At 42.5% G+C, this 144,179-nt stretch overlaps 1 protein-coding gene across 1 annotated transcript; it reads right to left on the bottom strand.

Annotated features, from left to right (window-relative positions):
• Positions 1–68,994: 68,994 nt before the first annotated feature.
• rtn4r (reticulon 4 receptor) lies at positions 68,995–110,142 on the bottom strand. Its single transcript, XM_041937681.1, has 2 exons — positions 110,046–110,142; positions 68,995–70,785 (listed from the first exon to the last, which is right to left on the bottom strand). Exons 1-2 carry the CDS (start codon positions 110,065–110,067, stop codon positions 69,404–69,406), a joined length of 1,404 nt encoding a protein of 467 aa, XP_041793615.1. The 5' UTR covers positions 110,068–110,142; the 3' UTR covers positions 68,995–69,403.
• Positions 110,143–144,179: the final 34,037 nt, after the last annotated feature.

Here is a 144,179-nt window from a genome sequence, read left to right as displayed (position 1 = left end):
TTAAAACACATCATGATGAGGACATGATATGACATGAATGACTGCATCTTGAATGCAGTCTCTAAATGTCATAAAACGGCACTCAGGCACGTCCCTTTAGTATCTAAGTGCAACCGCTGCACCTGTCAGTCATGGCTGATACACATACAAGACGAACAGCAAAACCAGTGACACAAACACAGAAAAAGCTGTTTTGTTTTGTTTTTTTTTTTTGGTTCCCTGGAGTGGAAATGTAAGATGACATAAAAATGACATTTAAATAGACAAGTTGGATTTCAATTTCAGACCCATAATATGCTACAGTATTAAAGAATTATACAAAAAATGTCTCTAAAGTCTACATTTACTTTGAGTGGGTGTAATCCTAGCAGAGTCCAATGCTGCTTTTTGACTATTATTCATATTGAGCCAACCTTGCACTCAGAGTAAGACCCTCTTTGGGAAACCCATTATGCCGCAGTCCAGTGGTATCCGTTTCTCCACACTGGGACCAGCGCTGGTGTCTACTCTCATTCTATCGTCGACATCTTCTCCGGGAGGTAACCCAAGAGCGTTGAGTTCCAAAACATCTTGTCAGGAGTCTTATTTCGGCTGATGAATTACAGAAAAAGTGAAGCGGCCCTGTGAGTAAAACTTCCTGGATTCCAAATTTAGCACAGTTTCGGCTGTAAGGAAGATCTTTATTGTTGTCTATTATGTTTGTTTCTGGAAGTCTGTTAACGATCCATTGACATATCTCATCACTGAACAAAAGCTTGTTATATTTCAATTGTTTTCTCACTCAAAACCTTTACAACACAGGCCACATTCACCCATTCACACAGACACACACACGCACCCACACACATTTTGAGTTCAGCATCTTGCCCAAGGACATGCAGACTCAACAAACTGTCGATCATCTGTGGTCTGTCCAGACACCCAAAAATCATTTGGCAAACTTTAATACTGAAATAACATCTGAATGACATTAAATGTTTCATATATTGTTTTAGATTTGTCATTTTAAAATGTGAAGGTGATTTAAAGTGATGTATCGCTGGTGTCGACACACAGCAACACAGATACATTCACTATGGGTTGATGCCTGTCAGTGTGTCAGTACACACCACCAGTTTTCTCATCTTCATGATGCATCCAGCGTGCGTTGTGACCATCATCAGACTGTTCAGAGAGAGTTGCATTGCAAGTTCATCGGATCTGCGCGTTGACATGCAAACATGCGACCGGTAAAGTGAGATGAACACAAAGCGAAACACTCGAAAAGCTCAGTGACACGTCCACATGTGGTGTTTACACTGCAGCGCCAATAAATCAAACTAACGCTGAGAAACAGAGCAAACATTTTCTTGCCGGGCCTAAGCGCTTAGCGGACAGTTACAAAGTGGGCAGTGTGTTTTTAATCGCTTCATGCCACACTCCTCCCTTTGGAGGCGGAGAACAAGCTTGTCGATCTGTTCCAGTGAACATCAGGGGAGAACACCTTGAAGCCTGGAGCCGCTATCTGCCATGGTGCAGTGGTGGTAATGATTAAGTATCAGTCCAGCACCCTCCTCTCATTTCCAAACTATCAGTTTCACCTTCTCCACTACATCACATTTGTGGAGCAGAAGGTAATGATCCAGCTGGGTGACTGCCAAGTCATTTTCTTTCCGTTGCTCTCCCACTCCCCATTTCACTCTCCCCGTGTCGGCCCGTGTCTCTTGCACTCTCTCTCCTCCGACTCCCTTCTCATCCTCAGTCTTTCAGTTTTGGTATTCGTTTCTCAAGGTTGCCTGTGGAGATAAAATAGCCCTGCCCACTAGGTGAGAGAGCCGGCCCCGTGAACTGTCTCCGGCAGGAGGTCACGGAGACTGGCAGTTGTTTTACAGACTTCTTTATGGTTGTCGCAGAGCATCCAAAAGAGGCAGAAAGGTGAGAAAGGTTGTGCATGCTGCGATTATTGGCTGTGCACTTTACCCCGCTGTTTAACTTTGGATATCAATCAATTCCACAGGGAGAGCAAAAGGGTTTGACTGCACCAGTGGGCTGTAAAACTGATTATATTAAGATGCTGTTCAGACAATAGGTTTATAGTGTGATAGATTTACAAATAGGATTGAGTAGGATTGTCCAGAGTGATTGAACAATAAACCATTTTATCCCACTCTCACTCTGGAGTTGTTGTCCAGACAATACAATCAGGGGGTGAAACTAGGGTAAAGCTGGTTGTGACGTTTCTGTTAATCTCGCTGTCATGCATAATATTTACCAGAGGTAATATCTTACGCAACACTGTTCTAATTTTGACCAAACATGAATGGATGATGCTTTTTGGCACTACCTTCTGGATTAAAAACAACAATAAAACACATCCAATTATGTCGAATCTGCGCATACAAACCTAACACTTTTTGCTTTCATGTGAGGGCACCTTTAAAAATCGCTGGTTGAGGCTGTCCTGGAGGTGCAGGGGTTTAAGATGCCAACAGTGTGATGGTAGCGTCATCCGCCATATTTCCACCCTCATTTCCCGACGGCTCTCTGCTATTTCCTGTCGAACAAAGGCTGACATGCCGGCTGCTGCAGTCACCGTCAAGAAGAGCACCCTTGCATCTCGTTATACCTGCAAGTACCATTTGGATGATCCATCATCACGTTTTTGCTGCAGTTGTGTTCAGCTGATGCACCTCATTTCCGATTACATCTGTGAAAGACACGGCGAGCAAAATGGAAAAATCCATTACTGATCATATATCAGTATTTTCTGTGAGCACTAGTCTCTGTTATTATGCACAAACACTGACCTTCCTGAACAAAAGTTCAAGCAATTCCTCTCTGGAAATAAAAAAGACCTATAGGCTTCAAACGGGGTCAAAAGAGCTGGATGATTCTAGTACATCCTGCGTTGTCTCCACAGAGACGCCTCTCAGGAGTGGAAATCCTGAGCGAAGCTTACATAGTGTGTGGTGTGAATTTAACGATCATCTTATGATCTGATGTGCTGACATGGGAGAAACCTGCATCGCTGCAGAAACTGAATCTGTGCCTTGAGATTCCACATACACAAGATGAGGTCACTCAAAGTGGACGGCGAGGGCGATAATCTCCCACAGCGTTCACCGGCCACAGCTTCCTGACTTAGCACACAAGTTAACTTGCGAGCTTCAAAAATCTATACGCTGTGGCGCGGAGGCAGTCTTTAGGTGCATTATTAGACTGCACATCCAAAAGAAAGGGTGCGTTTCCTCCGTAGATGAAAAGAATTGAAGGGATTACATTTTCCAGATAGGACAACCTGACTTACCCCGTGCAATTACCCTCTCCGGGGTTAGCCAGTGCGTTTCGATTAAAAATGACGAGACAATTTCATAATCAAGGTGAAAAGATGCTTTTAAAACGACAGGTGCTGAAGTACATGAATTGAATACATTTCTGGTTGCTGCAGATAAGATCACCACATCCCTCTAGCCTATCTTCTCAGTGCTGATAATCCTCTGAATATGGCAATATATGAAACACCTTGCCAGGATGTCTTTGAATCATGTTCATATTACCGAGGCTCAGATTCATTTTCCTTTACATAGAAATTGAGGAGAGATTTGAAATAGGATTGGGGATTTCCTTTGATGGGTCTCAGCTAGTTGACACCTAGTTGGACAATGTCATTGAATTGCATTAGCACCATATTTCTCTCGGTTATTGGGCGACAGCTCGCTGATGCCCTGGCTATTTTGCAGCATGCATCGTTGCTGCATCCAGGCCCCAAAACACAAAGGAACTGAGGAGAATCATAAACAGGTTGGGTAATGAGACTGAGATAATTATCACGGAGCTGAAGCGCAGTATGTAACTGTGTCGTGCTCCTCTGTGCAATTACTCCATTTAAGACCCATTAACACCAAACGTCCCAACGTTATTGTAGTAATTGTTGGTTTGATTGCATTCTTTATTAATCAAAGTGTATCTGTGACCTCTGCTAATTACTTAATCAAATAGGGTGTAAATTCCATTATGGATTAGACCGGAAAAGGAGGATTTGCCAGAGATAATTGTTGCACATTTCAGTTCAGTTTGGGCGATTGTCCTTGTTGCTATTCCAGACTCAGTGTCCAGCCTGCTTTTGTTGTTTCACGCTGCTCCTGTTTGCACAGTCAAATAAACTAATTACACGCCTCTAATACCTTTCCATTGGTGCCGTATTAGGCAGCAAAGACCACCTGTTACCGAATGTGCAGAATGGTGGTTTATTCACTTACCAACAAAGAGGTATTGATGTGTCATGGTTGAGGGTGCTGCAATTTCCACCTGTGAAATGCAAATGCGGCCGGGGCAGGGTCCACCATGGTCAGCATGTAAATGAGTTTATCGAATGGCCACGGGGTGCACAGCACTTCTGACCTGCTGCTGCTGCATCCACAATGTTGCCGTGCTGTTTCCTTCCCTCGGCTCGTGGGCTCGGGGCCGTTCAGCAGTGAGTGGGAGGGGGAATTCAAAGAGAAAGCCTTGAAATTGCCTATTGTGAACAGCTGCATGTTCGGCAAGAAGCTACTGAATAGCTCAATTTTGTTGTAAGCTTTCGCATTTCGGGTGATATTCAAAGTTAGCGACTGGTGCTTTTGCTGCATTTTGTATATTGTGTAATGTTTTTACTGTAAAATAGCTCAAGATTAGAACAATATAGTTGTAAGAGATTGACATATCACTTTTTTCTTCAGCCTAGGACACATCAGCAGATAAAAACGTCTGTGTAGTTGTCTAGAGGAGGCAGCGAAGCAAGGCAGACTTCAAATATTATTCATTGGCTGAAGAGCGAACAAGCCCGTCTGGCGCATAAAGCAAGAATTTAGGCTGTAGAGGGTGGGAGGAGGATCTTTCATAGATCATGGCCATGACAGCTCTCGTGGGCTGTAATTCAGAAAAAATTAGGAGGAATCACAGACAAAGTGAGGCTCGAGCAAGACATACAGTACGTTAAATACACGACGTCACTTCTACAGTGGTGATCACTCTTTTCTCATTCATCTATCCTCGTTTTTACCTGCATCCATTTATCATGTCTGCCGATCACTCTCCAATGGGGTGTAATTTTAGAGCACTGATCAACTTGAACGCTTGATTTGGCCAGCGTGGGCCAAAAAGGCAGACATCGCGAGCAACGCTCTTTTTAATTCACGTATTGATTTTCACGCAATTTGTCTGTGTGTGGATAAAAGGGGTGAGAGGAGAGATGAGAAAAGTGGGAGAGCAGTTTGAGCAATGAGTGCAGTCACTATATAATTGACTGTTTGCCAAGCTTAGTTACAGTTGCCACACTCAAGATTCTTAATAGTTTTTGAAATAATGGGTCATTAATTTAGAAGAAAGGGAGAAAAAAAGCAGGCTTTACCCTTGGCTGTTGATTTTTACTGGCTGACAATTATCTGTTGTTAGCAGGTTAACAAAGCATATTTTAAACTGACACTTTTTAAAATGAGAATATTGGAAAAGGGGATTTAAATACGCGTTTAATTGCAACATGCATGATATCATACTAAAAGACTAAGGCTAAAGCTACATCTAAAGCAAACAGTCTGAAGTCTATAAGACTGCTACTGATTTCATTTGAACCCTGTTTGGGTGCTTAGTTTATTACACACTTGTTCACATTTTTAGTTTATTACATTTATTGTACTACTAACTATTATGCTTTTAAGCAGAATAAACACATTAGACTCAGAAATTTTGTGAAATGTAGCATGTAATCTGTAAGCTGGCATCTTCCTGACAAATATCTGTAAAACACTAAAATGTTTGGTTTGTGCCAGTTTTATCCCAAATTAGAATAACAGTTATAGTAGAAAATAATTGTCCTCTATTCTGATGATACAAAAAATGCTTAAGCATAAGCACACCATGTGTCCAGACTGCGCTGGAGGTTTGAAAATATGGTCATACTAAAAATGTGCTTCTTGGCCTCCTTGGCCCTGACAAATCACCAGATTGCTACAGTCGTAAGACAGTTAGCTGGATATGCTAAGCACAACTGCTACATAGACATTTAATCCATTCCAAAAACTTTTGCACTGTTTTAAGATATAGAAACGACACCACCCTCTACAGCACTTTGCATGCTCTCTCATGTCTCTTATTACAGCCCCCAGCATATAGAGAAATCCAAAGCTTGACATGCTGCACCCAGTTAAGGCTGCTAAATTATGATTGGACAGTCACTGTCTGGGGGAGGGGTTTAGCAAATGCTCAATTGTCTAATGTGCGTTTCTTTTGTATGCACAGTGCTGCAGTGCTGTACATCTCTCTTTCTGGAAACAAGCCACTCTCCAACCCATCCTTTTGTGATTGTAGCCGTGATCAGTTACTGTAATTATCTCATCTAACAGCATGGCTTGACAGCTGTGTGAAAAAAAATACCCTATCAATTCTGAAAATCTTTTCTTAATTTCAGCAGGAAACATTGCAAAAAGACGGACACGCCTGTCCAAGCACACACATGCACACACACACACACACACACACTAATGCATTTGTAGGTCTGAAGATGACTCAGAGCATCAATAAAAGCTCCGAATCTCTTTACATTCATGGAAGCAATTATTCTGTGGGAGAAAGTGTCAGGATTTTCAAGTGGCGTATTTCTCATTCTGGAGTTTAACTTCTCAATTCACCTCATGCCGGTTGCACCTATCTTTATTATTACACACAGTTTGATTGACCTGGTGGCAAGAGCCTCATTCGCTTATCGCCATGTTCACGGAAGGCAATTGAAATGTCTCTTGTTTGAAGAGCATTATATTCCAATTGCCACTGTGAGTCTGTTCAGCATCTTATTTTCATTTCACAAGTGGCTACGTCAATTTGTTGCTCTGGCAAAGCAACAGACAATTTATGTTAATAATGCTGTAGTTCTCCTCTGTAATTGTAAATAGAGGAACAATAACCACACGGCTAGAACTGCAAAGGTGAGTAAGGTTATGCCTAAGACATCATTAGTGTACAATTGTGAATCACTAGAAACATAACATTTACATATGTTATAACATATAACAAATATATAACATTTGTTATTGAGAGCTAGTGTTGGAAGTAACATGTTAATTGCACTACTTCTGGTGCTTATTGCAAACCTCACTAAATAGCTTTTATTTTCAAATTAAAGAACTAAATTACAATTACTGAAATTCAAATGGACTTGTTACTTGTGAGGGCATCTATTAGGGAATATAATGACATTTAACACACAGGAGAATAACGACAGCTGGCATGAAGAAATGTAACAGCCACCTCACTAATGGTTAAAACTATAAACCAGCACAAAAATGACAATAGCCAACATAATCCACCGTGTTCTGAACAGACACATCAGGACCTCTTACAAAAGTAATATTTGCATTTTGGAACATAAAACTGGAAACTTAAACTGCCGGCACTGGGCGAGGGCCTACACCATGCATTCCTCTGCACAGACACAGAACTGGGTAATTCAGGAGAAGGACTCCGCCCGGCCAGGACAAAATGACGAGCTGGTGCCTAAACGAGGGGCTACATCTGAGTTAAGGTGGTTATGGTTAATCCTCCAGTGTTGTGATACAGACATTTATTGACACATCCAGACGCGTATCTCCTGGCCGCAAGTCCCACTCTGAGCAACAGAGGCATTCCTCCTCTGTTGTCATCGATGAACATTGTCCACAAGAACAGCAGCCGTTTGTTGTTGTTTGGCCAGCTGTTCCTCTCTCTGCCTTCGCGTCCTCCTTTCAACGAGCTCCTCGTCCGTGTACTCCGGCTCAAAACGGTAAGGACGTCCATCGTAAACAAAGTCATCGTCCACCACCTCAGATTCGGAAAAATATTCATCCATTTTGTGAAAAATAACAGTCGCAAACTACAGCTAAACTAGCCGACCGCCGCAGAGTTAGCCGTGTTGTGGCTGGTTGCTCGCAGCGCTCGAAAATGACGTCATCCACGTCAGAAGTAGTTGTCTAGAGACGCTGGATGTTGATAACATGCCACCACGGGCTCAGAGGGGAATAGCACCAGCATATCATAACAAAATATTGGAATATGAAGGAGTTTTGCCGCAGATTATGCGTTTATAGAGGCTACGCACAGGTGCCCCAATCACTCGCATTATACGGATATACGCGCCGCTCTTCTGGGGCTAATTTCTTCAAAACGACTCCAAATGCCACCAAAGTTGTCTGGGTGAGTAAATGGTCGTATTTAATGCTACAAATAAAGTCCAGGTTGTAAAAAACGAAAGTTATCCTTTAACAATGGCAGCATTTTAAAGAACAAATAAAAAGTTACTGATCATAGTAGTGCATAACTTTTTTAATAAGTCATTTAGTTACTTTCTAAGAGGCAAGTAGTAGCTGGAGCTACTATTTTTCAGTAACTGAATTATAATCTCAAGAGGCTTCATTCGTCTTTTGAAAGTCTTTGAATTCTGCGTTAAATAATTTCGAATACCGTGAAATTACTGTTTTCACTCAGCACCATGCTGTAACTACTGTAAGTGACTCTATTTCAGAACAGTGGTCTTGACTGCAGCTTCACAGCAGCAGTGAAGTGACACACATCCAGACTGTTTTGATCTGAGCTCTGCACCATCTGCTGCACTCTGGAGATGTTATCGTCCAGTGGAACTGGGACTTCTCATGTCTTTGCTCTCAGTACTGCGCTCCGCCCCAAAGTGACAATGAGAGAGAACTGTCTAAAAACTGCTTGAACTTCAAAATCCAGAAATCCTTTACCAAATGTCGACTGTGTGGTGCACCACACAATCCAGTTTACCAGTGTGGCTGATGTGAGATTGCTTGATACCGAAGCACCAAAGGGCTTTAAGATGAAAGAAAGCTCTAATGTTTGAAGCTAGCTTTGTTGAATGCTTCTTAAAAAAAGAAAGTTAAGTTTCAATATGATATTCCTGTAGAATTTCATTTTGGCAAATAAAGTGAATGTCTTGTGTGTGAAATAGGAGGGAGGAGATTCTGCAGCTCCAGTCATGTTTGCTTCAGGCTGATAAGACGTCTGCATCTTTAAATAAAGCGATGCCTTAGGCCAGAGGTCCGCTGGCCACGGCTGTATCGTATTTCCCGACCGTAGATTCAAAGATGTGTCAATGTAGCACGCAAGAACACCAGTGAGAATATACACCGTTTGATAATGATTGACATGTTCCAGACAAGGTCAGGACAAAGGAAGGACAATTTAATGGCGTCGCGCCTAACCTCTCACAGCAGGGGGCGACTGGGCTTCTGATAAAGTGCAGATATGCAGATCCTTAAAACTCATCTGGATTCATATGGGACCAGACCCATCATCAAATGAAGCCTTGATGTGGGAAATAAGTGAAGCCGATTGCTGTCCATTAAATCTGCAGGGCTAGACTTTCATACGCTGTCTGGTGCAGTGTTGATTTTTGCCTAAAAAATCAACACCACCGATATTCTGTCCACATTCCAGATGCTCTGTTTTGCAAAACCGAGAGTGTTTGCTGTGATATAGTGCAGCAGTCAGCAACTAAAGACATCTGAGAAACAAGGAGGCAGCTTCTGGACTCAGGATTTGGACAGGTTTCGTACAGTTTTACACATTTCATGCATTATTAATGTGTCCATGCCAGAGAAACTTTTGGCTTCGTTTTGTTAACAGTTACTGAATGCATGTTGTTCTTGTCGGGCTCGTCCACAAAATCCTTGGAGCTGACTTCGATGCATAAAAAATTCAGCTCGGTGCCCTTGATCAGAGGCATATTTGGGAGCAGGGGGCACAGCTGTGAGCAGGGTCTGAAGTTGAAGCCCATCCTTTAAAAGGTGGCCCACCTCACCGGCTTGCCAACGTCTCTCATGATTGCACGAGGTCTGATTCACTTACAGTTTCTGCATCAACACCCTGATTTGTTTACAAGCTGACGAAAGTGTCATAATCTCGAGCCTTGAAGCGAAATAGACCGCACGAGCCAGTTTCCCCCGTTTATAGTGCAGGTCATCGCAACCATGACTGTCATCATGGAGCTTTGTCTTATCAAACATTCATGCTCCACTTTCCTAAGCAAGGTCCCCTGAGCGCAAAAAGTCTAGACAACACACTTCTGGAGCTTTGCGATGTGATTAATTATTACACAGATTTTAAGGATGCTCTGCAGGATGCTTCTTCGAACTGTTTTTTGGATTCTTTGCTCTGGCTTAATGCTTTTGTTTGCAAAGCCACAAAAACGCTGACACTTCATCCATAGAATCGCTTCTACCACAAATAATCTCTTCTGTTTCGCTGATTCAAAGGACCCCCCTCCACCTCCTCCACACACACAAACAGACATCCGTCTCTTCATATATATAGTCCAATCCAATCAACCTCAGCTACAGGTTTCTGTCAAGGAAGGCGACATTCTATTTTCTTCAAGGGGAAAGAGAGCGCTTCAATTTCAAAGAAGTTGTTATTTGCCCTCTATCAATGTGTCGTCCTTGAACCAAAACATCATCCCTCAAAAGCCGTTTACGTACGTGGGTCATTACCTTGTTTCTCATACCTCCCTGTGTTTCATTAACCTTTATAACCAGATTCTGCTCGAACAAATACAGACGTCGCTAAAATGTGCTCGGGCTCTGTTTGGATGCAGGTTTTGGAGTTGCAGCGCACTGCATGTGCATCCCAGAAAGTCCAAAAATTTGACATCTGGATGAATGAAACAGGAAGTCTTTGCTGATGTGGTCCAGTGTTTATGACTGCTTTTGGTGTGATTCCTTTTTGTGTGATTTCCACACTGTTTGTGGACAACCAACAAGAAAGCCAATAAGCAAGCAGGAAGCCAGAGACAGATAAATGGATTAATAGACATAGAGAGACAGACAAACAGACAGACAGACTCACTCCTGGCCTATTATTAACCTCCTCCTTTTCTACCAAGATCATTTGCTGGTAAATGAGCTAATATCTCTTCAATCATGGGACGTCTCTCTTTCTATCAGCGGGTTTTCACTTGAAGGGGAGCAAATTGCTTGAAAAAATGTGAAGATAAAAGTCAACGAGCTTGAAGGACCACCTGAAGATAATGATTTGTGTCAAGGGGGACATATTGTTTCACTGCCGTCTTGGAAATTACTTCACTCATCAGGTAGGCAGACAAACTGATAAAAGAACAAAAGGGCTTCACGGCGACGCTCACGTCTCTCATCTGTGGAGAATCTCATTAATACCCCTGGACGCCTCCTGCACTACGTCATCACAGCCTCAGGCCCAATTTTTAATCAGAGTTCATCAGTAAATATTCATGACAGCATGAGCAAACATCAGGTCTTGATTACTCCAACATGAGGATGACCTCTATCAGTATGTAAATCATTTAAATGGAAGAATCTACCATGAAGTGGTATCAGGACTTGCAATGTTCTGGCTCACAGTCAGGGCGATCCTGTTTGGTGCAGCCTTAAGTCCCCTCTGTCTCTCCCCGTCTCCCTCACTACAACACACCCTCTCAGCCAGAGTGCCTTGCATTATTTACATGTTTATGATTAGTTAAGCCTCACATGGAGCCGCCATCTGCTGGAAAGTGGCATGTAGAATTGGAGCGCCATTAGGCCTATTTCTTTTTTACGGAAGGAAAGAGAAAAAGAAGGAGAAAGAGCCATGTGGCCTCCAATACACACTCTCACCGAAGTCCACTGCCGTGAGTACCCTAAAGTCATAAAACGTGTTCATGCCTCATTAAGTGTTCTATTGCTCAACATTAGTGTTTAAAAATTAACCCTAAACTAGGATAAACTGTACAGATGGTGCTTGACAACCAGTGCACCATCTGATGAGCCCTTACTTTACCTACCTGAAAACATATTTACATTCAAAAATATGTACATATTTAGCACAATGCATGCTTTAAAGGGGCCATGTGCTTAAAGCAACAAAGGGACTACATTAGCGTTTGCAAGGTGTAGCTTTTTAAGTGCAGTTTATTTATACGCTACCTTTCGTCAGCCCGTTTTACCTCTGCTGACAGACACACAAAGGACATGGGTACTTTGCATTATGTAAATTGTTTACAGATTCGTATGAGCAGGAGACCACAGCTGAAGAACAGAGAGACACGACTTCAGGCTGCTGCTGATAGTGCTGCTACCCAGCTAGTGTTTAAGATGCTCGCGTACGGCAGCCAGGGCGACTTGGCAAGCGGTCTGCCTGGCTGCCTCGCAGCTATAGCTGAGCTGACGGGGGCTGACAGTTACAGCAGACCGGTAGCGTTTGTCCAGGTGACCACCGGTGTCAGCTGAAAACAAATGATTTATATGCTCAGGCTTGACTTTTGACTATTTTTGCTGTATCCTGTTGTCCACAACAGCACGGCAGAGGTGTCGGACAGCACGGCAGAGGCTCGGAACCGCTTTTTACTATACATTCATTAATTAGGAGTTATTTCTTATTCATCTTGTTCTCATTTCTTTACTAGCTCCTTAGGATTTTGTGTGACTTACCTGGCTGTGAAGTCATTTTAAAGCTGCACTAATCGATACCAACCGAGAAGCTCATTTCTTTAGTTTTATTCACTCTCATGCCCACTGTACTTGAAACTTCTGCTGGTAAACATAGTGGAGCATCTAAATATGATATATGCTATAACATATGGCTGAAAAGCCAGATATTTGCCTCAGGAGTTGGTGGAGACCAATCCAGAACTAACAGGAAATTAATTTGGACTTAGTTTCACTTGGTGGTGAGAAACATGGTTCCAAATGAATAATAATGCCACTGTGTGCTGTAAGTATTTGTTACAGTCAATGCAGTTATTGTAGGTTTAAGGCTTCAGAAATAGCATTCCTCTGCTATACTGTTCTGCTCAATTTCTGCTTGTACTTTAGGGTCATCTGTGGGCTCAGTCAAGGGGAAGGATTTAGTGCTGCGTATGTGTGCAGCTCCTGTACTACAGCAACAGCGACAATCGTGTGAGATTATTGCATGTCACACTGAGCGATATGGCTCTCGTAAGTTCTCGCTCGCAATCTGTGTCAGACTGTACAGTATCAGTTTGAGGCATGTCGGATTGTGGAATGAATGAATCATAGCACTAAATAGAAAAAACGGATATAAGAGCATAGGCAGGTCATCAGCTCATCTCATCCATTTACTGTTTTCAAAGCGCAGCCTCATCGTTTGGTTAATGTGTGTTTAACAGGGAAACTGGTGTTTCTGTGTGTACAATATATGTTTTTTTCCTTCTAAATTTTATCCAGAAATGGTGCTTACAAAACGTCGCTCCAGCCTGTGCATCCTGCGTGACTTCATGTCATACTGCAGCAGCACTCACATTAAGAGAATTTGGTCCCACCACCAGAATTTTGCCCCCAGGCTGTCTTTAGTCGGCAAAGCACCAAGTTGGCTGTCGGCGGACGAATCTCCGTGACCAAACACCACATTTCTCTCACGATTATTAACTTCTGTCTGTGACAGTTTCGAGGCGCCTAAAGTCATTATTGATCACTGCTGATTTGTTGTTTGTTCGTCTTTAAAGCAAACATCAGGATGTGCAAAATATAGTGACAGAAAGACACTCTGACCGCTTCCTGCGTGCTTTTTCTTAGTTGCTGTCACCCCGCAACACGCTTGACTGAAAGCGCCTGTCACCGGATTGTGACGGCAGCGCGCCTCCTGTAAGCGAATACGATCGGATTGTTCCAGCACTTTGTCTTTTCGTTGCAGGAGGTGGAGCTCCTCCTGTCAGACACAGGTGCACTAACAGAATGATGTAATCAGCTGCAGACGATACGCTTCGCTCACCCACCGAGCCGGATAACCCCGATGATACATTTGTTCATTCCTTGTGTTTTTGACAAGAGGGCGTAATACAGCCAAAGTGAAAGAGTTGACAGAAACCAAGAGCAGACGGATTGCACTTCCACACTATCTTAAAGAGGAATGTACTCTGTTGTCAGGCGCTGTTCTTCATGCACAGCAGGTAAAAGTGAAACAGTAGGGATACATGTGACTGGATTTTATTGTGAACCACATCTGTGGGAAGTGTTTTTAAGTGATATAACATCTCTCAGAAGGGCAAAACCAGTCTGTGATTTCTCCCCTGCGCACACACACACACACACACACACACACACACACTCATGTACACCTCCTAAACTTGGTCTACCGGTTCTTCCTTCACTACACATTACTACTTGTCACTTTGATCATGACGGCTGCATTACTCTATAGGCTACAATATTGCATAGAATTGACTATTTATGGCATATAAGTAAGCAAATATTATAGATCCAATACAGAACTGGCAGAACTGAGAGACAGGGGCACACTTTTAAATCCATCTGCTACTTCAGCACCACGGTCAGCACCAGGGGTTCATCAGTTCACAGCACAGTGAGGACGCTGATATTTCAGAGCCGTGGTCGGGCCAATAGATTCTAACTTACACAAACCTCAGTCAGATGAAGGATCAATGAGTCAGACAAACTGGACTAACATATTCAACTGAACAACCTCTCTGCCCCTGCGCCCTCTGCTACGAGGGGAGGGAGAGCGGGGATTATCAAGGGGGATGCATTTTGGTTATTTTGCCAGCAAGGCGGTTGGCATCCTCCCCTCATATCGCCTACTGGGCAAAACAGTCTGTTTCAATGTTTTTGAAATTCAGTGTAGGTGATTTAGCTTCATATGCATGTGTAATGCAAGTTTATGTTTGAACATTCTCACTGAAATGAATCACTGGTTTCAAGATTTACAGTATGAAAAGGCTCAGGTGGAAAATGCACTTACAAAATATGTGGTGTCAGATATTATAGGATTTTGATGAAATTGACTATAAGCTTGCAACAGCACCGTAACTGATAAATACCCCAAATAAAAAAATAAAAAAATGAAAACAATCCCCCCTCCCCCCAGATTATCCCTGTTTGTATGCTCTATCACTCATAGTTAATGCCTTAAGTCACAGCCGATACATTAAAAGACAACCATTCACTCAGCCTCTCAGGGAAGACCACTTCCTCCAGAAAGCCTTCGGGCTGAAATGTGACGCAGCCTCAGCACAGCTCCTTTGGGTGCCATCGGGGAGCTGTACGCATTGATTAGTAATTGTCCTTCCTTTCCTGAGAGGCTGTTTGTCCCACAGGGAGGCAGCCATTACACCGCAGCTGGCCACAGGGACCATTCAAGGGCAATCAGAACAAAAAGACTCAGGATAACCACTTAGGTAGTAGGTAGTGCGTTGGACCGGATTGGTAACAATGCGTAAAAAGCAAGGAGGTCTGGAGACAGAGCTCGATCGAGTGGGTTTAATGTGCGAATGTCACAGCGAGCAGTTGAAGGGCTTTTTAAAAGCTCTCTGGGAAGTAACAGGGTTTTGGTTGCTTTTACGCAGGGATGTGGAGAGCGCAGTGGCTATAGTGGCTCAAGCCTCTGACCCTTCATCCTCTTTGGCTGAAGTGACTTTTAGGACAAATACGACAAAGCATCGTCTGTGTAGCCAAAGCCTGATATAGCCTACTCGTCTGTGCCACACACCTCCAAGAACAAATCAATGAGCCACACTGCTGGGCTCGCACACACCATCACCGTGCAATAAATACGCAAGAAATGCACGCTTCACTTCAGTTTGAGCAGTGTTTGCAGTGCCCAGCTGTTTCAGGAAATTATTCATGTTGAATGAATTTAAAATTTAGATTTTGGACCCATTTTTAAAGATTTGTGTCTCAAGTAGGAATGAATGAGCTCGGAGGGGAGTTCCACAGACAGGCGGGGAAGTCACAAAGTTTTGAGCGACAGACTAACACATTGGTTTAGGTCTTTTCATTGCATTCGTTTGACAAGAACACAAACACAGAATAACGCCAGCCTTCTCCTTTAAGCCAGTGATGCCGCTCTGACTTTGTTCACCTCGAGACGAACTTCACTCCTTCCCTCTACTCTTTTTCTTTCTTGCTTTGTGCACAAATGGACATGAAGAAAGTTTGTTATCAACTTCTTTAGCAGTTATGCTTTGCCTGAAACTAATTTCATTTGACAATTTCTGCTCTGAAATGGTTCTCGTTAATCAGATAATTAGCTTAGAGTTCAGCGCATGGTGGGTGTAAATGTGTTTGATGTGCGTTAGTAATGTGTTAGTAAAGTAATATGACAGCGCCCCAACTTTTTAAATTCATTTATTAGTTCCTGCTTTTCTTGTAATGTGTATTAGCATTGGAAATTAGCAGGAAATCTTGCAGTGCTTATATAATCTTTGATTTGATCGGATCGTATTAGACACATCGGCAGTCACGGCTGCTTAATACAGGCTTTGTTGACTGTGGATGGCTAAGGTTAATGCAGCTTTACGAATGGAGCTTCATACTAGCTGGTGCACGGTTTTTGTTGCAGTCACGGCGCCCACTAAAAAGAGAAGCAACAGAGGGCTCGACAGAAGGAGCTGAGGGAGAAAACTAAAGGAAGAACTTGCCTGTGAAGCTGATTTCAAAGCAGCAGTCAGCCAACAGCTAAATCATTAACACTGAAGTATTTCTGCATCTGTACCTTTTCTTAAAGTTGGACGTTTTTATGGTCTGTAACACTGATATTCAGAGTAATACAGCCAAAATGTAGCCATTGTATAGGCTGCTGTTGAGTGAGGCATTTGGTTCTTTCTTCTTCTGATCTGGGGTTTTCATCCAGGATGTGTGTGGACATGATAAAATCAAATTCATGTGGCGTGCCAACGTCAGGATACAGCAGAAGACAGTGATCCCCCTGCATGCTTTTACTCTGCCACCCTGCATTTATACTACCCCGCTGCTGCGGGAAATCCTTTCTGGAATAACAGTAGTATCACACTATCGCACTGAAAAATCAAACACACCCGCCTACTTCCTGAGTGTTCCTAGCAAGGGATAAAGCGAGCGGGACACCAATCTCTGTAATAATTCCTTTAGGGATGGAGCAACAGTAAACTATTGCAACAATCCCTGCCCAGATCTGTGAAGTTTCAAAATGCTGTATTTGTATTTATACTGTTGTATGCCATGAAGATACGATTCTGCTCACCCTTGATTGGAATAGAGATCTGCTATATTTCATTTTGTTAGGTAGTTTTAGGGCAAACTACAAGTACATATTTGAGTGATGACAGAGGGCCTTGATTATACTAACTAAGGATTAAAGACATGATTTATTGTCATTCATATATTGACCATTTCAGCTTAGGAGGGATTCTTCCCACCCTCCACCTCTTATGAAGAACTCAAGTGCGTTTTTAAGAAAGTGACAGATTACGAACTGCAAAGCCTATATTTTGACAGCTGTAGGATTACTTGTTGTTGATTTATGAGGCTGACACCGCTCGACATTTTCAACAGGAATATCTACTGTTTCCCCCTAACACATCATCATGCAGGACTTAATGAAATCCAGCTCAAGACCTGAGAGAAAACAGCAAAGAGCTGCAGCCATTTAACGTTCTTGCAAAGTGCCTCAGACAGGAAGAAAAATTTAAAGACTGTTGCAACAGTAAATCATAATATATCCATGGGAAATACATAATAATACACTATCGTCACAGTGTACAGTGATCAAGTAAAGTTGCTGCCAATTTGAGGAGCTGGCATCAGTCTGTCTGTTGTATGTGTGCCTTGTCTATGTATCTGTCTATCCATCCACCTCCATCGGGGCCGATACTCTGTAGGTGACCTGCTGTAGGTGATCTGCTCTCCCTGGAGGGGGGCAATGAGCTGAGAACTTCTCCACACCATGAATCAAGTATCAAATGATCATTAACAGCAGGGTCAAGACCAGGTGCAGGTGAGCAGCATGGCAACAGACCACAGTCACACAACGGCCATTTTCCTCTGATGTTACGCTCAGGGTGGGAAGACGCTGTTAATCCAAAGGGTAATGTTGTACTGCTGCGTAGTATCAATGTAGGGAATCTGACTAATCGTTCATTTCGTCATCCAACACGTAGATGCGTTCCAAGCACTTTAGCAGTGAGAATTTTGTGTGGCATGAAGAGGCTAGCAACACATGCTAGCTGATGCTATGTTACGTAAATCAGGCCGTTTTTCCCTGATTCCGGCTTTAATAAATGTGTCCAAGGCGTGCATTGACATGATGTCCACCTGAGCGGACTGTGCCCTGGCCAAAATGCTATGAAGGCTGTCACCATGGTCCTCTCAGGGAGACTCTCCTCACGTGCCCAGTTTGGTTCCTCGATCATACATCCCACACATCCTCTCACCTACACCACTGCCATCCACATCTAACCTCTTCCATGCAGTTGAATTTGTGTTTTTGTAAAGGAATCAGCTAAATGAAGTGCGTTTCTGGCATCCCCCTCCCTTTATTCACCTCGTCACCATCCCATTAACTCATCATTATGCATTGTTTTGGACCACACTGCAGAGAGCTGATTGTGATGCAGGAAGAGTATCTCAGAAGTCTTGTCGTGACTCAGAATAAAAACAATGAAAAACTGCTCCAGCGCTGTGGAGTTGTGGGAAGCGGGAAACCAGCTCTGCTTGAGCGGTATATTGATCATCTTTCTGCAAAGTGTTGACACACTGCGTAACTCCACAGAGCGGGTTCACCTGCTCTGCACCAAACCAAATCATCGGAGACTCTTCATGTTTACTGCCCCTCGGCAACAAAACAATGAGACAAAAAAAACAACAGCTACGTTCGAGAAGAGACGGGGAGATGTGTGGGAATATTGTGAGGATTTATTTTAAATGAAGCACAATGGCTTAATTTCCCTTCACTCTTAGGCTGAAAAACTGACACATCTAGCCCTTAAGATTTTCTTCTCTGTGCTGTTGCAGATGAAAGCAGGGCAGGAATCACGCAGCTTCAACACTCTCACTTGCAAATTCAGGGATGACAGGGTTCCTCTGCCAGCTTCAATTATGAATGACAGCCTTTTATCTCCTGCCTGCTAATTAGGTGAGATGATGCTATATGCCCACACCACATTCTCTTCCTTTTTTTGTCTTCTCCAAGACACCTGAATCTTGCCTATTCTAGTGAAACACATTAAGTGGGGAGAGAAATGGGTCAGGAAGAATTATCTTGGAGTTCAAAAGAGTGAAGTTTAAAGTCATACAGTGGAGGAACCACAGGAAGAAAAACAATAAGCTCACTGTATATCGAGGATAGAGTAAAAATTGCAGCTGCTGGAACATCCAAGGGAAAGCTGATAGCAGCATTTTAATAATTTGGCTTTATGCTGCATATATTAATATGGAACAATGCTTGCGCATCCTCGAACCTTCACATCTTTTTTGTGGACGCTTAAACGTGAGGACACCCTCGTCCAACGTCACAGAGGCTGATTTTGGAACTGCTACCCAGAACTTTAACAAGTCATTTTTTAGTGTAATATGGAAGCATGGCATTTAAATACATGTCAAGGGGGCCACTCAGAAGGATTAGGTCACAGTTGAGATAGGGAAAGGATCTGGGGTCAATCCGACTGGATCCAATTAGCCGCCTCTGACAGGAGGCCTTGACAAGCCTAACGCTGCAGCGACATCTTGTTCTCTGAGCCAGGGGTCCTCGCTCGCATAGGGATGGAGGGATAGAGGACTCAGGGAATAATAGAAGAACAAACAAGTCACGACTCCAGGAGAACACCCACCAGATACTCATTAGAAGAGAATCTCTGCTTCTTCCCCTCCCCTTCCTCCCCCTCCTCCCTTCCTCAGCTTCCCCTCCCCCCCTCTGACCGGCTGCTCTTCAGATTGGGCGAGATGAGAGGAATATTCTTTTTCTGGCTCTTGGACACTGACAGCGCTTTTTATTTTTTTATTTTTTAACCACTTTGCAGGATCTACAGTGAGCAGTATTGACAGAACTTTTGATAGCATTCAATTAAAGTTTTTTTTAAATCTGCCTGAGGTGACGGCATTTCCTGCTTCAAAGGAGAGCTCCGGGACTTTTTTTTGTTCTGCAGAAGAAGCACTCGAATGCACATGTGATGTCGATTATTTATTTCTAAACTTTAAAAATTGTCTGTGTGATGTGGGTCATTAAAAAGGAAAACAGCGCGAATGTTTAATGAGTGGTGTCGCTGTTGGCAAAGAGTTTAGCAGATTACAAAACTCAGTGAGACACTGGATTCCAAACGAGCTCACACCCACATGAGAAAAGTGTGGAGTTTGTTTTATTTTATTTTTTTATTGCATCTAGCCTTTTTTTTTCAGATCATTCTACATTTAAACATGTAGCGGCTTAATGAAATGTTGTTTGCCTAAAACTGCATGTAGTAATCTGCGGACCCCTTAGGACCTTAATAGTTCATTTCCAATGTACGAATTTAAACCTGCGAGAAAAGGAAGATGATCAAAATGCAATCTTTTCAACATGGCATGTTCATTATTGAGTGGGAAAAAAAGAGGAAACCATTTTCAACAGATAAAAGTAATTACTCGCACAGAACACCGCTCCCAGGGACTAAACTCTTTTTAGTTGTCAAGACAGTAAACAAGTGGTGGAAACTGGGCTGAGGGGATCAGTGGCCCTTTGAAGTGTTCTCCTTGTTTAAAATAAGCACAGTAGCTTGCCTATTCGCCTCCACGGCCGTGGAAAGCAGCAGAGGCTTACACAGGAAGCTCTGTGGCCTTGGCACCCCATTTCAGGGAGCCTGGACAGCAGCCTTGAAGCAGGAAGCACTGGGTGATGGACTAATCGTATTCAGGTCCCTGAACAAGTGCCTTCTAGGCCGACTCCCGCACAGCTGTGTGTGCCTCTGAACCATCACCAGCTGGGCCGAACAGGCCATCCAGCTAAGGTTATACAAAGGGCAGGAGAGGAGCATTAAACACTGGGGTCTAGATTCAAGGTTTTCTGAAGGGATGAGCATGTCTTCCATCATGAACAACAACCATCACATGAAAAGTGTTAGTTTAAGAAAGCAAGGCCATGCAGAGTGAGACTAACCTCCCCCACATATAACATCCTATATCTGAAAGGTCACATACTGCACAGTCTCTGCTAATAGGGATCTGTCATTTGAAGGCACAAAGCTCTTAGCAAATAATGCTAAAATGTTGTGCTCTTAGGTTAAACGACCGAAGCACACAAATACTCGAGCGCCCTCGGAAAGCGATGCGGCGAAACTGAGCCTTGATGTGAGAGCATTCAAAGACCACACATTTCAAGAAAAGGCAGATAAACAGCAGAACACTGTTGTTCTCCGTCACCTGACTTTAGATTTATATTTTGTTAAATCATTGAGCAGACATTGTAAGTACTTAAGATACAGTCCCTGTCTTTGTTATCCACAGACACCTCTGTTTGAGAATTCATTCCCTCTTACAAGGTCTTCAGCTTCACCAAAACAAATAGTCTCCAATTAAAAATACTCAGGGTCGTAAGAACTTAAAAGGAACTAAGAAAAACAAAGTTGCCTGATATATTTTTTTAAAGTATAAAAAACAAGACGTTGCAATGTAACACAGATCTGTTAAATGAATTGTTCAACCACCCACATTATGGATTCAACCATAGGTCATGAAGAATGTTTAGGGTTCAACTGATGCCTTTTAACACATTATGAAACTTAATCTAATTTATCATAAAACAAAAACTGCCATCCCACAAATGTGTGCATCGCATGTCAGCGTGCTAAAATTTCCCACATTTTCTTGGAGCCTCAGAACTAGCTTCAAAGTGTGCTGATTTAAAATCATTAACTGGATGATCATTGGTCATACACAGCACAACTGTGTCTCCCAGAGATTTTGTGCATATGCTACGGATTTGTTCTCCACATTAAACTGTGATGGGAAATGTAACCATTTGCTTGATCATGTTCAAGACAAACATTTTTTTGCAAGTGAAGGCAGTGCTACTATATGTGCCACATGCTAATCAGGTTTTAGCATCAAAGCTCTTTGGCGAGTAAGCATCAAGTCAGTTAATCTGTATTAAACCAAGTCTCTTAATTTATCCTTAAATTTCTTTCAGACTATATTTATAGTTGCAAATTAGCCTCACACAATTTCTGGGAGAATGAGTTGTGGAAGGCCACGAATGAAACTTACACTCTGAAGAAACCTTTATAACAGGGCTTATAAATTCTAAATAACAGCTTAATAAATACTTACCAAATGTGCACTAATGCTTGATAAATATTTAGTTTGAATAAAAATAATTAAAAAAAAAACTTCTGGATTCCCGGTGTGGATCCTTCTCCATCATGTTAATGGTTTGTCTTGTCAGTGAGCTCTGCAGTTCATCAGGAGGACGAGTGAAGCGAAACAAGAGCTGCAGAGCACCTGGACCAAAATCTGTTTGTTTAAACCAGCATTTATGAGTTCAGACTTGGTGCCTTATGAATAATGGTAATGGGTGATACCATACCAGCATTTGTTACTGAAGATCTGATGGTATATTAGAAGGATAGAACTGCAGAATTAAATGAAATCTTGGATACGATACGATAAGACCCCTGGAATTAACATTGTCACTGTAGGGAAAAGACCGAAGTTAACTCAGACCCATGATTTTATACAGCTGAGAATTCTACTGGGATTTTTCTGTACTATGTTAAGTTTAAGTCAGTACTTCTTTCACAGACATGCACACTAAACAATAGGATATGAAACTACAGAGGAATCTGTACCTGCAGCCATAATTACGCACTTAATGAGACAAACTCCAGATTAACAGACAGAAGCTGTGATACTTACATGAAAAAAAAAATTAGGGGAAATCTCTGAGACTCTGAAGTGAGTTATAACCCGCTTAGCTACCACTGACAGCAGAGCTTCTCCCCATAACAAGACTGGGGCTTGTTATGCTAATTGCGGTGTATATATCCAAGTGAGAAACCAAGAGCTTGAGTCAAAGCCCCAGTGTGTCTGTGTAAAGTAGATTTAAATCTTCATTATAGTCTTTGTCACATTCATTGAATTACAGTGCTCTACGTCTGAATTCCAAACTTTTTTGTTCATTTTCAGATGAAGATTATAGCTGGATCTGGGAGTCAGACCAACGTATGGCTTTGGAGGTCTGAAAAATCCAACTTTAATTTGAGGCGGTGGCGGTGGAGGGGGGGGGGGCAGCCAGTGCTGATGGACACAATTTTCTGTGTCCATGCCGAGGATTGCCGAGCCTTCGGAGGAGGAGGAGATTGGAACAGTGTTCTCATCATCCCTGAGCCACTGGGTCATGGTTTAAACACTAATCCTGAAGGATGAGCGAGGTAGAAACATCCACCACAGCATGCTCCAAAGATTGCACCCCTTCTGTCTGATCGCATGCTCGTGGAAAAAAAAAAAAAAAGCGCTCGTGGTTGGGAAAAGGCCACGAGGAAAAGGCACCTTCCCTCTGCCATTCGCAGCGGGGGACCAAACAGTACAGTTTATCCGACTGCTCTGACAAATATGTGACAGTGGTTGTGGGTGAATGTTGGTTAAAGCTTGCAGAGTCGGGGCACTGCTCGGCCTGACATTAAGTTGTGGACCAATAGAAATCCTCCACGGTGTTCTATCACGGCAATCAATAACACAGTTGTCGACAAACCATGGGCGTTGGCTTGACATTCAGTGAGCGGTGGTACTGTACGACTCTTAGAAATGAAACCCAACAGGTGTACTTGTCAGTAGGAAGTGAAAAGGCTTCACAACAAAGGCTACCAGCAGCTCTGCCTGCCTGGAGGCATCACTGCCAGTTTAATTATTGTTTTGCTGTCACAGAGATAATTCATTGAAATTGCAGTGCTGTTGTGAGACATTCAGAGGCTTGCCAGCTTGTCTTGCTGGGCAGTACAAACAGGTACAGTGCTGCTTTGATTTGGGAAGAAGAAAAAAGGTGCACCCTGTTGTTGGCTGAACCTTTCCTTCTGTATCGGAGCCGCCATTATTACTAGCCTGAGTTGTGCTTAATGGTTCAATTACGGAGCAACCGCTGTCTTTGTATTTAATTGCAGAGGAATCAATTAAGGTCTATTTTCCCTCCACACAAAAAAAAGAAAAAAAAAAAAAAAAAAGAAAGAGATCCTTGCTAAGAATGTGGCCAATCTGGGATTCAGTTACTGGAGTATTGAGCAGACAATCACCATTAAACCTCAAGGCATGGATGCACCCTGAACGAAAATTTCGATCATGTTTAAAAAACCCAGCAACCTTAGTGTAATTATAGAGGCAAACCATAAGGCAAAATAAACCCCATATCTTATTCTTGCAATGATTAAATATCAAAATCTTTTAAAGTCTTACAGGGGATTCAGTCCTGATACTTTGAGAACAGTTTCTTCGATGCTTTACTACACGAATGGATTCAAAATTTAAATATCAGTGCTCCCACATTTTGTTTTCATGTAGTTTTCGCTGACAAGAGGGCTGAGGCCTGCCACATTAAAAAAGACATCTGTTGTGATCCAAAAATGTTCATAGTGAAGACTGACTCCCTCTTTGAGCGTGTGTCCTTGTATATTTGCCATGCGGCTGCTAAGATCTTAATGCACACAGCAGAAGAAGAGAGACCATAGGACTGGAATTGATCTTTTCAGCTCTGTCTCTGCGGCTGCTTATGGAAAAAAAAGGGCAGTTACATCACACAGCTGCGAGCCAAACATCACTGATGCATTGTGGGAGATATTCCCAGAGCTGATGCACCTTGGACCTGTGAGAAAGGTGTGAGTCACTTACTGCCAGGCACACTATCGCCTGTCCCTGGAGGACCAATTATTCTGCGTGGTTGCCCTAAAGTCTCAAAATTAAACACATAGAATGTTTGAGTAAAATATCGGGTGAGGCAGAAAATACGGTTCACACTATTGACGGCCTCACAGTTGCATCATCCTGTAGGTCGACCGGTTGAGCAGCAGTATTGTTTGTTTGGCGCAAACACACACTAGGATGGGAAAACTATGGAGGATAGCAAATAAATAAAACACTGTCCTTTTAGAGGATACAGCTCGAGTTATTCTGTTTTCCAGGCTGAAACCAACATGCTTTGGTCCTTTGTCACAAATGAAAATACCCCAAGGATCCCTGGTCAAAATCTGAAAACCAAATTTTCTAGCTCACAAATCTGGCTCATTCCATGAATTTACTTTCCCCTGCATGGACAGATGGCAAACAAACTCTAATTTCTATCAAGCGAAGGCAGGTGTGCATTTGCTCGAGGTAAAATGCTGCAGCAGCCCACTGGAGTCAAAGCTGTCTGGCCCTTGGCAACCTCGCAGTCTTGAAGGTCAGCCTCTCAAAGGCAAGTGATACCCCTGACTGCAGCTCTTTTTGCTCTTCATCCATTTCAGCAAATGGCAAGACGAGGCTGATCAATCAAGTGCCGTCAAAAGGCCAAATAGAAAAAAAAAAAGGCCAAAAAAGCAGCCCTGATCCTCTGTATCGACCGCTTGGATTATAGAGGATCACCCTCTAGGCTCTCTACATGATTTGGCCATAACTCCAATACTATCCAGATAACTGCTAACTTCAGCGATCCAACAGCGTGCACCTTTCCTCCTGTCTGCCAATCTGCACAGCGATCTGTTTGAATGAAAGAATTAATCTCTTCTGCATTATACCTGCAAGAAATATGTTGTTGAGAGTTCTATCATAGAGCGAAATCGATGTATTCCAACATCAAACACCACAAAATTTCCTCTGGCAGGAGCCAAAGCAGGGGTGCTTAAGCATGCACTCAATAATGGTTAATCTGTCACAGCTAAATTTTGAAATCAAATAGTGTGCATCTGTTTGCTAATATATTCATGCGTCTACCCATCGTACCTCCTCAGGGATGCTGATGCAGTAAACAGATGATCATGAAATCAAACGTTCAGTATGCTGTCTTTGAGGGTTTTGACAGGAGAGTGATGAGCAGCAGCTTCTTTGTATCGCCCGTTCAGCCAGCACGTGCACAGGACACACACGTACGCAAGCAACGAGGCCGAATCGATTCAAATCTATTGAGGTCACTCTAGAGAAAAGTCACCAATCTGTTGGTTTTGTCGAACTACAGAATCCCACAGTCCACACTCAGTGATCGTCGTGTTACAGGATGAATTCTCTTGTGCCACAAAAAGGATCTATGGCTGAATAGACTCTGGCTTGCAGTGAGTTTGCCAGACATCAGCCAAAAGTAGAAGCTTACTGTACCTGTCACAGAACTAATTTTAACTGGCAACAGCTCACATTATCTGCTGCCTGTGTTTGTCACTTAAACCAGGAGAAGCACAAGTCAGCACCAGCTGAAAGTCTTTGCTAGTAAAATAAAGGAGCAAGAAAAGGTTTGATCAGAAATTTGTGAGCCAATATTGGTATTTCAGAATGTAACAAACTACCAGAACCCTATCGTAACGAGCATGACATCTTTGATTCGACTACATGGAATGTGAATATTCTCACAAGCCATAAAACATGAAGAAAAAGAAGCTACGATCTCAATTCCAAAATTGTTGGACGCTGTGTGAATCAGATTAAACACAATGTGATAATTTGCTTATCCTTTTTGACATACTCAATTGAAAACAGTACAAAGACAATATATTTAACATGCTTGACCTCATCAACTTCATTGATTTTTGTAAATATCTGCCTATTCTAAATTTGATGAAGATGTTTCAAACAGCAACAAAAGACTGGGAATAAATACAGTATGCAATCTTCATCACAAAGGGATGTGTTCACAAAGTGGTGAACCTCGCTCGCTCCTTCCTCCAACAATCGAGCCTTTCCAGGATGCTCCTTTCATAACCAATCATGATACTTTCCACCTGTTTACCTGTGGAATGCCACTTTCCCAATCTTTTCCCTGTTCAGGATCATACACCCCGTGGTCCCACAAAGCACTGCTTTCCAATCCTTGTTGGTCCTATCGCTGTCGTCGCTTTTAGGTGTCCCTAAAATTACAACAAACTGCCAGTAACTTGACAGCTAAGAAGCAGTTTCATCATAATCTGCATTAGGAATGCAGGGTCTGTTGAAGATAAATGCATGGAGGATTTCTGCAGTAGTTACCACTGTACGTAGACATTTTGGAAATCTTCAAGATCAAACATGTGCTAACTTTTCAGAGTGTCAGTCCTCTGTGGATCTTTCAGCCGTGTCATGTAAGAGCTTTGTGATCAATACAGTCAAGAATTCTCCTTGAAACAGAAAATTCTGTTTTAGCGAATAGACGTTTCACAAAATTACATCATGGATCAGACTATACACGGTGAGAGAGATGTCGACTTTTCTCGGGAAATCACTGCATTCATTCTGAAGGCATTTAATACAGCTCATGCATTTCCCAATTACACCTCAGTGTCTGGCTGCTGAATTGTAAATGCATAGTTAGCAGTCATCCATTTTGTTTCTCGAAGGTTTAATGAAGTAATGAATCAACACAGGACTTCATTATTTCTCTCCCTACAGTAAATCCAGATAGTTCTAAATACTGTGAGCTTTTGGCACAGGTTAAATTATTGAAGCTCTGAAGGCCACTGATTTTATTCCGTGACAATTACTGCACGGGCTACGTAGATATGTGACTTAATGTCATTAATAAAAGCAAATAAACATGACAACTTAACCTGAGATTCAACGCTAGTATGAACTATAACATGCGTACAATAAGTTAGAAATTGAGATTTTATTCAATTAGATTAGTTAACACTTTGATATTAAGTGTATTAATGAGTTTTTCATGGAAAGAGCACGTATTTCCTGGTATTAGTTTATGTGCAAACAACGTCTTGTGAATATAGCATGTAGTTTCTTTGGGCAACACAAGGCACGCATGAAATATTGAGAGCTGTACACAGGCATGTACAGCACAAGAAACGCCTAAATGTGCTTCCATGCATGCATCTATTGATGGCAACATAAAAGCAACATATATAATATGCATGATGCCAAAAAGGCCGTTGCTGCATGATACGAACTGTAAGCATGTGCTGTGCTGTGCTAGTTTTCACATAAAGCTGTGCATTTCCCTATGAAGCCAGCAGTTATGCTACTTCTCATGCACTACCTCGTGTTTGGAAACACACACATAATTAGATTTGAGCAGAGTGCGCACACAGTCGGACTCATATGCCGAAAAGTCAGAGGATGCTGCATTATTTATGCCGCGGCAAATTCCTAAGATATAAGCCTCAAGTGCTTGATTCAGAAAACAGGGATATTTCATGAGAATGAGGCTGTGTTGCAGGATCGATCCAAATGTTGGGTAACTACAGGCAATTTGTGTAATGAATAACTTCTCCTGCCACAATCCGTAGTCCTATAATCACAACTCCATTCACAGACGTGCCATTTTCCTCCATCAGCTGAACGGCGCTCAGATGCACTGATACACTAACTGCTGCGCGGCTTGGAGATTTCTTGGCATTTGCCAAGCTTTGGCCCTGCCTCGTCTCAGCAAATGCACAATCAATTTTACCTCCTTGTCTCCTGTTTCTAATCCCCCAACTACCTTCGCTCCTTGCTCGATACAGTTCGGGTTCGGTACACTCACTCTGCTCGATGGTTTTTGCCCTATCATGTGCGCTGGGGATCGAATGTCGGCACTGTCAGGCGGCTCGTCTCAGTGCCTGAAGATGAATACCAGACAGTTCCTCCTCCTCTTCATCCTGCCTCTTATTATCCTTCACCTTGTCTCGCGTGTGGTGATTGCTGCCTTACCTTTGTGCTGTGCTCCGAAATGAATAAAAATCAAAGCTATTATACACAAATCCATTTCCAAAGACTTAAGTATGCATAAAAGGTCCCATTACATTATTTTTATACTCATTATCAGTAGAATACAAAGGCGTATTAGAGGTCTTAGCCCTTTTATGATTAATCAAAAGCACTTGAGGGTGAAAGCTTTATATCTGATACCTTTGAACAAATGTGTCCAATTTCACACAGAGTTATTAATTTCGATGGCTACAGTGGAACATCTTGCTCATTCTCTTTTTAAAGATTCTGCCACGATGTCTCTTGCATATAGTCCACCGCTTTAGCATGCACTGCGTCTCATCCAGCTGTGATAAAGGCTTTTCACAACTGGGAGTCAGGATCTGAGAAATCCTACAGTGCAGAGTGAACAAATACGATCTCGTCAATCATCAGCTTGCTGACATGTTGTAAAATGCCTCATTAATGGATTAATGAATCACTATATAAAGGTGTTGCCGACCCTCCCGCCTGGCTATAGCTATATACGTGCGTGTCACTTTTATTGATCTAGCCTGTACATGTTGATATATGGTATCAATCTAATTGCGCTCAGTGAAGGTTTTTATGGGTGTTTGCCGGGAAGGACATTTATATAGAGCAGGGTTCCTTAAGCTCATCTCTAGTCATGTGATTTTGTCATCAGGTTTCCTGGGACAAAACTGCACCTCTGTCATTAAAAATAATCACTGGTTAGGGAGAGAGGCGAAAAAAATGAAAGGGCGCTGTATGTTTTATTAATAAATCCTGCAACAATCACTCTGTGGCTGCAAGAGGTAACGAAAAGAACAGCTTTAGAGCTGGAATACAGATGAGACAATTTATGAGTTTGTACTGATGGTTTGCAGACAAAATCACTGTTATTATGAAGATGATATAAATTCTCTGTTGCTGAAAGGGCTAATTCACTTCTTTTTCTTTTTTTTTTCCTTTTGAGTTTGCCTCGCGTGGGCTCGCTGTAATGTAAAAAGATCAATACTTCATCCCACAGGGAAAATACAGAGAAAATTGATGTTACAATGTACTGTATGTGAAATAGTCTTCTGGAGCAAACAGCTGGGGGAAAATACAATCCCCAAAGTGGTCTTGCCAAATGTTACCTTCCCAAGGTCATCCATAGAATAACAGGATACCGTCCTCAGGCCCACAAAGAAGATATCAGGTAGTTGTGGGCTAAATGACCTGCCTGATTCCTGCAGCCATTACTCCCCTGTCAGTAAGTCTCCCCACAAACTGTAGACAAAAATAACTTAGAACTGATAACAGTTGTTGAGCTGCCAGTAATATGAATGTATTCTGCTGTTCTTAAGTATATGAGCCACTAATTACACTCAGTTCTCAGTAATCTCCTTTGAACAGCCACATACATACTGCAGTTAGATATGTAATAATGAAGTATTATCTCTTGCACTTATAATATACAAATGGCAGGCTGAAGTCATGCTGTAAATGAAAGGTGCTAATGTGCATGAAAGAATGTTAGGGACATTTATGTGCCATGGTCTTAGGTATAAATTACAGAGTTGTTATCAGTTCCTCAGAATTAGCCCATAAAATATAATGGACAATTTACCCTTTTCATTGCTTTGTAATTAGTCCGAGGAGATTCATTTTTTATGCATCAATTTGAAATGTCTAGATGGCAGCCCCATTTATGTTCACCTTTTCCCAGTCGGAAGCAAAAGAAAAGCACAGCTGAAGTATTAAGGTGATGCACTACATTAGCAAAGCGAAGGATTCATCATGCAATTTATTTTCAGCGAATAACCACCTAAACTTTTACAAAAGTTTCTCCAGGTCTTCCACTGGCCCTATTCCCAAATTTACTGTTGGAGGGTTTGCATGTGCGGACTGTTTTTGCTCTGATATCCTGTGCATCTGCTGTATTGTCACATAGACAGCAAAATGCAAAGACTGACATGTTTTTTACTGTGTCAAAGATGTTCATAACCCAAATTTCTGGACAGTGAGGTCAAGTTTCATGTTATTACATTACATTTCAAGTCATTGCAGGTTTAATTACAAACACAGTTGTTCCCACTGAAGTGCGCTGACGTGTTGTAGCAAGCTTTAAAATGTTGCATCAGCTAGCTGTCAGCATATATAGTCAATGCAACACTGGAAAAGTTAACAATTTTGCCCGAAATCTAGCAGCCAGAAATGTTTCATTGATGTTCAAATAAATGGAGGATACATGTGATATCAGGCCTCGCAATTGGAAGTGATTGCTGTTATTATTCCTTTTAAACCATTTTCCTCAGTAGTGTATAAGGCTTTACACACATCGTGACTTTTAAATGGAAATACCATTTGCAGCACTCCCATCCCTGCACTTTGATGTTGCTTACTGTAAGACAGACAGATACACACACACACACACACACACACACACACACACACACACACACACACACTTATGCAAAGTTTAACAGGTTTCAGTATCATCTGATGCTAACAACTTAACATTGATCCAGCTGCATTTTTGCTCAGGAGAACAGACAGGTCACCAAGCCAGGACATCAGCACCATGGACAGTTACATCACAGTTAGACATGGAAAAGAAAGTCTTTCACACTCTCTCTCTCACACACACACACACACTCTGTACAGCCCTGCGACATTTAAAGTGCCAAAGTCACAGTTACGGACAGAAACTGATTCAAACTCAGATTCCCTGATATCATTTTTAGATGTACGTCATTTATTTGTTTCAACTGATGAGATGAGACGTCTTGGTGACATTATTGTAATGGGTGGTTACTGCACTGACGCTGAAACGCTCGTTCTGCTCTGAGGCCAGTTTTGTGACCTCTGTTGTTGTTCTTTAATGTGATCTTTACAGTCACACTGGAATTACTACAGTGAATAATTGCTGTAGAATCAAGCCATTACTGCACATGCTGTACATACCTACTGCCTATATACTACCCACTACCTGCTAGTGTTGCTTGCATAGTAAAATGAATTGCATATACTTATATTAACAAGGCCCTTTGATAGGTCAAGACCAGAGTCCAAAGTTTGAATAACTATATACACAAAGTGTGGAACACTTTTTAGTTCCATTGCTTAATTAACCGACGAGAAGTATTGATTAGACTTTTATCTACTTAGCCCCTTTGCTTTGCCAACCTTTTCCTTTTTTCCATGCATAATTTTTTAGGATTGCCACTGAAACATCGTTTAGCAAACTGATGCAATTGTTAATTGCAGCAGCTCACCCTCTGCGTAACCTGCTACAGCTGTGTGTGGATTTGGTCAGTGGCCAATGAACCACTGAGCCGTTCAGTATTCTAGCCTCACACAGGGAATGTGGTAAAACTCACACCATACATGGCTTTCCTCCTTCGCTGTAAATTCAATCATGGCCTGGAGATATACAGTACACTTAAAATAAATGACAGTATTAAAGCCCGTTTCAAGCATCCTCATCTCTGCTTCCACCAGGGATGAGTAGGAAGCTGCCTCTGCCCTACACTAAGCCGACACATAATGTACTCTTCTTAATGTTGCTCCATCTTTTCAGAACATGTTATGAAAGTGGAAGATCATAGATACTGACCCGGTAATGCTTAGGAAGTGCTGTGGCTTGAGGATGAGGCAGTTAAGAAAGCCGTACTGTCATACAATGACAGATGAATGTGAAGATACTGTAAGCTTCATAGAAATGTCCCTGATGAGCAGCTTTCACCATCTCAACAGAAGGAAAAAAAAAAAAAAAAAGCTTGAGCTGTAAAGAAGCCTTGACAGGTTATAAATAGATTTATCTTCCTCAAACACACGACCGTCTCTCAGGCATCCTGGTGGCCCGGTACAGACTGAGCATAAATGACCCATGATGATGAAGATGCTGTATTGTTACTGGAAGAAAGTAACCACCCAGGCCACCTGGAATCTGATTTTATCTTAGCATTGGTTGTAGTAAAGTATATAAGGAGAGCACAGATGATTGAACTGTTGACTGACTTGACTTTGGTGCCCACACTGTGTAACAGAGGACAGGGAGCCTTTGCGGGATCCAACACATAAAAACGGACAGAACAACGCAAAAAAAACATTGCAAAGTTTGCTGCTTTATGTGTGAGTCAATGATCACACTGTCTCTTGTTAAGAGTGAACACCACATGAACAGATTGGACTGAACCCGAACATGTTCATTGGCCGTGCCTTGGATAAACATACAGGACAAGGTACGGTGGCTCATAATGACCAAACAGGACTATCATTTAGTCAAGTGATCTCGAAAACTCAAAGTGTTGCTAATCTCGCGGGAGTGGACGGTACTGATCAGATATCCAGGGGGAGCAGGATTAAGAAAACAGTCCCCTCTATTGTGTATTTATGATGAGATTACTGAGTTTGAAAGCACAGTTTGTTTGGTGCTTTCAATTCTAAAATTAAACAGCCATTTATATCTTAATATGAATCTCTGTCGTTATTGTTCTTATCTATTGTAAACAGCAACAAACTACTGTACCCCATCCTCATTTGTTATAGTTATCTATGTGTGGGACAGTTCCAGCTCTAGTGTGAAATATATTTTATTCTAATTCCCTCTATCTCCTAAGATAGGCTGCACAATGGAGATTCATCAAAGCCTTGTAAATGGCAAAGGAAGCACGAAGCGTCTCGGAGTCGAGTCTAAGATGAGGTCGCCACTCAGAGTGCAGGAATATGAACATACCTTGCTAATCACGTTGCATATGCTTTGTGATTAGCTGCTTAGTGACAGTCGCAGGTCCAGCATGTGCCTTTGTTCGCTAATTTGATTAAAAAAATGAGCTGGAAGTGAGTATCCACTGCAGCCGTCATCGCTGGCAAAAGGTATCCAGCTCAGTTTAGAAGGCGTCCAATCAGTGGCACTCAAGGTGATAATTATGACAAGTGGGCATGTACACCCGGGGCCGTTAACAAGGTGTTAAAGCTGTTCTTTTTGTCATTGAAATGTGCACATGTTGACATCTGATTAATTGGCCACAGTGCTGGAAGATCCTGCATCACACCCAGTGGACATAATACAAGTCTAACCACCTCAGATCAAACCTTTGAAGCCTGGAATAAAGCCCTGACTCTGCATCACCTGATTATTTTAAACATGGGGACAAAGTCACATGTTTTAACAATTTGACTGGCCAAACAACAGCTTTTCATCATTTATGCACGTGCTTCGTGGTTTCCCATTCAAATCATTCTGCTGCTTTGTGAATAGAGCGATTAGGTATCACAAGCTCACCTTCTTAGTTCGACTATTCTGACAAAACCTTCAGCATGAATCCCAAATGTGTTCACGCTGGGCTAAATAAAACAGAGCACTTTTCAGCATTCTTTTGTCACATCTCTCGAGCGTGTTGGGAACGATGCGTGTGAGTCTGGTTGTCACATGTTTGTCATACTTTACAGGGAGTTCTGAAAAAGTGACAACATGACTTTTCAATCCTCTGGAGCATACTACAGAAACCCAAACACCAAAAGTTTTTTTTTTCTTCTTCTTTTTTCTTTTAATCCTTAAAAATAGCACAAAAGGAAGTGGCACATCTTTTTTCAAGGAACGAAGAGGTGTTTCACTCACATGGTGCACTGCATGGCGATGCGCCACAGACTAAAACATGGACGCAGCCTCCGTGACCCCATACTTTTCTGAGGAGCCATTGTTAAGCTCAGTGACTGTGGGCTCACAGTCCTGCCTGTGACCCGGACACCGATCTCAGTGCGCCATCTTGAATGATTCCTGACATGCATTTTGATGCAAGGGGATCGAGGAGAGAGGAGGCTGGCTGGAGGGGCTATGAACGAGGATGCACAGGTGTATCCTTTGCAGAAGTCTTTTCATAAAAAAAAAAGCATGACACACAGCTGGAGTATAGAAACCATGGCAGGAGCAGCTATTTAAGATGATCAAATGGGTGTAAGGCAGAAACCGTGTTCCTTGGATCTTTGAATGTAGGATGCACCCAATTCAAATGCTATAATCATGACATGATGTTTGTTTCACCAACAGCGCAAATGTCCGGTATTTCATGTCATCATATATTTGTCAGTTGCCCGTTATGTGGTCTGCGGGTGTCATTTGAAAAGCGTGGCCCTGTGGCGACGGTTGCAATTGGGGCTGTAGGCTACATTCAAGATCAATTTCACTTTACCCTGTCATTCCTTACAGGGACTGATGATGAAACGTTCACCCTTATCATGCTGAGGGCTGAGAATGATCACCTGTTTACAGGCAAAAGGCATAGATCCAAGAAAGCCTGGGAGCGAGTTACTGAATATCTGTGTCGTGCATGATACTGTAATCTGCTGTTGCTTTCAGTTTATCATTAATGTTCATTTCAACCTTGAGATGTTTCCACATGTTATGGTTTTCCTGTTTTTTTCTGTATATACATAATACATGTCACTCTTAATTTGTATTGTACTTTTCATACACACATTCGTAGTGCTGCACACAAAATACATAAAGACTTTGTGTGTGTGTGTAAGAGACTGTTAAATTAGAAAATCCATCCATCCATATATTCTTGTCACATCATGCCACATTTTGAATTGAGTTAAAAGTAAATACATAAGTTGTCCCCAACACTGTTCTGCACATCTGACAGATCATAAAACACAGGCTCCAACAAAGCTATGGACAGATGACTCCGCTGTGCCACACAGATTTTAATTGATGTCACTTTAAAATGACGGCTGTGAAGCGAGGATGTCTCATTTTGTTAAACACGCGTTGCCTCGGCTCCTCTCTCCCCGTGTCTCTTCCTCTCTCTTCGCATCTCAGGTGGATGTCGAGGATGTATGCTGAGAGATGTAAAGAGGGGAGTGGCTGCAGCCATCGCCGTCTTGGCAGTGCCTGACTCCGCCCAGCTACTGGCTAATCCAAAAATGGGTGAAGAGGTGTAGTGTGGGTGTTGAAGCGTGCTGAAAGGAGCCATTCCCATAATTATGCGACTTTAATATCATCTAAACAAGTGAGTAATATAAATAGTCACCCCCTGTGCAGGTGTCACAGCATATTAGCAACCATTTTTAACCATTTTTGCACCAGGCTGTAAACATGTTTATATCTGATGTAAAGTTGGCCTTTAATATGGGGGTATATGGGGATTAACTTGATTTTGGAGGAACTGCAGTTTTTGGCACTTCCATGTTGGCCCTTAAGGTTGCTCTTTCTGATTTACACAATAAAATGGGCCTAATTCATTTGTGCAAGCAGCAAGAAGTCATCTAATTTGCTATGCAGAGATCACCTGTGTGTAATGAAGGTGTGGCAAGAGATTAAAGTTAAAGCCACCTGTTTCTGAGCAGCTGGTTGGTCAATTTCCTGAACATATCATAAATGGCAATGACAGTCCTTTTCACTTTAGACAGTTTTGCATGTCACAGTGAGAAAAGTGTAAATAGTGAAAATTAATGATGGCTGAGTTTCATTTGGCTGCTTCAGTTTCAGGGTTTAGTTTGTTAATGTTATTAGTAACACTTTTCCTTTGATGACAAGTCAGAACGTTGCATGTGTGAGACGGCACACACTGTAAAGACAACGAGAGGCCAATCCTTCAACAGTTACAACATTTGAGAGACAAAGAGAAATTGTCATAACATATTTGCTGCAGTGGTAACGTTGGAGAGTGGCAGGAAGTCGAAGTAGGTTCTATAGCCATAAGGTTCGCAATATATTTATAAGATAGAAACTTTCAAATCTATGCGTGTGTTCGCAGTAATTGCATTTGTCACAATGTGATGATGAATGCAAATTTGTTGTACATAAAAGTCATTTTTAGGAGACAGCGTTGCTAAAATGATAAATATGGAATATTGTTAACTAGAACCGCCACCAAAACAAACTGTGGTGGTGAAATCACACTGTGGATGCTTTGGTGCAGTGGTGCTTTTTCACTCATGGCCTTAAAAGGTTGCTTTTCTCCTTTTTCTTTGCAAAACAGCTCTAACAAATATTTATGCAAAGTTTGATATCACCAAAGCAGAAATTGTTCCTTGTTCTAACTGTACTTTATTTTGATCACTGTGCCATTAAAAAAAAAAAAAAAAAGGGTTTTATCTTGATAAGAGTCAAAAAGGCTTAATTGCACCCGCTGTGATTTCATGTTGTAAAAGAATAAAACATGAAAAGTTGAGCAGGGCTGAGTACCATTCACAGGCACTGTGGCACAATAAAAAGAACAATGGCAGCTTTATACAGTATGTATAAAAGCATAATGTAAAGAGAGGCCTTAAGAACAATTCACCTTCATCATCCCCACTTTTTAAACTGCTACAACACATGCTGGACTTCTGGGTGTATTTGTTGTTTTATATTGTATTCTTCCTATTACTGTGGATAATTGGTCACACAGTGTTACAATATCACAGCTGAATTTAATTAGCTTTCCCCCAAAATCATTGTTCTGCAACCACAGAAGTCTTTTCCTGGGCAAAGGCTGCCCAGCCGGCACCAGAGCAACAAATGCAATAGATTTTATCAACGTGCAGCTGAATCACTTTGATTTTATTACTTAGTCACAGAGTTGCAACACATTTGTTTAGCTAAAACTGGTGGATTTGTTACATCAAGGTGTGAATGAGTCCCAGGGGTGACGCCTAACTAGAACTGATGGAAGGCCCTGAGATCAGTGGCAAAAGTCCTTCAAGACCAAACCACAGCTCATGATTACACACTTACTAAAGCATGTTAGCCCTCCCAAAGTTGTTAGGTCATATAAAATTTCTATGTGCTCACATGCATGATTAGAAATAATGTTTAACAAACTTCTTACACAATGACTAAAAAATGAAAAGCTACAATGAAATAAATAAATAAAGCATGCTGGGGGGGCCTTCTGAAGAGCATGTTTAGGTTCTTTGTTTATGTGTATCTTTTTCCATTAATGGTAAGTTTTCATGTTAAATGCTTTATGATGTAAGCAATCTGAAAAATACTGAAAGCTACAGGGATGTGTTATGTTATCATCTGCTGTGGCTATCCAATGTCCTCAGAGGAAAAAAAAAAAACTTCACTTTTAACCTTTGAAAAAGGTAACCAGCCATATTATGTCATCAATACATCCAATCAACGACGTCCTAATGCGCTGCACGCAACTAATTTCAATTTAAAATCAGCAGGAGAAAGTTATTTATAGGCAGGGAGAGGCAGGATCCAGCACACTGACTGGACCCAAGGACTAGATAGCAACCCTGCTGCTGACAATAATGATGAGTATTTATTGCAGCTCAGCTCAGCTGCTGTTGTTAAAAAGATGAGATGAACCAGTTTACACAAGGCCCTCCATTAAATGCCAAGCAAGTTTTCAGGCCTGAAAATCATAACGAAAATAATTTACTGGAAGGGCTTTATGTCGGGGATCAACTGATAAAAGATGGAAATGAAAGTGAAAAACTAAGTATCAACTACATCAAACACACATAACTCAAATTCAGCAAAACCACCATGCAACTTCCCTTCGGACTTTCAAATTACAGGGCATTTGTGCAAATCAGCTGGGGGACTGCAAATATTTCAGTCTGCAGTGGCCTCCAGCTGTGTTGCATTGCCTTCATTTGCACTAACAGGTGCACTCAATAGCAAATCAAGGGAACAGGGAAAATGGCTTACTGGCCGACGGCAATCAGCACACAAAACACCTGATAGTCAATAGGTGGGCAAATAATTATACGAGCCAGGCGATACACAAATAGGATACACAGCCGCATTGCAATGACAGGACAAACCGGTGTTTGCACAAACGCATAAAAGGTTCCTGTTATGGACAGCATGCCTCTTTAAAACCACTACGATGAAGCATTCTGCAGGTGCAAAAATAGATCCAGATTCAGGTTTTCCTCCTTCCAAGTTCACAGCCTGCAATCGGCATAAAAGAGCTGAGCAACTGTATCATGAAAGAAAGCACTTTGTTTTGCTTATGTGTGTTAAACTATAAAAAAAAAAAAAAAAAAAAAAAAACATAATTTGCATAATAGAGGATCGGTAACTTGAGCATTCATTTTCCTGGTCCAGGTGTGTGGACATGTATGCAGTGTGTGACACAGGTAAAACAACCTCATTCTTTCACAGGTAACCGATGGACTGGCTCAAATTTCTTGATTGCCTCACCGTCCTCCGGTGTGAGACCTTTACGCTGTGCTTCTCATTGCACACCTTGTGGCTCATTGGATTAAAGACCGCTTTCCAAATGCTGTGAGGCTCCCGCTAATATAATGTCAAATTGATCTGTCAGCCAGCGGCCCTCTGAATCTGGGACGCTTTCACCATCCCAAAGGCACGATGAGCGATTAAAATGCTGCACTACATCCGTGCAGCAACAGGTGACTCACCTCGAAAAAAAGGGACGTCAGGGGTTCACTGGTCAGTTTATGTCACTGCTCCGGCGCCGTTTTACTTTTGTTCTCGAACAATCCGAGCTACTTCGCACCTCTGAACTCAGCATGACCCTGCTCATCTGTAAACTAGCAGATGAGCCATAAACCTCATCCTTAATTTGCAGAGTAAGTGCCGCCCTTAAAATGTATAACTCTGGCAACATCTATGAATTCTAAATCTTTCTCCCCCTGGCTATAACTGCACAGCATTTATCATGAGTGAATGTTACCAACAGATGAAGCGTGTTTATCATTTTGATGCAGTTGCTTGACAGAGAAAGGTATTGTGGTCTAGAGCGTGTGGCAGGAATGTGACACGCATCCCCCGCAAGCACCCGATATGACTGTCAGAGGTAACATAACAACGTTTGTAGGTTTGACAAAGACGTGAATCAACTGACGCCTTTGAGCGCGTCCCGTGAGATTTCTCATACCCAGTGCTGCTGTGTGCATTTCCACTCTCAAAGGCCAGAGGGAGAGAGAACTTTACAGAACAGAGAGGTGATCATTGGGAGCGTCGGGAGTGATGGATTCAAAGACGCGCCATGGCACATTTACACGCTCAGGAGAGTCAGCTAATGATGTGTGGCATATGGACAATTTCTCTTATGGCATTGATAATTTCCTAATCAGAATAGTGCCCCTTAAGGCCGCGATTCTGGAAGGGTTTCAGCCACTTGCAGACGTCAAGTGTGAATGATGCTTATCTCGAAAAAAAAAAAAGAAGGCCAAGACAGAGAGGTGAATATTGACTTCCACAAGGTCATAGATCCTGGTTTTTATTGCAGTTTTTATTGATGTATAATTGTCAATTATAGCAAGGTGTACTCCAAATCAATGCATGCCTAATTCTATTGCATTCAAATAACACATTGGTCTTCGTAATCTCACCATGGACAATTTACACTCAGCCAGCTGCATGCACCAGTGATTCTCTGCATGACTCAAGCGCATAAACACACCATGCTGAGGCACATCATGCTGACATTCACGTAATATACTTGTGTGCTGAAAGAACTAAGGGTAAAAATGATCAATTAAAAAGGAGACAAAACCATCATTTACCTCAATTATTGCAGGAATTTGTCGGTTTTCCTTCAAGGCAAGACGCTGTGGGATCATAAATCACCGGCACGCGGAATATTCCCTGGGGAGAGTCGTGCTCTTAGAATGGAAAATGGCTCTTCAGTGATATAAAGACATGCCTCCAGGAGGAACAGCGCACAGCTACTGTACACCTCTCCCACAAAGAAGAAAATGTAATTTATATAACATTTATGTGAATATAAATAGATATATAAAAAAAGGTTTATAGTTTTACAGAGCCCTTTGTCACTGGAGTTGCTCATTTATCAATAGAGCAGCTACAGCTGTGTTTACTGCCTACTGTAAAAATCAAACACGCCACACTACTGTATTTTTGTTAGTTTGCTTTCCTGTCAAGCTATAAAAGGCATCAGTGAAATATGACGAATTTCGACAAGATCAGCAACACTTTAATTTTGCTAAGTGATAGTGTTTATTAAAAAGACCAAAAAAAAGGCCACTTCTTTGAGACAATTAAACTGCACTTGCACTGAATTTAATCATTATCCAGAAATAATAAATCTAAATATGAGTACGCCTGCAGTGAAAAAGTGATTTATAAGTTCTGACATGTCTCTACCACTAATGAATTCTCCAAAAGTATTAAATGACATTTATTTTAACTGACATTAATGTTATGTCAGTAAAAATAAGTCACCGTTGCCTTTCTGTTTCACATGGGTCATGAACAGCGGCCTCCTGGATGAAAGTTCCTTGTTTGTTTGAGCCATCCATCCACCCACTCCACCTTCCTCTATATACAGACTCTGTTGCAGTTGCTACATCACCTGACCTCCACCTTTCCTCCCATCACAATTACTACAACCACTACAGGTTGTAGCATTACAATAAATGTAAATATAGGTTGTAATTGTAAGGATTGATGTAATTAACTGAACTCCAAATGCAGCACAGAGACAGGGCATGTTGAAACGGCAACAGGGAATATTGTCACAAAACTTTGAACACAAGGAATGAGGGTTTTGTGTTCACTGGGAAATGATCCAAGGCGATCCTGAGGCACAAAGAGAATTGTTTTAGCAATTCAGACAAGGGAAACTGGAAAAGAGCAAAAGCACAGAGGCCAGCAGCGTGGCCGAGACATGCTGAGAACGACAGTCTGTCGGAGGCAGGTGAGGAAATCCAGGGTTTTATCCTGTGGTTGATGAGTGTGGATTGGCTGCAGCTGTGGTGGCTGATTGGCGCTGGGAGCAGGTGTAGGTGAGCCATGATTGCAGGGGAGGCCCAGTCCACACACACACACAAACACACACACCAACACACATGGACAAACACAGGGAAAAACTGACATGACACGGGGGGTAGGGGAAACCATGGAAAGAGAGGAGGAAGGAGGCTATATGGCCATTTTTCTGGTGAGAACGCTGTCTAATCTTGTATATTTGTAAAACAGTGTGGGCGTGTCTGAAATCACTTCCTATTTGCTAGTTAATTTGAATTATTTGAGTTATATAATTACACAACAGCAAAAAGTAATGAATTACAATACTTTAGTTACTCAACAAAAAGCAGCCAGCCTATGTTTTGGAGGTATTTACTGATGATCAATACCTGTAGCTCAGTGTTGGCCTCGACTTCACACGTCCAGCCCTGTGAACTCCTGAATGTCATCCTATCACTGGCTAAGGTTAGCAGGCTAGCTAACAAGTAAATGAGACAGACTTTGGAATCGCTGCCACCTCCAGCCCTTGTGCCAAGCTGACATGCACTGGACCACTGAAAGCTCCCCACTGAGTGCACCTCCAGCTCTCCATCAAACTCGGCCAACAGGTCGAGTAACAGAGCATTACTGGGATCGGGTGCAATTCCTCAATTTCAAATTGTGATCCCTGCAAAATCATGACTGAAAAAACTGCTATAACTCGTTGCCATCCAAAGCTGTAGTGCACAAAGTAAAACATTTCATCAGATTCTTAATTCTTCTGGCGGTGGGATGTGCTGTTGAAGATGGCGGGTGAGTGATTTTGGCCCCAGCTTGCGTCTCAGTGTCCTGCTGACTTGGCGACCCAGTGAACAAGTCAAACACAGAGATCCTCCTGTTTCCCACGCACAAAATGATGATGAATGTTGAAATCACATGAATTAAAATGAGTTGCACACAGCTCCGTCTTGGCTGGGGGTGACTGCGCTCTTGGGGCAAATCACTTTATTAGCTGGATAGTAAATAAAGGAAAACAAAGTCTCGCATCAGGTCGAGCTCGGCTCTTTTGCAAATGAGGTAAGAAGCTTATCTGCCTTGCAATTAAAGGGATTTTCTTTTTCATGGGCCACATTATTTAACACAGCTAATAAGCAACTTTGGACTGCCATCGGAGGAGCCATTTGGATTAATGGAAATTGATGAAAAGTCCCACAATTATGGTGGCACTGCAGAAATTACTTTGGTGGTGGGAAGGTCTTGATAATTCAGTGGGATCTGATTTTCGGGGGTGTGTTTCAAGTACTTTAGTGGTTTGAATCAACCCATCTCCTGCTCCCAAACCTCACCACCCGCCCTAAATCAATATCAGTCTCATTCAACAAGTTAAAGCCCCTGTTAAAGGATTTAGTGGGTAATGGAACTGGTAACTCCTGACAGCTCCTCCTGTGTGTTGGCTTGCAGTATAATGAATCCTGGGAATACAGCAGAAGGGCAAGGTATTTACCCTGGCTGCAAGGCAACTGCCGTCCATCCTGCAAACAGCTTTGCTGCCACACTGAAGCCCCAGTAATGAGCTGACAGGTGCAATGTTTACCCTTGGATTGCCACTCAAGTTTGAGGGGCTGACTCTCGGTTTAGTCTCTTTTGACATTAATGATGCCAGCCAAAATGGCTCACCTTTCCATTGATTGTCACAAATTCTTGAAAGGTCTTGGGAGCTTCTGTATGGATCCTTTGATTCTGATACACTGAACCCGACCGATGCTGCATATTTTTTCCGTGTTTGTGAGGAATATTTTAACACTGTGTTGGGCAAGAGTTACGCTCAGATACATCTATCTTATCACTGGGAATAGCAGTTCTGCAGAAATATCCTATTCCCACCGACTAGTCTTATAGATTTGCACTATTTATTCTTCTGTTGGGTATGTACTCTTTCCAGCCGGCAGAAAATGACAATAAAATTTTAGTGTGATGCCCAAATCTATCCTCTAACAGCTGCACATAAGGATTGAGTGCTCGCCTCTCTTCTCTTATCTTTCTGGCATAAAGTTAAACAGCAAAACTGGGCTGGTAAACATATCAGTGCAGCTTCTGGGTGTTGTGTTACAAGATTCCTGTGCATTGGAGCTAGACTTTATCATTAAATACTTAACCTAATTTTGCGGAGCTGTCTTTTGGCTTTCCAACATCTTAACATTGTTGCATAAGTGCAGGGATCTTCTCAAAGGTAGGTTAGCCACAATGTGAGACATACTTTGACAGAATATTCAATACACTTTCCACTGTGGACAGTCGCAAAGATTTACCTTGGGCAGGGTAGACATTAGGCTGGAGCACATTAACTGCTTTAAAAACCCTTAGTTATCCATTCTGTTTCTTCTCTGAGGTCAGCTCACACTATGGTTAACCCACAGAAAGAAATCACCTGAAAAGCTCGCTTCCTGAAGGCACATCAGCCGCCAGCCTCCACTTGCTTGTGTGCCACAAAATGGTTCTCAGCTCCTCTGTGGCTGGTGAGTGGGCTAATGCTCCTCATTAGAGAGGTGACCTTTCCGGATATTGCCGTTGTGCACCCCTCACCACCCTCTGATTACCTCGGTTACTGTGGCTGAAATCAAATACCCCGGTCATTCACGCAAGTCAGGGGAGCAGATTTCATCGATGCTACTCTTGGCAGGCTTACCGTAAGAGGAAGAGGAGGAGGGGGTGGGCGTGATGATTGCGCTTGGGTTATTTTTTTGTTTGTTTTACTTTTTTCTGAAGTTTTTTTTTTAAAGAATAGAAAAGTAATTCATTTGTGCCAACTGGATGCAAAACATACACCCCCTTTATTAAAATAAAGAAGGATCTATCTTTTAAATAAACAATGAACTCTACCTGTATACACACACATACATGTATATACACAAATACATGTCCATATATTCATACCTACATGTGCATATCCATATACGCACATGATATATCATCCCATAATGATTCTGCACTTGTGGAGAAGTACTTTGAATTGGAGATTAAGTCCTTAACGTCAGTATATTGCAGCTTTATAAAATCAGGCCTTGCACTCCACACATTTTGACCAATTTTCCATCAAAGGTATCAGCTGGAGTCCGTGGGCTCGTGTTTTGAAAGAAACTGGTAATAGTGCTACACAGTAGACGTGTGACTGCAGGACTGTTTGCCAGTGTCCTGGGTTTACTCTGACAGTGACAGAAAATAATTGCTTTGCCCGCTGGCTTCAAATGTTTGTGCATTGCATGAAAAAAAAAAAAAAGACAGACCTATGTGCACTTCATAGTATATGTTGCCTCAAACGTTGTAATCCTGTTTATTTGCTCATGATTCGACAGGATATCTCGAAAACTACTCAACAAATTGCTAGCAAACAAACCTGAAAGGTGATTATTTTTTGTGTGGAGGGTTTTGTCTTAACATAGTGAGATACAGTATTTTTAAACATTTTAACTACTTTCTCGTGAGTTGCTGCACTTACTTAAACAGAAGAACATCTCACAAGTATCCCACGATTTCTTCTTTATATTTTGGGGCAGATCTGGATCCAGATCATTATGATTATTCCAGAACTTCTACCAATGATTCATGTATTAAAAAGAAGAAGAAGGATTTAATTTACTTGATGGTCGTTTTTTTTAATGGAATTTGGTGGGAAATATGGTATCGACCAAGGAAATGCAGCCTTAAGTTCTTTGTAGTAAAATTTTTCAAGTCTGATTTCATGTGACCTGCACGTGAAACTCTGATTGTATTTCCACTTTAGGTGAAGGGACTTGCTTCGCCTTCACCCGCAGTGAATGCTGTTGTTCAGCGACGCTGTTCTATCAGTAAACACATGCAGTCGACAAATGAGACATCACTAAAATCCTGATTTTATTGACGTCCTCACAGGAATGTCGATACCTTCTTTGGATCCATTTGTCACTGACAAACTATCCTCCTCTGGAATGAAATCTGAAAACTGAACGGCTTCTGTGACTGACACAAACGGACTCTGGAATCTGTGGTACTGCAGCGGGACTTTAGTGCACGGCTTTTGTGGAGCAGTTAAAGAGCAGAGTTTATCCTGATTCCTGCTGCAAAGAGCCATCAAATATCAGGGTTTATTTTCCTACTTCCTACCGATTTAGGGAAGGTCATCCATGCTCATATGTCTTCACCCTGCGACAGCTCTCGCTACTCCTATCTCAGGCAGGAGCACCTAAAGTGACTGCAAAATGTCTATACTCTCATCTTTTTTTTTTAACTTTTCTTTTAAATCATTTTATTTGCTCTATATACAGTATGTATTGGGATTATTACCATAAAGCCCTTTTGTAAAGCCTGTAAAATATCCTCTGAACCACTGTATTATAGTCAGCGTTCCATATTCCTGATGATCACGTGCATGTGTTCCTGAAAGTTCACATGTCCTTATTAAACTTAAAGCATGCTGAGCAGAAGAATAATTAATCATACAAAAAATGCACAGAAACGGAGGAAAACATTCCGGTTAAACCAATGTGCTGAAGGAGACACTGCTGCAGGACAGATTGGAGACGTTTCTTTTGAAAGTGGCATAAAAATAAGGTTTCATAACAATATACTGAGGGAGATGGTAGCTGCAGTACCTGGCAGCTTTCACAGTTTTCTCCATAATCACACAGGCCTCCTGTTCCAGGTGGCATTCCTGGCAACACACCCTGCGTTCCTGGATGAGCCAAAACAATGTGACGTTAAACACAGTGTTAATCTTCACATTCTGTACTAAGAATACCTTTTCACCACACAAACCTCTTACCTTCTCTGTGGAAGCATAATGTTTTGTCACTGGCTAGCGGTTCCGATGCAGAGCCAGCTATGAGTTTTACCTGCACAGAGACACAGTTTGACATCATCCTGCGCGCCATTCATCACTGGAGGGATCTTTCATCAGGCTCCTCCAGGAAGTCATTTGGAGCTTTCAAAATGCAGCTCTGAAACACATCGATGTAATCAGAATACATTATAAATGCTGAATGATTGCAAAAGTGGGAGATTGTGTGAAATGGTAACAAGCAACCGGGTACAGCAGAATACTCTAAAAGCAGTAGAGATGATATTAGTGCTAAAATCTGTTATTCTGGTATGATGTGATGATGCATTTGAAGTACTGGAGCTCCATAATAGGGCTGTATTTTTATTCTTTTTTTATTTATTTATTTATTTTTTTTGCTTTTCTGAAATTCAATGTACCATTAACCTTTAAAAATAACAATAAAAAACCCCTGTGTGTAAATGCTGAAGTTTTTTTTCCCCTCTCTATGACTGATCCATATCTTTATGGAAACTGGAATCTGCTATAAAATGTGCTAACAAAATTAGTTAGGCTATTTATGGTCCTATCCCTGCAATGTTAGCCTATTTCCACAGCCATTTGGTGCCTTTCGGGTTCAGCTTGAATTTTTATGCGCCGTCATAAAGTTACATCCAACTTTGTGAGCCATGGTCACAAAGAGTCCTCAGGGCATTCAGTGGCTTTAACACAAATAACATTTTTCATGTGGCACGGAAGAAAAAATGTTTTACTGCATTGGCCTGGCTGGTTATAATCCCATTCAAGATGATCAAAATTTTTGCACATGGAAATTGAAAAAGCCGAGCCGAGTAATGCTTCTGAAAATACATTTAACCTCTCACTTTTTTCTTTGAGAAAGCTGTGAAATGTGTTACAAGTGCCCTTATGCATTGCCCATATGTCCAGGCAATAATTAACATTCATGAATATCACCAATAATTCAGTGAGGCAGAATGTGAAAAATCTGCTGTTACAGGAATAGAAACGGCAGAGCATAACTAGTGGAGACAGGTTCAGCTATCATTGACTGGACTTAAAGCGCTGATCAATATTCTTCCACAGAATTAAAAATGGATGGAATAATGTGGAACGTGGAAGATGTTGCTTGCAGTGATGCACAGAGGATTATCACCCAACTGTAGCTCCTGTGAGTGTGTTAGCAGGGAACGTAGTGGGCCATCAGCAGCACTTTATGGTATGGGTACATGAATTATCATGTCATGCATGAAAAAGCCATGTATTCATTCCTGCCGTACTTCCTGAAGCTATCAAGAATGCACAAGAATTAACAGTATCCCATGCATGAAGTCATGCATGAAGTCATGATAGCTCGTGTACCCTTACCATAAAGTTTTGCAGGAGCATCTAACAGCTGAAGAATCTGATATTTTCCTCATCCAAAAAGGGGGCAAAAAGGATGCATTCATCAGGTAACCAGAAACACAGCTCCAATTTAATGCAAGCCAAATGTCGATACATTTTACTCCGTGTCAGCTCGTGGCCAAAAAAAAAATCAATTAATGCAACTTTGAACCAATGTTGAGGCTTCATGATTTCTGAGTTCTGTAATACAGTATGTAAGGGGCACCTCACCAATTTAAAGCTGTTGTACAGCACCTCAGTGCTTTGTCGTGAAATTGATGACACGAAAGAGCTTACTGACGTACAGAAGGTGGCTTGAAGCCAGTGTTTTAGTGGTTACGCAGATTTCTTTTGTCATCTCTGGATAAATCGGTGACCGATCACCATTGTGCTGACATACGGGGATATTTCAGGCCACATTACGAAAACAGCACACCTCTTCCCCGAGTGGAGGCTCATCCCTCTTTAATATGTTCTATTCCAAGAGGGGCTCGTGGGGTGAATGCCTCTCGGATGACCTTCCCCGGCTGATGAATTCCTCCACGAAAACACCCCGTGGTGTTGCGACAGCACTCGGAGCAGTCATAGTGAAAAGTCATGTTCTGCCAAGTGCAAGCTCAGCCATTTGGTTTTTATAAACACGGCCTCCCTGTCTTGAGATTTAATATGAATCTGGAGCAATAATATGATGCTTTCCCTCTATGAATTAGTGGGTTGTTGATGCCTTCCTGTTCAGTATGAGTGGTATTTAAGGGGCCACACTCATTTAAACATCACATGCTGTCGGGCACATGAAAGAATAACTTTCACCCAAGCGTTACATGAAGCATATGGGATGCAGCAAACACATAATAGACTTCTTACAGTGGAGCAGGGATGCAAGCTTCCTCAGATGCCTCTGAAATAGAATTTTCCAGAGCCTGACACTCTGACAGACACACTGCTGGAAGCTTTTGCAGGTATATATATGCTACAGTAAGTCATTCATGGGGAAAAAAATGGAGCCATTCTGATGTGGCATGCATGGCGTTGATGTGGTGCATGCATCGAAATGGTTTGTTTTTATCAGTGTACTGAGGTAGTAGATGGAGCTTGGCAGAGTGTAATGGAACTCCCACTGCACCCTCATCCCAGGGGTTGAGATCTGTCTGATACTATTAATAATGACATTCTGCTCTCAAGCCAATTAATCCGCAGCTGCGACAGAAAATAGATGTACTTCACTGAAACATGGGAGGAGGAGAGGAGTTGCTTATTTAAGATTCAAGATTCTTTATTGTCATTGAGCATGACATGTCAATGAAATTTTCATTGCAACCCCCATGTTATAAACAAGATAATAAGAAAGATAAGAAAGATTAGAAAGAATAAAATTAAGATAACTACAATAAAATAAACCAACATGCAATAAAAATATTCGTAAATGCAAGTAAAAATAAACCAGAATGAAAATATACTAAGGCAATAAAAATATAAATGTACCAACAGAATAAAATATACCAGTGAAATGTACCGACAGCAGCTGAAATATACTAAAATGTATATAAACAGTAAACAATAAAATATACCAATGAAAATGAAATGTGCCAACATACTAAAATGTATATAATTTAGTTAAGTGTGTGTGTGTGTACTTAAATGTTAAGTACACAGAAGGTGGAGGTGGAGGTGTAAAGTGCGGTGGGCAGTGGTTCACAGTTCTCATAGTCTCTCCCTGCAGTGAGGGGCTGCTGGGGGTGATAGCTCTGCCAGCTCTGGGGAAGAAGCTGTCCCTCAGTCTGTTAGTGGTGGTGCGGATGTTCCTGTACCGCTTTCCTGATGGAAGTGGTACAAACAGTCTTTGGCCCGGATGGCTGGGGTCCGTGGCGATGGATCTTCCTAGCCCTCTTATGTTCCACAATGCACTCATATGGAACTGGTAGCGCACACAAGGAGGTGCTATTGTTGGAAAGTTGCAACCAGGACAAGAGAAATTATGGCAGCAGTTTATGGATGTATTAGAACTTTTACAGTTTGAAATGATCTGTAAATAAAGTAGTGTTGCGACTAAAGATTCTCTGGTGATTATTTTTCTGAATAATTGATTAATCAATGGTCTATCAAGCGTCCAAAAATAGTGAAAAATTCATGTCCACAACTCAAAGCTATTCTATTTACAGTTATATAAAACAAAGCAAAAAGCAGCGAATCTTCACATCTGAGAGCCTGGAACCAGCGAATTCTCTGCATATTCGCTTGATAGATGATAATTCACACAGCTCTTTTTTGTCATACTGGATGTGTTCGAGATAACATCCCAACATGTTCAATAATTTAGCAGTTTTTCGACTGGTGGTAGTTGATGTTGTTGTTATATCAATCTGCTGATTGCCAGAATTTCTATCTCAGAATTGCAGCTAATTTGTATTTCTCAATAAATGACCCGTTTTTATAGCAGATGTGGTACAAGTTACTCACCAGAGTTCAGTTAAGTTATTTTCCACGATGATACAATCAATCCACTCAGCCCAGAACAGCCTGGGCATTTGGGCAAAGTTCTTCAATTACTGCCTCTTTAAAGTAAGCGATAGTTTTCCTTTTGATTATCTTTGCCAAAGTAAAAAATATATATATAAATTTATTAATATAAATATGAATTAAAACAAAATTAGCTTTGCTAGCGTCTTTTACAGCCTGTAGCAGTTGGGGCTCCGGCTGTTTCTATGGTTACCACATACGCCTTTCTCTTCACATGAGATGCAGTGAAAACCCTCTTTAGACAGCACCTCAGATACACTTCCTGAATCCAGTTTGTAATTGCTATGGTGTTTGTTTGCTAACAGAGGTGCACGACTCGCCTAATTGCTGAGAAGAGCAGAGGTGATTCCAGAAGGTTACAAAGTCTTTCATGTGATGGATCCCTGTTGATTTCATACTCTTTATTTTTGAGCCAAATTTAAATCTACAACCCCAATTCCAAAAAAGCTGAGATGCTGTGTAAAATGAAACTAAAAACAGAAGGCAGTACATCTTGCTTGATGTATGACTTCAGTTGCTCAACAGTCTGAGGTCTCTGTTGTAATATTGTGGACTTCATAATACCCCACACATATTCAGTGGGAGACAGGTCTGGACTGCAGGCGGACCAGTCTAGTACCTGCACTCTTTGACTATGAGGCCACGCTGCTCTAACACATGCACAATGTGGTTTGGCATTGTGCTGTTGTCTGGATGGCGGTATATGTTGCTCCACAACCTGCATGTACCTTTCAGCATTAATGGTGCCTTCACAGATGTGGGAGTTACCCATGCCGTGGGCACTAACACATACCATCACAGATGCTGGCTTTTGAACTTTGCGCTGGTAGCAATCTGGATGTTCCTTTTCTTCTTTAGACCAGAGGACACAATGTCCATGATTTCCAAAAGCATTCTGAAACGTGGACTTGTCCACAGCACACTTTCCACTTTGCGACAGTCGATCTCAGATGAGCTTGGGACCAGAGATGGCAGCATTTCTGGATGTTGTTGATAAATGGGTTTCACTTTGCATGGTCGAGTCTTCACTTACATATTTTATCAACAATGGTTTTCTGATTTGTTCCTGAGCTGACATTCATATCCTTTCTACAGTCATGATGACTTTTAATGCAGTTCTGTGTGAGGATTCGAATGTCACAGGCCTTCGATGTTGGTTTTCGGCCTTCCTTGCAGAGAATTCTCTGAGTCTTTTGATGATATTATGGATTGTAGATGGAGAAATCCTTAAATGCCTTGCAATTGTGCGTTGATAAAAACTGTTGGAATATTTGCCCATACAGTTTTTCAAGTGGTGAACCTCACTCCATTCTTTCTTGTGAACGACTGAGCCTTTCCAGGATGCTCCTTTCATACCCAATCATGATACTATCACCTGTTACCAATCAACCTGGTTACCTGTGGAATGATCCAAATGGGTGTTTTTGGAGCGTTCCACAACTTTCCTAGTCTTTTGTTGCCCCCTTGAACATTGTGTTTAAAACTTTGTAAGGTTTTCATTTGAGTGTATGTCAAAAATGAAATCTTTGCATCCTGTTTCATTGACAGTCAACGCAGCTTCACAACCTTTTTGGATTGTGGGTTGAACAAGAAATCCACAAAGCACAACTTAAATGGACATTAAATAATTAGTGATTTTCTTTGCTGACCTTGCTGGCAACCAGCAGGATTTACCATATCAATACAACTAATCTCCTCCCACACAAGTCTCTGACACGGCATCCTCTGACCCGTCACATCCTCTGCACTCACCCTGTAATTGACTTCAACAACAAACTCACATTTTAAAAACTGAACAAGCCAGCGAGAAAGAGGACAATGCAGTACTTCATTATACTAAAGGGCTTAGGAATGAGGCTTTAAAATCCTTAAAACTGGTGTGTGTGTGTGCATGTGCATGTGTATGTGCATTGGAGTGCAGTAGAAGTGGGGGGTGGAAGTGCCTTGAAATCCCACAGCGTGCAGAGTCTTTATTCCTAGTTTTGAAGGCCAGAACTCTCAGCACCTGGTAATTGTTGAGTCGTTGGTATTGATCAACAACCCCATTAACGGCGCCCCCTTCAACATATATTCTGAACATTTGGTGCAATGGAGCAGTAAAAATCATACTTACCGCCACTAACCGCAGTTTCCACTTGTCTGAAAGGGGACATTTAGCAGTGACAAAGCTTGCAAATTAAATAACCTCACTGAGATTTGGTTCTCTGGAAAATGACGATCTTAAATGCGGCCTTAGTCTCAGTGGAAAGTTGGTGAACTAAGTGGGTGTTCAGTATGTGAACTGCATAAATATGTTCCTAGTCCTCAGAAGTGTGTGGCAAAATGTTGTGAATTTGGCTTGCTAACACTGTCTGTACAGTATTATTAGAGATGCTTTTCTTTCCTCTGAACTCTGAGGTCATGTTAAGGGATGGAGATGATGATGATGGCTGTGATATTTTGAGTCCATTCTTAATATTCTCAGTGTTTTGCTGTCAGCTTTTGTCAGTAACGCTTATGATGAAAAGAAAACATGACAGCTGTTCTTTTTGTTTTAGCCCCCGACGAACTGTTGTGTCATGCATATTGTTTGAGCAGGACTCAAGACATTTAACATCATGTCTGTCACGTATCAAGGCTTGAGCATTTGGTAGGAAGCGTCTCTCAATGCCTGCTTGACTTGTAGGGGAAAAAAAATCCACTGATCTACCAATGTTTTTCTGCAAAAGCGTTTCGATATGAGTCTGGCTTGTATTCCCTTAGCTGTCTGTGTGTAATAGCTCGGGCTCAAATAGGGGTAATATATGCATGCCTCTGAAACAATCAGTCTTGTTTATCCAGAGCCCTTGAACCTCCAGGATCAGAAAGTTTCTGCAATGAATTCTGATTTACTAAATCCCTGTCCAATTTATTGCCTCAACTCTGCACAAACATCAAAACAAACTCTCTCCTTTTTTGTGCCACCAGCTGTTAGATTTGGGCAAGAATAACAGAAAGAAAGGGTTAGATGATAGAGACATGGAGGATTCACAATTTGTTTATTAATGTCTCTTTCCCTCTCACCCTGTCTCTGCCTCCCTCCCCTTCGTTTCTGAAAAATCTTTGGATCTGCACTGCAGTGCTTGCTAACTGCGAGGGAACAGTAAAATTTTGATCGAGACCTTGAAGGCTGCCTTAGCAGGTGGATTCATTTGAAAGTTTCCTTGGTTGACTCTCCTGCCACACTCAAGAGTTATATTTGGCGTTCGTGAAATTCTGTTTCCTGAATGTCTATGAAGTTGTTATGAGGAGAAGGAGCAGTGTGGGTTGAGGGCACTGATGCATAATTTGTATCTCAGGTGCTCATTGAAGTACACTCGCTTGGCTGGAGTCACAGCTTTGCCCAAAGTGTAAAATCTCAGTTTACGGTGCATCTGTCCTTTTTCAGCCTTGATGAAAGTAGATGGAAAATGGAATTTAAAGAGTCAGATTTAGTGCTCGGGATGTGATTAATTGCTCAAAGCCACAGTTGCTGTTTGGACATCTGCTTACTTGTTTTGTCTCTAATTAAAATGATAAAGAATTAGTAATGCAAATCTGCATCCCTTTGGATTTTGGGGGAAATGCAAAAATGCTTTGCTGGACATGTAGCCTGATTGTGATCTGCATATAATGAAGACAAAAAAAAAAAAAAAAAAAAATGAATGCACACTGGAAATGTCTATGGTTTTTTCATTTTAGTATCCAGTTTTAAATGATTTGAGCTTTGCGAGGAATCAAGACTAAGTATCTACAGCCCTGCTCTGTGTGGCTATATTTAGGTACAGAAGTGCTTTGTGCAAAATGTTAACATGCTCACTATGAGACTGTGATACTGATGCTATACAGGTGCAATTTTTACCATGATCACCATCTTAATTTAACGTGTTAGCACGCAAACATTTGCTAATAAGCACTAAACGCAAACTATAGCTGAGGTTGATGGGAATGCCATTCGTTTGCAGGTATTTAATCACTAACCAAAAAGTTGCTGACGTCACACAGTCGAAGATTAAGATTAAAATGTTGACATTTAGCACACAGGCCACGATGCAAACTCTACTAATGTTCTCTTTGACTTTCAATAACAGCCCAGGCCTGCAAGAAGCTTCTTAAAAGCTTCAATTCTCCGTTTGGTGTTCGGTTTGATCCTGTGCCAGACCCTGCGTGTCAGATGTGTTGGATGGGATTCAACAACCTTTTTGATCTGGAGATGGTAATGGCTGTATATAGACTAAAATCAGGAGGAGCATATAATTCTCCTTGTCATCACAAATTTCAGTGTTTTCCTTTAACATCCAGGATCAATTTTGCATATTTCTCACCCCCCCCCCCCCCCCCCCCCCCACTAAGCTGTCTAGCTACAACGTTTGACACACTCTAGTAGACTAGATAACCCTGAAGAAAAAAATGCAGCTAAGAGGAGAAACTCTGGCTGTGAAGTGGTATATTGCATATCAGTCTATATACAAACCTCTCATATTACGCTTTTTAATCACATATCCACACCAGCAGGGCATTGGGTGGTGGATCTCATTGCAATGACGAAGCATTACATCCGGGCTTTGGTTGTGTGGGATATTCCATCACTAAATTTCCCCGTGGTTGTCCAGAAGCCCTCCCTGCTGCTGAATTTTATCATAACAGCTTGAGAGTAGATGACCCGCCAGATGTTTGTAATCTCACACCGAGAAGCTTGTGACCGGGGTCGCAATCAGATAACATAGGAAGGGATTATAAAGGGTGACAGTGGGGAAAAAGGCTATAGATTCCGCCATAATCGCTGATAGATGGCGAATGTCCTCTTTCGCCCCCGTCGCAGGCTACTCAGTGCAGCCCGATATCTGATACGTACGCCTGTTTATTTTCCAGTGTATCTAAAAAAAAATAAAAAACCCACTGCTCATGATTATGTGGGTACAGCTGTGAGTAAAGTGAATGAATTTTAGAGCTCACGCACAAGGCGCAAGCTCATTTCTTCTTGCTAGTTTGTAAGGCCCCATTGAGAGTGTATGGTTGTGTGGGCAGGTTAATGATATCAGCTTGAGAGTAGTTTTTAATCACGAACAGACTAATGAGATAGGTTGGGCTGGAGTCACTCCAGCAATAAACAGCATCGCAAGTCGCTCCCTCCCTTCCTCTGTTTTCCTTTCCTCCTTCTTTACTGTCTAAACCCAAGAATGAGGAGATTTAGAAGAACCTGAGCGACGAATGAGTGCACAATGGTGCGTAATGAAAGGAATCAGTCATATTTACAGGAGCGAACAGCAGGACACATTCACCCTGTGGCGAGGCACGAGCAGGTTTCTGGCAGCAGAGGAGCGTAATTTGCGTGCCAATCCTGGTGAAAAGTGGAGAAAGATTTGCAAACATGTCCTGGCTGCTGTTGACAGAAATAGGTATTTGTTTGTTTACATTCATCCTGGAAATACATAAATAAATATTAATGGTGGCGTTAACAGGATTTAAGAGTGAAAAAGTAATATAAAGCTCTGGTCAAATAGCTTTAAAGCAAGCTTGTCACTTATTTACAGAATTATTCACAGTAAATCAGCTGGAGAAAATAGATCCATTTGTGTTTTTTTTTTTTTTTTACTGCAACTCTGAAGCACCGCAATGCTGCAGGGAAAGGAAGCTCCATTTTTTTTTCTTTTCTTTTTTTAAACTCCTTAGTACTGAAACATGTTTCACTCCATTAGAGAGTGAAAATTGGAGGCATGGAACTGTAAAGAATTGGACATCAGTCCCCCTAAGCCCCTGAGGTACATCAAGAAATGTTGGCTTGCCAAGCTCTCCCAGTTAAGAGCATGTTCTGCCCGTGAAGATGGCTTCGCAGGAGAGAGTACATTAATGCAACATGTTACTCCACACCAGCCGAGCCAGCTGGGTTATATTTCATCCTGTAACTTAAGGGTTTGGACTGTGGCTGGTCTTAAAAAAAAGCCCCTATTTAAAGTCCTATTTAAAGAGATCATTCATGACATTTTCATATAGATAAGTTCTCTTTTTGGTCCTCTGTATCATTGACTGAGTTAATGCTTAGTGATTCAGCCTATATCCAGTTTATGAATGCCATCCAGTGATGGCAGTCAGGAGCTATTTTACTGTAAACAGCAACTGCAAAAATGAACAGAGGAACTCGGTTACAGGCATTAGCAACGATGTGACGGAAAGCTTTGTACTTTCTGAACACTTCTCCCCCCACCGTGTTCGCGTGTTCACCGCGTGCACTGTTGAAAGGAAGACGTTCATGGCTATTTTCTTTCTTCATATAGAAGGTGTTTACTCATAGATATCAACACGCACCTTTTGGCTGGAGAGACAGTCCAATCTAAAGTTTGGGTAAATCAACATATCCATCATGCGTAGAGAAGACACCCACAAGGTGATGGTAATCTGTTGCTGTCAATCATTCCCCCTCTGTTTGAATGATTGACTTCTCGTCTCTGTCAACTCACAAATGCTCCACGTCGTGAACGTCCGTTTAGACTGCCGAGGCTGCGTTTGCTGCGAAGTTCGTTTAGACATCAAATTTTTTTTTAAATCAACGTTCATTAGTCAAGAGTAGATGTATCTTCATCAGCATGTTGTTCTGCCAGCTGCTCTATATTTCAAGCGTATCTCTTCATCTTTCATGTTTTGGTTTGATTCGCTGTTTGTGCTCAAAAAAAGAAAGAAGCCGCCCTTAGAAACTGATGTGGTCAACAGGAAGTGGAGATCTCAGGGATGTAGGGATGTAAACTTTGGCTTCTGTGCAAGATATAATCTGCCTCACTGTCCTGCTGCATGTACATACACCAAAAAAAAAGGAAAGGAAAAAAAAGACAGGATTATAAATGGAGCCTTGCCTTTAATTACTGAGCTGACAAGGAGAAGAGCACCACTTCCAGGAACTCAAGATGCTTCAACAAACAATACGAGGAAAGATGCATCACCAGGCTGGTTACGCTGTTTGAGGGACGAATATTTTTCCCCAGCTATAACCTTTCAACACCAAAGATATTGTGGAAGGAAATGAATAAAAAAGGAAGAAATTATAAATTCATAGTATATGTACATTCATAGCATTCAAGTACATGAATTTGCTTTTCACTTTTCTCACTTTCCATTCACCCCGGCTGCTTTGTGTTTGCGTGTTACGTCACAGTGGATTAGCCGCTCGGAGTGCTGCTGGGTGCTTTTCAGTAGGCGTGGTGAGAGTCCTGCTCTCAGATTGTGGACATTTGCTTTGGAGCAGATTAAGGGAATCTGCGTGTGTTGTTGGCCTTGTGAGGATAACCACACATCGGCTCAAACTGCCGCACAAACTGGCATGAGTGGGTAATGTGAAGGGCCCTGGGTAGCACAGCGTGTGAGTGTGTGTGTGTGAAGCACTGACTACCAGAGACAGAGAGACAGAGCATGCGTATATGGCTTTATTCTTTTTAATCATATTAAGTTGGATCATTAGATGGACCCATTTACACAGTGCTTTCACGAGGTGTACGGCACCAAATCCTATTGGATATCGGCCTAATCTACTGCAAAAGCTCTGCTGCCTCCAGTTGCAGCTTTGTAGGGGACTCTGTGCCCCTCGGCCTGGGTATGAACATACGTGTGGCATTAATTCGGCCGAATTAGGATTGAGAACAAATTGCCACTCTACATTCCCAAATCCAGGCGTGATTGAGAAATAATGAGCAGCTCAGCCCACATAAATGGTTCACGAGATTATCCCCCTCTGAATTGTGCAGCTCACCTCTTTCCCGGCCAGGAAGTCAAGTAGCTTCAACACAGCAAGTCTAGATAAAGCCTTGGTGTGGGTCAGCTAGGACTGTCCTCATTAGGCGAATGTTCTCAGTATTGATGTCAGTCAAACAATATCTCTTCCACTCCTGTAATATTTGGAGAATGTGTTCCAACCTTGTGTCCGACGCACCACATGCTGCATCATTTTAAGTGTGGTGCAAATATTGCGATAGCCCCGTAGACTTTGACCTTCCCTGGATGGTGAAAGCCTCACTCTCAGTCCACTCCCATATAAAATGCTCGAAGATTATCCCTTAGCAGCATTTCACGCTATGATAGCACTAATGGCAAAAATAGAATCATGATCCTCATCGTTTAAAAGAGGATCAGGATGAAGGCCCCGCTGATATGACCTTTCGAGTGGGCTCTGGCGGCTAAAGCCAATACAGTCACAATTCTGGAGTTGGCTCTAGGGACCACTGAAATTGGCAATGGTTGGTGGAATTACAAGATTTTAGCCCTTCTCCTCATACTGTGAGTGAATCACTAATATGATGTATGAAACTCCTGGATCACATGAATGTATTCTCACTTTATTACACAAAGCTCACACTCTGTGGGTTGATGGAGGTTAGTCTCACATGGCCAGATCTCCACCTCCCTGTGTCAGCGCTGGAGGAAGGTCTGGCTGCACTCATTATCATTGTAGTATATGGGGAAACAAACACTCTTGAAACCAATCACAATCATCAACAAGCAACAGTGTCGCAGGGCAACTTGTTTAGGTGGAGCATTTACACATGGGGAGGCAAACCCTGGCCTTCAAATATTTTTGCCCCTGCAAAAGAAAAGGTAACAGCTGCTAGCTTGTTTACACTCGTACCGGGCAGGCCAGGGTTAGGGTGACTTGCCATTTGCAGCATCAGCATGCAGGTTGCTAGCTCCGAGGTTGTTGCTGTTTTCCGTAGTAATGGGGATTTTGAAAACAGTAACGCACAGATAGCAGAAGGGCAGAAGGCTTATACTCTCAGTCTACATCCGGTGAGTCTGACTAGATAGAGGTGTCAAGTCATATGCTGTGTAATCAGCCTTTGGCCAGCATTCTGTGGAAGATAACAGACAGAGTCTGGGCCGTCACACAGGCCAAATCTCACACACACACACACACACACACACACACACACACACACACACGCAGTTGATGCGTATGAGGCTAAAGCTAAAGTTTGTGCAGCCAGTGCATTGCCTGGCAAATAAACCAGAGGTGAAATTTGAGTGTGTGATGAATGAATTATTTGGTAAATACATCAGTAACCCATTCAATATTTGTCTCACTTTGTCTTCCTGTTCCTCCTCTCCAGCCACATGTCTGTCTTCCCAGGCTCTTCAGTGCTATTCTCCACTTTCCCACCAGCTGCCCTCAGACTTGGTCTCCTTTCACCTGACTGCCCCACCCAACCACACACCTGTTCTCCCTTCTGTCGTCCTCTCTGCCTGGACTCCCTTCCCCACCTCCGTACTCATTCCATCATCAGCCACTCACTCTATGTACTGGTCTACTTCCTTTGCTTCCTGCCAAATTGTCATGTCAGTTACCATGTGCTTTACATCTTGGCTCTTTAGCCTCTGTACTTGTGTTCTGTAACGTTGAGACCTGAAGCTTTTGCATGCCTGACTTCCATGTTTGACCGTTAGCCTATTTATTGGACTTTGGATTCCTGCCTTCATCTCATTGGATTTGTTTTATTTTTTTTCACTGCATTGCTTCTGGTTTTGACCCTTGCATGCCTCATTCACTCCACAAGTGTATGCACCTCAGTTTATATATTAAAGATCACTGAACTGCACCAGATCTACCTCAGTGGTTTGCATTTGGACCCATTGTAATATGATATCCATAGTTATGTTTTCATTCATGTATAATCACCTGAAAATAAGAAGAGCTGTGTTTGTGTTGCCCTAAATTGAGCTCTTTTAATCGACAGAGAGCGTGGGTCCTCTTTCATGGAGTCCACCATGTTGCACCGCCATGCTTCTGCTGTAGCCTTTGGACAAACCAAACTTCGCCACCACACAGAAGGGTCAGACGTGCAGTGTTTCGTTGGTTGCAATCTGTAACCTCACCACTAGATGCCACTAAATCGTACACACTGGACCTATAAGAGCAGATAGCATAGCCACTACTGTGCCCTACAGATTTAATTTTTGACATTTTTAAATTCATATTCCAGTTTGAATGAATGATTTGGTTTTATTAAAACACTTAACTTGCGGATGATAAATATACTTTTTCAACTTTTCCGACCCCTCGGTTCAATTTCATGCAATGTTTACAAACAGTGGAACTGTCTAACAGCCTCAAAATACATCAAACACTTCTTTGAGTGGCTGATCCTTATAGATATTATTCAAAGAGACTTTCCAAGCATGAATTATAGTCTGTGTGCACTGATAGAGAAAGGTGAGCAAGAGGCGAAAGGTAGTGAGTGATAGAAATAAATAGACAGAGATAGAGGGAATTGGAGTGAGATTTGATAGAAAGAGAGCGTGAAAGCGTCTGAGTTTTTGGTATGCACAGCGGAAGGCAAACACTTTTAGCCCTTCTGTCGGAGTCTGGGACTCCTCTGCAGTGAGCGGCCTAAACTTTCTCATATAAGCCTTCGCCTCGAGCCACAAACTCAAATATTTCAGTCACATTCACTGAAGTGAAGGAAAAAAATGCCTTATTACTTATGATCAAAGGTTGGTGTTTTCTGGAGGAGACATGGAGCGTCTGCTAGAATTTGCATTAGGAGTTGAAGGCGGGTCATTTTCAGTGAATAGAGAGACATCCAGAAACAGGCGGGGATTCGTTGTTTTCCCGGCTTTTAAGCTCACTTCCTTTGAAGAAAGTTTACACGGGTAAACAGAGCTACACGAAATCTAGATGGGAGTATTAGGGGTGAAGTGTTAAATATCTTTCTCCCGGTTAAGTTACACGACCCTTCAGGCAGCAGAGAGAAAAGTCTGCTTGACCTTTACTTTGGTTAAATCTTCACAGTGACTTTCTCAGGGTGATAGATGAGATTTTTTACTATATTATTGACTGCTGTCTTTTGCATGTCTTCCTAACTCATGAAAGACAGTTGTTATTATGGCAATGTTACACAATATTACAAGATATTGTCAGACAAATGATGTGAATAAATGCAGAGAATTTGTGAGTTTAACAAATGGTTAAGTGATTCATCAATGATTAAGATTATTAAGATTAATTTTATGACATCAGCTGACAGTTATGCAATTTTACTATTTTTGTTTAATTTGAGGTTGTTGTTTTAAATGACCAATTGCAAATGTATATATTTATTTTATTATAGAGAAAGTCGCTGTGTAGGTGTAATGTGTGATATAAATTCAGTGTCGCCAAAGTTGTAATTTGGACAAAACAAAACAAAACCGAAGCACAGGACAATTGCGGCATGAGGGTGAAATCCACTTGTAATACCAGGAGAGGTTATGGGTTGTGTGGTCGGGTGAAGATGAGTTATTCTGTTGATTTAGTGTTTTGTGAGTGTGTGTTTCAGTCTGCCAGTTTGTGTGGATGCAGCGTAAGAGTACAGAGAAAGAGAAAAAAAGACCAATGTGAGTATGGGACAGGAAAAAAACAAAGAAATAAAAATAAAATGAAATATAAATAATATTAATAATGACAAAATAAGCTTGGCCAAAGGTGAAGCAGGACTGGGGACCACCACTGGAAAGCACTCAAGCTGGTCAGCAGGTCTACAATATTGTACTTATTGTTTATCTTTAGACCTCCGATGCTAGAACCGTTTTTCTTATCCTCCCTTTACATTTATTTGATTGTTCTTTATATCAATACTGCTTTGGGTCTCCTCTCAGGAGGAGAGACTGTCCTCCCACCGCCGAAAAAGACGGCATCAGTCATTTCAGCAAATGCCCAAAATCAACATTTATTTACAGGCAAGTACCAAAGCCCTGTAACTGTAGGAGTTATGATTATGGTCGATCAGGAGCAAAAATGGAGGTCAGGTGGTGTTACTATAGAGCCATAAAGTGTAGGGAGGAAGTCAGGGTGGATGAACGGGTCAGCAAACTGTGGGACTTTACTACAGGAGACCACAGTTCATTTCCCACTTCCTACTAACGGCCAACATTGGTTTCTTTTAACCATGACCACCGTCGTTTCCTAACCTCAACCAAGTGGTTATTATTGTAACTATATCATATAATATTATGCATTAAATGTCTATAAACAACAAGTGTGTACTTGCATTATTCCAGATGTTTCCAACGATGTCCACCCAGAGAAATCTGTCATTTTACTCAAGGTGACTCAATGGCGTCATATCCTCTTTACTCCCACTAGTTGCTGAGAGTTCCAGGAAACACCACACGATGCATCTCATAGATTGTCATCGGCAGTGGTGGTTGTTTAACAATGAAGGCAACAAGTCCCATGATTCCACGCTACTTCAAGGCTCAGCAAACCCTCTTTTGTTGTCATTGCTTTGATTGCGAGACCCCTACCGTCAGGCATGCTGTGCGTTTTATCCAAACTGTGCTCTTTCCCTAATCTTAACCGAATCTTAACAGCGATTTGTAACAGCTTTGGAGGACACTGACAAATTATGTTTCCCTGGTGACAGGGGTGTCAGATCAGAAAACACTTACATGTGTTGCTCTGAGGGTTACAAATGAGGTAACTTGTGGTTCTGTTGGGATCTTTTGCTGCCTTTGTTTTTCCCTTCCCCTCTGTCTCCAGTCTGTCATGTGCATGTGTCTAACTGCAGGGCGTGGCTGGCAGGTCTGGTCCGGCCTCCTCCTCTCCTGAGCACACCTGACACCAGTCATTCAATCAAGACCCGCCTGCTGCCAGAGTACATAAGCGCCAGCCTTCCACCCGTTATTCATTGAATTGTTTGTCCATAATGGTAACAACTGAGACTCCAGATCTAGTCAGAGTTTTTTCCTCCATCTGCCTTCCTGACTCCTGTTTTTGTGGCCAGGTGATTTTTGTGCTCCAGCCTCGCCCTGTCAGTCTGTTTGTCTGAGTAATCTGGATTTGGACTCTCTCCACGCCTGTTTACTCTCAGTCGACTCGCCAGCTTCTGTTTGTGGATCTGCTGGACTCGTCTGTTACGCATTTTCGAACAATTCATTAAACCATTGACTTTTTCCTACACTACTCCTGTCTCCTCCTGTCTTGAGTTTCAGCATGTCCGTTCTCACCTGTGAAAAAAACCTTAACAGCTGCATTTTGCCAGACTTTGTTGCGCCCATCAGGCAGATCCATCGGACTGGCCTGAATCACAGAAGAGCAGAGGAACCACCCCTCTGTGTATGAGATGGTGCATTGTTGTTTCATGTCATTTTGCGAGAGTTTGTCACCCATCTTCGCCCGCTCACCCTTCAGCCAAACGCTGGCCGCCAGCTTGTCAGCAGCCGTCAGCGAACTCCCGTTAACTTGAGCGACCAAAGAGAAAGAGACTGCACTCTCTCTCGGCCCATCGTCTTCTTCAGTGAAGTTAGCAAAGAAATAACATTTGAGTTGAGCGTAAATAATTTATTGAATTTATTTCATAATGTATTGGTTAATTTTTGAATATATTTCTGTATTAATATAATTATTTCATAATGTTTTATTTATGCATTTAATATTTGCTCCTTTGGAGATTCAGCAGCCGGGCTGCGTGCTTCTGGAAGTCGTGGTTTCTCAGCAAATTACAATGGAAAAGCTTACAACTGCTCTGGCTGGTTCACGTCCCCTTGACTTCTCAGTTTAAAATCAGTCAGTAGACTGCTTTGGAAGTGTCAGTCAGCAACACCTGCCTCTCCCCTGCTGAAAAAGCATAGGATTTGCATTAGTTTTTAAAAGCTGCTTTTAGTTTGCCAGAGAGCTTAGTGTGTCATGAGGTCTATGATGTCCAAAAAAAAAAAATTAAATAAAAAAAGATACTCTGCAACAATTAAAATGATGGGCAGAACAGATTTTCCTCGCTTTTCTGGCATTACAATGGGTAGCTGGATAATACTGAATAGTGGTTTCTTTTGTCCAAAAATATTCACCTCCAATCCCATAACTGTTAGATTTAACTGCAATTTTTGAGGTAGACCTATCCCTGATACTGTTAACAGTTTTACAATATCAAGGTTAGGTCTATCTCAGAAATGGCTTTTGGTGTACTGCATGTTGGAAGCATGATTATATGGGTGTCAGCTGTGTGCAGAATCACAGCTAAATGCAACATTTTGCTATGTTTATTTTCCTTTACCAGAATTTCTTCCATAGCCCGTAGTTATCTTGATTCCCTGCCAAGATGCTAATGCATGTTGCATCCGGACCCTCACTGCAGATGGAGGGCCCGTAATTAGCTTCATTTCCCTTCATCGCTGCAAAAGGGGGGTAAAGCTGTTACTGAGCCCAAGAAATGCACTCTGACTGAGGGGATGGGTCTCAGTTGTTGCACCATCTGATCAGAAAGTTCTTGATGTCCAGCAGGAGCCTGCAGGCTCAGGTCATCATGTTTCTAGGCACTGTTAAATGGAGCTGTGACCCAAGCATGGCGCTGCTGTCAGACCTCACAGCCTCTGCCGACGACTTACGGGGCTTGTAAGGAGGCCAGGGCTGATGGGTTTTTAGTCTCCTTGGGCAGCCAGCTGGAAGAAAATTGGAATGATCCCACGGTGTGTGTGTTAGTGTGTGTTGCTGGAAGACACACTTTGAAGGTCCAGAAATAAGGACGTGTATATTTATATACCTCCTTCTGGTTTGGGTGGGAATCCTCGCTAACACAATTGGCAGTTCTTACCAGTGGGAAGCCAGGGAGGCGTGGAGCCCATGTCACTGTTCTAGTGACTCCAAATGGTTGGACAGAACACCTGAAGGGAGAGAGGCCTTGGACAGAAATCATGGACCTCCAAGTGCATTGCACCTTGTATGACTGAAAAGCGTAGTGTGTAGTGTATTATAAAGAGGATGTGGAAGTGTTGGTGTCTGCTACAGAAGACGAAACACTATCAAATTCTACTTTGACTTGCATGCCTGAGTTGAAAAGATATCATATGTTAAAACGATACCTTGCTATTATATCAATATGAGCCAATTTTACAACATGGGCATGGTTCAGCCTTTTTATCGGAGGGCCGTATGTTTTCTTGCCACAGCTTTCTGCCTTTCGGAGTACATAAAGCTGCCCACTATCAGGTGAGGTGGATTTGCTCCAAAGTGGACACTGAGTGTGGATCTGCATGCAGCTCAGTATTGGGTATCTGTACAGATGGACATAAATATATATTCTTATTCTGAATTTGTTGCCAGGAACATGTTTCAAAGTTGGGCCAGGGGGCAACAAAAGAAAGTTGTGGAATGCTCCAAAAACACCTGTTTGGATCATTCCACAGGTGAACAGGTTGATTAATAACAGGTGATAGTATCATGATTGGGTATGAAAGGAGCATCCTGGAAAGGCTCAGTCGTTCAAAAGCAAGGATGGAGTGAGGTTCACCACTTTGTGAACACATGACTGGATAAAAGATGTTACTACATGGGCTCAGGAACACTCTCGAAAGCAGCTGTCACTAAACACAGTTTTTATGTTTTACATGCATCGCTAATTTGGCGTGGTTAGACGAAAAGTGGGAAAACCCACTTGGAACAATGACAAATAACTTTTCAAAATCCTCTAATTCATCATTTCCATGAATGTGAACTGCATTGATGTAATCCTCTGTCTGCCAGTGGCAAGTTCTGTGCATTTACTTTTTAATACATTATCTACCTATAGGCACCATTTTCAGGCTTGATTCAAACCTTCTGACAAAGCCTCATTTTCTATTTTCAAAATACTACCAAAATATAAAAGACACTTGAAAGAAATCAGACTGGGGAGTCCTCAGAGAGCTGCATGAAAACCAGGAATTTGCTGAGAGAGCAAAGAGACAAGAGGAAGGTTGAGAGAGACGATGAAATAACAATAGTTAAGTATGTGTGAATGTAGAAGAAAAATGCATCCTCCACTGTGTGAATGAGACGTGATGTACTCATGAGGGCGGATCCTTCTATCTTGCCAAATGTTCCAAATGTTATTCATGCTAGAAGGAACTCTAGCTTCCTCTCAGCGTGTGTCTCTTTTTCAGAGTCTCAAATCCACAGGCCTTGTGTTTGCCAGCATGGAAATGCTTCTGATGATCAAGCTAATTTAAAAGTGTGCTCTTCAAGTCAAGACACTTCATGATATTTTTATCGGAGAAGAGCCTTTTAAGTAATAATCCAGGACAAGGACTTCTATCACAGAACGCAGCGGTGAGTCCTCCCAGTGCATGCTTGCAAAAGCATCAGCAGAGATTTCTGCTAAACGAAAAGCAGCAGCAGCGATTTGTTTAAAATAAACAGAGAGATGCACGCGGTCGGGCACCGTTGCTGAATCGTTGCCTGTAGCACAACATGGAAGCAGCATCAGCGATTTAATCCTTTACTCTCCGAAAGGACATTTTTCAACCAACACTGTGGTTTAGCGATCGCTGTTTTCTTTGGAGACAGAAAACCAAACGGGAGCTCGCTAACAACTGTTCCAAATGTACTGGCCAGGCAGGCCTCAAAACATACTTTCCTTTAAGCCTCATCAGAACAAGAGCAGAAGGGAAATTTTCTATTGAGATCGTAACTTCTTGTGGGAAAAATGAGGCACGACAAGCACATGAGGCACTGTTACTGTTATTTGTAATGTACGTATGTCACAGTGGGAAATTTGGGTTGAGAAATAGTGAATCTGAATTCGTACCCTGATCTCTAATAAAATACACAGCATGACAGACAGTTGTCGGACACACATGTGTAGAGCTTTCTTGTTCAAGTACAACATGTACTTTTGAGCTATCCTGCAAAAATATCAAACTAAAAAGCATCAAAAACAAACTGTGAAGAGGAAACAATATCCTCGTCCACCACTTTATGTTTGTGCATGCAAATACATATTTAAATGCATGTAAAAATTTGTATTTTCTGCAGTATATTGGAAATGAAAACAAACTTCATGTCACTTTTTCACGCTTTTTCTGGATCTTTTTTTTTTTTTATCACAACTCAAACACCATGAAGATATTGATATACACAGTTTATTATTATTCATTTATCACAGCTTTGCTAGACTTGTCAAACTCTTTTGCACATTGCTGTGGAGGTGTAGCTGCAGAGGAGAAGCAGGCACGATGGTGGTTTTAACATATGAATGATCTAGAGTACTGTTTTGGTGATTGCCTGAGCAGATATACAGGAAGGATTTGACTAAGATACAATTACTGGCATCCTCTCAGCCTGCTGCCGCTTGTGTATCAGCAGAGGGTATACAGGGACTCTGTTGGAGAGGCGTTGTTGATTTTCCCTGTTGATACCTACTCAAGATCAATATCTTCTCAGGTCCCCTTCAGTCCTCTTTCTTTCCAGGGTTAATTGACGGCAATGGGAGGCTCTGGGGATTTGTGGAGACCCTGCCTCCTAATCCTTTCACTTTGTGCGAGATACATGGAGGGCTGCTGACAAGATCTTGAGTTAATTTGGTGCAGAATATAAGTCTCTACGTTATGCAGTCCCGTGGACACACCAGCACGGTCCCACCAAGGGCAAATCACCCCCGCAGAACTGTACAACAACAAGAAATCTCAGAGCTTTAGTTATTTTGCATTCAAATGAATCAGACTGTATTTTCCCTGTCAGGAAAGCAAAGCAGTAATTTATATGATGCCTAGAGGGTCTCTGCTGCTCTCAAAGTCAAGGCTGTGATGTGAGGAGTCACCCTTTGAATATTCCCACAGCATTTTCATACACTGTTTAATAATTCACTCAAAATTATAAGAAATGTGGCAGTGTTTGTAATATACATAACTAGGTCTAATCGTATGCTGAATTTTGTTAAGCTGCCTGGGGCATTTCATTCAACATCATCATACTGCATGCACAGCAGTCACTTAAGACTTGTAAATACACTGCATGGATGGATGTTGACTTTGGATAGTGACCTTGTTTTAAATTGCATATTACAGCATAATCATTGATTTGTTTGATCTTTCAGAAAGCCTTAGGAGATTGTACCAAGAACAGAAGTTGCAACTAATAAAGATCAAACACAGTCGTGCTAATTGAATTTCAGTATGAGTTATTCTTAGGCCAATGGTTCCTTGACCAGCTTCAGATCAAAGTTAAAATAGGTGGTTACATCAGTTGAAAAGCAGAGGTGAAGAGTTCAAAATGCCTGTCAATGAAAGGGTAATTTCTGCCTTCCCTTCATTTCTGCTTTTTATTTCAGCGCAACTGAGCTCACGCCGCTCCTCTCTGGAACGTGTCAAGCGCTGCGATGCCAACGTCCTGAAGAGGCTGTGGAGAAAACAAACAAAGTCTGGACGCCTGAGGTTTGGGACGAGGCCAGATTTGACAAAGCAGTCAGTCATCACTCTCCCAACAATCCTGAAAAACAATGAACACGCCACAGTGGGCCGCCATCTGTTTGGGAGGAGGAACTGTTGTCTGGCTCCCAATATGGTTAGTGAGACATAATATGAGCCGCTGTTATTGCAAAATTCAAATGCTTTTTGTAAATTCAAATGAATTTTGATACTCATTTAGCACAGTTTTGCTGACACAATCTTAGAATTTGGCGCCCTGTTATGTAGCTTTTCTTCAGCTCATTAAAATAGCACACCAGCACAGAAGATGCTCATGAGCTGCAAGTATTAAGTTCAAGAAGTCCAGCAACTGCCTTTTCTTGGGGGTCCTGGAGCAGCAGCAAATTATTATTTTTATGTATTGATTATTGTTGTGGCCATTCAGTCAATAACATGTCTGAAAACAAGCTCACTATCTAAATTCACAATAATGCAAGTGAATGCCTTGCTTAGTTTCATCCAACCGACAGTTCGGACCCTATAAATTCATTATTTTCCTTTAATTTCCAAATGTATAAAAAAGAAAAGCGGCAAATCCTCACATTTAAGGAGCTGGCGTCCATGTGCTCTGTCATGCTGGAAAATACCACACAGTATCAAAAGCTCTACGAAATAAGAACTTTTATTCATAATATATTCATAGTTGTACACAAGTAAAATAAAATGCATATCTATGGTTCCATTGCAATCTCCATAAACAAATCGACAGCATTCTTTTGGTAAATGCTACCCATATACCCTTTCTGTCATGAAAATAGAACAAAAATCAGGGGGAGGTCAAACATTTTGTTTTTATAATCATAAAAAAACATAACATTACCCAACAAATGCATCACTTTGAATAAATAATGGGGGGGAGATCGTTTATCTTCATTAAACGGACCCAACATTCTTTGTGTGCGCTCTGTCTCTGATTTCCTGGATTTTTTTTTTCTGTTGTTGTTGTTGTTTTTGTCTTTTTTTTTTTTTTTTAACTCTTCCAGTGGTCTGTCTAAGCAGTAAAAGCTTTTGAGAGGGAAAACAGGGAGGAGTCTCCAAAGTGTAGCTTAGACACAGTACAGTTAAGTACATAGAGAACAAACAATTTTGGGCACCAATTCATTATATACATTAGATCTGTAGTGTTCTGTAAAGGCATCCATTTTGTTAAATGTACTCTAACGTCCTCGTCATTGTTTGTCCTGACCCCTGTCGGGTCTACGTGACTCCTCGCTTTTCAGTCACTGTCTGTTGTAGATGTCACTGCATCTTCTGTTATCATTGTCATGAGCATCAACAATCTTGAGTCCTGTGTTCAGAGTGAGATCAGGAGTCCTAAGACATGGCTAGAGATATCCAGATCATGGGAATGAAGAGAGAGTGCAGCACTTGCAAAGCAGAACCCCGGCCTTTGATGCACTGGGTGTCCGATTTGGGCTTTTTGGAGCACTTCTTTTTCTTTTTGTTTGACGCTGTAGATGATTCCAGATTGTCTATAAGCTCAGGGTTTAGATTTTCCAAAGACTTGTCCAAGGTGTTGGACAGGGTTCCCAGCGGTCCATCATTCTGCTTGTTCTGGGTCTCGTTTTTCGTTCGTTCCGGCTCCTTATATTTAGTTTTAGACATGTTCTCCTTTTCCTTAAGGGGGTTGTTAGTGATTTGGCGGCTCTTGCCAGACAGGATGGAGGACTTGTCGTTATCTCCAAGGCAACACCTGGGTATGGTGTCTCCAAGAGGATTTTCAGTGGAGGGAAATTTCCCAGACTGTGCCTTGGAACTAAAGAGATTGGTCTGGATTTGGGGTGTTTCCACACACCCCTCCAAGTCTTCACTTTTCAGCCGTTTCAGGTCCTTTCCTGCCAGGAACTCTGGAATATTGCACTCCAACTCAGAGCTGGAACCTTTGAAGCGTTTGAACCAGTCCCACAAGGTCCTCGCCCGGCAGTCACAGATCCACTGGTTCCCATTTAAACGCAAATACTGGAGAGACACCAGAGGGTCCATGGTCTCTCCGGTCAAGACAGTAAGGTTGTTGAAGAACAAGAACAGGGATTTCAGCTTGCCAAGGTCACTAAAAGCCCTTTGTTGGACATAGATAACTTGGTTCTGGTGGAGCAGCAGCCGATCCAGATTGATTAAGCCTCGGAACATGTTGTCTGTGACTATCTTGATTTTGTTATTGTGCAGGTAGAGATAGGTGAGGTTGGCAAGGTCCAGAAAAGTGTCATCATGCAGGGTTAGAATGTTATTGTCCTGCAGGTAAAGGTACTGTAGGGAGAACATTCCTCGAAAAACCCCGATGGGGAGCTCTGACAGGCCACACCTGTGCAGGTGGAGGGTGTGCAGCTTAGTTAAGCCCCGGAAGGCTGTAGGGCTGATGGTGCGGAGTTTGCTGTTATCTCCGATGTCCAGCTCCTCCAGTTTTTCCAAGCCGTAGAAGGCTCCAGCCTCGATGTAGCTGATGTTGTTGGAGTACAGCCAGAGAACAGTGAGATTGTGGCAAGAGCTGAAGCTGGTGGACCTCACCACCGTTAGCTTGTTGCTCTGCAGGAATATCCGCTGGCTCCGCACGGGGATCTCAGTCGGGATGGAAAACAGTCCTTGTTGTTGGCAGGCCACGGTGGGCCTGGGCTCACTATAGCACACACACTTGGCAGGGCAGCTGTCAGTTTGAGGCACAAGGTTCAGCCACATCACCAGAAACAGGAGTCGCCCCCCTATAGAGACAGGAAAAAAAAACAAAAAAAACGTCAGTGGATTAGTAAATAACATATGTAAATATTAGAAGTCACAGTTCTAATATAGTCGCATAGAAAGAGATGAATTCAGGTCAGAGTGTAATGTGCATAAATCTTTGAAAGACAACCCTCCATTTTAATCAGACAACATAATTGGAAAATCAGTCTGATATGGAGCATGAGCATAGCTTTCATAAAGCATAGATTAAATAGATTTTTAACGATTTTTGTATTCACATGCCCCAAAAATACATTTTTAAAAAACATTAAGGACGACGCTGTATGAGCAATATTCAATATGCACAATTTAAGCCAAAGAGACTGCACAAACCACCAAATTAAATAACCAATAAAATCCAAACTGTTTTTATTTATTTATTTATTTTTGCACGAAGAGCAACATTCAGCACATTGCTACAGAACAGAAAATCCTCCCCATAGCAGTGATTCAGCGTGTATTTGAACAGTGGAGTTATTTGGATCCGGGGACACACCTCCTCCCTGCTGATGGGAAGACTTAAACAGCTGAAGAGAGCCCTGTGAAGGCACTCGTTTAAAATCGGGTGTGTGGCCTTTATGTGGAATTAGCCTGCTCTAATAGGGTGGACATAACTAATGGTGTTTCAGCATTCCTGAGGTTGACATTTAGCCTGACGCTGGGAGATAAGCTTTCATGCCAGGCTAAGAGATTGATGCCTGGGGCCACGGTGGAAAGAAGGCTACAGAGGCCCTGCTAGAGTTTCCACTGTGCAGCCATGACTGAAGCATTTTTTATAAGAGCAGCATGAAGATGAGATACACAAGAGGTGTGGTAGCACTCAGAGCGGGGCTTGTAAAGATTCTTGTATGCGTTCGCCCTGAAGGCATCCATGTTTAAAACGAGGCGTATTCCGCATTTGCTTGCATTAATTATTTCTGCTTGTCCTCTGCCATGGCTCAGATCAGCTTGCTACGCGGTGCCACGATGAGAGAAATGGGCTGGGTTACCACATGTGAATGATCACTCCTGATATTACACTATTGCAGGTACAGCTGAGGTAAAAATGCAGTGCATCTATTGGGGCTCACTCATTCCTTCATGTAGAGATGATGGTGTCAAAGTGTCACAGCCATGTCTAGTATCAGCATATAATGGCAGGTACTCTTCCAAATCTCTGAATCCTCTTCAGCACCTGTCCAGACTGAGGATTTCCAATCTCTGCTCCCATGCACATGTGAGGAATCCCAGGCTCGCAGGCGTGACAGGTAGTGAGCCTCTGGAAAAATGCATGAGCCTTACTCAGCCCTCCCTCCATTCCCACTCTCCCTCTTCTCATTCCCCTGCAATGTGTTGTGGTGCAGCTCATCTCTGGACCTTGTTAAACGGAGCTCTGGTGTGGCCTGACAGCAGCCCTCTGCTGCACTTTCCTTCCAATCTCCCTGCTCAGCCGTCAGACTGCCACCGGAAAGCTGTCAAGACTTTCCACTCTTTCTGCATCGCAGCACTTTTCCCTCAGCACTGCCTAACAATAGCAATATTTTATCGCACAACACGCTTCGTGTATCTCCTCTGCCGTCTTCATTTTTTCCCTCTGTGCTGTCTATTCATTAACAGGCTATTTCCACCCACGCCTCGCATGTCAAAGCCCGGTTTCCTCAGCTCTCCGCATAATACGTCTTGTCTTTGTTAGCATCTGTTGAATGGCAGCCTAAGCCCCGCAATGTCATCAACTCCGTCCCAATTATTTTTTGCTCACTAACGGTGCCTTCACATCTGCACCACGCTGATTGCATTACCATATGATGCCAACATAAATCCTAAGTCATGGCTTCCTGACACCTTTGTGCACTTTCACGCTTTCATAGGCGCGTTTCCTAATACCCTGTGCGTGACTTCACAGTCAGACCTCTCACCTTCCACTATGGAGACTTGTGTGCTGTGTTCACACTATTGATCAGCCAACAATGCTGGTCTTTCACCTTTTATTTTCATCTCTACTCTGTCGTCTTCGCTTCAAAGTCATGGCGGAGATTACGCAAAAAAAGGAGCTAATGTTTAGCGGTTTGTCCTCGCAGCTGTTGTTGACACAAACTCTAATATCTTAAAATACAGCATCAAGGTTTAGGGTGAACAAAAAAAAATAATAAATAAAAATCCATTCCTTATCGTCTTTTGCCAGCTTTGGTTTCAGCACTTAATCTTCCCATATCTGCTGTGTCAAAACAAGGCCCCGAGCACTGCCTTCCTGCTGCAGACCCTGCCAGTGGCCTCTCTTCTGAGAGCTGTATTGCTGTACAGTAGCGATCATTACTCTGTTTAAGAGCAGACAAGCCTCTTTGTTTCCTCCTGCCTGACACTGTTGCCCCTTCAGCTTTGAGTAGAGCGCATCACTTCACTCACTCCCTCTCCTCCAAGACAAGCACTGCTATTTACACTAGGAGCCTGACAATATGTGGCAGGTTAAAGAATTGAGGGCGACCGGTGTTTCTTGGTGATACAGCTTCATTGCTTGACTAATTAAATTGTCTGTCAAAGCAATTTCTCCAAAATTGCGTGGCGCTGCTGAGGAACACTCTGGTCACGACATTCAATTGGGCAGATTTCGGTCTTCCACCAGAAATTGGATGTTGGTGAGTGTAGCTTGGATCGTGATATGGCAGCTTCAGGCATGAGAATCTGAGAGACCTGAAATGAAACCTGCTTTGTCCTGCATTAACATCTCACCTTAAAGAATTTCATTAGTGCGGACCGCAGGAGAGTTTTGTCCTGTGGTCAAAAAGAAAAATGAAATACTTTGAGGGGGAAAAAGAGGGACATGAAAGGTTCGGTGACGCAGATAAAAGAATATCAGCTAACTGCGACTTCAAGTCCAAAAATACTGGTGTGAGTTCTCGGCTAGAGGACAGCAGCAAAACACAGAGATGCCCACAGGAGTAGCATGAGTGGGTACAGACAGCTTTGTTTACTTATTGTACGAGTGCATCACTTAGCCAGACTCCTCGCTCATTTGCATGTGTCCCTGGCATGTTTGGAGCTCCCAACAAACTCTCAGCGCGGCTTTGTCTTATTGTGAAAATACAACGCAAATTTAAACCTCCTTCCTCTCGCTCCGAAACCCGCGATGAACACGGAGGGCATGTCGGGACAGTGCATTCAGAGGGCCCCCGATTCATCACGGTGGCTTTACTTTGAAGGGCTGGGGATTGGGCAGGGACAGCTAACATGACAGTCTTATCCCCTTGGCCCGGAGTGGAAGTGATGTCTCTGTCAGAGATGAATCACAGTAGTTTTCCAGAGGGACCTCCTGGCCTCTTTCTGAAATCATACATTATTGTGTTGCTCAGAGGCGGGCCTGCATTTAATATAGTCATGATCCTTCTCTCTAAGGTCACGGATCTTGTGTGAATTCATCCATGCATACATAAATTGTTTTTATATCGCGTTGAAAGGAGTAATTTGGAGAAACGGTATAGGATATGACAGTTGTATGAAGCCTGATTTTGGCGCAGCCAGGGCAGCTACAAATGACTTTGTGAGCAGGGAGTAATAAAGGGCAATAACTCGCAAACTCACCAACACAAAGTTCTTATGAGGAGTGAACACAAAAACATGAAGATTATATTCCTCCACTAACCTCGGTTAGACAGGCAGGTTACTGGGACTCTGCCATCTTGTTTCCTATCAAACATTATCGTACTGTTTTGGTCTGTGCTGATGTCTGTTGTTTATTCCTCTTTTCCTCTCTCAAGCCTGTCATCAATGGCTGACGGTCCTGCTTCCTTCTGCTCTCCCTTCTGTTGCTTGACGTGACATGTGGTCGACTTGGTTATCAAGCCATGCTCGATCCATTTAAATTACGAATAAAGCAGGTAGTTAGCTGCGTTAAAAAATGTTCTTTAATCACACTCACGCCGAACACCAGCAATTGCATCAAAGCTCGGGCGCAGCCTTGATGATTATGACTGGCTTATGAGTTGAAGAGACGCTATCCTGGATGTGAAGCAACCAATTACATGTACTCCCGTTACTGCAAATGAATTCCTTTTTGTCTCCTTAAACCTTCTCTTAAGTGCATTCTAAATCAGTGCCTCTCCTTTCACTCATGCAAAGTTTTTGATAAAAGTGCCACTTTTGGAAAGGCAAGAATTGCAGAGTAGCCTACAGTTACACTGTCATGGCAGACCAGGAGAATATTCCATTTAAGTTTGCTTTGAACCTCTTTTCCCTCATAAGCCTGTGAAAAAGTTTTATTATAGAGAAGAAATGATCTTCACTTTCAAGAGCATCAGTGAATTGCAGAGGGATTGGTTGGTGGGGCATATTCATATGGAAAAGGTTGTGATCAGAAGGCCACATTGGCCCTTTTATGGCTGCCATATTTACCCTGTCACTGAGAGTGCAGTGTTCAAAAGAGCTACTTTACTTCTTTTACTCAGTTTTCAGTGCAATTATTTTTACTTCTAGGTCAAGTAATATTTCTTCACTTGTACATTCCAGGACTTTTTCAACCTTGACGCTGTCTTAATCCGCTTCCTCTTGGCGTCTTCACGACTACAGTGTGATTCTGATTGTAATGAGGAGCGTGCAACCATTTGACCTTTGACTTCAATGACAAGTGGATTCGATGTTTGTTGTTGAAATAGGCTGCCTGTGTTTCTGTATCTCGACACGATTCATCTTCACTCCCCGTCCTAGAGGAGCGCCGGCAAACTCACACACACACATGTCGCAAACACCCAGGCAAGCTCACAAAGACAGATTTGTGCTCTCCCTTACAACATTGATGAACCAGATGCCATGATCTTAAATAAAGATGCACACATCAGATTAAACAGGTTATTTGGGACATGATGGACCAGAGCGTCAGGCTGGAGTCCCTTGGCTAACAATGGAGCGTTGCAGGGGCATCAGTGGCGGCTTCAGCATGCAGACGAGGACACAATTAGAAGATGAACGGGGGGACAGATGAGGTCCTGTTTGACACACATCTGACACAGCACTTGCCCAAGCAGATGGCTCATGAATAACTGAGGGAACCGGAGGTCGGCAGGCAGAAGGAAAAACAGAGCCAGAGCCACAGTGCGTGTGTGTGTGTGTGTGAAGGAAAAGCAGGTCTTCGTAGATCTGTACGCATGTGTGGGAACATGTGTGCACATACTGTACATGGATGTCTCCTCTTTTCTGCAAGGAAGATGAAAATCGATAGCAGCGGCCATTCAGTAAATGCCTCTGTTTCGGCAGTAGGCAGGTTGTCATATGACACTACTGAGAAGTGACAGCGGTAACAATAGAGAGTCGGCGGGCAATATCCCGACAGCGAGAGAATGAGCTTGCAATCAGAGGGCTGTCGGATCGAATCCCCGCTCGGCTGGCGAACAATCGGAAGATAAAGTGCAAGTGAAGAGTTCTCCCTTTCAACAACTGCCATCAAATTACCATCGACCCCTGAGTGATGTAGTGACCTCCCAGCTGCTCAAACGCTCACAGCGGGATATCAGTCAGGACTGTGTTGTGCTCAACATTTACAAACTGCTGTTGCTGTATACGGTGGTGGAAGGTAGCTTGATAAAGTAAATTTACTCAGTGCTACTCTTAAGCACACTTTTGAAGTACATGCACTTTAATTTTGTGCCACTTTAGAGTTGTACTTCACATTATTTCAAAGCCAAATGTTGTTCTTTTTGCTCCACTTTAACAGCTAGTTACTTATATTTTACATACAAACTGTATCATCAGCTCATAGAACATGAAATATTAAAGATTAAATTACCTAGTAGGATAGGTGAAAGTGAACCTAAGTATTTTACATTGTGGTAGTTAGTTAAGATGACACTGATTTAGTATTGCACTTCTATTAAATTTGCAGTGGGGGACTGAAAAAGATATTTTAAAAGAGCAGTCAAAATCGATGCAGCAGTGGCTGAGATATTCTGACTTTTAGTGCCTTAGGTCAAGCTCCAGAAACGATTGATCCCACACCTACTACTGCAAATCGATAACCATCCTTTATTTGCCCTTCCTGCCTGGTAAATGCCCGTGTCTTTCAAACCCCATGGCTTCCATGGAAGGCTTTCCGTTACAAATTTGTAGTCTACAAGTTAAGGTTGAGATAGTCAAGGCTTGCATTCGGAATCATTTTCTCAGACTGGATAAAGCTCCTCCAGAGCCAAAGGAAACTTTAACTGTTTTCACAGGCTGTGTAGCACTGCTCATGACTGTTACACAGTTTCTGGCATGCACAAGTGGTGAAGTGTCCCTTTAAGTAAAGGATGGATAGTTTTTACACTTCTGACTGTAAGTAGGGGCAACTATTAATCAACTTAGTTGCAAAAATGACAATGCTTTTTCTTCTAAGTTGCATTTGAAGAAGACTGAAATAGAGTTAGGTATGCTTAAATGCCACTAGAGTGGATTAATTGTAGTGTGGTGGCAGAGAGCCACTGGATTAGGGGGCAAAAATGGCACACTCCTCATAACTCTATTGTATAGTTGGCTGCAAACCAAGTCGCCCTCACTCCTGCCACAGCTCACTATGTAATGTTCCACGGAAGGCATTGGGAGTCAAGTCTACCCGTGAGGTTTTGCAGAATGGCTCAAATCCAGCTTTGTACCCGCCTCCACGTGTCACAGACATGGACAATTTCCACATGTGAAACCATGTAAAATGCATAATTCAAGTAATGTAAGCTGAAAATAATGCCGGCATCCGCCGAGCATGAGTGTGTGGGGGTGTCCAGATGCACTCTTCAAGCCACAGAGGAGCAAAAATTTGGAATGCCCTACTTTGGGTTTTGTGCCGCGCGGTCTGCCGGTAGTGCAGCCAAGCATTTTTGCTTAACAGAGTGTATAAGGCTTTATCTTATCTACACATGGCTGGAGAGAAAATAAATGAGGGTAGTTGCTACAGTGCACGCCCCATGTGTCTTGGTGTTGCTCTCAGGCAGACTTTAACACAGGTGTTAACAACATTAGCAGGCTTCTTTTTTTGGTTAAAACAGTATGTGTCATCCTCCTCAAGTACTAAGAGGATTTGTGTGAAAATCTACCGTGCAAAGAAACACAGCAATGAGGAAATAGCATTATATCAGAGACTTAAACTCACATAATATCAAGCAGCCCGACCAAGTGTTTTAACCAAGCTCTTGGCTGCAAATGCTGGGCCCTGTACGTCATTACGTCTTATGGTTGTGCCTTATATGGCTATTTCCAGGATAGGCTGCTTTGAAACGTTTGGTGCTACGTTTGGTTTGTGAGTGTTGCTATGCATGTTTGTGCATGTTAAAGGAAGTCTGCAACTTGAGTTTTTCATTATATGTAAGAGTCTTTTCCTCATAGTTAACTGCATGTGGATGGATAGAGGACAATGTGTTCCAGTAATAGGACAATATAAGGACAAAACTGAGAGCTAATAATGATAAAAACTCATGGATTTGTTGTTTTTCCCATCAAATCCATGAAAAAATGTTCCCATTTTCCATTTTTTTGTTTACAAATTGTTAATTCTACCTCAGTTATTAACATTTCTTCTTTTCACTGTACTCATTGCCAACTGAGCTCTAACTCGATTTAGTAAGTGGTGTTAAATCCAACAGTATGTGTATCATGTGCATGCGCTCCCCTTTGACTATGACTCTGAGAAGGTGAGTGTATCATATATTGAGTGAGGTCCTTACATTTCATGATTCACCACTCCCAAAATCGGTCCCTCATGCAGTTCTGAGTCTCTCGTGTCAACAATTTGAAATTGCTGAGGGATGCGAGCCCTCACAGTTAATGCACTGCACTGGCATGAAAGCAAATGAGGCCTAATGAATCACTGTTGTATCATCTAAAAAGGATAGCCCTGGTAAATATTCCATGATAGCTTCAGATAATGCGAACACCTCCTCATGTGAAGTGTCAGCTGGAGAGGGGAAGAGCGGTGGCAGCATCCACGGGCAGCCCCGTACATTTGCGCATGTGAAGATGAGAAAGCGCGTTGAGGTGGTCTGAGCAGCGAACGCGCTGTAATGAGTGCTTACACAGGTTGACGCTCGTTTGATGACACTGTATGCTGTGCCTACTTTGCTGTAGGCACAAGAATGAGCTATTCTCTTTTCAAGGCCTGGAAGTGGAGCGGGTGCAAACATTATACACTCCACATCTTTCTGACAGCTTCATTACTACAGAATTCCTGTGTTTGGCAGCGGCCCTCTTAGACTGGCACTTGTTGTGCTTGTCGAAAAGAAACTAGCTCCGGATGAAGTGTTGTGTTTGTGTGAGTTGCAATTGGGGAAAAAATACATCAAACAAGCACTTAATCTTTGACCGGTCTAGACTAAACCAAAGTCATTCTCTGAGTAATCTATTTAGTTGGTTTGGAGGATTGCTGTGTAGGAAGGCGTAGCTGTAGAGGAAACCAAAGGATTTCTAAATTGCCAGCACCTTTGCTGCTTTGTTCCTGACACAGACTCTCTGCTTAACCTTGCAAAGCCCTTGTGCCCAGGATAGAAACAATTGCAAGCACACACATTAGTCATTCCAAGGTTATGCATAGGTGAATGTACTGTACAGCACAGAGTGGTATTTTGAGTAGGCAGAGTTCTCATTCATGTGGAATCGCAATGAATGATACAGGTAGATCCACTGCCTGAGGCGAGAAGTGGTGAAAATGAGCTTGAGAATGCTTCACAAGACAAACCATTATTGACACCCTTTTTACTGCCATAATGTGTCATCTAACCTTCATCACTCTTCTCTGGTTTCGCAGTATTGCACTTCGCTGGATTGGCCAGCTGACTATGCAGACTGGCTGCAAATGTGTCATATGTAATCACCTCAGACTGACTGAGACTGGACAAGCCCAGAAAGATGCGCTTTAACCAGCAAGTGTGGCTTCAGAGGACCGTAAACATCACTGAGCTCATCCTCACTGAAGTGGATACGATGTAAACTATTCCCATATGCAGCGCGCACTATTCCCATATGTCGTGACATGCATACAAAACATGCACACGCACACAGATCAACTTGGTTCAGAAGATTTGAGCACGCGATCGCATCTGCTGCAACATTATCCACACATGCAATTGAACGTGCGGATGTTGTTCACGACATTTTAAAATAATCTCAGTTAAAATAATCAAAATGCATTAATAAGACTGGAGGATACATTGTCCTGAAATGGAGAAAGTAGAAAGGGTGACTGTCACTGCATTACTAGGTATTTAAAGCTGTTAAAATATGTACTCTTATATTAACCATGGATCACTGCGTGACTGTGAAAGGGGTTGTTTGATGTGACAAACCCACAGAGTATAATCACCTGACTCCGCAGTTCCCCTCAGCTCTAAAAAGCATTTTTTTTATTGCAGCTCAATGGTTTAGTTTTACTTCCCACCACTTTAGTGTTTTTGTTTAATCTCGCCGCACTCATCAGTGACAAAGTTAGCGACGAGCTGGTGAACATATCTGACCATTTATTAGCTAAAAATACAGATTTTTCTCTCAGGAGCTGGTGCTGCGCAAAAAAGAGCAAATAGAGTGAATATTATAGCCACAGGACTCCAAAGTAATGCTAATGTTGCTGCATGTCTGCTGGATGTGCAAAAAGGAAACTGTCATATCAACTTAAAAGTTGTAAATATGTCAAAGATGTGTTTGCAGCTTGTTTCTCCTTATACATTTTATGTACATAGTAGGTTTTTAATATTACTTAAATCTAATATCCTCCTCTTCCAACATCTGTGACTATTTTCAGTCACAGTGAGGTAGTTTTAACAATTCTTTAACATTTTGTTGTGGATGTTCATTTAGCTATTTCTATGTTGGAGCTGGCCACCTATGTCTAGTCCTCATTGGATAACTGATAAAGAAAATAAGTATGCATTCATTAAAACGCCCTGTGCCGAAACATGCAGGTTTAATACAGACTTTTCCAGTAAGTCAGTTGGTTGCTGTTGACGTTAAAAGATAGACAGGCTGACATAGCTCAGCTTGAGATGACATGCTGTACAGCACAGCGCTCATCAGGCTGTTATTTGCGATGCTAGCCACGCCGTGACATGTGAGAGAGCGTTCATTTGATAGAGATGAAAGGCGGAATCACGTGGGATACACGGCCCGCGTCTGCTGGAAGACCGGGACATTTTAATGACGTGTGAATGACAGAGAGCGACCCGATTGACGTCCACGGAAGGGAAAGTCGATGAGGTCTCGTGCGGGGGAAGATGAATGAGGCAGATAGCTGGGATGAGGTGGGCAGGTGGCGCCCCGTTCGCAGTCTGTGGTGACTGACCGCTTTGTTGCTGTGCGGGTGGTATTTACATGGTCTGTTTCATCACATCAGGACGTCTGCATGCCTAATCTCTCAACTCCTATTTACAGCAGATTCGGTTACACCATCTCACACGACACGCACTCTCATGCACCGTCTCGTTACGTAGCCATTAGCTATCCATTATCTCGCACAACGACTGTTTAATTCCTTTTTGGCCCCTGTGCATGACTCATCAGACACGCAGCGGAAGGGATGCAGAGACACAATGTGCCCACAAGCGTCTGTAAGAAATCGCCAGGGGACGAAAAGATGTCCCGAGACGAGCAGAAAATGGAGACAATAAAATAAATAAATAAATTAGGTAGATCATTGTGCAAGTGTTAACTAATTCTGGCCAGCTTTCTTGTAGATCCATCTATTTTGGATGTGTAGGCAGCCCTGGAGGCATGTTGACCTGAAAAAGACAAACCTCTCTCTTCCTTTCATCTTTTGAGTCAGTTCCTGCAAGCAAATGTATTAGGGCCAATAACACAAGGCCTACTTCTGCTGTTCCCTCTAACAAGAGCAGCCTTCTCAGCAGTGTTTTGCTCCCATCACATTGGATTTTTCTCTTTCCGAAATAGTGCTGTCAGAGGGATATGTTGGGATCTGTTGCGCAATGAAAACTATTGAAAATCTGGTAAATATCTGTGGAGGCTGCAATACTCTCTGTGAGTGTGTGTGGGTGGACTTTTGACATCAGTGAGGTATAGGATCCCATATCTTGCCATGCCTCCACATACGTCTGATTCATTCTCTGTGCTGGACCTTCCACTTAAACCCAAAGCATGTGAAAACTGCAGCTTTGAAACTGAATTTGACCGCTTCTGTTGGCTCAAACAGTATTGACTGTATATATTACAGCACAGCAGAGAATAGAGACCTTCATGCACACTATAAGGTCTCCATTCTGTGCTTTGAAGAGAGAACCACGGCAGCATTTTGACTGAAAATGAAACACCACTGGAGTGGAGTTACAGAACTGAGTGAATAACAAGAATACTCATATTTATTTGTAGAGCAAATGGAAAAAAAAAGTGGACCAGATCAAAAATAAAATAAAGTACAAGATAATCCATGTTGATGCTCAGAATAGGGAGGGAAAGTCAAAAAGGGACATGTCAGAGAAAGTCTCAGCACTTTCACGTCAAGGTTACAGCACTGCTTGTCAGGAAAGGTGAGCAAGTTTCCCAAAGTTGACTTTCATAAACATCGCTTTGAATACTGCACAGAAGACGATGGCCATCTGCTCCTCTTTTCTCATTTTTTTTCTGTTGTAAATGTCAGAGAATCCATAAGCAAGTTGGCAATCTTATCTGTCGGCAAGAGATCAGGCGCTACCTGACTGCAGGATCTCTGCAGTGCACCACAGCAAAGGCACACTTAGTGACTTTCGGAGCTGTGCGCATCTTCAATTTGGATTCCTCTTTTAGTTTCACTGAGTAAGGGAGTGGGATAATGGGCCCTTGCAGCGGATATTTTCTTTAGGGATATTTTCATTTTTACCTCACCTCGCCCCCAATAAAGGAATAGAAACAGCTGCGGCCTGGTTGGTTTAATAAGCCCACTTCAGAGAGGGTCTTATAGTGTGCGCTCCCTCCTTTGGAAGAATTGTGGAAGACTTGTGCATTATTTACCACCCGCCTCAGTACCGCCGCACCCTGCGCAGACAAAGCGGCCTACTGCAGGAAAATGGATTTTTCTGCAGAGGAGCTCAGATAAGAAGGATAGAGGGAGTGAAGGATAGAAAACAGAAAAGCAGGGGATGAAGACAGAAAGACATTAGGAACACCCCCACTCAGCCAAGCCCGGAATCAGTTAAATTTCTTCACACCAGCCTGTCTGCTATCTCCTCCTCTTCCTCCCTGTTGGCCTGATAAGGGCAGTTCTTTACATCAGAGGCTTCCACGGATCAGTCACCTTTTTTACTGGAAAGGTCGAGCACTGGCCCAAAGCTCAGCTCAAGCTGGGAAGTCATCATTCCTGCTCTTTATCTCCCGGGTGAGGGATGATCCAAGGCTGAGTGCCATGCCAGTCTGCCCCCAATATGCCCTCTAACCTCTTCAACATCTCCCTCACACCTCCCTGGGCTGCATCCAGAGAGATAGGGGGAGAGCCGGTGACGTGTGAGCACCGGTTTCACAACACCTTACGGCAGAGCGGCAATCAGATAAGACCAGAGTAAAGATCCAATAGTGGCAAGTCGTCACGGTGGCAGTATCTGAGCACTGGGTTGGTCAGGCTATCTCCTCGCTTCGGAACAAGTGAGCCACGAGATGAGGAGAAGGGATAAACACGTCGGCATATGGCAGCCACCTGAGACTTTACCCTACCTCCCAGAAAACAAGAATCTCCTGCAATATGCACACGCCGCTTCCCTGGATTCCATCACAGGTGTGTTCATGTGAAGTTGTGAAAGTGTGTATCGCTGTTGTTGTCACAGTCCCAAAACGACTGTAGCACTGTAAGTGATGCGCTGGCGCAATTTGCGTGTCACTGTACTGTGGGACAACCCTACTGACAAGACTTCCTGCTTTGCTGCCTGGGTAATGAGTCATTCCAGCCCTGGAGAAAAACAATCTGGTATTTTTAAACTGCATCCTTCAGCTGTTCCTTCCTCCCTTGAGCTCCAGCTTGTAAGCTCTTGGTGACTTGTAATATGAATGCCATTTCTGGTGCTCGTGCTAATGGGCCTGATATGCAGGAATAATACAAATGCATTGCAGTGCTTTTAATGGTACTTATGGTCCATCCATGCCCTGCTGATTAAGACTTAATGCTCTGCACAATGCAACAAAGTGCGAGTACAAAAATTAACAAGTAGACTGTCATGTCAGGTAATAACACTTTTGAATACTGCAAAGAAGAAAACAGTATTAGCATGTGTGAGGAAAAAACACCTCAATTTCAGGAGCTAAATAGTACAGGACAAGCATGTGAGTATTGATTCATAGAATAAATGTGGGTGGAAATGAGAGACATAAAGCTAAAGAGATTCTGTCCCTAAATTACACAGCACATCAACTATTAAACAGCAACAGCAAATCTTCCATCCTCTTTAAATGGAGCAGGGAGCTTTATCAGGGATGGATACAGTGACATCAGTGGAGGAAGTGTTCAGACCCTTGACCGAACTGAAAGTCGAGGTATTCTAAAAGTTTTGTCCATGTATGCATGGTAAATGAAATTATATATATGTATGAAATTATGTAAGTGAGAATAATGATGTCCTGATTTACTTTATTAATTGAGTTCTTTGTGTGATGCTTGTGCTCCGATTTGTCATATTGTCTTTTTAATATTTCAATAATATGTAATATAGAAAAAAAGAAAAATCAATGTCTGATTGCAGCACTAGTTAAGTGTTGAAACAGCTTTTGGATTATTGTCTTTAAATGAGCATCTCACACCAGATGTTCTATGTGATGATGTAGAGCAGAAGTATAAACTATCATAACCTGGGAATGCCTTAAAATAGTGCTTACATTAACACGCTGGAATTTTGATCTTTTGATGTGTGTGAAAAGGTGCTTGCATGGTTCTGTGACCGGTTGTCCATGCATCCTTGTCTAGGCCAATATCTCAATAATATCTCGAACATGTGGCTCAGTCGATGTTGACGCATCTAGAGACTGGTTGTCAAGCATTTCATGCTAGTCCACTTTTATAATTAACATCCTTTAGCTGATTGTTTGTGTTAACATATATGGCAGATTGTATACTCTTTTGTCAACGTGATGTACTCGTATTAGCTGATGGTTTGTACATGTGCCTCTTCGCATTATGCATATGTTTGCAGGCCGCATGTGGCACGCGGCCCTGACAAGCAACAAGAAAGAAACAGACAGCGCAGGACGAAATCCCTCTTGATCCCGACTTATATGGAAACCTGTAAAGTCTCTTCTCTCCATCTGCATTCTGCGTAGAGAGGTGCCAGCGTTGTGCTGCATCACCTGAGCAGCCATCACCTGACAGCGGGGATTTCAATCATTGCGCTGAGCTCGTAACCCATCTCCACCACCGCCTCGCTCTTACTCCCAACGCAGCCGCCCGCCACTGTCATGCTAATTTACGAGCGCACGCTGATGTGAGCACTCAAGTTTTAAAGCTTTCTCATGGACCCCATCATGGGCTGGCAATTAAAGTTGCGCATGATTTGAAACAGGAGCACAAAAGACGTTAGTTTTGCACTCTCCTGAGGAAGCTCGGCACAAAGGTCGCAAGACAACAGTGCGTGGTTACACACATGTGTCTTCCAAAAGGAAAAACAGCTCAGGGGCAGGTAATGCAGGGAGAGTTAGTTACAGTTCATGTAGCTTCACAGGTATACCGGCGCATTTCTACAGGGCATCCAGAAAAAGCCGTGCAGCGACTGAAGTGGTTAACAATAGATTATGTTTGCTCTTCCACTTTTGTTGGCTGTATCTATGGTAAACCGCCTCCGGTAAAGTAGAGTAAACAAGAAGAGGCTCTGTGTCTGCTCTGAGCAACAAATCATGCTCCCACAGATTATCATTAGTCTCACCAGCCAGCAGTAAGCAAGACAAGAGCCTTGTGCCGCAATGAATTGAACACAAGTTCAGTCATACGAAAGAGCAACAAATCACAGTGTGTGTGTATTACCTTTGTGCATGAGTCCATATTAACCAGCACAACACCTTTGTAGGCTAATCTTGATCTGCACAAGGCTCTGCATGGGATTTTGAAAACAAAGCACTTTGCACTTTCAGAGCTCACCGGGAGCTTCTGGAGCTTCCACACTTTCTCATGATCATGACATGCCATTTATGATTAATGGCATTGCTGGCTGGGCCAAGATAAGAGCTCAATTAGCTGTGTGGGCAAGGACCTTGACTCCATCTCCAGCAGCTAATCCCATGGCTTTTGTTATGATTAGCAAGAGCGGAGTTTTAATCTTGGCTTCTGAGTGGATGGCATTGGCCCAAACACGACGGATTCATTCGCAGTTAAGAATGCACTTCTGCTTCAAGTGGCACAATTCTGCACTGCACGATGGCGGCCGCATTGATGTTTATCCCCACCCCGATCTACCAATCTATGCCATTCATGTGCTTTTGCAATGTCAGAGGCAGCATTAATTGGCAGGGAATTAAATTAAGGCTTTTAAGTGAAATTAATTCATCCACCTTGTTAATATTTTAGCAAGAGGAGCCTCTTGAGAGTTACCATCCGCACGAGCCCACTCATCCTCCTGGAGGGGATGTCCTGCCTACATGCTTGAACCGATGCTGGTTTCCTACAAACATATTTCTGGCTACCCCAGCGTTACCCAGGGAATTTTGCTGAAGCCCATAATCTCTACAGAACTTGGAGACTGTCAAACGACTGTGGATCTCAGAGTACTATAGCACAAAGAGGTCCCCTGATGTAGCTCTTAATAATTCACCAGTTATCCGGTGAAAACAGTCAAGGACAATTTTTTCAATCATACAGCTTTAATTTGGTATGAAAACTTTGAGCGAGGCATTATGATGATTCTTGATGAAATATTTAGCAAAAAGGATAAACCTTTCGAAGGATAAGGGGCAATGCTACAGTAAGCAGGGAGGTATAGGAATGAGATGGGAGATCTGTGCATGCAACATGATATATTAGTGTTCATCTGTGCAGTTAGAAAGCGCAACGTGTTAGAGATCTACTGTGGTAGTCTTTTCTGCAGTAAAACCCATCTTGCATGATGCTGCACTTTGTAGCACTCACGCTCTGCAGGGGGAAACGTAGCGCACCATCTGTTCACCGATCCCCAGGAACAAAACAACAGACAGACCAACACAGCAGACAGACCAGCAGACACAGGCGGGCACCACTCCCGCACCAGCAAAGGATTGTGGGAAGCAGGGAGGCAGCAACACAGACGCGGGGCAGCTAAATGTGGGATGAAAGCAGTCATCAGCTGCTAGGATTTGATCAGGAGGCCTGAGCTGACACCGCACACCGAGGAATGATGCAAATTGAGGCAGACACTGCAAAGGAGCCGGCGTGCAACGAGAGATACTCTCAGAGCAGGAGAAAGAGAGACGATGGGTTGGGGCAAGAGACGAAGGAGAAAGAGGGAGGGGGGAAAAAAAAGAGAATGTAGCTGCCGTACAATGAGAAAGCCTCAACACACGGTATAAAAGCAAGGAGAGATTAGAGAAAGAGAGAAAGGCTAGCGTATCTTAAGAGGCAGTCTGCAACAACAGAGACTTGACAGTAGCAGTGCAGGGGTTGCACAGAGAGAGAAAGAAAGGAAGGGAGGAAGGAGAGAGGAAGATTTGGGGATGCAATCCATTTTTAATCCGAGATGCCAGAAGTCCACACAACTTGCCTCAATCAGAATGGTAAATAGCCCAGCGAATGTTATTTTTGGATTAAGATTAATGTGGCTCACCACACGCAAGCCCACACCCAAACAAATATGAACAAACGTGCGAGTTCACAGTCTGTCACATAGCACTGTGAAACGCGCACACACACACACACAGACACACAGACACAATCTAAATTGTTAAAGGATGGGAGAGGAGAGAAGAGGACTAATTGCCTAAAACTACAGTATGTTATGGACATGTGAGAAAGGCTTAAGCTTGCCCCCTAGTGTTCATCCCAGTCCCTGATGGCATCACAGTGCAAAGACATCTCCATCTTAACAAGCACTGCGTCTGTTATTACACCCTAATATCTAACCTCTCTTCAAGCAAGCACAAAGGGTCTGCCATGGGTGCTGTTTGACCTGTTTTTAACAAATATTGATTCAAGATGTTACTTTAACCAAGAGTCATTTTCTTAATTCAAGTGCAGCTATCTGCATTTTTTTCCAGCGTGGTGATGCTTATTTCAAGACATTTGCTCACACAAGGAATGCTGCATTGGGAACAAATACAATTATCTGGTCTTATTGTTTTGTTGTTGTTTTTTTCTTTTTTTCTTTTTTGCTGGCATACCGTTAATGGCAAAGCATCCTTTTAAAGCCATCAGTGTAAATGTTAATATTTTCAGTGCAGTGTTTTTTGAATCTGCTACAGCAGCATTTGCAATAATTACTATATTTGGCATGAGATAGATAGATAGATAGATAGATAGATAGATAGATAGATAGATAGATATCCAGTGGAGAAATACTTTCTGTAACTGGGTTTACAAGTATGTTGATGAATAACAAAGCAGTCTGGCATCAAAAGCCATGAAATATGTCCCCCAGTGGAAAAAAGAAATACAAAATACAGTGAGAATCAGTCAGCCTCAAAACTAATAGTGTATAAGCCTGTGGATCAACATCAAAGTCAGCACCACATTAATAGAAAGATTCATTATTTGAAAGATAAAAAAGAATGTGATCCATTAGCTAGACCTTCTTCCGCTCGGCTCTGGAAATTCTCCATTTTGTATCGCCAGCAGCACATTTGATTTAATACTGTGCAATGATTCAACAGTGAAACGCCAGCGCCAGGCAAGGCAAACAAAGAAAACACATCAAGCTATTTACATTCAACATGCTTGGACTAGGAAAATCACATAAAGTTATTTAATGAAAATGAAAGTGGATGGAGAGTTTATGCCCTCCATCCTTCATAATCATAAAAACGCCAAATCAGAAGTTTAACTGAGCAAAAACTAGTATCATACAACACTGATGTCATACACATAAACCACGATCATCTCTAGTGCAGAGAAATATCTGCAGTGCTCTTTGTCTTCATGCAGCTTATTTCCATTTTTGTTCACCTTTTCCAGCTGTCCAGGCAACATCTTTCAGTGTGTGTGTGTGTGAAAAGGCATATTCATGAGAAACGCTGCCCTCGTGTCCACGCCGTACACCAGAGAGATGTTCGAAAATGTTTTCGTGTTTTGCATCTCTTTGTTTCGAGCTAAGCGTTGCAGTTTGACAGCTCAAATCCCAGTGGCCAGTGGTATAAAAGGCAAATCACAGCCAAGTGACTGTAGCGGCTTATGCTGTCATCAGCTCGACGTGGTTATCAATGGTGTTTTTAAAAATATCACTGAACAGTGTCAATAGCCCTAATCATGGTAAATTCCTATTATCAACACCTTGTCAAGAAAGGATTTATCCTCCAGTTAGGCGATTATATTAGCAGACAGGAGGACAAAACCCCGATCAATACTCCATTTGTAAACAAAGCAGTCAGTTGAAACCATGGGATGGCATGGATTTTATTCATTTTCCAAATTTGGTGCCTCGCATGGAAGTAGTGCATGCAAAAGATGCACTGATGCGGCACAATTTTTTCTTGTACAGAACCAAAATGTGACTATGAGGGTTCAGTTCATGAAACAAAAAGGACACGAACGTTAATGGCAAGAAACGTATCGACTAAAAATGAAACCAACAGTCCGACACTGAGAGATCTCCGGGTTATAAATGGTAAGTGGTTGTGCTTTCATCCAAAACGCTTTACGATTTGCCTGTCATTCACCCAGTCACACACACACACACATACTCACACGCCGAATGCAGCCAGCAGTGCAAGGTGCTGGCCTCGCTATGTGAAGCAACTTGGGGTTCCTTCAGTGTCTTGCAGAGCGACACTTTGGACAGGATGAGCTGAGGACCGTACCGCCAACCCTCTGGTTAGAGGACGGCGCCCTGGAAGCGCTGGGCCGCAGCGAAGAGCAAAGCCTCATGTGTGAGATGGTGGAGCCACATATTGTTGACATTTCTGCTTGATAAATGACTTCAGCTATTAATGTTTTATTTTCAATAAACTGATCCATTACTTCAATTATCATTTCAGCACTAGACCACTGCCCACCACGAGAGTCGATTGTTGCTTCAGAATCTCAGATTTGTATCATATATTATAGTATATTAACACATTTGGACCTGACTGGTGTGGTGTTGTTACTGTGTTACTCTGTGGTGTTTTTATTACCACTCTTTGCAGTCTGGGAATCCTAACACTGGAAACCCTGACTGTCTGTGATGCTGGCTCCAATTCAAAACTCTTGCTTGTTGAAGGCCAATTCTTGGTTGGGGCAGGAAACGGCTACATGCAACAGCAGTCCGCGTTAGGACGAGCCACTTATTTCCATTGTACGATCTCACGATTAAAATTCTAGTATTCAAAGTCATGTTTTAGACTAAATACCAGAATGAAAAATTGTTTGATTAGTCTAGAAGAAAAAGCAGTGTCATAAAGACAGGGAGGAATGTGATCGACGAGCATGGCAACAGCATGAAAGAGGCAGCCTTGGTAGCATAATGTGATAGAAGGTCATTAGCAAATCCTAATCAAAAGTTGCTAAGTCATCTCTACCTCACTCTTTTAACTTTTAGTCTTGTCTTCTCATTATGATTTAATAGGGCATAGAAAAACAATGCTGACAACCCCCTGATACTTAGACCTATTATCTAAGCATTTCTGCTTCCCTTAGTGGAACAAATTGGTTGTCTTAACCACGACTCCCTTACACAGTGTGAGACACAAAAGGGGAATGGGGCCCGGGAAGAAAAGCCCATGTTTCTCACAAAAGAGAGCATCTCGTTCAATAGATTTTTCCACAGTATTTCCTCTGGTTTTTCACTCGAGAGCTTGTTTCCCCCCGGCAGAGATGGTCGGCCGTCACAGAACTGGACAGGAAGGTTATGATCTCATGTCTCTACACCAGATCTGTCTGACCAAAGGATCCTATGCGGACAAGATAAGCACCAGCCCTTTATCAATGAAGTAGCCTATTACACAGGGTTATACCGGCTCCTCTGTGTGGGCTGCCCTCTGATACAGCCGGGCAGAGCTTAGGAGTGAAAATGCAAAGCCATCATCTTATTGCAAGCAAAGGGAGACTGTGTGGATTACAGTTTTTTTTTATATATTTTTTTTTTCCTAACGTATCACAGCACAAAGCAGGGATAAGCAAACAACAGCAGGGAAATCTGCTTGTACTTTTAAGTGTACTATCAGGCCTGTTTGTGTTTGAAATAGTTTCTTGTTTGGCATTTCCATATATGTGAGCGCACGCAAAGGGATTAATTTCTGTGAGAAGCTTGCAGGATTGCGAGGCAAGCTGACCAGCTAGACATTATTGGCATCAGAGTGGAGCCAATAGTGAGGGTGGAGAAAAAAGACTCCAGATCAAAAGCAAACATCAATGGACTGTTGTCACCTTCACTAATGCTATTATTCAAACTCCAGTATTTCCTGTTTGCTCAATAGGATCTGGCACCGGGCACTAACAGTCTGTTGGTGTCTGCCCTCTCCTCGAGACTAATGTCCTACCAGGAGAACTATCTGATGGGATGTTACACTTAAATCAACACTTTGGAGATCAGGGCTTAGGTCACCATGAGTCTATTCCCTAAAAGATCTACTTCCTTGTGAGAGGTGAGACTAGACGCACTCCCCAAAACGGAGTCGATAAAGTATCTGCTCATCAGGAGAGCGTGACAGCCTGGGAGATGAGACCACATCAATCATGTGGACTCCAATAGTCGCTCTGTGGCTCAGATAAAATAGGGAGCGCAGACTGGCGGCTCCTTAAATAGGCTCCAGAGGAGCCAACTGGAGACCTTCTCCATCTCTCTTATTTGGAGGGAGGTCAAGAGGTCATTATGCCCTCAAGAACTTTTGGGTTTTTCGCTGCTGTGTTGATTGAGAAGAAAACTCTTTCTGAATCCCAAAACGAGCTCTCCTCCTTTTTTCTTTCTTTTTTTTTTGTGCTGAAGTCGAGCTGACTTCTCTGAAGTGATCTAAGCGAGATCTGCCCGCACCTCCAGGAAATAAATCAAATGCGTTGCAAGTTACTGTATAAAAAGGAAGATATTAACAGACCAGATCACCCCCTCCGACCCCAGCCCCGCCTCCTAAACGTAACTTCTACTTCCCCTCAGCCTTTTCATTGTCACGTCTCATTTCTGCCATAACAAACTTCGCAGAAATGCAAAATGGGAACGCGTGATGAACCCAAACCAGCTCTGGCATCGCACTCCCCAGGGCAATTTCAGAGCAGGCGAGTCACAGCAGCAACAGCTGTTGTGTTCTGGCACCTGTTGACTGCGATGTCACCCGGAATCTGAACATGTGTCTGTGAGCTACTTAGAAGTGCACTGCCTTTATATTGCCGGGGAATCCTGGAACTTGTTTTGAGGGTTTGTGCTGGTGGTGTGAATGTATTTAGACAGAGGCCCCATGTCGACTTCCGACCTACTTTCTCTTTCAGAACTGTATTTTGACATTTTCTGTCCGACATCGAACCCTGCAGTTAAACATTGCCATTTGGTATTTTACACATTTTACAAGTCAAGTTAAATCTTTTCATTCTGCACATTTACTTTAAAAAAATACCCTCCTGCTGTACTGTGCCTCATTCCTGCCAGCTTAACAAAAGCAGAAAGATTCCAATGCGAACAAAAAGTTTGTGAATAATAAAACCTGGTATTTACTTAATGTGACTTCTTCTTGCCAGTCCAACAACGCGACAGAAAGTGTGTTAAAGTAAGCCCGTCTAGGCTGAAAGGTGCAATCTGCTAACTTTACACAATGAGTTTAGTTTCAATAACGGCTTCCATGGCTCTGAAAGGAGTGCTCCAAACCAGAACAAAATAACCCCGCTGATGTCGTTGTGATGTCATTAGGGTTATCTGGGCTTGGGCTAGAAGACCACAAATATTTCTATCACTTAACTCACCAAAGTTAATTGCAGAGCTGTGGGAACATGGCAACATTACTATGACAAACCTTGACAGGGTGAGAAACATGAGCAGTGAGCTCATCAGACAGCTTGTAAACAAGTCATCAATTCACTTGGAGATAAAGTCGAAAGCGTGCACACCAGAGATGTCCATAATATCCCTCAATGCACAACACAGTGTCTAACTGTCTTGCCCCATTTGACTGCTTTATTTATTTTTTAATGTGGGCATTATTTGTTTATATAGTGACAGCTGGACAGAGGCAGGAAAGGCTGGGGACTCTGTGGTGAGAGGCTGGGGACTCTGTGGTAAGGACTCAGCCCTGATACACAGTGAGCTGCCGGGGGGCGGCCCCATTTCACTTCTTTTTCCTAGATCTCATTAATTAACTTAGTGAGTACGTCACCATTAAAGACAAGACTGCTAGCCAAAACTGCACAAAATCAAACTTTCACCTTTGCGACGTATGCCAACATACGACCACAGCGATGTGCGGCCATACGGGCCTCTGAGAATCACCCCATATATCTCTGCACCTCCTCCATGCTGACAGGACACCGGCATGAGTCACTGTAATCTGTTTCCATCACATCTTCTCACACACATAACCCATTTGAGCACCTCCTCATGTATTCACTGTGGTACAGTACGCAGCTAATGACACAAATATACTACAGACACCCCACCATTTATCTCCCTACTACCATCATTTCTAAGTCAATTAGCCCAGTCAATATGCTGTGTCAGTTATTACCTACAATATACCATAGGTGAATTACTTCTTTGCAGTGCAGACGGCTCTATCGGGCTGACACCGGGGTAAAGGCAGTTGGATGGGAGTCAGGATGACAGATTGGCGGCACAGAATAGAAACAACCTCAGCTTGGTGATTCACGTGTGCTTCAGTGTGGAAGTTATATGGGAAAAAAAGGCCTCATTAGATTAAAAGAGTGAATTCTAAAGTTTAAGACCCCTGTACAAAGTAGTGAAGAGAGACAAGAATCCAGAGGGCGGCATTAGTATGCATGCTTCCCCTCTCCTTCCCTGCCTTTCTTAGCTCCCAGAGTTCTCTACTGCAGTCTGATCTTCTGTGCCATCACCAGCACCGCAACATCATCTTCCAAGATCCTCTATTCCCCGTTTTATCTTAAACATGCTATGTCGGTGACAGCAGCGTCGCATGGGGAAAGAGCAGCAGAAATCTTCTTTTGAGAAGCTGTGGAAGCAACTGTGACACTCGATCTTGAAGATTATGCTGCCAGCTGGCTCTGCAGAGGAGAAAGAAGGACGCGTACTCCTGCCGAGGGGACATGGTTAAAATTTACTACTAGTTTTGAGATACAAACAAAGAAGGCAAAGAAACTTTGAAAGAAACGCAAGGCCCATGAAATATACAGTCTATGGAGCAGGGGTGACAGAGAGAAAGATGGTTTTGTCTTGCAGTCACACTGGTAGATGTGTGTTTTGTTGTGCAGTGGCAGTCAATACAGGACGGGCTATTTCCATTCCCCTGCTGATCTGAACAGCCTATGAATAGCGCCGACGTCCGTGGACTTTATTAAAAAAAACACTGTTTAGTATTCAGAGCAGGTTGCACTTGGCTTAACTCTTTTTAATTTCCACACCACATTTAGAAGGCAGCATTGCCTCATCAGAAGCTCATTTTTTTAACAAATTGAGTGGGGAACAGCTGCAAGTCTGGAGTTTTTGTTGCCGACATGGAAAACAGTCATTAAAGCTGTTACTTGGAGTGTTTGTGGAGCCCATCTTGCGTACCAATGAAACAAGAGTCACCTGGGAATTCACAAACCAGCTCACCCTGGAAAATACTGAAATTCAGTTTTATTAGTGTTATTAGCTTGATGTTATTGCCAAACATTTCAATAATAATTCCTCTAAACAAGTATAAAAAAAACAATAAAGCTCCAAGAGGCCTATTTAGTATGGCTCAAATTCCATGCAGGTCTAACCTCAGTATAGCTGAATGTTAATGAACCTGACAGTTCTGAGATTGAATTATTAAACCTGTGGCTGACTCGATGGTTTCAAAATATCTTTTCTGTAATCAATCAGGATTTACACGAGTCCATTAGTTTTTAATATCTAGACTATTAGAACATCAGCACACATGATTTGGTTTGTTGCAATGAAATGTGGACAGTACCAGAGTGGATTAGCGGAGGAAATACGCCCTGAGATGGTGCAGTTAATGAGAGAGATGTTTTCTTTCTTTCAAATCAACGCTTCCAACCTGCACGTCTTCTTTTCTTTTCCTTCCTTCTCTCCTTCCTTTGTGTCTCCGATATTTTAGGTTCATTTCAGTCGCGTTGCATTTTAATTTGGGCTGGCATCCTTGAAATTAAAGGAAGATAAAAGGGAAACTGGCGCTATGTTAATATCTCTTTGAAGATGGAGTCAATCTGGCAACAGAATGCCTAGCCCTTATTTTCCCTTCCCTTTCCCCTCTTCCTGTATTCAGCACAGTGGATAAGAGGTAACTGCAGACTCAGCTTAGCAACAGCTTACCTTAGGTGGGGGAACTCTGAAAGCCCTCTGCTTTCATCTTGCTCCTTGTGGCAGAAACCAGGCTTTGTTTTGTCTTTTTAATCTGCATCTGGACACTGAATATTTATCTATGTAATTTCTGCTTATTCCTACATCCTTCCCAGCAGAGAGACTCTGGCTGCACCTGCCTGGCTGGATTTTCAACAATATAGACAGCGATGGAAGAAATACTCACATCTTTTACCTCAGTAAAAGTAGCATGACTCCTACAAACAGTAGTCCTACATTAGAAATCCTACTTAAGTATTCACAGCAAATTTATTTTAAGTGCCAAAAGTACTCGTTATGCAGAACAACACCATATTATATAACTATGCAGCAAAATGTAGAACAATGCATGATATATTTTAAAATTACAAGATAGTTTGTATGCAAAACCTTGATCTTCAAAATAAATACTGCTGACAGGTAAATGCAGCAGAGTGAAAACTATAACATTGTCTTCTGAAATGTAGTACAGGAGAAGTATAAAGCAGCATAATATAGAAATACTCAAGTAAAGCACAATGGGTATTGGAGTAATGTCACCTCCTATCACTGGTTATCGATGAAGTGTGTATATCAAGTAAGAAAAGTCTACAACACTTTCTGCTGCACCACAGGCTGCAGGCTGTTGTCAACCGCTGTTTTTGGAATAATGGCTGCACGGTAATAATGACTATGCGTGTGCAGTCGTAGCCATTATGCAAGTCCTTCATGCATTTAACCTGCATAATCCCCCATTAGAACCGCAGACAATGAAAAGTAGAAGCATCTTGGTACATGGCGGTACAAAATTCAGTTAATCACCAGACAATTTTATGTAAATTCTGATGATGTAACCTATAATTTTTCCCAAGAGTTACTCTTGAGAATTGCTCCAAAGCGAGGCAGAGTTTCAGCAAATACTGCAATACAAATGAGTGTCAGCAAAAGCAGCATCTGTAGTCGTAATACCTTCGGAAGCAGCTTTTTCATCACTTCCTCAAGCACCTAATTCAACTGTTTTCCCAACTTTCTCCTGCTGCAGCTCTTGCATTTATAGCTTAACATATTTTCATCATCTCTGTCCTGTAAATAAAGCACAAGTGCAACATGAATGCAGATGTTTGGGTGTTGATCTACCATTTAAATTAAAAACTCAAGAGTTCCACTCATCTGATGCTCTGATACATCTCTGTTTCATTACAGACGTGATTTTTTTTCCACCCTTAGGATCCTCAAGGAGAGCTTTTCAAAAGTCTGAAGTGTGAGAAGCAATCTGCCAGAGTTTTGACGACACCCGTATCAAGACTCTGCACCCGAGCCTCCATCTTGTCTCGTCTAAGAGCTGCCGCACGCGTCACGCTGCGACTTTAATACCCAGTTAATTACTCTCATCTTGACCTGCCGGTAAAATGAGCCCGGCTGCCACTGCCGCCCATGTTTCTGTTATCTGTGCAAAAATGCATTAGCGTGTGCCCCCTTTAATGGCTTTAATTAGTCGTAAACGGAGCTGATTCTCCTGTTAAGTGGATGAGGAGTCGATACTGTAATACAGTCCCAATATGCACAGCTCCAACTCTATCTCATTGAGAAGGTGGTGCACAGGAGGATAGTTTGCACGGCAATGGCAGAGGGCAGGCTGGATAAACCCATTCAGTAATAAAGAAGGTATCACATACTCCAGAACCACATCAGGCAGCACTCACTCACTGCTCGGATATGAAAAGGACATAATTAGAGTGGTGCTGTATTGACAGAGGAATCCTTATTGAGGGGCTGTTTCAATGTCAGTTACATAATGTCGAATAAGTTTCCACTGGAGGAGACACAACATCAGCAGGGCCTATTGTCAGCGGAGGGTAACTGACTTGATCATGGCATCTTCCTGTCATAATACAGTAAGCATATCCTTGGAATGAGTGGGAAGAGAAAGAATATGGCTCCCGCAAAAAATAAAATAAGAGAGTTTTTTCAGCCGTTCAAGAGGGAAAGCTGCCTGAAATAATACTGCCAACACAAAGACACTGTTATCTCAGCTTTGGTCTACAGTGTTTTCCCAATAAACGCTAAACCAATAAAAACCCTGCAGATTTGGAAAATGAGGCTACTTTGAGGAAGAGAGACCCATAAAGTCCATGTCAGTAAACCATATCTCCTTTCATCTGCTCATCTGCAATAAAGTTTCCAGTCTCCAGTGCCTCCATTTGCTGAGTAATGCCTTGCCCGGCCAGTGGTGAGGTGCAGTGCCCTCACACTGGAGGAAGCTAATGGCTGTTTATGGTTTATAATGCATGATGCTATTGCTTTTGAAATAACAGGTCTCTATTACGACATTGAGAGCAGATGGAATCCATTGACAGGAAATACTGTGATACCACAAGTGACCTCCTGGAATTCCTAAATGTGTATGTCTTGACTGATTTGACTGAAGTCTTTCTAATGGGAAAGTAACAATATATTCAATTTGACTACCTCCAGAAAGAGGTTGCTTATAAGCAACAGCTTAGCTGTGCCTAGTAAGATTCTACTTCATATTTGGTGACTGCTAGAAAAAATGATCTGTTATGGCATGCACAGTCCTCTATATGGAGCCAACAGATGGAAATGCTCTGCTAAAAGCTGAAAGTCACCATCCCATTCCTTCCTGCTCCCTGCCTGTTATTCTTTGGGATTTTCAAATGTGATTTGTAGTTGCCATCCTCTCTGAAGCAGCCGCATGTTTCTCTTGATGGAAATGTTTTGAGCCATTGCAGTGCATTTGGCCTTGTCAACAACCGTACAAAGGGACAACTCAAATACAAAGACTACCGGCACTGTCGGAAAAAATGAGAAAAATAAAATCAAGAACTTTTTCTGTGACAAAAAATAGAACAACAGACAAAAATAGAAATAGGCAGACATAAGTGATTCAAACCATGTTTCAACAGTGAGTATGTTCTACCTTCAGAGGCAGAAAACACTTCTGAACGAGGTCAATGGATCACCCTGAGTTTCGGGGACGTTGTTTCTGAAAGGACGTGTTGCTTTTCAGATGCAACTGTTAAATTCTTTGAGCAGCAACAAAGAAAACTCCCATTCATCTCCACTGTATTAGGGTGGAACCACATATATCTCAATCTCCCTGACAGAAACTAATTAATTTATACATTTACTTAAAGGACAGTTAAAGAAAACTGCTTTTTAACCACGCACTTTTTTTTATTGTTGTCTTAACCACTTAATCTTAATCTATTCAAATGTATTCATCCATGTTTTTCTACTTAACAAATTCATAGAATGAAGATTGCTATCTGCTGGTTCCTAGAATAACTAATGGAGACATATGGATGTTAGAGGCCTTTCTTGACTTCTCTATGCATGTAAATAGACTGTTTACGTTGATAACACTGACTCAAAAAGCTCCTCCTTTAGATTTTACACATTAATGGTAAATGGACTGCATTAACATCTATGGTGCTTTTTCTTGCCAACCACTCAAAGCGCTTTAAAACACAAGCCAGCATTCACCCGTTCACACACACATCCATACACTGGTGGCAGAGGCTACCACGCAAGGTGCCACCTGCTTATCAGAGGCAATAACCATTTGTGCTCGCACATGATGGCACAGCTATCTGGAGCAATCTGTGTTTCAGTATCTTGCACAAGGACGCTGCAACATGTGGACAACAGGAGCCAGGGGTTGACCATCTGATTAGCGGATGACCGCTCCACCTCCTCTACCACAGCCGCCCCACAAAAAGCTGAAAGTAGCCTCAGTACAGTTTCATATTAAACATAACGATGATGAATTCTGGTGTTAATTTATGGGAGTTAAAACCCTGAGGAGGTCATGATAAACTTTATTATCCCTGATGGGGAAATTTGGATAGTCATGGTGCAGAAGTACACAAAACAGTCATAAAAACATAAATAAATACAAATAGGCAATATGCTCTCGCCCCTTCCATCTCCCAAACACACACACACACAAACAGCATCTCCAAGCACCCTTGCTCTAGCTTACCCTTGCATACACACACACACACACACAGCACTTCCACGCATCCTCGCTCTAGCATTCACTGACACACACACACACTATAGAGACAAATAAATGTCAATGGTGTTAATAGACACTGCGTGACATAATTTACTAGCTCTCTCAGAGTATATATTTATTGGTATATTGGGCTGTTGACAGCAAATGCAAACTCTGGTATTGACTTGTGGAGGAAAGCAAGTGCAGCACTTTGATTTCTGTGTTTCCAGCAGACCCGTATTTGAATTCCTTGGTGTGATTTTGAACTGCTGATCAGATTCTGCAGAGTTTCCAACTCTAATTTCAGTGTCACAGTAGAGTAGGCAACAATAAACAAGAGGGAAACCAGGGGAGGCTCAGGTGTCTTTAACTTGGAGAGGAAGGTGTACCTATTTCATGGCTGTTTCTCCAGAGTTAACTGTGGGAGATGGGAATGTAACATGTACCACTCACCCCTCCTGAAAATACGGTCCGCCTCCTAAACCCTGTGTGAGTCAGCAAGCAGCAGGGGGCTCTCGCAGCCGATGTGTGTGTGAGTGTGTGTGTGTGCGCGCTCACACGAGTGTCGAGCTCATCGCGCTGAAGTGTGCATGAGCTGAGTGGAAAAGTGGAGGAAGAGTGTGTTCTCTCTCCTGTCTCATATTTCTCTGCGGTATAATGTGCCGCCTATTCATGCGATGCCTTTTAAAGGCATGGTGGGAATCGCTTCACAGCCGGGCACGAAACTCAATATGCTAATGCCTTCCAAGGGAGCGATGGAGGGGGAGAAAACATAACCTGTCAATTACCCACGGCAAAACCGCTGAAAGATTTATTGAAAACCACCAGAAATGTCCACAAGACAAAAGAGCTCAAACATGCAATAGATCAAAACACAAGCCACCAGTTGTTTGACAAATGACAAAATCATGTCAGAAAAATTAACCTCCTCTGACATAATGGCATCAAGTTAAATTATATTACATTTAAAGGTGCATATGGCAATCGCATCTTTAACAATTTCTTCCTGAAACTGCCAGGTGGAGATTTCAAGCCTTGATTTATCCTAACAGAGAAAAAGCTGGATCTGTCAAAACTCATTATCCAAACAAGTGGAGCGGAGTCTGCACTTCTGATGAGAGATGCAAAATGGGTAAATACAGCTTGAGAAGACAAACCCCCCCACCCAAAAAAAAAAAAAAACCACCACAGATACAGCGTATGTCTGGAAGGCACTGCTGTAACAGCCAGCTTCCTTTCTGTGGCGCTACAGTTTCTCCCCCATGAGTATCTGCTGGCTGAGGACCCCGAGAAGGCACAGCGGGACCATCAGAATTGGTTTCAGATGATTTCGCTTCTCACACCGCCATCATCAAGACCCCTCAGCATAATTTGTTTACAGCTCGGAGATGGAGTGTTGGCAGTGCTCATCTCCCTCACTGGAATAATTGCTGTGATGATAGGCTTTGCTGGGAACACGGACAGGCATGTGAAAACAAGCACCATTTCTGATTAGAGGGTTTGGAAAGCCAGCCAAGCCGACGCGCCCGCGACATATCCCCGGCACCATCTCGTCGCTCATCAGATCAATTCTTCCTTTGTGCTCCCCGATCCTGAATGTCAAAGGGATTCCACGGGAAATTTTTCTCCACAGGTCTCCCTCCCACTCTAACGCACTGAGAGTCGAGCCGAAACGCTCCACTGCAGGATCTGAACGCTGTTGTTTCAAGGATCCCCTGATATAATCATCCACAATACCTTCAGATGAATACATTTCCACGCTGAGTCTCTATCACTCACTTAGAACATGTTAGGGGGGATAAAAGCATCTATATTTTCGTGGGGAAAAATCGCCTGGGGACCAGGAAGTGATGCATTTTGTGATGCCAGCAGCAGGACTGGTAGGAGTAAAGACAAGAACCAGGGTGTTTTCATGATCACTGATTGCTTCCATATGGCTGAACACAAAGATCATCAAAGACTGCTGGAACCATTACTTCACGACATAAAGTGCAAGCACTTTACGGTGCAGAAGACACAGCAGCAAGGCACCCTGAGCACACAAGTCGTAGTCAAAAAAGAACCAAAAGGCTGAAATAAGGGGAAAAACATCAGCTTCCTGCTAACTTGACATGCAGCGGTTCATGACCTCATCTTTTGATGTTTCAGTCTCGAAAAGCTCTCTGGTTCATGGGACTTAAACCCATGGATGACATATGGCCCCGCAGTCCTCATCAGTGGAGGGAAATCCATGTCCGCCACTCTGCTGCCAGCTACCAGCTACATACTGTATCCCCCTCCATCATCATCCCTCTATCTTCCCACCCCTCCTCCCCACTGCTTCCCCTGAGCCCAGCAGATTACAGATATCATTATAATGGACGTCCTGGCAGGCTAGCTGCGGTCACATTTAATTTGCCGTGGCCTGATATCTACACAAGATAATCAGCATTTACACCTGAGAGTGAAGACATAGGGATGAGCGTCAGTGTGTATGTGGGTGAGACGGTAATAGAATTAAAAAAAGAGAAGAATGACCAACACAGGGGCAACAGAAATCCAGAGTGAAGGAAATATTATAAAGAATAGTAAGGAAATACGTATTTGACACACAATCCACAGAGACAAAAGGAGCGGACGGTTGAAGCGCACTTGTCAGATTTGCATTTTAATAAGACTGACCTGCTCTGCGCCCCTGAGAAGACTGAGAGCAGAACCTGATTCAAATGAACGACCCCAAACACAGACGTTAAATCTTGCAAGGAGTTACCTTTCCCTCGTACTGCATTTTGCTTCGCGAGGGCAGCCCTGTCCAATTACATTCAGATAAACAATAGTGTTGTTCTTTCAAACCGAAGGTTGTAGGCCACTCTTATTGTAGCGGACGAGTGGGATCTTCATTGATTCCACTCCTGTGCGCGCGAGTATGTTTAGAAAGTCTCACCTTGCTCCTGCAGCAGTTGCGGGATTATGCATTTCCTGCTCGACAAATCCTTTCACTCCCACCTGCCATTGAGGCCATTGATTTGTGTATGAAAGAAAGTTATATCTGCCACGTAAAAATTGTGCAATTCTTGTACGGAGCCACCAGAACAGGTATATATTATATATGTTTAGCACCTGCGGAATGAGCTTTCACATCTATAACAGATCAATTTCCCCTGAGCCGAGGAGTGACGACCTATTTCCTTTGAAGGGCTCCCCATACATATTTCAGCTGTGAACTACCTACCAAGCTCGCAGGGAGGCACATTACTGTTGTGAATGTATTGCAATGTGACTGCATGAAAGAACAATCTGTCACAGAGTTTCTGAAGGGCTTTGTTCTACCTCAATTTTCAATGGAAAAATGGCACAATGTAAAGTCTATCTATCTATCTATCTATCTATCTATCTATCTATCTATCTATCTATCTATCTATCTATCTATCTATCTATCTATCTATCTATCTATCCATCCATCCATCCATCCATCCATCCATCCATCCATCCTGAAGCACTGAAGAAAACATCCGCCTTAATGAGTCATTTTGATTCGAAAGTTTTGTTTTGTGTTTGTTTGTTTTGCTTTTCAGGCCTCCTGGTAAAGAATTTAGTTAATTCCACCTCTTTTTTAGAGTTAGAATTGTTAAACTATTAATGAAATTAAGCCCCCTTTTTTTTATCATTTATAGTTGCCGTTTTTCTTCATTAGCCATTCAATGTATTTACATTCAAAAATGCTCTCTGTAGATAGAAGTTCAGTGGTTGTGCTGGAGTTACCAATACCACGCTCGGACGTGAATCCCTCGTGCTAAGCTAAAGCAGGAATCCCTGGGAACTCTGCACACAGAGCTGTGTTGAGTTATCCTGCATCCTCCTGCTTCTTCACATTGAAGGTGTTCACACTTTTACTGTGATGCCGCCACAAAAAAGAGGTGTCATTAGGTCTACAAAACAAGGCAGCGGTCATCGTCTGCATTTTGTGTCCAGAAGTCAGATCAATGCAGTTGCTACTGACTGACGTCTTTTATTAAAACCTGAGATTGTTTGGCTGCACTGTAAACAGATGATCAGACAGGTTGATCAGACAGGCTGATCATCTGGGGTGTTTCTGACAAAGAAGCTGCTCAAGGAGTGTTTGCTGTACCATTAAACCATCAAGAAACTTCAAGGAAATTTCTAAAAATGAGCACAACAATCTTTAAAGAACACTGTGAAAGGTGGGTAGCAGGGCTATAATCAAATAAGACACTCGATTAAAGAAAAGTCTTGAAATAATACGATTTGTGTTGGAAAAATGGTGTTAAATAAGTCACCCCAGTGGAAGATTTGTTTCAGGAAAATTAGATTTTAGAAAGTTATAATGGGCCCAGAGCCAAGATGGAGATTATTTTTCAGTTTGTGCTATAAATGGATAAACTATCTATCTATCTATCTATCTATCTATCTATCTATCTATCTATCTATCTATCTATCTATCTATCTATCTTACTTTCTTACTTTCTACCTACCTACCTACGTACCTACCTATCTAAGGTTTGTCAAGCTCGCCTGTATGAATAGGCTGCCCTCTTTGTCATTAAGTGGGCTCCTTACTCCATCATCTCAAGGTGCTTTTTCTTTCACCCCACGCTGCAAACACTCTTTGAAACTTGCTAAAATATGCCGTCTCTGAATTGAGAATACTGTATTTGTCCTTCACATAAAAACCCCTACCCATATATGCAGCTATTTATGCAAGTCACAGACTCCTTCTTAAGTGGTCCTTTAAAACTTTGCCTTGAATGAAGATAAATCATGAGAAGAACAGGATCCAACAATGCATGTGGCAGAGAAAGGTGACTCCCCACCCCCCCTTGGCTTAAGCGCTCCAACGACGGGGTGCCAGGGATTGAGTAAGATGCAGCATCAAAACACCAACTCCCATCTGTCGAGCTTGCAAACTAATCACAACAACAGGCAGACTCACTCTGGATGATCAGGAGGATTGGTAGGGACTCCATTTGGTGTAACAAACACTGATAAAATCAACCCGGCTAAAAATACCGGAGAATATTTATCTGTTCCTGGAGGATATTCTGAGGATCTTCCTCGGGGTATGCTCCCTCTAAAATATTCGCTTGAACATCTTACAGCCCTGCTGTTGAGAGTGTGGCGGCCAATACTGGATTACTGCCGACATCGGATCAGGTCACATGTCAGCAAAACGTGGCTAATTATATCAAAATGTCCTGTGTTGATTGAACCCGAGTATTCATGGACCTGCCTCGTTGCTCTCACTGTAGATCTATGAGAAATGATTGTTTGTAATATGCACATATTGTACATTGAATGCCCAATGGCAACTCTTGATTTCTATCTTTAAACATCCAGTTATCTGTATCAGGGTTTGGCAGGAGACGGTGCTTCTGATGTTGGTTTTGTTCATTATGTTGTTTAATAGTCTCTTTAGTTTTGAACATGACAACTTTTATGCTCTTATTCAAAGTAGCCAGTTTTTTTTTATCCTCTAATCAGCACTGATACTCAAATATTCAACCTCCACTCAAACCAAAAACACCTTTTTAAACGAAGAACCAACCGGAATTTCGGTAATTTTTAGACTGTTGCAGCGTAGGCGTGAATAAAAAAGGAACTTTCATGATATCATACCAATTCAGTCTTTAAAAGCCAACACCTGAATTCCACACAGTTCCTATCTATGCATGTGATTTGGTGTTGATCAGTTATGCTAACCCTCCTTCTAACACTGTGATCAATGACTTTGTACTTGTGCTCACGTCTTGGATCAGCCAGCCACTTTATCTCTCTGAGTGGCACTGCAGCCTGCAAGAGGAGTAGCGGAGCAGGGTTGACTTATAAGGCTGACAACGGCTCCATTCATGCGTCTAATTTAAGAGCGGCTTCTGCTCTGTCTAATTAACAATTTACTAGGCCATCAGTCAGCCTCCCCATTGTGGTATAATCAGCGTCGCCGACGTTCAGCCAGCTCGGTGCACACTTTTGGATCTGCAGTGGATTAGAACAACCATGCAACTTTCATGGATACACGGACATAAAAGTGGGCACGGCGAGTTCCAAGGACGCAGCGGGAACAACCGTGAAACCCTAGACTGGTAGATGACACTGTGCAGAGGAGAAAGATTGGCAACATGTTTGACAAATTAGTCTGCTCTGTTTGTGCATGCTAGGAGCTGCAGCCATATCATGTTAGTGCCGTGTTAAAGGAATCAACAGATGCATTTGCTCCCCTGGGGGGCTTTCGTGTTGTTTGCTGGCTGGCATGCATCACGACGCGCAGCTCTGATGCAGCTGCGTATTGTTTTACTTGTCTTTTATTTAAGGGCTGGGCTTTTGCACACTGCAGGTTTTGATCTGCTCTGTCATGCGTGTACACCTTTAAAGGATTATGATACAGTGTCAGAGTGGATTTTTGTAAAAAGACATAAATAAATCCCCCCATAAAGACTTCACCCGCCTCACCACCCTGAAGTTGCATAACGCTAATTCTCCTGGTCCTCCCTCTTCTCTCCATACCCTCCTTAAGACAAGAGCCCACACTTATTGTTACTTTTTATTTTTCCATTTTACGAGAGGAGTGTGGGGAGTGGGGGGCTAGCATCTACACTGTGATTTCTGCTCGCTGTCCCTCCAAATTTTCTGACAGTACAATAATAACCCACAGAGAGGATTAAAGACTGGTAATCTGGGGGAATAGTGTGTTCCATTTCTACTGCTGTCTGTGTATTTTCGCCCTTTAGCTTCCTCTGTATAAACAAATAGAATTTTACTCGTTTATCCACTTAGTTCCTCTGTCTTGCTGATTAGCAGTGAAGGGCTGGGAGGCTGGGATAACCTAGAGCGGGTAGTTCCAAGGATATCTGAGGCCAGCATGGCTGTGTGTGTGTGTGTGTGTATCGGTGGGAATCTGTGTGTGCGTGTGTGCTCATGTACTGTATAAACAAATGCAGCGCTACTTGAAGGGCGCCGCCAATTAAAAGAAGCCCCTGAAGGAGCGATGCTCATCAGGATGCAGTGAACACAGCAGATCCGCTCTCAGATAGCCTGCTGCAGTCTGTCACCGTAACTAAGGCATTCATACCACCAAGGCTGGGTTGCACAAAATATTGACATCTTCATCCTTTATACATTTAGAAATCGATAAGAAATATGAATACAATGGCTCACAGGGTCAGAAATGGAAAAGGAAGCCCAAACAGTTTTATGTTTGAATCACATTTATTGCACTCCTGTGACTGATAATGCAAATACTCTATGTATACTGTATGTAAATACTGGATATAGTCATCACTAAATGTTTTAATAAGAATAATAGCCTTCCAATGTAAAGTCTTAAGTTTGAAAACTGTAATCTGTCCATAAATTGGTGATCAGACTGGAATGAAATGTGATCTTCTGTTATTTTGTATTGATGATGGACAGCTTTACCACAAAAACTGCCATCCATTACATTAAACTTCAAATACAATTTCAAGACTAGATCTCTTTATTTAATTCAAGAGCAACTCTCCAGAGATGTTATTATATCATGCAGCAGCACATTACATGAAGAGAACAATTACATTTTAGACACATTTAGAGGGATAAAAACTCTTTTTTGGTAAGTTTTAAAACAGTCATCTCTTACTACAAAACTTTAATTATGAATCTGGGTGAGCAAGTAAATAAATAATTGGATGGGAGTGTTATTGACTTGTGAGAGGAACAAAGAGATCCTGTTGTGTCGGACCAAAAAAAAAGTAGTGCAGTGTTGTGCAGATAAGACAGAGACAAGTGGAACCAAGCCTGGGTGTCTGCATTGGGGCCAATTACACTCAAAAACTACCTTCTCTATTTACCCTCATCGCCCACTGGGTCCAGTGGCAACCCAGAGACAGGCAATGCTGATGTGTATGGTGGAGGAGCACAATTGCATTGCCAAGCCAATCCTTCCATGCATCTTCAGTGTGATTTGTCTTGGGTTGCAGCCAAATGTTTCACTCCTCACATATATGTTGATTCCTAATGACCCCCTCAACATCACAAAGGGGGCAATAATCAAATTGTGACCTTTATCGACCTCTATTGGTGAGCAGAAGGAACTGCAACAAAATTAGCAGCACTTATTATCTCCTCTTCTTGGAGCTGCTCAGGTCTCTGGTATAGGTAATGAGGCTTATTAGTCCTCATAGCTGAAAGGTCTTGCTCGTAGCACCATCCTCAATTGTTAAAGACTTGGAAAAAGTGAATAAATGACACCAGGGAGACTGGGAGGGGTTTCAAATTCCGGATGAAAAACCTAGAAATGAAAGCCAGAAATCACAGCACCTGGCAGAGTAATCAATGAGTCAGTTGTACTGATCAGCAACCTTCCCAGCTGCAGATGCTGTGGTCATTTTGCATTGTGGGGTGTTAAAGATCTGACATAATTCCCCTTGAATACCTCAAGAAAAGAGCTGTGCTTTTTTTTGGTCTCGTTGTCGACCTTGGCCAAGAGAAGGAGCGAAACAAACCAACAAAAACTCAATGAAAATTCATCAGATTGCAAACACATTGCTCATTGACAGAGTCAAAGAAAAACAGAGAGCTGCTCTCTCTCACTTCGCTGCAACATCCATGCAGCTGACACGTGTGGTGAGAGACTTTAAGCGGAAAACACATGCTGATACGTAACGATAAGTCGCACTGCGCTCACACCTCTCAATTTCACATGCATTCTCTCTTCCCTTCCTGCTGTCTCTCTGTCTGTCTGTTCACTGCCTCTCCCTCAGACCTCCCCATACACTCATAGAACCCTGCGCCCACACACACATTATCCCTCCCAGCCCTCCTCCAGTGCTCATATGTACACCCATACGAACACAAAGACGGATCAATTTCACATTCTCTTTCAGGATGCGGAAGATGTGTCTCATTGTCAGTTTATGGCACGATGTTTTAGTCCACCTAATGCAGCTATGCAAATTAGCTGTTGTTATTTATTTATTTTGCATGCCGTCTCCTTCTCTAGAGTTTGACACGTTCTAAACCATTATCTCGCCACCTCAGATGCTGCATCTTGTGGCCTATTTTTTGAAAATAGGGCAGGGTTTTTGGCAAGGCACCGCCAAAACAATAACAAAGTTAACTAATTGAAAAAATGCCCTCATTGTGTAGTGGTTTAAAACTCCGGAAGAGAAAGCTTTCAGTTCCACCATAATGGTTTTATCCATTCATTTGGGCTTTATTGGCTTTGCTTGGCAGTAGACAGGGAGCAACGGCACCCCCGAGCAACAGCTTTCCCACAGAGCCATTTGATCATATGCTGACTGGGTGAAAAAGAGTGCAAATTAAAGCCCCTCCTCACTCTGACACCTTAAACACAAGACACGACAGGCCATATTTTCTCCACCAAATCAGTAGCCTGAAAGATAGATACCAGTTATAATTGCATCAGGAGAAAAAAAAAATCCGACATAGGTGTGTGTCAGGAGCCTGGTGCTAAATCACAGCAGCAGTTGGATGATGAAAACCTGCCTGACGGGTCTGAGGGACCCAGAGCCATTCTGTGCCAATGAAGGGGTGTGCACTTGAATTTGCATCACCCTGTGACATATCAAAGAGAATGCACAAGTAGATGTGCCTCTTTGATTTTGCTAGTTGTGAAATGCAAAGTTACTCTGTAGGCCCACAATAATCTGTGGCTTTCTTAGCATAATCCTGCAGTTTTAGCCAAGTAATGAACAACGTGAGAGAGTGTACACAGCATGTTGCATAAGCACTCTCTCTCTCTCTGTGTGTGTGTGTGTGTAGGGGTGGGGCAGGGTGGAGATGAGGGTTTTCCACAAGGTCTTGATGGAACAAATTGGATGTTGCACACATGCGCTGCTTATCAGACAACACACGCCATGTCAGTGTTCTTCTCTCTGCACTGCATTAAAAACATATTTACACAAAACAGGCACGGGTACGCTCAGGCGTGCAGACACGCCAGGTGCTTTCTCCACCTATCGGCGCACCCGCGCGCGCACACAAGCACACAGCCGACTGCACGCTCTTGCCAAGACATGAAATTTCTCAGCTATTTCCGGCGGGAGTGTAAGAGCATTCCTGTCCTCATTAGAATAAGTCCGAGTCCAGTAGGTGAGTGCTACAAGGCCCAATTTCCTGTCTTTTTGGCTGCTCCCTGAGTGGGACGATGCCACAAAAACCACCAATTATACGCCGAGGAGCTGGAGGGTGACGCGGTATTACTGGGCCGCCAAGCGGGCCATCTGTAGACTTCATCAAAAGCTCAGCCCACAGTGTCCAGACGGGCTGATCGGATGCCCGGGTTAACTTGCGATATCATGCAGAGCATATTGACCGCCACAAACACCACACGGCCCCTCGCCCTCTCACGCGCGATCGCTCGCGCAATGACGCGCACACGCACGCGGCGAGATAAAGACAGAGGCACGCACAAAATCTGCTCTGAATTACGACTCAATTAAAAGCCACTGAGTCAAGGTCGTTCACATCCGCAATATCCATAACTGATAGTGTCGCTGCTCCGAAAAATAAAATAAAATAATGATTTATTGCTGTGGAGATCAGATGCGTTTTTTTGCGCATGTTGTCAGCCATGTACCAGTTTAACCAAAGCCCGGAGGAGCCAGCAGAGTTAACTCCAATTAGGACATCTGATTTAGCTTTGGTTGTTCTCCACAGAGCAGTGTCACTGCCCGATGTGGATGTGAACATTGCGCAGTAACCCAGCAGGGTCCTCCTGTCTGCTTTATGTGAAAACTTTACAGAGATGTCCTATTGTCTACTGTGTACTCACCATCAATAATAACGGTCTTCATGATTTAGATGGGGCTGAAATCCAGAAGCTGTATAAATCCAAGTCGCGTGAATCCTAGCGTGTGCGCAGACAGATAGGATATCCGCCGTTTGTTGCAATTTATGGGTAATTGCGAATCCAGTGCACGGTGGGAGACAGACAGCCGAATGCACCCCTGCTACCCTTCAAACTTTAGCCGTAGGTCTTCCCGAGTGGGGAGCCACGTCTCCGGCTGCACCCGAGCTCAGTCATTTGGACGAGGGATTAAAAAATAGTCAGCAATAAACATCCAAACTGGGATCAGCACACTCGACACACCAGTCGACACCTCCCCAAAATATAGGACGCGCAAAACAGAGAAGATGAAAAGTGTCAGCGCAGGAGCGGAGTATCAACGGCACAGGCGAAAAATCGGTATTGGATCCATGTTTTGAAACCGCCGCACATATCCAGTCCGATCACTTGCCCCGCTGTGTATTTCCAGAGTACGCGCAGAAAAGTGTGGCGCTGGCGCACGGATGTCGGCCGCACTGGCGAGCGTCAGTGTGCGTTTAGCACGGGGGAGGTGGGGAGGGAGGGCGGGGCAGCGAGGTGCGTTTGGCGGAAAGAGAGAAAGGAGGAGAGAGAGGACTCAGAGATGAATGTTTTATGGGTGTATATCACGCTGCAAAAAATATCCCCCTCTAACCTCAAAGTGGGATCTTCGTATCAATCAAAGCAAAGCGCAATTTGTCTTTTCGTTTGCTGTATTTTCTGCCCGGTTTCACTCCAGTTGTTTATAGAGAATCCCTTCGACAAGCACAAATGCACTGAAAAAAAGAAGTTATTTTTCGTAACTGGACTTGAAAGATTTCAAGAGTGAGATACTTAATGACTTATTCAGACTGACATTTCTTGCAGCGCAGCGCTGCGCTCTAATGAATGTTTTATGGGCAGGGGGCGGTGATGGCGGGTGGGTAGGTGGGGGGTAAGGTGACGTGAGGCGAATCTATTTGGATCGGACACGGCCAGGCACGCACATGCATACGAAAATACCCCCAAAAGACAGGCGGAAAGGCAGGCCTGCTGGTGGGACCCGCGCTCCCTCCCGGGGACTGGACGGTGTGGCTGTTCTGATGTGGGAGGCGGAGTTGTTCAAAACGAACAGAAAAGGCAACAAAGACTTCAGTTCTGCTTGGTTAACCGGAGAGACAGAAACATCTGAAATCCTCAAACTTACCTGAGACCTCGAACTGTTCCGAAAAAAGAAAATGTTCTGCTGATTTGTATTTTATTCTATTTTTATTCCAAAAACGCGGTATTTGCCTTTATTTTTTCCCATTATATTTTACTGCTCATATTTTGAAGTTGTTTTGAAAAAAAATGCATTTTTTTCTATTATTGTTGTTGTTATTCTTATATTACTATTATTATCATGTTTTAGCTCAGGCAGAGCTTTCTCTGTATTTTCTCTGCATGAGGAGCCAAAGCGCCTGCAAGCATAGCATGTCCTGACAGAGAATCTAAGATTATACATTCCGTTCCCATGCATCTGATATGTTAATGGTTGCTTTAACGAAGTGATTAGACTGTTGAGCACCACTGACACACTCTGGCAAGTGCTGATTGGACCGGAGACCAGTTCACCGTCGCTTTGGTCTGCAGCGATGCTCGGTTTGCTGAGACCCTGGAGGACTGGAGTTACAGCAGCTGTGCTGTTATCTTTAGGTACCACACGCCCCCTACCGGCAAACACAAAAATAGATAATCAGTAACCATGGACAGAGACAGAGAAGCCTCATCTGTGGAAGATGATTCCCTATTCGCCCTGAGAGACAGCAAGAAATCATACTGTATGTGTGTTTGTAAGCTGTGGCATATGAACTGCTGAATGCACAGCGGTGACTATGCTCTGTACATTTATTCCATTTCTTATAAGGGAATTTGGAATATTTTTATTCGCTGCCATGTGCATTCATAATGAAATACTGGAAACTTTCCAAATTGCACACTCAGTCTCTCACTTGGAATAGCAGCTTAGCTGTTGAATTGTGACACATGCAGAGAATGGCTCATGTGTGTTATCGGGTACACACTGGCACAGGATGAAATGCTTACGTTAATTACATTACAGTATGTAGACTGAGACAGAAAGAAGCCAACAGATTGCCTTGGGGAGCAGGTGAATGGAAACCACATCCAGGTGGGTGGTATAGTCGAGTGAAATGGAAGTATGTGCAGCAGGCTAATCCCAAGCTTACAACTATCACCAATATTGAATCACACCATCAGAATATGTCAGCGAACCACTAGCCTGGTATTCACACACTCACAGTGGAGACCGGCAGGGCCAGATGGCCAGTGGAGGCACAGTCCAAAGCTGCCGCAGTGACCCGCTGAGAACGAGGTCACCCCGCGAGAAAAGGAAATGTTGTCACCTTTCACAGTTGTATCCGTCTCTCCCGCGTTATCTGAATGCATCCGTGTGGGCAAACATGTGTGTGTGTGCATAAGCCTTTCAAGCATTTCTGTGCTGTGTGTTTGTGTATGCCCTGGAGTGTACTGTAACAGACAAAGTGGTGTTCCTACGGCTGGATTTTATAAGGCTTTTCACAAGAGAAAGATAATGGTAATGAACTGATATCACCACCACTGACAAAGATGTGGGCAACAACAAACAGAAATCGCATTCAAACTAACTTTTTTGTACGCGGTGAATGACTCTTAGCCTAAAACAGAAACTTCATTAAAAACACGAGAACATTAGATGCATGCAAATAAGAATCTTAATTAAGTCACAGCGTAAAAGTGTTGACACGATCACAAAAATTGGCCACAACAAGACATTTCCAGAGCCTAACCCTGCCTAAATATATCCTCAGCTAGAAAAACAATCATTTGGCTCGCTGGTTAAGCTGTCTTCTTCTGCCAGGAAGTGAAAGGTATACTGTAAGTGATTACTATACCTCCCTCAGCTCATTATACAACATGCCCACTCACTCCCGAGTCCTCCGCTCATTCCATTACAGTACTATATCACAATGATATGCACCAGCAAGTGAAAAGCACACAGGTGAATTGTCACGGGAGCTTTGAGGCTGGAGGCCTTGCACAACGAGCAACTGTAAATTAGCTAAGGGTGGATCATTGCCATGCGAATGAAAAAAAGAGAGAGAGAGAGCGAGAGAGAGAGAGAGACTGGGGATCTTTAATTCATGGCAGTAATGAAATGAGTCACCATTGAGTCTCACAGGCAGCAGATCCTTAGGCTCAAGCTCTGCTATTCTTTTCATCACAAGTCTGACGGATCAAAAGGAGAATGGGGGGCATAAATGACTTCCTTTGGTAATGGGGAAGCTGGTTGTGTCCCACTGCCACGGGAGCTACACCAAGACCAGCGTTAATCCCAGTCAATGAATGAAAGCTAAAACCGAAGGCCTGTATCCGCTGCGGAATGAGGAGGCAGAGTAACATTTGTGGTTCACGTGTATGTCAAAGGTCATCCATCCATCATGCACTCACATCAAGCACGACTGTGGCATATTCATTTTTCCTCTTGAATGAGCATCCCTCAGCTCCTCTGTCCTCCAAAATATGCAAATATTCAAGTAAAGAACAAAAGATGCAGGCGTTTGCCTTCATAGCACATCCTCTGCTGAATTTGGCCATTGCTCGGTCATAACTGAGCTGGAATAGTACATTTCTCACTTAAGGCAATACCACTCTTTTTACAACTTCGCCCACAAACCCGCAGCATGGGGTGATTAGAATTTTAAAAAACTGTTTGAATTCAATAGAAGGAACAAAGGAAAAGAAGAGACAATCAAAAATCTGTGTATTAAAAAGGAAGAGAAAATGCAAATGCTCCTCGGGGAGGGAATCCCTGCTGGCTGGGCTTCACAGCCTGTGAAATGTGATAGGTAAAACCAGTTCAGAGCAATACTGTTAGCTTTTTACACTAATCGTTGGAATATGCATTATTGGTCTCGTAACTCTGCACATAATAAAGAAATTGGTGGATTGTTCCTGTAGGCCTAATTAAACACATGCACGCGCGCACATACACACAAAAGCAAGTAAAAAAGCAACAAAACACATTTAAAGAAAATCTTTACACAGACTGATCACACTGTAGTTCTGTCCTTCTAGATATATATTGCTTCTTTCCTGTGCAGTATGTTATCTTGCATAGTGATTATGTCTAGGATCAGTTAGACCCCTAATTTCCTGTTAAACCACTTTATAAAACAGCAATAACAGAATTCTTAACAGACTTCTGTGAAACCAGAAGTAGACCCAACAACAGTGACAGATGTAGTGCATATGAAATCCACTGTGTTTAAGCATGTTTTACACGTATAATTACATGCATCAGTTTCTGTAACACGTCATCCTTTCAGAATCATCTTTATTAAGCAATCGTGATCAAATTAGGAAAAAATCCGTGAAGTATTATTGAGCTGTTGAGCCTTTTTATACTTTCATGCTTTTAATATAAACACAGAAAAAAAGACAAAAAGATATTTCCCCAAAATATCTGAAAACAAAACACACAAAGTATGAATTATGCCGTGGAGACGAACCTGTATCCTGGTAAGTGAGAATATAAAATGAATAAATAAATATACGTAGATCACATCTGTAGCTGCTCCATCAACTCAAACATCCGTCTACAATGTGAACCCATTGTACGGTGTGTTCTGTATATGTGTGCATATACTTGCTTTTGCAGCAACTGCTACCAATTTATGCAAAGTAAGCATATTTAAACTTTAACTAGTATTGTATTAAAAGGGCCCTATAGCAAGAAAACTTTAAATATAATTTAATTATAAAAATTAAAACTTATTAGAAATAAGATAGTGATCTGTTCAATTAACTATGTTTTCTGTAACTTTCATGTCCTAAAGAGTACTAAAATGTGACTAAACTCACCCAAAACAAAATGTAAACTTGTAAATTAATGAACATAAAATTACAAACTTGCAAATAATCCCCAAATTCCTTGAAAAAAAAAATCCAGGGACAAGGATCTCTGTGTCCTCGTTTGGTTCCACACGAATGAATGCTTATATAACTGTACTGTAAATTTAAGGTAAGCTGTGTATTACACCTGACTACAGGACAGCAGGTGAAGGTGCTGGACACCAGCAGTGAAATTAGCTAAATCTGCTTTATTACTTCTACTGCTTATGTCTTTGTTTGTATTTTTTGAAGTGGATGGTGACACACTTCGAGATCATTGTGAATTTTTTGCGATTGTCACGCTGATAAGGCTTCTTTGAATTGAAACTGCCCTTGAGGAGCGGAATCCAATCACAGCGATGCATTCCCTCACAAGGGCCATTGCTCTCTGCGCCATCCTTGTCTTGTTTTTATTTTTGTGCTTTTTCCTCCCCTTTCTTCTCCAAACTTGCAGGACAAAGAGTTGGCTCTGCTCTCCCACCTCTTGCTCATTAGGCCTGGGAGTCAGATATTAATTCTGGCCTGGGTGAAAACCCTGTCGCCATTAAGATCGGGTGACAGCTCATTTTCCTTGGTGGCCTGCAGAAGACAATAGCAGTGATGGAATTGTTTTTTCCAGTCTGTAACCTCATTAACTCATTGGAATAAAGACAATGTGGAGTTGTTTGCATTAAGCTGTAATTATGCTGATTCACTCCCTTCGTCTCTCTCTCTCACTCTCTCTCTCTTCTCTTTCCATTTGCCATTTTAATTAGATTTTCCCCTGCTCAAACATTGACAATGTGGACTTGCTTTTGACTCATGAATTAAGCACTCACCCACCACATCGTTTCCTATATGGGTTTGAGTGCCATGTGTGAGAGGAGAGAGAAAGGAAGAGAGGAAAGGGAAGGTCGGCGGTAACGAAGGGCCCCATGTAAACATGCCATATGTCTTCACTAGTCATATATTACCTGGCTTGACAAGGCTACATTCCTCGAGACTGTCAGTGGGTTGGAAAGGACAAGTATGTGGAAATTTATTCTCCTGCAACTTCACGTGCTCGGTGGCCTGACCTTGATTCTCCCTTCCCTTTCAACCGAGAGACGGAGAGGGAAGAAAGGGAAAAAGAACGATCGAGAGGCATAGAGAGAGAGAGAGAGAGTGATGCTTGGATGAGCTCAGGCTTTGTGCATGTGTCTCATGTGGATTTGATTTGGTCTTGACGACTGGGTGATAGGGTCAGCCTTAACTTCCTCCTGTTGCTTTTTTTCTGTGTGCAGCAGTGTACAATCATAATTTTCACATGGCATGTCAGTTCCTTTAAAATCAATTCATGAACATAGGACACCTCATGATTTCAAGGATTTTTTACTCATTGATAAATATGGGTTTTCATTTGATGAGAATTTATAACCTGAGGCAAGATGATCATGATTTCACCCGTAAGTTTGCTCATCTGCCAGAAAGAAATCTTAAAAACCAATGAAAACTGGCACTCAAATTAAGATTTCAGTCCCAGGAACATTTGAGTGGATGCTTACCACACATCTAAAACAAACCCTTGTTTCCAAACTAAAATACATCAAGACAAACAGCAACAGGTACTTAAATCAATTCAAATTTGAAAATCAAACCTCCAGTCGTAGTAGTTGGAGAATAATTCACCGTTGGCAGACATTTGCAGTCCCTGGGTGCCTTTTAGCAAGTATGTCATTACTTGATGTGGAACATCTGTGTTCCTAAAGTGAATTTCAAACAAGCTGGAAAAGTTTTAAGAAACCTGTTTGCAAGCACGCACACTTTTGCAATTTTATTGGATCAAAAAGAGGTTAAGGTCTAGCTGCAGCTCCCAGAGACAGCAGTACTCTTCACAGCTCGTGTGGAAGTGTTGGACGGTTGGAACAACACACTGATGATTTTGCTGCTCTTATCTTGCCTTCGGGCTAAAAGTTTTTCTTGAGAGTTCCAGACTACGAAAGGCCATGTGGCCACGAAAAACACCCGAGTTTGTTCCCTTTGGTAGCGTGAGTGTGACCAGCAAATTGCACGGCGCCGGTAAACAAGATATATGCAAATACGAGACTAACGGTGCATAACAAATCCGGCCCGCATATCAATTCTAAGCAGATGTTGAGTATGTAGTGTGTTCACACTCGAAAAGTGATAAAATGAAGTGCACTTAAACTAAGCAGCATGCATGCTAATTAAGGTCGATTTTGAGTGTGCTGACGATGGACACCATTCTCCCACAGTGCAGTGCACAAAAGAAGTGAAGGAGCTGCTCATGGCTGGAAGAAAATGTGGGTAGGGGTGAGGCAACTCCAGAAAGTATTAAATCTTACTTAAGACAGCTTGTTCCTGCTCTCTGAAGTTGAATCGTCAGTGGCACAGTTGTAGCTCAATTGACGTTGCCTGTTTTGTGTATTAACTACTTAAACGTTACACAGTGATGGTCAGTCGTACATAGTGTATAATTTTTTTTTTTTTGTGGGACTCACCCTAAGAGTTTGCACCCACCCCAGCAGCTCTGTACACTGGTGCTTTGAGCTAAGTAGCTACTAATGTCAGCATGCTAACAAGCTCAGCATGACTATACGAACATGCTGATGTTTAGCAAGTATGTTCACCATATTCACCACTTTAGCCAGTTAACATGCTAACATTTGCTAATCAACACCAAACACAATGTACAGTGGAGTTGGATGTGAATTTCATTAGCTTTGCAGATTGCAGAAAAGTTGACCTCATGGTGGTGCTATATGGGAAGTTAGGGGATCACCTAAGTCACAGATATTTATTGTCAAAATTTCATGACAACACATCCCATAGTTTTTGAGATATATTGGTCTGTGACAAAGGACTGTACGACAGCATGTTGCCATTTCTGGCCATGGCACAAGTATGGCTAGAAATTGAAATGTTTAAGCTCCCAAAATTCTGTCAATTTTGCCAGCAGTTGTCAAAACATCCTGATCTGGACCAAGTGTCAGGGTCGACAGCTCCTAAATATTCAATTTTACACATCGCTGTTTTCTGAGCACTTCAAAGTCTTTCTTAAACTCATCGTTATTTATTCATAAAGGACATTTACCGGTTCTTATCTATTCAAAATGCAAACTCTTCTACTGTTTGCAAAATTCACCCTGTTGAGTTTAAAATAGGTCACCCATGAGATTCACGTAGATCCGAGGGGGGAGGGTTGTACAGGTTGGGTCAGGGGCTGGTGTTCAATCAATCGCTGCAAAATCTGTTCATAAAAACTCTAGCATGTAGGAACTGTTAGGATGCACTTCTGATTAATATTTACTTTATAATGGTAGCTCATCACCGAGCTAGCACAGTGATTTTCCAAGATGCAGACAGAACTGCAAGTTGTGCATGTTCCATCATGTCTTTTTCTGTCTTGAGAAAGTCGGCTTTCTCTATCCACACAATGTTTAAGCCTTTTTTTTACCCCTACCCTGTCTTTTTATACCTGTTTAAAGCTAGCTACTCATTCACCCTTAAGATCAACCACTTCTATTTCATATAGTGTTTGTTTGCTTTGTGTTCTTGCCTAACAGCCAGACACCTGAGCAATTTGTCCTGACTAACCCCGAACAAAGAAACAAGTCAGAGCAAAGGAGTTTCACACTAAGGAAGCCACATTGTGCTCCCTACGATTCCAGGCTGATGCAGGTCACATTAAAAGTCTACAAGGTGAACTGACAAGCAGATCTTAGGCACCGCTCTCTCGCTCCTTTATTTCTCAAGTCCTTCTCATTCCAGATTATTTCGTGGTCTAATACCATCTCCACAGCAGATAAAGCTGATTACACACCATCTCTAAATGGAATTAGGTAATTTGCCTCACTTCATTCCGTGTAATCTCCACTGCCAACCTTCAACCGCTCCCTCTCTTGACTTGATCTTTTTCCTTAGTATCAAATCTAGAACCTGAAAAACTGTTTGGGACATGCCCAGGGTACAGTAATTGAGACCCAGCAGCAAATTCTCTTCTAAATGAAGAAGTCACACACTACATACAACACCTGGTCCAAAGGAAGTGGCTTAAACGCAACGGTTGCCTCAGTTCCACCTATCGAATTATTATGGGAGTCTGGGATTTGCCACCAAATTCCAGGCTATTTTAGGGCTTCTGTTGTTCACAAGCTGAGTGAAGGCAGATCTCATTGTAGTTCAGAATCAGATTGGATTATGAGCTTAGTCTATTTTTTTTCCCTGTTCTCTCATTGTATTAGTCTCGGGAAATGCATCGCAAGAAGTGCAATGATGCAGTGCTTTTTTTCCCCAGCACAATCAGATTTGCTGTATTCTTCAAGACAATCACCATCCGAAGTCATTGCTTTGCAGTAAATGTAAAATGATACGCAACAAACTTATTTCAGAGAGCTTTATCAATTGATGATCTTTGGATCCACTGGAGTCCAATATTAAAATCAAAATGCAATTCCTGGCCACAGTTACTGAGTTTATGATTTGGGAAATCATATCAGATCTTCTTACTTGCTGATACATTGATGGTATCGTCCTGCGACATCAATAATGTGTGGCATGTACCGCGCAGCGATAGACCCGCGCTGATAAAGTCTGACGGCATGTCCGCGTTCTAATTTAAATGTGGTCTGCTGTTAAATCTTTCAGAATAATATAGTTTCCTGTGAGATACTGAGAGTCTGTGAAATCATGTAATCAATCATGCATAGAGCCGAAATCTTTTTTTTTTTTCCCCTAAGCTTACAAAAGGCGATAAGACACGACCGTCAAGATTGCATGCCAGTGGTCACTAAAAGATTGACCCCTGCACATGATTAACCAAAAAAAAAAAAAACATGATGTATTTCTCAGATTGTCAGTAATCTGTCAGTCTGGCTTGCATAACTGTTCATTTTCTTGGAAAAGAAAAAATCTTTGTCCGCCAAAGAAAAAACCCTAAAAGCCTCTAAGCAGAACATATAAATATACATTCTATTTCCTAGAAATACTGTGTAAAATCGTCCTCACCCATTTCACAAGTGCTCTGCCCAAATGAATTACAGATGATCCACTTTGATTGAAGTAACCTGCACATGTACAAGGGGGTTTCAGAGTAGCCCTGAGCAGGAAGTGAAGGAGCCCTCAGCCTGGCGGGATGCATCTTCTTACTTTGCCAGCTTTGCCTATGAAATTGATGGAAAATCAGAAGGGGTTTAGCCTGAGGATTCTCGACTTAGATATTCAAGAAACAGGACAAAGGTAAAACCAAGGTCTTGTTTCCAATTCAATTTTGGTTTAAAGTACAAGCTTACTAATATTGCTTACTTTGCCTTTCACAACAGGCAGAGCTAATGTCCTCCCCAGTGGGCATATGCATCTATCAAAAAACACATATGGCTGCCACTATTTACACGTAAACTAATACATGATCTACTATAAGTGAGATGATGACTCCTGCCCATGTTGGCATGATCTCTGAAGGAGAACATGGTGTTCTGTCATCTGAACACAAGGCACTTATGAGCTTGGTGCTTAGTGCAGAAATTAATGAACAAGGGATTGAAATCCATCACATTACTCATAACAGGCACCAGGGGAGCATTTAGTGTATGGACAGACTTATGGATTGGGCCACTTGACTACAGAAAACAATGATATACGGTCAAGATATTCAAGGGTCGCCTAGAAGTCTATTGCCGCCTGTATGAAGCATCTCTGAAAAATTCCTGAGTGATTGATGGCTCACATGTCATGCCTGCAGTCACAGATTTGACTGTTGGACCTGCCATCTGCAGAGCCAGACAGGATTTTTGTGGCTCTGTTGGGCATTTTCTAATAGCATCTCAACTCAGTGGACAGAGGGAACAGCATTCATCAATAGTAAGATTTAGGTTTTGACACTACTCTCCGCACTTTACTGGTTGAAAATGATGGTAGTGATGATTTGTTGATTCAGAAAAGCATGACGTTTGATTGCAGTTTCACTGGTTTAAAGAGGGAAGCAGTAGGTGGGAGCAATTTATAAGCAACACCTTCCCTTTATTTAGCATGTGCTTCTCTTAATTTCTATATGTGTATACTGTGATGCTTCCTGTGTGCAATAGGCTTGTACTGGATACCCCCCTGCTGTGCAGGTGTGGAACTGCATTATTGGATATTGACGTTTTCAGCTGAAGAGGTCACAGGATGATCACGGGTGAGGTGGTATTAGACCTGGCCTGATGAGCTCAAAGGCTAGACTTTATCCATGCTAATGCAGGAGTTCTGGGCAGCTGCCTCCACACGATCCCATGGCTAACAGCTCTCACTTTGTCTCTCTGCAGGCATCTGGCCCCGAGCTACTGGCTATCTCCGCAAAAGGTCAGCAGGAACCCTCTGGGCTCATAAAGACAGGCCAATTAACACGCTCGCGTGGAAACCTGCATTATTTATTCAGAATCCCTCCTTAGGACGAGAATGGGAATGAGGGAGGAGGCAGGGAGGATGAAGGAAGAGATGAAGGAGATCAATGGAAATGTGGAGTTTAATTACTGTCAGCTCGGCAGGCCATCTTCACAGGACTAAATCCTTGGCAGGGCGGGTGGAAACAGACCAGCAGCACCCGCAGCCAGTATCTGTGTTTCTGACACATTTCACTATTCACAGTGGTGTTGTGTTTAACAGCACTTAGATCAGGGCGAGAGCAGTCCTACTTGACAAGGCCGACACGCTTTATGATGAATAATGAAAGAAGTGTTTTCGTCAAAACCCTTAATTGGCTTAAAGGAGAAAAGCGTTTGCGTGGAGTTTGAAAAACCTCCCTTCTTGTCAGGATGTAATTGAACGTCCTCTGTAGATAACTTTCCAGTCATGATGCACTTACAGCATCACTAAACACAAACGTGTTAGCCTGGCTCAAGGATAAACACTTAGTTTCACACCAAGTGAAGGAAATGTGATTAAGTCCCTACATCTACACATCAAGCGATAAACATCATTAGATGGAAACCGCCCCGTCTAATTTGTTGTGATGTGCCTGTGATGTCATGATTGGATGTGCTCCTCTAAATGAGAGAGAGGCAATTCCAGCCGGTTCGGAAAAACACTTTGATTAATCATTCCATGTTGTTGACTGCAATTACGCTGTGATAATGGAATAGGTTATTTCAGGCGTGATTCACACCAGCTGAAGAAAGACATGTACAGCTTAAATGCACCCGCTCACAGGCGACAAAACACTACAAGGTTTTGGTGACAATCTTTTGCACAAAAACACTCTTATGTAGCACGGTGCCTACACGCAGCATGTCATGGTAGCTTTTGGTACACTTTTGCTGTTATCCTGCAAATCCCCTAATTGCATACGTGTTTTATGTAAAATAATGTGCACACTTTATATTCATGTAAGCAGTAGTGTTTTTTTTTTTTTCTTGCCCCCCCCCCCCCCCCTTTGAACACATGGCAGTTGCAAATTTACATCAGGACGTTAAGGCTAGTAAACAGCAGTCTTAGCTTTGTGATCTATTTTCATGACATCAAAGAAGGAAGCATGTTAACACAAGCTGAGATTTTCACAGGTATGTCTGCATCATTGTGACTGTTTGGGCTGTTGCAGAAAATTATAGTCACTGTGAATCAGATTCCTTTGATTTGTACAACATAATGCAGCAGCGTGTTCTGGTATAATTTGTGCTCTTTAAATGGGGCATTTTATCTTTTAATAAATTAGTTGTAATAAATGAATGCAAATTTGTGAATTACTACTGCTTAGGCAACGTTTCTCAGGTTCACTTCAAAAGACACTGCAGATGGATTGTAATACTTTGCTCACTGATAATCTTCTCATCATCTTGTTTAGATGAAGTTTAGGATTAAATCTAAAAGCACAAAACGCGGACAATGAATTTGTTCAACATGTTTGCAGAAGCATATTGGATGCAGCTGCGTGCTTTTTCTCCCTCGCTTCAAGTTGGACCTCGAGAATGGCTTAATGTCTCGCCAAACTGTACTGAAGGGTGTGAGGTCAGATAGCTGCCAAATTCAACCTGCTCAACAGCACACATGCGGGCTCACTCCATTAGGAACATCACGAAGGAAACTGACTGGACTGCTCTCTGGACATTAGTTCATGATAGACAGATATGCCCGTGACCTGAGGGCAGAAGCATGAAGCTGAGGATGTAGGCAGGAGGGCAGGTTCTCTCGCCTTTGACCGCTACCCTCTGTGTATCGACCGCCCATAACGCAGCCAGTGGTGAAATACACTCAGACCCAATTAAAGGCTTCTTCCTGAACGCAGTCAATTTCATTGCCTTCTTCGAACCATTTCATACAGCTGGCATACATGCTGTGTGAGTGCATACATTCGCACATTCACTTAACCAGGTAGGCGACCTGAGAGCACATTCTGTTCTGCACTTGCTGCTGGTGTTTTCTGAGCACAGCTGCCTTATCCACGGGGCTTCACTTAAAGCTGGAGTCACTGGAGAACCCAGCGAGAGGGAGACAGATTCTGAAAAGTGTACAACCAGCTCGGCTGCTGAACGGGAGTCTGTCGCTGCGCAGCGACTCACTCGTTTTCTGAGCTGCTGGGTGAGCTTCTGAACGAGAGTCACTCACAACCACGTCCAACTACCTTGCATGTAAGAAAACGAACGTCAAGGTGGCATGTTAGTATTAGCAGGGAAATTCTGCCATTCTTGTGCTACTACCTCGCTATGGCGTTAACAATATATCTGCTGATGTGCAGGCCTGCAACAGCCTGTAATAAATGAATATCAGAGCATTTGATTTATTGATTGCTGTCAGGATGTATTAGGATGAATTTTATCAAATGCAACAAAAATGCTTCAGAATCGTCTTCTTCTTTCCATGCAACGTTTTTAAAAGTACAAACAGTTTGTTTTTTATGTACCAAAGTGACTGTAGCTCAGATGGTAGAGTGGGCCGGATCCTTTTATTCAGTAGGCTCAGTGGTTGGATCCCTGGCTCCTCCAGTCCACATACTGAAGCGTCCTTGAACCAGACTGAACCCTAAATTGCTCCAAGTGATGTGCATGGGGAAAGATGTACTTTGGTTCAATCAAAAACATCTGCCAGACAAAATCATTGCAATGGTAAAAACATGAGTGGCTCGTAGGTCTGAGGCAGATGCTGTGCCTGTTCGGCCAAAATTCTAATTGGTTGTGAGACTGTTATGTTTTTGGTTTTTCAATTGATTTCTATATTATATAACCTTAGATGTTCCAGCCTAAGTACCCTCTCAGATATTGTTCAGTGCCCATGCCTGTCGTATATTTCCAGGACACAGCATAGCAATGTGCATTAGTGCACCTAATCCATTGAACTGAAGTGGCTACTGTGTAATTTAGACCAAAGCAAGTGGGTGTTAGTCATTAGTCACTGCTGGGGTTGCTGTTGATTTTCTTTCTGTGTGGGTAGGGGATGTATATTATGAGATTACTTCACTGATCCTCACATCCTCACAGTTATAATTAATGCAGGACTGCAGGTTGGCTGAAAGCTTGCTGATTTTTAGTCCATGCAAACTCTCTAATGTACCCTTGAACAAGGTGCTTTATTGTGGTTCTCGGCGTGATGAAGTTTTGTGATTTGACGTCTTAAAAGGAAAGTAGTGCGCTGCTATTCACTGTCAGTGCTAAGGTTATTACAGGAGCTATGTTGTGGTCATTGACCTCCATCAGCATTTAAAGGTGATTTGATGTGTTGGAATTTAAATTCAAAGGTGAGCACTACACATCAGTGGGATACACTTGTTTCCATGCATTTAAGCAGCTAATGTATCAAATATATGAGTATCAACTTCATCGGACAACTGACAACTGCTTGTTAGACTCAAACTGGTGTGCTGGAGGAAAAAGGCCCAAAAAAGAACAAGGTTTACTTTGAGACAAGGTGTACTGCAGATACTCAGTAATAATGCACATTCTGACTGAAAATACTACATTATTCCAGTCTGGGTCTTTTTTTATAGTTTTGGCCATCATAGGAACACAGAGATCTATAGAACACAGTCAGACGAATCAAAAAATAAAATAAAAAGTGCAGGTTGTAAAGTGTAAAGTGGTTCCAGAAGTTTTGGGCTTGGGCCCCCATGAACAAAGCAGTGTCTACGTGTTTACATTCATGATCCTCAGGGGATAAATCCTTATGAACTCTCCTGACTTCTCCCACAGCGCCATTATCAGTTCAACAGTTAGTTTTATAACCGAATGATAGCAAAAGTAAAGGCATTCCCATCAGCCTCAGCTGCAAAATTATAGCATGCTAACATGCTAAGCTATGATGCTGAACCTGCTAAACATCAGTATGCAAGCTTTGTGAATGTGAGCATGTTAGCGTTTAGCTCGAAGCACTGCTGTGCCTCGGTGCAGCCCCGCAGAGCTGCGAGCATGGTTGTCGATTCTTATTCATTTCATCCCAGTTTTATCTGGAAAGATTTTGGAGACCTAAAGAAGGGAAAGTAGCCAATATTTAACAAGAAATAAATGGAAGAGAAGTCAAAATACATTTAAATATTATTTTTTAAATTAATTTTATCATCTTGTGGCGGTTCTATTTGCAGGTAAAACCTAGAGTAAATGATTGATTTCAAGCCTCTATGATTGTCTGAATGCTGTTGCCCCATCCAGTCCCAGTGTTCACAGATCCCAACAACTGACTTGCTGAGGACAGCGTCATTATGCCAGCAGGAATGATGGCCAAAACTAGCAAAATAAGACCAATTGTATAAGATTGCTTCAGTCTGCAGGAGTAGGAGCCTGTTTAAAAAGTGGACTTTGGATCAAGAAATGTCCAAGTGAAATCAAGCTTCTTCAGCACAGACAAGACTCCAGAGCCGGTCCACTCAGAGGTCGGTTATAACTTTCACAACGGCTCCTTGCCTCTTACCTTTATTACTTTTCTCAGCTTCAGACCTGACAGATAAGTATGGTCTCAAAGCAAACAATACACATACATTTCACAGGAGAGCCTCGCATGAGAAAACTGAGAGAAAGTTGCAACAGAGCTGTATCCTGTAAGGGTGACCTTGTCCATCAAAGTGACATGTGCTACACAATCATAAAGCTGCCTCATGGTCCAAAAGACAGTTATGGACTTTCAGTTCTAGCGCTCCTGCCTTTACTTTTATTATTTTTCTAACTTGAGCTATATAGGACTTGCAATCAGACTTGTTTTTATCTTTATTTATCACCATGCTCTTTTTTTTAAACTTGTGTGTCTTTGTTTATTTTGAGGTGAGGAGTTTTTGTAACTCCCTTGGGTTCTTTTTATCTCCTCTGCATAATCTCCACTTTTTTCTCTCTGTTTTTATCTTTTTCCTCATGTGCACATGAATAAAAGCTCAATTCTCAACATACTGGAGAGCTGGGTGAAGAGCCAGAGTTGGAACTAAAGTACTGTGACAAAACAATGATGATTTCTTGGGAAGCCCTTGACTCATCTCAGCCGGCGTCTCGCCTCAAAAGGGAGTAACTCTGGAACTTGGGAGATAAAAAAATATTATTCCTACATGCAATTACAGTTTTATTAATGCTGATTAGTTCAGTTAGATCTGGGCTGACAATTTAAACTCAACTTCATCTACATCCTGCTGAGTGACAAGCAGTCAGTATTGCTGCGCATTTGTGAGTTTTCACAAAACCTTGTTCTCAGCACTAGAAAAAACAGTGCAGAACAAAAAAAAAGAAAAATGCAAGCACCCGCTCAGTGTGCTGCTATTTTAAATTGTACTGCTCAAAGCTGCAAAGCAATCTGAGCGCCCTCAGTGGCTTGGTGATTGACATATGATATGAGATCAGGCGCAAACAAGAAAAAATTGCTTTGGATTGTTATTTGATTTTTGTTGAGAGATACTCAACAAAGATTTCTTTGTTCTCAATCAAATGCTTTTGAGTGAAAGACCGGCGCCAAAGGCAATTATCCCGCCAGCTAATATTTATTCAGAGGTTCATCTTTCTACATGGGCCGAATCACTGGATGCGATGAAATGAGATATCAACGTATTTTGAATTTAAAAAGCACCGCTGTAGTCAAAAAGCCCAAAAAGTAGATTTTATTACAACATATTCTAATTCTTCTCTGCGACATGCGAGCCAAACAACATGCTTACAGTGATTATATATCATCCCCAGCTGTCTGTATTCTCCTCCATCCCTTCTTGCTGCTGTATTCTAATATCTCATTTGTCCACTGTGCCTGTCTCTTCCGCTCCAGTCTTGTCAGTGAAAGGTCACTCTGGCCCTCCAAGCAGAGTGCACACTTTCTCCAGGGAAATTAATGGTTTGAGCCTTCAATTGCTGCCGCTCTCTTTCTTCGTAATTTGCCGGCATTGACTTGGAGGATGCCTTCAAAAGGTAAACATGCACTCGGCCTCGTATGGAGACTGGAAACAGATGGGCGCTCCCCTCGTGTTGATGAATTCAGAAATTGGAGGATGCGTCTTTGTTTCTGTCTTTTTTTCTTTTTTTTTTTTGTGATAAACAACCGGACAGCGAAAGGAGCAGGTGGAGCAGATGGAGCTTTCCCAGACTCCGTTTCCGTGTGTGCAAAATTTATATTGCATTTGTGTGGGTGTGAGAGCGTGTGTGTCAGAGAGAGAGAGAGAAACACAGAGAGAGAGAGGCTTTATGAGCACCAGCATCAGTAGCAAAGTGTTTCCTTTTGATTCGATTTAATTTCACTGCATCCCGTGGAGGTGTCAGTGGGAGGTTTGTGTAGCTGTAACGACAGCCACCCACCCGCTTTCTAACGTTGCGTTATTGATGATGTTCTCATCCTCCCAGACAATCACCAGGGATACATGGACAGACGAGGGAAATATGTCTTCATTCTCCTGTCAGGAAGGTTTACGGGCAGTTGATGTTCAAACGCCCAGTGCTGCCTCCAGAATGGATTATAAGAAGAGTGTTGCAGACTTGTGAGAGTTTGTGATGAGGGCAGGCCAACCTTCACAGAGGCATAAATTCGGTGCTTTATGTTAATTAGCATGTGATAGATTGGGGCACAAAATGTCAAGGTGACACTTTTATGCCTAAAAACACTGCTCACATGGCAATTACACTTTAGTATAACAATATCAATTATTGGCTGGGAATGGAAGAAGTCGTACATCTTGGAGAACAGAGCATACAATTTGACACAAAAGGGCTCTTTCTCCTGGAGAACAGTGTCTTCTTCTTTCGGATTTTAATCTCTGGCTTTTCAACACATCCCCGTCTGCTGCTCTGTGTAGTTATCAATTATATCGGGGCTAAATACAGCCTTGACTGTCCAGTTGTTACATTACACCTCAGCGGAAGTCTCCCCGGGCCCAATAAATCACACACGCAGATACTAATGGAGGTCTTCAGACCATTTATAAGCCATCCTGTGGCAGGGGGGAAAAAAGGAAATGATGGTGTCTGTTCGGGGAGACTTGTTTTCAGACCCGAAAAAGAGATTTTAATACAATTGAGAGCAAAGTGTTCAATTAGGCATTACTCAGGAAGACCTGGGTTTCTGCCAACAGCAAAGTTTTAAAAAGGAATGATTCAATCCCGAAAAGGCTCTTTTTTTTCCCCAAGCAGTGCTAAAAGGCAGCAGTGTCACTGCCATGTGTTTTCAGCATATTGTAATTCAAGTGGCCTGAAAGCGTAGTCTCTCATAGCTAGACCCATCTCCGCCCTTCGCTTCAACCCTGCGGAGAAAGTGAGTGACAGCGCGAATCAATGGCAGAAGGTCCTGCGGAAAATCTTGTGATATATTTCCAGGCCCTCCTTACATGTGTGTGAACATGTCCCGGCTCCACATGTAGCCTCAGGCTCATTATGTTCAATGCCATGCTGCCCATATCGTCGAGCGGCAAAGAGGCATGGTGACAAACAGTGGGGGAAAGTTTTTGAGGGGGGACAGTGTGTGTGTGTGTGTGTGTGTGTGTGTGTGTGCGCGTGTGTGTGTGTGTGTGTGTGTGTGTGTGTGTGCGGTGTACCAGCCTTTCATCCCGCTGTTAGCTACAGTGTCGCAGCTGCCTGTTATGCCCGGGGCGCTCTGCCCTGGGGCCATGAAGAGCTGGAGAGGTGTCTCTGAGAAGTCGTGTCGAGAGGGACCACGGTCTTGGCGAGGCCCAGACTGCACACAGGGAGAGGTTGAAGGTTTGGTGTTGTGTATGTTCAGTTGTTGCCAGCTGCAGCTTTAATATGCTGAGAAAAGTGGTTTTCACTGCAGATTGATTTTTAACATTTGTGCGTGGTCCCTATCCAAAACAATACCAGTAACTGCTCACATCGTCTTACCGCCCAGTTTGTGTCCAGTTTATTTATTTTGCAGTTTAATGGACACCTGCAGCTGAGGTACATTCATATAGCACTTTTATGCAAAGCGCTTTCCAAGGTCTTTGCCGCTCAGTCACCCACACATGCACACACCAATGGCAGGGAGCTACCACTCGGGATGCTGGCCCGACCGCTTCGGCATGCAGGCGAGAGGAGGTGTGGATCGAACCACCGATCCTGTGATCGGCGGACGACCCGCTTGACCTCCTGACCCACAGCCTGAGCCGGCAGCTAAATCCCCTTGTTCCAGAACAAATAAAAAGCTGTTTCATCGTTGCCTTTTAGTTGTAGTCCATTTCAGCTTCCACACCAACAACAAATCAAGCTGACTGATGGTCTCTGATGGTGAAATAAAGTTGTGTAGTGGGAGGAACTATTTCAGATGCCCCTGGAAAAAAGGCCATTCATTTTTTTTTCCCCACAGAAAATGTTACGTGGCTCAACAATACAATTTCTGGTTCTTTGGTAAAAAAAAAAAAAAAAAGAGAGTACAAGCCTGTGTACAATAAAAACTTAAGGGTAGAAGTGAACTCAGATGCCCATCTAGCATTCAACCAGAAGCTAAAGATTACAGAATCCAGAAAACAGATTCACAAATTCACATTTGAATTCTGTGATCATTTTTTGATGAGTTTTTTTTTAATTCACTACAGCTCTGATTAGCACCTTTGGCTTCTTCTCCATAGCAACAGCAGCCAAGTGTCGTTTTATTTTGAGAATTGCTTGATACAAACGTACAGGATCCACAAGCTGTCATTCACCAAGCCCTCATAGGTCTCACACAGAAAATAACAGAGATTCTGTTCACATCACATTGTCCAGTCTTCTAAATCTGCCATTTTGATAAGGAAAAGTATATTTTGCATACCTGAGAATAGCTTTATTTTTTCTGTTATAGCTGAACTGAACTTGGATAACTCGAAGCACATGTGCAGCCTGACGCTGATGATTTTCCAAAGGTCACCAAAAATGTCAAGTGAAGGGGGCTGCGGGTTATTGGTTTGTTTGTTTCAAACCAGTGAAAAAATGTAAATGAACCAGAGAAGAAAAGCAAATCATGAATCCACGTTCAGGACGATGGAAACCAAGCTGCAGATCTGAGATAAACATTTAAAGCATCACTCAAGAGATTCAAATGAGTCCTCTACACTTATAAACGCAGGAATTTTAGCTCAATGCCTCTGAATCAGGCAACTGGCCTGAAATGTTGTAATCTGATCTGCTGTCCACGCATAAACTCAATCTGAGTGCAATCGGAGGAGCACGGGGCTTCAGTGGCCTGTTGATGGAGTCAATACTTGTGATGAGCGCTGGTGTGCTGGATGGAGGGAGTGTGTCTCTTCATGGCTGCAGGCGAGATATGATAGATTGGAGGCCAAACCGCAGGCCTTTCTCAGGTCTCTCCTGGGTGCCTGGGGCATCGGCGGTTCAAAGTCCGCAGAGCGCAGACATTTGAAGAAGGCACAACGCTGGATGACTGAGAGCCAACCTAATGGGTGTGAAAGGATCCGTGGGGATGTGGCGTTGGGAAGGTGAGGAGGAATGGAGAGATTGAGATAAGGATGGGGAAAGAGACCAGGGAGAAAGTCCATGTGTCTGTCAGACAGCAGACAGGAAAAAAAAAGAGGCCGAGCGAGCGTGTGCCATCAGGGTTTATGAGTCATGCTGCGCAACAAACATCGTTTTCACATAACATGTACATTACACTTGAGAGAACATGGAGCCTGTGGGATTACAGTTTGCTGTACTGTGATTATATGGTGGAGAATTCCGCTAAAGTGTCCCACATCTGGGGTTAGGGATTAGGGATTTGTAAATGGGAAATGTGAGTGAAGCCTGTTGGTCAGATGCGAAACAGTGGGCTCTGTGTAGAGAGCCGTGCGCCTCAGCCCTTTGCACTGGCGTTGATCTGCTCCCGAGGGGATTTAACACATGAACCTTGCCATCCCATTCTGTCACTTTGCACACATCAACAACCACACACACACACACACACACACAGTTAATGCAGAGGTTGTGTGTCATGCACCACTAGGTTTTAACCCCTTTCCCGATAAACAGTATTTTCCCCCGACGGTAATCTCAGTTTCTTTAATCTGCCTCTTTGCAGGTTTCGGAAGGCGTGACCACCTATTACCAATATGTTCCCACAATCCCTTTCTCTTTCATCAATTAGAAAGCTGCAATTAATGCTGCTTTATTGTGCTTCCCTGTCAGTGACATTTCCCTCTCTGTGCTCTGCGCAGTAGCTCTCTCCCACACACGCCAGCCTCTAACAGTCTGTCTGTATCATGTCAGTATTTGTATCATGCACCGACTGCAAGCCACTAAGCTCATAATCTAACTCGCAGCAGCAAATCCTATTGTAGTCATGCTATTGTAAGGGACACAAGCGAGTATGCGGTGACAAGTGACCTCTGTACGCTGTGTTTTGGTAGTCACGGGGCATCAGTGATCAATAGCAGGCTAATCGTGAGCGCAGTGCCTGTCTTTGTTGTCGACTGTGTAATGGAAAAAGTCTAGACAAAAAAAAAAGCTGCTCTCGACCTCATTTTGGTGCAGTGCAGCACGCTTTCTGATAGTCGAAATTGAAAGTTTATATTTAGATACAGAATGTTGTGCAAAATCTGGAGAGGGCATGTACCTCCCCTCTGAAACATTTACAAGTCGCTGCTTGTATCAGCATGTTCCATCCCGTATATTGTTTAGGACAAGGGAACAGCATACAGCATTTGTCACTGAGGTGTCAGTGGTGTATAACAAGCCGTGCTAGCTGAAATTCCCCCTGCTTCAAAGTCTGTGCTGGTTTAAACCTGTTCCACACTTGTCACCTTCAAAACAACAACTCTAATCTCTTTGAATAGAATTGCTTGACATCTCTCGCTAACGTCTCTCTCTCTCTCTCTGTCTCACACACACACACACACAAAAGTCTTTGCATTTTGTTCTCTCTCTGAGTCTTTTGCTGAGGCGGGCAAAAGTGTGGACCACTCAGAGTGTGCAGACATTTGCTATTCTTTTTTTTTTTTTGTAATATAATTTAGTTGAAAAGAGAAGGTGCACTGGCGATCAATAGCAGGTCAGCCAATGATGGATGGCGGCGCGATTACTAATTTCACTGCGAGACAAATAACTCCGCGCTCGGCCCTCAGAGCTGAGAAATAGAGAGAGAAAATGGCAGACCAAGCTACACGGGGAGCCTCGGCTCCCCAATCCACTTCCCTATTCACATGACCATTCATCTCCATTGCTTCTGCACTCCCGGCTTTCACTCTCACTCTCCGAAGGATCATAATGACTGCTGGGGTAATCACATGCGGAACCTGTGTGTCTGCCATGACTGCGCTGACTTTACCACGACTTACGCGGCTCTAACTTCAGCAGCTACAGGAAATCAGGTCAGCTCAATAGCATTCGATCTTCACTGCCCTACGTGTTATTGATGCACAATAATAGGTATGGTTAACAATGAGGTACATGCATTGTGCTACGACCTGAGACAGGAATCGACCCGAAATTGGAAACCGATAATCCATCTCAGGTTATTGCGCTGCTTAAAATTTAAAACGTTTTTATTTAACTATTCAATGAAAAAAGATCTCAGAGGAGGAGAGGGTGGCATCACAAATAAAAACAGCGGATAGTCTTCATTTGCCTTCAAATCAGATCGATAGATGCAGGAGAGCAGGAGAGGGAGGGTGGGGGCCAGGACAGGTCAGAGAGAAAGGAGACGACGGGACGTGTCCAACTTTCTGGGTCTCTCAACGCTCAGATGAACTCATTAGAAGTTAATTAATCACAGGTATCGATCCGTTGTCACTCTTCCCCACGCAAGGCTCCACCAGATTCCAGGGCTCGGGTTCTGCTCAGCCGGTTGAAATGCTGAGTTCTCTCGTCTCCCTGCCTTCTTGACTGGGCTGTGGTCTTCATCCTGGCGCCATGCTGCGTGTCAGTGTGTAGCATGAGATGGCAGATCCATGCCTGGGATGTGGGACGACCGATAGGACTGAGGTCTGGTCAGGATGACACCTTAATTGAGTGTTAATGCACTATAGATTTTCATAGCGTATCACATCGTTTCACAGCAAACAATCCATATTCACCAGTCCTCCATCGGAGAGCAGGATGGCAGTGGAAACAAAACCCACCCTCTGGCGATCATGACGAGCGCCCTCCACTAATTTCAATAAACATAATTAATTTCTGTGTTTATTTGATCAGAACTGATTAGTTGCTCTGACAAATGTAGCTGCTGGCTTTTCATCTTTAACCACGTGTACCTCATTACACTCCTGTTTCTAATTAAACTAAAACTGATGTCTATCGACGCTGACAATTGTGGACTTAAGGACGAATGTGTGATTGAGTCAGGGAAAGTCAGACCCTCGCCTCCGACAAGCTTGGGAGACTGTTTAAAGTTAGTCCACATGTACACGGGTATTTCTCAAAATGTAGCTTTTTCTAAGCGTTTTGGCCTTTCATCCACACACAAATGCAGTTTAAGGTCACTGAAGATGGAGCTTTTAGAAAACTCCATCCAGGGCATAGCGGGATTGTTTTGGCTTGTGATGACAGAGTGTGTGCCCTATTTTCTTTTTTTACATGAGGCAGTTTTGTGCAGTTGCACACATGGCCAAAAAAGCACTTACTTTTACATGTTCACACATAAATGCACCGTTACTCTTCCACTGTGTTGAGGAGCAGAGGCATCAGAACATGCAGCAGAGGTCACTGCTACAGAATCCAACACCCCCACAGCACAGACCCTGTAGCCAACATCGCTGGTTTTGGACAAGACCTGGTTGCAGGTAGGTCAAATGTGATTTTACAATTCGTATGCATGGAGATAAAACCCAGTTTAGAAAACATCCATCTCTATGTGGACTAGGCCGAGTCTAAACAGAACTGTAAATAATTCAAAACATAATTCAGATAAATGGATCATTTGCTAAATTTTCAAGTGAGGCAAAAACACTTGACAAAAGATTAAGCTGCTACTTAAAATACAAGAAGGGCCGGCAATGCATGCATAATCGAGTGCTTACTTCTCTACTAACACACTGTAGGTAATGAGTGGTTGTATTTTTTGCATTTTCTGCAGGATATTCCTCAGATGAAAAAAGAGATAAATGTGGGCAGTGAGGTTTTACCAATACAGGTATCTTCCCTCAAACTGGAAAGCAAAATAAAATTACAATAGCTTTGCCCAACAGCCTCAGGATATGCATGGGTCATTCCTTTTCTAAGTGCAGCTGCTTAAAAGTTGTGTATGTGTTTACACCAAAAAGTGTTGGTGACTCAATAAAAATATCCCCTTTTATAATCTACAAATGCTTGGATCTCTTGGCTGCTTGGATCAAACATTTGCAAATGCATTCTGGTTTAAGTTATGAACTTGACCTATATTTCTTTGCCCCTATATTTCTTAAGTAAGAAGTATTAAAGTTATTTTTTGGCTCAGTTGTGTCCTGAAAATCCATTTCTGCAGTTTCAATGTTGTTGCAGTTTTTCTGTATGTTAATTTCCCTTTTGGTAATTTACTAACCAACAAAAAGCTGAGATTGGAATTGAATATAGGTAATGGCACTGTGAAGTCACACCGACTGATCATCATTTCATTTTGCAGCTGCAACCTGTGAGGGGGGGTTCAGTTGTGTCACAGTGTCCCAGTTCAGGGATCTTCTCAAGGACTCGGCCCACAAAGCCAGAGGACCTGAAGGCCAGCTGAGCCTGGGCGTTCACCTGAAATTAGACTAGTCTAGACTAATGGTGTGTTCTGTTGGCCCCTGTCAATTTATAAACTCGAAACTCTTTTAGTTTACCACCAAGATGTTGCCCTGAAGTGGCTGACAAAGTTCAAGTGTGAACCACTTTCCTGTGAGCTGTGACATTTAATTTCTAAACTGGCAAATAATGTACCAACTTAATATATTCACATAACTTTATTTCTTCTGATTAATCCAGACAACTCACAAGTGCAAACAGTGGAGTTCACATTACTCACATCATGCAGTGCTTTTTTTATTTGAAGAGTTTTATCAAGATGTGATGATTAATTGCTTTAATCTGGCATGAAAATCCTTGGATACACAGAATTTACCACTGACTGGTGACTACCTGAACACAAATACCTCGTGACGATGACTTGATCACATGATATATCCTGACTTTAAGAGGTGAAAACGATTGCCTGAAGGCTCCATTACACAATGAAGTGACATGCAGTAGATTATGTGATACTGAGAGCTGCTATGGATACATTGATTGTGTCCTCCCAGTTCTAGCAAAAGAAAAGGTGTATTTCTGCATCCGGAAGCCTTTGAAGTGGAACAGGTCTTATCAGCCTGCATGACACTGTATTTGATCTGCAAATGCAGACTTCCAGCCGGTAATAGGATTTTTCCATGGACCCGGGTCGGCCCACTTTAGCCTCACCGTACCAAGCCAAACCGTGATGACATACGTTTCCACTACAGCCTCACAGCAGGGTATAACCACGCTCGTGCGCAACACCTTGCTGCCGTTGTCCGCCTTGGCAGCAGGGCTGACCACGGCTAACCCGTGACGGTGTCCTCTGAGGCTAAACTCATGCATGTCTGTGCTGGAGACGAAAGAGGGAGCTGTCTGCACTTTTGCAGGTCCTGTTTTCACAGTCAGATATCAGTCTTATTTGACCGTTTGCTGAATGCTTTCGGTGTTAACTACTAACTTTTCCTGCTGTTGCTGCTTAGAATCGAAAGCTTTCCGCTGGCGAAACCATCGGGATGCTTTGACCCTGAAAAAGTTAAAGTAAGTGCAATGTGTGTCTACCACCAAGTTAGCAATATAAACCAATATAAACAGACCTAATCATCCAGATATGGGTATATTCTGTGCTATTTGGTAGACCTCAAACACATCGATGCGACAACCCCCCCCCCCCCCCCCCCCCCCCCCCCCCCGACTATCTGAAAACCTGTAAAAAGATGACCTTTGTTCCTCCACTGGCTCCCCTCTCGTGTCTTATCTCCCAAAGGAACTGCTGTTGATCAATTAACCTGCAGGGAGGTTTCACTTACCACTAGCATGCAGTCGGGTGCAGCTGATCAGCTCATTAGTGCTGGTATAAAAGAGTCTCAGACCATTCTGCTGGTTTTGAATGTTGGGGCAAGGAAAATAATGTGCATTCATGCATGTTTATAGACATCTGTGCAGTTGCAGGTATGAATTATGAACGTCTGTGCAACCATCTCAGAATTTGAACAAAATCTGAGCTGTCTGGTGGCTTCAGAAACTAGACACCAATGGCTTTACTGAACTAATCGCCTAACTGCTAATCGCTTAATAATTGTGGCCTGGATTACGTTAACAGGATTCTGAAAGTTAAAAAAAATATTGCAGTTTTCAAGCAATGCATTTTAATAAGTGGCAGACAAATCTGGTGATGTCACAGAGCAATGCAAACATGTTAATACTGTACATGTGCCTACAATGGGTGGATTACCGTTCAGTGCAGGGTAATCTTGAAAAAGTTTGTGTGTGTGTGTGTGTGTGTGTCTGGTGTCTGTGTGGAGTGCGATTCTGAAGGGGAAATTGCTTTTGTCGGCAGTCTGACCTCTTCTTGGTTCAATTCGCCTCAAAGATTTGTCATCTCCGTACAGACTGCAAATAGTTTTGGGGTTGTGTTAAACCCCATTGTACTGAACCCAGTAGTACATAACACACACACACACACACACACACACACACACACACACACACACACACACACACACACACACATTCTCTGAAGCATGAATTTATTCAACAGTCCGATTAACCATCCAGCAGATATGTAATCTCTTGTCTCAGGAGGCTGCAATGGGCAGGTGAGGGTCATTCTTCCAATTGTTTCCAATTGTAAACAAACACAATATGTCCGTATGGTTGTTTTGCCACTTCATTTGCTTTGCATTCTCGCTAAGAGGGATGCATCTTTTTTTTTTTTTTTTTTTTTTTTTGCTGACATTCTGTTGCACCAGGATAAAACTTAGTCTACATCTCAGGAAAGCTCAGAGTGGATGTGGCTGGAAATAGAACTGTCTGTATGCTCTGTGCCCTCGGTGCAAGAGCCCATAGTGCTGACGGCTGCCATTATTTTCTTCATGCCACTGGGAAAAAAAAAACACCTCTGATATTTGGGGTTATGGGAATGAATAATTAATCTATTGTTTGGTCTGGTTTATGTGGTTATGCAACATGAAAAAGGGGACTGAGGCATCCAACAGATGGTTTGAATCAGGAGCTGGTTTGAAAAAAAAAAAAAAACGATGTTAAACATCCCTTTTTCATCTAACAGCTGTGTGACAGGACAGGGATCTGTTATCCACTGGGCTTCTGATGCTTTAGATGCTATTAGATAATTCATAACTCACACTAACAGTCACTGAGTGTCCTATTTAAGGTGACCTACCTTATATTCAGCTCCTTAGTGTTATACAATAGTGGCCCTAAATATTGGCAAGGTTTGCTGATGATCACATATGATTACTGTTCATAAGTCAGACTGCTGTTTAACTGCTCAAGCACCCTTAAGCAAGCCCTTACTTAAATCAGGCCCAATACAACCAGCACAATTCTACTGTACCCTGTGATCTATTTTAAAGTGTTTTCATACCCACAGCTCTGGTGAGTAACTCCCAGAAGTGAACATTGGAGTGTGAGGGAGGGAAAGATCATGCATGATACATCCATCTTCCCCGGATATAAGAGGATGAAAAGTACACAGAATAAACGTTTCTTCAAGAGTCTCAGCGTGAACTTGTATTTCTTCCTCCATTATGTAGAGATCATCTCTTCTTTGGATACAGGCTTACGTTATCTGTCCTGTAGTATTAATATTGACAGCTGACCACCGTGTTATTGGTTTTTATTATGACTGCAAATTCCTTGACCTGAGAGTCTGGACTCCAGGAAATAACGATTTTGAAAACTCCAACAATCTTTTTTACACCAAATATAAGAATTTGCACAGAACAATTTTTTTATTGAGCATAATTTTTGTCCATGACTATAGACAATGTCATAAAATTTTGAACCCAATAAACCCAAACTCATGTAGCTGACAGGAATAATGTGAGCACCACCACATCTGAAGGATTCTGCAACAGCACAAACTGAAAACATTTCCAATTGTAGGTCAGAAATGAGCGGTCAAGTTAAGGTCAGTGAAGGTTACAGTGGAGAAAGATTCAGTGGAAAACAGGCTGAAATGAGACATGTCATTGTCCTAATATATGCAGAAAAGTCCTTCCTTGTCCTTAAATCTGCTAATTTACAATAAAATTTAGCCGTAATATCTGTGAACTCAATCATATTTTCCACAGATTTGGGATTATAAAATGAAAATGATTCAAATGGTCCGAAGTTGCCCCTTATGTTCTCAAAGACACATATAGAGGAAAAAGCACAACATAACAGACATTTGGGATCTGTTTTCTACACAGTTGATTGCTGAGTGTGCCTGCCATAATCCTCAGCACAGACCAGGACAGCACTGTTGCCCATGCAGATTGCAGTCAGTGTTAAATTATGCATTACTCTTAGTATTGTCTATCTTCTATCTATCTTGTCTATCTTTTTTTTTTCAAGCAATGTGCAATTGTGGAATGTTTGTTTGGTTACTATACACATAGGAACTACTGTAAGGCTAAATTATCTTACCTTCAGGTTAGCAGTCATTGGGTCAGAGGAGAAAAAACTTCTGTGCATTGATTTGGGAGATGAAGCTCGGTTACTGGAAATGTTTATGTCCAATCCAACCCCTTCCCATCCAACCACTTTACTTCTCTCTGCTCTGCTTCATTGTCAACCTACCGGCTGTTTGCAGTCCATTCTCCGCCAGTCGTTTTGTGGTCCGGAGATGCACTTCTCTCAAATTACAGGCACAGAGCATTTTGTTGCCTTTACACACGTCACGCTAATTTCACTAAGTTTTCCAAGACCAAGCTCCATTTATCCTGTTTTACATGGGTCATTAGGTTTGTGCTCTAACCTTCAAAGATATGTTGTACCGAGTCTTCAGACCCATTACCTCGTTGTCTGCTCGCACTTGACTGATTAATCCTCCTCCGTCTCCGACTCATGAGAGTCGGGTTGCTTATTCCCAGGTATCCAGGGGTGACTGGCCTTCAGGCAGTGCCATTTCCCTGGGTCTAAATAGCCAATTACCTGAGACCTTGGGAACCACAGCAAGGCAACCATTAGTAATTAGCCATTGACATTTTGTCTGCTGTAGCAATGGAACAGTAGCCTGATATTCAGACTGAATGGTCAGTTCATTGAATTGCTGGGGAAAATTTGAGATGCAGGTGGCGATTCAGAGCTCCAGAACCAGGCTCATACGATAGTTAAGGTGCGGCCAGTGTGATGGATCGATGCTTCTTCATCAACAATTTAAATCTTTATCTTTCAGTGACACTTTCTTGAAAGGATTTTGGCTCACAAAATCACTGGAATAATTCAGTCAGCTCATATTTAGTAGGAGATTAAGCTAGTCTATTCCCTTATGCCGTGCAAGTTTCACAACAGGTTCATAATCTCCCTCCTTGTTTGATCCAGACTCATGCACAATGGAGGGCACTAAGCATTTTCAACACTGAATAATGTTCAGTGTCCACTACTGCTCTTGAGATAGATTATTGCACTGTGAAGCACTATAGGTATTACAGCTGATGATGTATAGCTCAAGTAGTCTATTTCTTGTCTTACAACACCGCTATTCATATTAAAATGGAGTATTACAGGATTGAAATGCAGTATATATCCATATCCATGATAGATCTGCACCAAAACAAACGGCCTGCGCTAATATTTCTTACATATTTGACATTTATAGGGCTTCAACTGATTAATAATTTTCTCATTTTATCGATTGGTCTACAGGACATAATAAAATAATAAAATGAGTGTCAGGATTTCCCGAAGCCTAAACTGATGTTGTGAAAAGTCAGTTCAACAACCAAGACAAAGAAAAGCTGAATAAACTGAGAAGTTGGAACTAGAGAATGATTTCCCTTAAAAAACTACTTAAACAATTAATCAACTGCCAAATTGTCAAAGACATTTTTATGTCAACTAATTAAAGGATTATAGGATATACATCCTAATTACCGTTGCTAAACAGTGTGTATCTGCATATTGTTTTCCTTGTCTCATTGGTCACATTGGAATCCGAGCTAAAAATCCAGTCTGATCTCAGCTTTAAATCTTAATTTTCTAACAATTAGCCAGGAAATCTCCCCTGATCAGCAACTTCTACCGGTGCCATGTGGTACAATGGGACAAATCTGATTAAGGCTTTGGTCTATTGATGACATAATAATCAGAACCATGACTGCTTTTCTATATCCCTGTCTCTCACACTATGGTTATATCTACAGCCTGCATTAGATCTGCCTGTGTGTCAAATGACACCCTGGCAATGTGCTACACAACAGTGTTAAGATCTCACCAACAGGTAGTTCTCATGTATAAGACATGTTCATTGTCAAAAAAACGAGACAGCTGAAAGCCTCAAAAGGATCTGATGTGTTTGTAATCGGCCTCTGTTCACTGACTTGCTAATAAGAAAGTTTTATTCCAGTCAGTTCGGCTAATCTTGGTTAATCTGAAGCTAACGCCTTGTCTGCACCAGCTGCATAGTGAAAATGTCACAAAGGTAGCAGCTGGAGTCCTCATCAGTGTCTTAACCGGATCTGTATAGCCACAGTACCGCTGTGCAGGTGTTTTCACAGTTACCGGTCCAGTATAATCATGTGCTTCTGCATTTGAGCAGAGAAAAAATGGGAGCAGTCAATACCCATGTAGATAGAGCCGTAATCAAAATAGAAGTCTACCTGTTAGATCAGGTGGACGTGAAAGGAATGAGTGAAAATCATGGCTGTAACACATCGAGTACAGACAGGGTGTCGGCCATGCAGGTCTGTGAGCTGGGCTGGGAAGGTGCTGCAACCGTCGTATCAGAGTACTTGTGTTTTTGTAGTGCTCTGCATATTCCACAGGAGGGATGGTAGGTATTAAATGAAGATGAGGAACCCTGTCCCATTAGCTGCAATGTAATAATAATAGCTGCAGCCGAAGCTACGTGCTACGAGTGTTTGTTCTTACAGGCCAAATAGAAGGCAGAGGAAAGCAGAATTAAATTTCAGGCTTTACCTCTGAGGACGGGCGTGAACTCGACATCCAGTCAGTGAGTCAGGAGCTGTGACAGGCTTTGCGGCGGTGTAAATCTACCTTTCAGCAGAACGTCAACAGCCTGCCTCTGACCTACATTCTCAGAGATGGACAATAACAGCAGAGAGAATATTGTGGAATTAAGAGCAAGCAAGGCAATTTTATCAGGGCGCCCCGGCTGTGGATACGCTCACAGTTCTTCCAAATCTCCTGGGAAAATCACTCATGTTACTGGAGGCAGAGGACGATTTTTGTCAGGCATTTCCTGTCTCAATAATACATCTATTGTTATTTTTGCTATTCTATGAGCAGAGAGGTTTGGAGGCAGAGTGAAAATATTTCAAGGCTTTCAAAATCTATTTTTCATGAGCTTCATGGCCTTCAGAGAAAATTGCTATAGAGGTACTGTTCATTTTAGTAGGACACAAATGTTCAAATTTTTCTGGAAGCCTCGGGGTAAAACCTAAATTGCACATGAAGAAAAAAATGGGAATGATAGCTGACAAACTGACTACAGTCCTGTCATTGCACGGTCAAAATCAGAAAGTGGACCAGTAGTTATTCCTATAAAAAAAGAATTTTAGTGCCTCCAAGAACCTGCAGGTGCAGGTAAATGCATCTGAAGGAACATTTGCAGAGTCTGGAAACCCGACATGTTCTTGAGAATCCTGCAGTTTTACAATGTTCTGCTGCAAGTGTTGATGTGAGCAGCTACCAACAGGACCAGACCAGTGTTGTAATAAACATCTGGCAGACAATGATTAATAGTCACCACAAACAAAGTCAAATTGTGGTCATTAAGTCAGAATGAGGTTTTCCCCCGCATGGTTTTCCTCATTCTGAAATGGGAACAGCACAAACCTCATGTGTTAATCTTGGGAATTTCATTGTGGTTATGTTTAATAGTGTGGATGGAGGGAAATACTATAGATGGAGTATTTAGGCATGTAACCTCAACCTGACAGTGCATAGTGTTTCACTGCCCCCGCGACCCGGCCACGGATAAGCGGAAGAGAATGGATGGATGGATGGTTGAAAGCCAATATTTGTATAATGGGCACAATCCCACAACACCATGCCTCAGACTTTGATTTCCTCTCCATGGTATTTACCTCACCGCCTCTGGTTTCCAGCATGAATATTACCTCTTGGTAGTTCTGAAAATGTACCAGTTTTAAGATAACGTCAGATGTTGGGCTGCTCTCCGCAGAGCCAGTGTGAGAGGAGACACGTTGTAGAGAATAAGTAAGCTAGGAGAGGAGAAGGATAAAGTTTAGGAGGTACATTCAAAATGCCAACAGCTACAGTCTCATCTGTAAAACACCCAGATGGCATTTACCTGACAGCAGGGCAGTGGACAAGTATAGAGCTTTCGCCTCCCTTCCAATCTCCACCCCTCGTGCTTCCCTCCTCCCTCTCGTCCTCTTTGTCTTTCCTGTTCCATCTGCACCAATTACCCCCGCCTTCATCCTATCCCGCCTCCTCTAAGCTCCTCTCCACCTCTCTGCCACGACTCCCGGATCAGCCACACCGCAGGCCAGGGCGATGTCTTGTGCAAGACATGCGTCTAATAAATGAAGATCCAGACTTCTGCTAGAGAGGGGGGCCCCGCAGCTCACGGGGGGCTAAATCACCACCATTGATTGTGCAGCTTCAACGCACTGACAAAAGGCCATGATCACTCATCTTGTTAAAAGGAGATTATCGGCCTGTTTGTATCTTGTTACACCCATAAAGATTTTTCTTCCTCCCTTTTCTCTCCCATTTTAACACATTAGCTGTTTTTCTTTGGCCTAATTTGCTGAGCGGATAATCCTCCACGTTGGGTTTTAGTCTCCAATGGAACTATGGATTTTAATGCTGATTTGTATTGTCCTCTACTGAAACGAGTGACGGTCTGATGATGTGCTGATTCATTAAGTGGCTGCTTTTGATTTTCTGGCTGGTAAATAAGACTGGTTTGGTGGATGTCTTTTTGTTCCAGCAGAGAGATTATTCTGACCCCGGCCGCTGTCACACAAAAGTGCTTTGTTGGATCCTAGAGATGAGTTAATCAAACAGTCCTCACCTCATTGTTCTGGAGTGTTGCAAAATTGCAGAGTTCATGTAGACCACCCTTTGAACACCTAATGGCATTATGTTGATTTTATCTGCAATGATTAGCATATTTATTTATTAAGTAATTACGGTGCAGAAGAGAAAAAAAAACTTGGACATAATGGTGTGCTGTTCATGGTGCAGGGTTGAGTCATCTGCGTTGTGATTTATGAGAAAATTAGACATGATTGTGTACTGTTCCATCGCTGTCATGAAGGATTGTGTCATCTGCATAATGATTTAGTGGCTGTTCACGCCGGGGTGACAGCACATGTGTGTACGAATGTGTGTGCATGTTGGGGTGCAGGGGTCTAATAACATATCACTTCCAAATCTGAAACTCGCTGGTACACAACCCATTTACCTCCAGGAGCTCTTTGTCTGAACTGAGTCCTCAATGCAGACAAATGACAAATGAATCACAGAGAAAATGGAACAGTTGCATGTTAAAGCTGTTTGTAAATAAATCCATTTCACAGAAGTGTAAGTAGCTGCTCCATATAATAACAGCTAATGGAGGTTAATCTTTCCTTTCACTTAAAATCTCTCTGGCCCTCTCACCCTGATGCAATCATCAAAAAAGTTGACTAAAAACATTCAGGTATATCGTATCATCAGGTATAGCATTACT

The sequence above is a fragment of the Chelmon rostratus genome, chromosome 5, assembly GCF_017976325.1.
Source record: "Chelmon rostratus isolate fCheRos1 chromosome 5, fCheRos1.pri, whole genome shotgun sequence".
Lineage (NCBI taxonomy): Eukaryota > Metazoa > Chordata > Actinopteri > Chaetodontiformes > Chaetodontidae > Chelmon > Chelmon rostratus.
This window is presented reverse-complemented; position numbering and strand designations above follow the sequence as displayed.

What these genes read in the sequence shown, in the direction of transcription:
- rtn4r (XM_041937681.1), bottom strand. Translation starts at nt 110,067, where the DNA reads ATGAAGACCGTTATTATTGATG. An exon ending in GAAGACCGTTATTATTGATG is followed by an intron (nt 70,786 to 110,045) that starts GTGAGTACACAG and finishes CTGTCTCTATAG; the next exon opens with GGGGGCGACTCCTGTTTCTG.